The following is a 135,176-nucleotide window of genomic DNA, read 5'->3' on the forward strand; positions in this document are numbered from 1 at the left end:
TTTGTGCTCCTAACGGTGGGAAGGCATCAGCCCTGAGCCCAGATGAAAGCTGACACCAAGGCCCTGCGTCTCCTCCCAAAGTGAGGAAGCCCACCGAAGCCAGAGGCTGAGAAACAGCGCAGTTAGCTGAGGTCGATCCTTCACTCTAGGTGTGAAATTCTCCCAAAAAGTAGTTACAGCCCCCCCCCCCCCCAAAAAAAACCCCAAGGAAATGAGAGCTTTGAAGCGCTGGTGCTCCAAGAGCCGGGCCTGCCCCGCCCCTGGGAATGTCGGGGGTGTCCTTGCTTCTCTTCATCTGTGTGTATGAAGCTTGAGGCAGTGCACCCACCGCTGGAGGGCAGCGGGGGGGCCAGCACCACACACATCCCACCGGAGTCTGCCAGGACTTGTGTCCAGGGGTGAAGGGCGGGGCGGGGCAGCACAGGGAAGGACGGCTGAGGGGCAGCGAGGAGACATGGAACTGCAGGCCTCCACCATGGCTTTTATTTGCTGTTTGCTCATGGAGGTGACCTCAACTCTGGGCCACAGAGACCCTCATGACCTACTCTCGTGACGGTGGGGACCAGGCCTCAGAGTCTCTGCCTCCAGCACCATCCACGCGCCCTCCGGGTTAGAGGGTCAGATGGAAGATCCCGAGGAAGGGGATGTGCCCTTCCTCAGCCTCTTCAGGGTGTCCCTGGACAACTATCCTTCACACAGGCCGCCAGGGGGTCGTGGGGGACTGGCGGGGCCCAGGGAGCAGGCGGGCACCATGATGCCACTGCTCTGGCCAGGCCATCTGGGTGCCGAAGTGCGGGGCCGCGGAGACCCCAGGCTGACTGCACAGAGGGGCAGGGGCTCTGGCTTCACAGGGACTGGCAGGCCCAGGGGGAGCCCTGGAGCCAGGAGCACGCACTCAAGCACACACGACGAGCCCAGTGCCACCGTGCACACAGGAGGAAAGGGAAATGGGACCTTGAGGGCTGAGGCTGCTGGAAGGTTCATGGCGAGAATCACCAAGGACCGAGGGCCCAGGCGTCAGTGTGGGGCCGGCACCCCTTCTCTGTCGGCCTCCTCGGACCCCGAGGCATCATCAGGCCCGGGTGTGCGCCCATCCACGCTGCCGTCGGCCCTGCCCTGGTGGTCCCTGCTCTGCTGCTTCTGCCGCCGTGTCTCCTTGTACCTCAGGGTGATGTCCCTGCGGGTAGTGGGGGTGCGTCACCACAGGCCGGCCCGCTGTGGGGTCCCTGGATCCCGCCTCGCAGAGGAGCTCAGGGCCCGGGGCCGCGGCGCTCACCGCAGGAAGAAGCGCCAGACAGTCCAGGTGAGGGCGAGCACGGAGCCGAGAGTCCAGCACTGGGCGATGTAGAAGGGCAGGGACAGCGTTAGTGTGTGCGGGTCGTACTTCACCACGATCAGCAGCTCCGTGACCGTGATGGCCGCCACCAGCCAGGCCTGCTGGCCCAGCTTCTTGTGCAGCTTCCTGCGGAGGGAGGTGGGGCTGCGCGGAGGCCGAGGAAGGCCCCGCCCCGCCGCCCCCACCCACCACCCAGGCCCCGCCCCTGCCGCCCCAGCCCCGCCCCCACCCACCACCCAGGCCCCGCCCCTGCCGCCCCAGCCCCGCCCACACCCACCACCCAGGCCCCGCCCTCACCCACCACCCAGGCCCCGCCCCCGCCGCCCCGCGGCCCTTACGGGTCGTCCATGAAGTCATAGATCTCCCGCATGGCCACGCCGCCCACGTTGACGAAGAAGACGAGCCGCAGGAGGACCAGGTAGTGCTCGGGAGGCAGCCACAGCACGAACTTCAAGTAGAAGGTGTTCAGCTCTGCCAACAGAAACTGGGGGCAGAGGAGGGTGGCTGGGAGCCCGGGCTGGGGTGCGCGGGAAGCCCAGCCTCGCCGGCCTTACCACCAGGATGATGCCGCACACAGCCAGCCAGCGGCGCAGGCTGGAGGCCGGCTTCCACTCGAAGCGGACCCAGCTGTAGGGCGTGAACTGGAACACGATCCTCTTCATCTTGCCCCTGGAACCAGCGCCCATCAGCTAGGGCAGCGCGCTCGGGACATGCCCACCTCCCCAGCCCCCCAGGCCTTTTCCTGGACAGTTTCTTTACTTCTTCGAAGAGGGAGGCAGCCGGGGAGGATGACCCCAGAAGGGCTGGCAGGGAAGACAGGGAGCTTGGTGGCCAGGATGGGCTGATGTCCTGGTCGCCGTAAGAGCGATGCCCAGGGTCACATCCCAGGTGTTCACAGGAGGCAGCACCCTCGCCCACGGCCCCTCCCCACAGGGCCTCCAGCCCCCCAGGCCCCGCACCAGGGCCCAGGCCCGCCATATCAGCAGCTCTAGAGACGTACTTGTAGGTTGGAATGTTCCAGAGGCCCTGCCACTTGTATGTCTTCAGGGACAACCACTCGAGGGTCTTCATGCCACAGTAGATGCCCAGCCCATTGCAGACAAGCACGTCCATGATCCACTGGGGGTGGGAGCCAGGTGAGAGGTGGCGGCGCCATGGGCCCCCAGCACCGAAGGCCCTGTCGGAGGGGACCGGGAGCTGCCCTCCTCCCCCCATGGTGTGGCCGGTGGGGATGGAGGCACGGGCTTGTGGTGGGGGCGGGGGCACCTACATGGTCCCACCAGCACTCGCTGAAGTTGGGTAGCTGGTGCTCCAGGCTGTACTCCAGGAACTCGAACATCACACTCACGATCGTGCACATCCACCAGTCGCGGATCATCAGGGTCTGTGGCCGAGGCCAGGGCGTCAGCTCTCCGCGGTGGGACCCTCAGGGACAGCCCGCCCCTCCCCGCCCCACAGTCCTCAGGGACACACAGGTAGGGGGGCAGCTTCCACTCCAGCTGCCCCGATTCGAGACACTGAGGCAACTCTCAGGTGTGCCCCAACCTAGGGGTGTGAGCAGTTAGCTACGGGCTTATCCCACCCAGGGACCGGAGGCCTCCGTGGGTTGGTCTCCTTTGCTCTCTGCTGGCCACTGCAATGCCCAGGACACGAGGTCAGGTTGGGGCCCCAAGCCCAGTAGCCTGCCCGTCCAGCACTGTGGGTCCTGCTCACCTCATGGCTGGAAAACAGCCCAGAGCTCAGGGTGGGCCTGAAACCAGGAGACCTGTCCAACAAGGAGGTACCCACCTTCAAGTACCAGCCGATGAAGTGTGCAGGCACAAAGCCGTCCAGCTTGTCCTGTGGGGCAGATGCAGGCCTCGTGCTCGGTCCCCCAGTGCGCGCTGGGAGGGGACCCTGCCACCACCAGAGGGCACCCTCACACGTGAGCCGCTCAGCCCCGGGGCCCCCACCCCGTCCAGTCTGCAGAATGACTCAGGTTCCAGAAACACCCACGACTGGGGCAGCGCCCAAGAGCCTGTCCAATAATCCGCCAGCTTCACGCCCAGGACGTGGTACTGGCTTGCCGGAGGAGCCCCCATAGCGTGAGGCCCGCCAGGTGACCGCTCCCGGGCACTCACCCAGACGTTGTGGAAGGGGTCGGTCTTGTTGTCTGCATCGTAGATGAGGCAGTTTCCCCCGTAGTCCCTCTCTGGAAGTGGGACCCCCAACCTGGGGTCCACGTACTTCAGAAACTGGCGGCCGTCCTGGACGGTCTGCAAGGCCAGTGCCCGCGTCAGCAGGGCGGGTCTGCAGTGTCCAGACGGCGCCCACCAACCAGGAGGGGAAGCACCTGTCTCAGTGTGGCCCCACGTGGGGCGGGCAGAACGGGGGCGTCTCAGGTCCGAGGGTGTCCCCATGCCCCCATGGAGAGGCCCAGATGGCCAATCCCCCTCTCCTACCCTGGAGAGGCCCGGATCGCCGCTCCCTCCCCTGCCCCAGGCTGCTCAGGCCGGATCGCTGCTCCCCTCCTGCCCGTCTGCTCGGGCCGGGCCGCACACAGAGGGACGGCATCGCGGGGTGTGCTTCTTCACACAGCGCCTAGGCAGCCTCTCCTGACACGAAGGCGCCAGCATCAGCCAAACATGCCTCTAGACCCAGCACAGAGACTTTGGGTGTCACCCCCAGGAGGGGAGGACCCCCAGCAAGAGAGCCCTGTTCGTCCCTCTACCCCCTCTGGCCACCAGCTGGGGCCCGACACTTGTCATCAGGACCCCGAGTACCGGCCAAGGGACACACAGGGAGGAGGTTCCAGGTGGGGTGACGAGATGTGGTCTGTGGTGTGCGGACAGACGGCACCCAGACCTGCATCTTGTCACATGACCGAGGTGATGCCACGAACTGAAACGTCCCCACATGTGCTCTGGGAACGTGGGATCTGAGGCCCAGGAAGCAGGGCAGCACCTGTCAGCACTGCGTCCCAAGTCAGGATGGCCCCAGACCCTGGTGCCAGGTCAGCGGGACTCAGGGCCCTGGACACTCACGCCTCAGATGTGAGCAGTGCAAGTGTAACCAGTCTGTCTCAGGGCATCTGAGGAAGTCAGCTGCCGTCCCAGCCTCGGGCTCATCAACCAAACCCAGAGGCCAGACCAGGAGCCTCCACTCAAGGGAAGGCCGAGGAGGCCGACTGACTCCTGGACCCTCTGGGACAGGGCAGCAGCCGGGCAGAAATCTGCACACAAAGGCCAGGACCCACATGGCTCCATGCTGCTGACTGACAGGGCCCAGATCTAGGTTCCTAAGACCATTCCAAAGAAACCAGGCTCCCTGGAGAAATGCTTGACTCCAGGGCTGGGGCAAGGGGCCCCAAGATGGGCCTGGGTGCGGGTATCTTCTAGCACCAAAAGGAGGGAGGTGCTCAGAAACATGAAGCAAAACACCGAGATCCCACCAAGATCGGGCTTGTGAGCGCGCCCTGCAGCCAAAACTGAACAATTGGAGCAACAGAACAAATACCGACTTATAACCCGAGGATAACGCAGATGACCGCGAGGGGGCGCTGATGTCAGAACCGAGTTGGGGAGAAGACACGACCCCCGCAGGCTTCCCGCTGGGCTGTGGAGCTGCTCCTGCTCCGGAGAGGGGCCTCCCTCCTGAGGGCCGGGGCGGGGAACCTGACAGACACGCCTGCCAGGGATCTGGACCATCACCAGCGGTCAGGATGTGTGTCAAATCCTAAAAGGAACACCGGTCACGCCCCCTGCAACCCTGGGAGCAAAGCCAGGAAAACACACGCCAGGCCAACTACAGACAGTGTCTCTCATGAAGACAGTCGCAGAAATCCTCTGCAGAGTCCTGGGCAAACAAGTCCAGCAGCAAATACAGAGGGCCATGCCCCACGACCCAGCGGTTCATCCCAGTGCTGAGCTGGTTCAAAATAAACGAGTTAACACATCCTGTTAATAAAGGGGAAAACCCACATGATCATGTCATCTGATGCAAAAGAAAAGCATCAAACCAACAAAATTCAACAGCCTCTCATGATAAAAACACTCAACAAATTAGGAAGAATGGAAGTTCCTCCACTGATAAAGAGCATCTGATGAAGGCTCCCTACTGAGAAGTTGGGGGTGGGAAGGCTGGTGCTGGGCAGTGAGGCCAGAGATGGACAGACACTCAGCTTGGTGAGGAAGACGTGAACCCCCGTATTCCTGCAGAGACCCCCTCAGAAGCCCCCTGAACAGCAGCAGAGCTGTGAGAACGAATGAGTCAGGTGCAGCTGACAGCACATAGCAAACAGGCCGTGTTTCCAGATGCCAGGACCAGCAGAGCAGTGTGAAGCCAAGATAAGCCCACTGAGCACAGCATCAGGAAGAGAGATACTCAGGGCTGCACTCTGAAACCCACAAAGCACTGCTGGGAGAAGTCAAAGACCCGCGTACGGCAAGAGTCCCGTGCTGCAGAGAAGGATAAACTGAGAGAAGGTGTGGGTTTTACCTAACAATGACTAACTGTAACAGACGATTCACATTAGTGTAAGACGTTCATAACAGGAGAAACTTGGTGAAGGACTAATGGAACCTCTCCGCACCAACCTCACAATCCTGTAAATCTGCATTAAAATAAAGTTTCTTTTAAATAAATAAAGTATGGACCATTAATAAAAATCAACCAGAACAAAAACTGGTCTCCCCAAGACATACCGACGTCCACAAACACGTGCAGAGATGCTCAGTGTCACGAGCCATCAGGGACATGCAAGCAAACCACAGGAGATGCCACCCTTCACACCAAGAGCCGGGGGGACGCGGAGAAACGGGGAGCTGTGCGTGGCTGCGGGGCTGCAATGCGGGCCCGGCCGCAGTGGAGCGCAGTCCTGCGGCTCCTCTAGAGATTAACCACTTCCAGGCGGGTCCTCAGAGGAAGGGAAAGCAGGGCTGAACAGACACTCACACACCCGCATCCACAGCGGCGTTACACAGTCACCAGAAGTGTAGGCAACCCAAGCGCCCGCTCAGCATGAGTGAACACACAGGCGCGGCATCAACACCACGGGACGCTGCTCAGCCTTGAGAAGGAAGGAGAGCCTGACACAGGCTGCAGCACGGATGAACCTCGAGGACGCGAGGCTCAGAGAAGCGATCCAGTCACAGAAGGACGGACGCTGTCTGACTCCCCCCAGAGGACGAGAGGCTCAGAGAAGCGGTCCAGTCACAGAAGGACGGACGCTGTCTGACTCCCCCCAGAGGACGCCCCTGGAGGGGTCACATCCGGAGACACAAGGGTGGATGGGGGGCCAGGGGCTGGGGCCGTGGCAGAAGGGCAGTGAGTGTCCATTTGGGAAGATGAACAGGTTCTGGGGATGATGGTGGGGAAGGTAACACAGCCTGGTGAATGCTCTAGTGTCCCGAGCTGGAAATGGTTGAGATGGCAAATTTTATGTTACAGAATTTTTTTTTTTTACTATAATTAAAAAATTTTTTAATTAAATGCATTGCAATAAACCTCCCCAAAACTGTACCGAATTCTACATACACGTGTGTGTCTGTGCACGCACAAGTGAGTAAAACTGCTCTATGGACTGCATCAATATCAATTTCTTGGTTTGATACTGTCTTATATGTATTTATTTTAAATTGAAGCATAGTTGACTCTAATGGCCAAAAGTGAAGAGAAACTAAAGAGCCCCTTGGTGCCAGTGAGAGGAGAGTGAGAACACTGGCTTAGAACACAACACTCAGAAAACTAGGACCAGGCATCCAGTCCCATTGCGCACGCGTGCTCAGTCACTTACGTCCGACTCTTTTCAACCCTGTAGACTGCAGCCCTCCACGCTCCTCTGTCCACGGGATTCTCCAGGCAAGAATACTGGGGTAGATTGCCATGCCCTCCTCCAGGGGATCTTCCCGATCCAGGGCCCAAGCCCAAGGCCTCCTACGCCTTCTACATCCCAGGGGTATTCTTCACTGCTGAGCCACCGGAGGAGCCCCTCTGGTCCCGCCGCTTCATGGCAGATAGAAGGGGATAAAGTGGAAGAGCTGACGGACTACTTCCTGGGCTCCAAAACCACTGCAGATGGTGACTGCAGCCATGACATTAAGACGCTTGCTCCCTGGAAGCAAAGTGATGACAAACCTAGACAGCGCATTGAAAAGCTTCACTTTGCCGACAAAGGTCAGTCCAGTCAAAGCTGTGGTTCTTCTAGCGGTCACGTACGGATGTGAGAGCTGGACAATAAAAGAGACAGCAAGTCGAAGAACTGATGCCTTCGAACTTGGTGCTGGAGGAGACTCCTGAGAGTCCCTTGGACTGCAAGGAGATCAAACCAGTCAATCCTAAAGGAAATCAACCCTGAATATTCAGTGAAAGGACTGAGGCTGAAGCTGAAGTGCCAATACTTTGGCCACCTGATGTGAAGAGCTGACTCACTGGAAGAGACCCTGATGCTGGGAAAGACTGAAGGCAGGAGAAGGGAGTGGCAGAGAATGAGAAGGGTAGATAGCATCACCGACTCAGGGGACACAAATTCACTCTGGAAGACAGTGAAGGACAGAGGAGCCTGTCTTCTGCAGCCCGTGAGGTCACAGAGAGTCAGACACAGCACACTGCCTGAACAGTGGCTGACTCACAGTACTGTGTTAACCTCAGGCACACACGCCATCTTTATTTAGGCAAAATATCGAGGACCTGGGTAAAGAACAGAGAACCTACCTGTGTAATTTTTTCACAACTTCCTGTGAATCTAATTATTCCAAAACAAAATGTAAAAAGAAACTCAACATGAATGAACAATCTTGGTGTAAAATATAAAACTGTGGAGGTCTTAACAGGAAACACAGGAGAAAATCTTAATCAACTGGTCTTGGACAAAGAAGTCTTTCACGTGACATCAAAAGCACAAAAAGAGAAGACGCCAGGCCCACCACTGTTAAAAGAACAAGGCCCAGCTGCAGCCTCGGGGGAGGAACATGCAGGCTGCCGGCAGAGGGCCCTGCGCAGGGACAGCGTCAAAGTCCCAACACTACAGTAACCAACCACCCGGGTTCTCAAAATGGCAAAAATAAAACTTCACCAAAGAGGATGTTTGCTTCCTGGGTCATAAATGCAGGAGAAGTTGGTAAACATCACGAGCCATTCTAGAAATGCAGTGAAACCCATGAAAAGACACTAGCTAAAATAAAAGATTCTGATGACGGCCAAAGCTGTGAGGGCCCCGGCTATCAGGCCGACCTGCCACGACACAGGAGCCCTCCCGGGGTCAGGTCACGACAGAGCCTGTGCCGAGGCTCTGAGCTGCTCCTCTCACACCCGTCCCACGCCAGCCCACACTGCTGGAGGGACAGACAGACGGCGGTGCCTCCACCAGAAACACCTTCCACAGCAGGGGAGCACCCAGGTGAGCTTCAGGGCCGCAAGGGCCACACAGCTCCACTCCCAAGGTGTCTGAGACAAACGGCAGGGGAGGAGGGGACAGACCGTGGCTGCAGGGGGGCTGCGGGGGCCGGGCTCCCCGCTGACTCTGGCGTGTACACACACACAGACACAGATACACGCAGCATCACGACTCCCGCCCTGCACACCTTCCCTCAAGGCAAACTTTCCCACGTGATGATAACTCACACAGCCCTCGCTGACGGTTCTGAGACCAAATATTGAAGTCACACTTCAGACATCAGACAGATGTCAGCGGCAACAAATCCTGATCCGAGATTTCCTAAGGAGATGAGTTTCCAACCTCCTCCCACTGACCACCTTGCCGAACACGTGCCAGAAGGGACAAATGCACGCACAGCCACGGTTGTCCACAGACCGGAAGCGAGGCCACGGCGACTGGCCCGGCCACCGGTGACAAGTCAGCGCCTCCTCTGCCACCTCACACCCACCTGAACCCCACATTCATGCAACCAAGAAAAACCTCTTACCTGGAAGAGTATAAAGATGAGAAACAGCTCGTAGACCACACTAACGCAGAGCCAAAATCTCCAGTAAGCTGCAGAGACAGAGAACACAGAGGGTGGGGCGCTCGCCCCGAGGCTCCGCAGACCCCACGCGGCTCCCTGACGCCCGACACGCGTGGGCCTTGCTCCAGGCCCTTCCCGGGGTCCTAGCAGAGACTCTGGAAGTGAGCTCTAACCCGGGGTGAGCATGCGGTTCTCTCCGGAGCTCTCCCTTCCTCTTCCTCCATTCCTGTCCCTAATCGTCCGTGTCTTTTTGTCTCACTGCCGCAGCAGAGACGGCCCACGAACCACGGGACACGAGCAGCGACAGCCAAGGCCCTTGTCCTGTGTCCACTGGGGACACTCCTAACCCTCATCACTAAGTAGGTCTGCAGGGTTTTGGTAGAGACTTTTTGTCAAGTTTAAGAAAATCTCTTAATCCCAGTGTGCTATCAAATTGGTTCTATCATGAACGAATATGAAAACCCACTCTTCTGCCTTCATGGGAATTCGTTTTTCACCTTCAGTGTTAGTGTGATGAGTGACGCTAACACATTTTCTAACGTTAACTGGTCCCGAATTCCTGGGATGACAGCTTGTTTTAGGAACTGTCCTGAGTTCGTCAGCACGCTTGTCCAATGGCGACACTTGGCATGCACACTGTGTACTTTAAAGTCGCTGAGAGTCCACCTGAAGTGTTCTCACCGTAAAAACAGCTGAGGTTACACGAGGTGGCAGAGGTGCTGACTGTACTGCAGTAACCATTCTGCAATATGTGCATGAAGTCATCACTCAGAACCCTTAAACTCACGTCACGTATCGATTATATCCCGACAAAGCTGGGAGAAGCAGCCCTTGTGTTAGCTGGTTCTCCCCCTCACCACCCGCCTTCCACTCTCTCAAGCTCAACCTTCCCTGGCAGATGAGACGGTGGCAAGGGGAAGGTCTAGAGCTGCCCCAAGAACCTCCCTAACCCTGTTCAATGAGGCCTAAGGCACCTGCTCTCCCCATGCTTCTGTCTATGCAGAGAAGAAGCCCACCCCCAGGCTATTTTTAAAAGCTAATTAAAAAATAAGCTGTGCACACACACTTGCCCACGGTAATTCCACAGCTATTCCAGGTCATCCGTGACCACGGCACATGCGCTCCCACCCCGAGCTTCGCTGCGACCCGGGCCAGGCCGTGCGGCAGGCGAGCCGGGCATGTGCGGGCCTGCTCTGCAGAAGCGGGCGGGGGTGTGCGGTGCTCGTCCCCTGGGTTTGAGTCCCTTGGCAGCCGCCTGGGCACAGCTGTGCACACACTGGGCCCGGGGGTGGCCCGGCACCCTTGGAGCCTGTCCTGCATCTGTTTGCCAGGAGACCTGTGAGAACCCATGCTCGCACAGGCAGAAAACCCAAGCTAGTGAATTCCTGGGAAAGTCGGCTATGTACTGGGAAGGAAACAGCTCAGGTGACAAACGTTCTTCAAGCCCGTGAAGATGGGGACGCCTGGAAAAGTCTCCCTGGCTCAAGGCTGCAGCAGCAGCTCCAGGGCTGTGGTGGGAGATGCAGGGGGACACAGCCGTGGTGCCCAGCCGCTGCCTGTGAAGGCGGCTCTGTCCCTGCTCGTCCACACCCACATGGGTCAGAAAGGCCCCCAACCCCCCTGCCAATTGACTGCGGAGCCCACCAGGAGTCCAGGCCTACGCACCCCCACCCCCGGTCCCCAGAGGCCCTTGTCCATCCCCCGGCCGGGGTCTCCACACGCCCCCCAGCCCCGCCCCACGCTCCCTGAACCACCCAGAGGCTCCTGAAGCTGGGTCCCTGAGTCCGTCTGCCCTGCTCCCCAAACGAGCACTTGTATTTTCTTCCTAAACATCAACACTGGCCCCCTCAACCGCACTGGCAATCTGCCTACCTACTCCAGCTTTCAGAGAGAGACGCGAGTGAAAATAAAGACCATGAAAGGAAGGGGGCCTTTGTAACGGGCCAGACCCAATTCCAGTTTCCAAATAAATCAGCTCCCCAGTCCGGTGGGCCTGGAGCCTCGTGTCTGCTCCCCCAGGAGCGACTTGAGCCGGGCCCAGGAGGGCGGGGGAGTGGAGACCTCGAAACACCTCCTCATGCTGTCCTCCCGGCCTGTAGATGCAACCTGATTTCAGGATTTGAGTACCAGGTGAACAAGACGTCCGGCAGGTGCCCCCGTGGGAACCTACCGAGGCTGGCAGAGAAACAGGCTCACACGCAGAAACTAAAGAAGGGCCAGGCCACAGTCGGAACACAGACTCAGACACCACAGAGAGGAGGCCGGCCGGGGCCCCTCTGGCCCGGAGCCGCAGCCGGGCTCAGAGCACGCGACGCGTCCTGCTGGGCAACCCGGGCGCGACCCGGGCGGGCCCCGCCTGTCCCGCCGGTGACTCACCCAGCCCCCGCGCCCACGTGGCCTCGCTGCCCTAGCGCTTGCGTTCTCCCTTCCAAGCCCGTGTGACAAGCACGGAACACACCTGGTTTCTCACTGATTCTGGTTTCTGACACTTGAGCTCACTCCTCCACGACTCTGGTTAGGAGTCCACACCCTTCCTGGGCAGCAGTGGACAGGCCCAAACCAGTGGAGAAGGTCCTGCGGCCCGAGCTGGGGAGGCCAGGACCATCACACCGCCCCACGCCCCGGGCAGGGACCACGCAGGCTTCAGCCACACCAACATCTCAGGGGGCCGAGCGGCTGGTGAGCCCCCAGCTCAGAGCCTCCGGGCACGTGAGCCCCCAAGCCCTCCCTTCCGGAGAGAAGCTGGGCAACAGCCAACACAGACCCTTAATCTGCCGCTTCCACAGGTAATCGGGTGGGGACACCCATGCGCACACGTGGAAACTTACCACAGCCTAGCCTACCGCCGTGGAACTGGAAACCCCAAGCACACTGTTATTCCAGGACGGGATCCGTGCACGTGGCACGTTCAGATGAGGACTGCAGCCACCAAACACCCAGTTCTCAAGCGCTCACCAGGACGCGCTCGTGAGGCCTGCGTGAGCACTGAGGACGCAAGGCGCGAGCGCAGCCGCTGCTGCCATGCTTGCAGCTGCGTGTGCGTGCACACACACACACACACACACACACACACACACACACACACACACACACTACAACGTATCGGTGCTTATATTCACGAGCGGCTTCTATTTTCATTTAAAAGGATGACCCTGGGATGGAGGCGGGATGGTGGAGACAGGAGCGCCGGCTGCGGAGGGTGTCCAGTGACCCCCTGCCGTGAAGAGCAGGGGGCCCTGCAGCGGAACGCAGAGCACCTGCGAGAGGCCGCCAAGTGCCCTGCACGGTCCCAGGGCCCCTCCGCCCCCAGGAAGACTTCCCTGACTAGCACCGTGTGGGCAGGAGCGGGACAGGAGGGCCCAGAGCGGGGGAGTCGGGGGAGAAGAGGGGCTTCCCGGCGCCTGCGATGGGGAGGCGCACAGGACACTCACGCAGCAGCACAGACACACGCGACCCTCAGAACAGCACCGCCACTCGGCACACACGGAGAAAGGAACGGCAAGTTACCTGGATGAGGTCTGGAAAATGGCCCGTCTTTAGCTTGTGTGACTCCAAAACATAAGAAAACCAAAATACTGGCCACAATACCTCTGCAAATAAAGAACAAACAGCCCTCAGTGTGCGGAAGCGTGAAGCTGTGGGTCGGCTCCTCCTAGGCAGGAGGTGGGAGGGAGCCTGGGGCACCCACGGTGGGGACCGCCCTGACCCCCGGTGGGGCAGAGCTGAGGCTCAGCCGTGGTGAAGCTGGTGGCTGAGCACCGCCGCCCTGGCCTGCACGGCCCCCAGAGGCACCACCACCCCGGAGAAGGCCCTGGCCCCGGGCTGGCTTCTGTGCACCATCAAGGGCTAAGGCGGCTGCGCGGTAAACACACACACCACAAACAAACAAACACCCCTCCAGGCCCACACGTGACGGTCCAGGGTTCATAAGGCCCTAGAAGGAAAGAGGCTGTCAGGGTCCCAGGGCTTCCCGCTCTAACAGGCAGGCCCCTTGGTGGCTCTCTCACCCCAGGGCTGCGTGTCCAGTCCGAGCAGGAGCCCCAGGAGACAGCGAAAGGCACGCGTTCCAGGCCGTGGTGACCCCACGTGGCCCAGGAGCAGGCCTGAGGACCCCGAGCCCGGGCCCCAGCCCTGGCGGTCAGTGCAGACTGGGCGCGGAAGCACACTTCCCGCTTCCGGGCCCAGCGAAAGGACTGAGACGCCCTCCCACCCGGCGAGACTACCTGGGAGAACCTGTCCACCAGAAGCACTTTTAGAGGAAAGCAAATACATCACGCTTTAAAATAATCTTTTAACTTCAGAACAGAAAACTTACAAAGACAATACAGAATCTCCCGCATCCATCACTTTGGGACCTGTCACAACCGGTGAACCGACACTGACACATAACTAGAGTCCACAGCACTCCTTCTTCCAGATCTCCTCAGTTTTTAAGCTAGCGTCCTTTTCCTGCTCCAGGCCCCAGGCCCCACACGACAGCCGTCTCCTCAGGCTCTGGCAGCCCCTGTTTGGATGCCTGCACAGTGTTGAGGAAGACTGGGCAGGTGCTTTGTGGGTGCCCCTGAATGAAGGCTGTCGTTGCTCACGACTAGATCAGGGCTACAGGATTTTTGGAACTGAGACTACAGATGTTAAGAAGACCATCTTTCCATCGTATCAAGGGTACACGCCATGGACACAAGCCGGACCACCGGTGCCAACCGGGATCCCCGCAGGGTGCCTGGCAAGTGTCCCCCTCGCCCTCGGGAGGGAGGCCCCTGCATGGGGGTGGGGAGCAGCTCCACAGCCTGACAGGAACACTTCTGTCTTCTCCTGACTCATTGCTGACATCAGCAGGGACTCGAGGGTATCTACATTGTATTCGGGTTATAATTCAGCACTTGATTGTTTTCTTTGCTCACACTCTTCCAGCTTCGGCTGCTGGGAGCTTTCATTCAGCTCCTGTATCTCTTTGACATACCCTATCTTTGTGGGGTTTTGTATTTTTTTTTTTTTTTTTTTTTAGCATTCCCTTCTTTCTGGTGCTGGAAGATACCCCAGGTTGTTCTTGCGGGCTCCCTGTCCCAGCCCTGGAATCAGCCATTTCTCCAGAGCCTGGCTCCTTTATTGGGGAACGAATGGTCTTGGGAACCAAGACCTGGGTGCCCATGTGCTCCTTCCCTCTGGACCCTCTTGGCCAACAGAACAACAAGACGTGTGTGCCAACCCTGCACACACGCACACTGCAGATTCGCCTGTGTGCAACCCGGCTCCAATTACACTGCGCCCGAGTCCTCACTGATGCCCAGCAGCACCTCTTATCCACGGGTCGCTCTCCCCTCGGTCGCCTGTGACCTGCCCCCAGCGCTGAGACCCTCGGCCCCCACCCGCCGCCTGTGTGGTCCCAGGGCTTGGGGCAGCAGGGAGCCTGCTGCTGACCCGCGCCCGTGGGAACCAGCGTCGCCCCAGGGCACAGTGCTCTGTGCGCGGCCCGGGCCTTCACGCCTACAGACCCCACTCACGGCTACAAGGCAACTTACGGGGCTTTGGTTGGGACCTCGCTGAATCCACAGGCCCAGAAGAAATGACACCTCACCAATACTGAGATCCTATCAGCAAACACGGACTATCGGTCCCGATTCAGATCTTTGATTTCAGTCATCAAAATTTTGCAGTTTTTCTTACGTGGATCCTGTACACTTTTTTTTCCATTTACACCTGAGCGTTTCATTTTCTCCGGTGACTTCGGTCAGCGCCTGCCCCCGGCCCCTCCCTGAGGCGCTGCGCTCACGCTGAGGCAGGGGCTCCTCCTTTCACAGCGGCATTCCCGCCTGGGGTCCTCCGCCTGCTAAACAGTCTTTACAAGTTGCACACTTAGCTTGGCGTTGTTCAGTCCTGTATTTACCATTACAGCATCAAGACAGCTTCAAGGCTCCCCAAATGCCCCCACTCCACCTCTTCACACTGCCCTGCCCCTGGAAAGCACTCGTCCCTCTGCCCTCACAGCGCCGCCTCGTCCAGATGTCACAGCACTGGGCACACGTGGCATACAGCCTTCCCAGATGCGCTTCTTTCACTCCACAACAGGCATTTAAGCTTCACCTCTGTCTCCATGGCTTGGCAGCTCATTTCTTTTTACTGCTTAATAATATTCCACTGTATGAACGAATGCAGTCCACTGTTCACCCATTCAGCCACTAAGGACATTTTGGTGGCTTCCAAGTTTGGTGCTTCCGAACAAAGCTGCTGTGACGGTCCCCGTGCAGGTTGTGTGTGGCCATGAGTATTCAGCTCCTCTGGAAACACCAAGGTGCAGCTCCCGCTCCTACCGGCGACGGACGCGCTCCTGCCTGCTGGGGCCGGTGGGGCGCGTGTGGCGGCACTCTCTGCGGGCACACGGGGCTGCGTGTCCTTCCCGGGCTTACGTCCTTGCTGGTGTCCATCCAGATCTCCCGCCAGGTTCGTCTGCGCTGCTGGAGTCCCCGTGCAGAGCTCTGGAGCTCTCTGCACAGAGAAGACAAACACGGCGTCAGGCGCGTGTCTGGCGAATGTCCCCCACCAGCCTGAGGCTTGTCTTCTTGCTGTCTCAGCAGCGTGTTCTGTAGAGTAGAAGTTTTTAATTTTAATCAAGTCCAACTTACCAGTTTTTTCTTCCACAGAGCATGCTTTTGGCATTCTATTTAAAGAGCCATCAGGACTCCCCTGGAGATCTAGTGGTTAAGACACCTGCTTCCCTGCAGGGGGCGCCAGATAGACCCCTGGGAACCATGATCCCACGTGCTGTGTGGCGCAGACAAAAAAGCCATCAAACCCATCACCAGATTTTCTCCTGTGTTTTTTTCAATAAATTTTAGTTTCCAATTTCCATTTACGTCTATAATCCATTTTGAATTAATTATTGTGAAAAGTATATAGGATCTGGTTACTCCAGGGCCACTTGTCATCACGCTCCTTACTCTGCTGACTTGCCTTTCTCTTCTGTCAAGGACGAGGGGGCCGTGTGGCTCTGGGTTCTGCTTTAGCTTCCTCCAGCACCACTGTGCTGACCACTGCACCGTGTGCAGCCAGCCCTGCAGCTGGGCAGCCTCCCCCTCTGGCTCCGTTCCTCCTAAGTGCTGTGGGCACATTGTATTTCCTTCTGTTACAAATAGGCAACATACATTGATACTGTACATGTATTGATGAGTCTACACATTTACAAGTGCATAAGTCCATCCTAAAGAAAATCAGTCCTGGGTGTTCTTTGGAAAGACTGAAGCTCCAATACTTTGGCCACCTGATGTGAAGAGCTGACTTATTTGAAAAGACCCTGATGTTGGGAAAGGCTGAAGGCAGGAGAAGAAGCGGACGACAGAGAATGAGATGGCTGGATGGCATCACTGATTCAATGGACACGGGTTTGAGTGGAGTCCGGGAGTTGGTGATGGACAGGGAGGCCTGGCGTGCTGCAGTTCATGGGGTCGCAAAGAGTCAGATACGACTGAGCGACTGAGCTGAACTGATGTGCACATGTACGTAAACATCCCAAATGTCACCAACAGATAATGAGCCAAGGGACTGGGGCGTGTCCACACGGTGGACCATCCCTTGGAAACGGACCAGAATGACCGCTGACAGACATGGCAACACGGGCGTCATGAAACCATCATGCTGAGCAGGAGGGGCCAGACACGAGGGCACGTGCCGGCCGAGACTGTACGACAGGCCAGAAGGGCCTGTGGGCTTCGGTGCAGACGGCCCCCGGCCTCGGGGAGCCCGCGTGCACCCACCTGGTGGTGGCGTGTGCTGACCCGGCTGGCTCGGATGGCACGCCCATAAATATTAGATGGCACGCCCATAAAGCTGCTGGAGGAGGGGAGTCTGCTCCCCTGAAGCGACAGAACATGCTAGATCCAGAAAAAGAGGCGAACTTCAAAGTTCAGGGAAAGCAAACCAATTTCCTAAATTTTTAACATAGATATTAATAAAAAATAACCATAACCTTTGGGAAGCAAACATCAAAAGCTCCGACATAATAAAAAATAAAAATACGTGGGCTCCAGCAGCCTCCAGACACAGAGGGCCGCGCCACAGCCCAGGCTGTGAGGTGCTGACTCGGGGAGAGACAGAGGGCTGCGTCACAGCCCAGGCTGCTGTGAGGTGCTGACTCGGGGAGCAGGTGAGCCCCCTCTGGGGGTGTGAGGGGTCCTGTACACTCACCAGTCCCTGGGAAAAGCTGCAGAACCTCGATCAGGTGCAGGCGTGGGGCCTGCAGGCTTCCAGGACGGGCTCCAGGCACCATGGCAGCCCCAAGGGCCTGGAGGGAACTCTCCTGCCCTGAAGTGGTTGAGAGGGCACAGCAGTGCCCGGGGCCCCAAACTCCTACCCACCTGCCCTCCCCAGCCCCGCCTCTGCTGAGATCACATGGGGGACTCGGCAGATACCCAGGTGGCCCTGTTGGCGGCATCTGTGCCCTCGCTCGGACACGGACAGCTCGGGAGAAAGGCCGGCACAGGATGAAGAGCGGGGGAAGTGCCCACAGGGGTCCCAGGGTGGCCAACAAGCCCCCTTGACACTGGGGGCTGGGGTGGGGGTCCCTGGCAGCAAGGCTTTGTGACTACCCAGCAAGCGTCTGGTGGGACCCAGCCCTGCCCCCGGGATGGTGTTCCAAGACACTCTGTATGGGTGGGGGCGGGGAGAGTGGCTCTCCCCTGGGACCTCTCTAGCCCGGTGACATCAGGACTGCTCGACTCTGGCCCAACCTCACAGCCACATGGGACACCTCTTCAGTCTGACCAAGTTCTGCCTTCCGGGCTCCCTGCATGGCTGCGCCCAGCAGACGGTGCAAACCCTCCCCTCAGGGCCAGCACACAAATTCACAGCAAAGGCCAAGTTCCAGTCAGAAGCCCCCTCGAGGCGAGAGCAGGGCCCTGGCCAAACGGCCTCGAAGCCTCCCAGATCCTCAGGGCTCCCTGAGGTGGGGGGACAGCCCCCCGGGGCCCACCCGGGGTCCAAGAGCAGCGCAGCTGCCTCCTCGGCGCCGGGCCCCACTCCCCGTGTGCCGGCCTGCGGTGTGACCACGGAGGGCCGGGGAGGACTGGGCACTCAGAGGGGCTAGATTTGGGGGCTGACACGCAGAGCTTGGAACGAAGAGGAAGACCCAACAAAGCCAATGGGGAGACTGCAGGGAGGCGGGGGGACCCCACAGAGTGTGGACCCAGGAGTCCGGGCAGGAGGCCTGCACCTCATGGGGGAGGGCGAGACGCGCCTCACGTGTCCTGGACCCTGGCGTCCATGTCTCAGTCCAGCCGGAGGGCAAGACCCCAAGGGTGAAGGAATACAAGCCCAGTCTACCCGCCGATGATGACCAACAGTCTCCTGGCACCTGTAGGCTCTGGGCGGTGCCCTCCACCTCTCCTCCTGCCTGGCCTCCTCCAGCTGCCCTACCAGAGCAGGTGGGGCCTGGGCCCCAGGACTGGACAGCAATGGGGGCTTCGTGGGACCAGAGGGGAGAGGTGAGTCCGTCCAGTGTAGAAAATACACAGAAACGAGTTTTAAAACCAGCTAATCTTCCCCACGCACTTCTGAGACTGGCCCCAGAATCTATCGGATTCAGGCAAAGAACACAATCCTGCCAACTAGTTTCTTTCTGGAGATAAGAGAAGATGGGCCACACTCCTCACACGGGGCCAAAACTTTCTAACAGACTCTTATCAGCCCAGTGCAGAGCACGGCGCCAACTGAGGGAGCCACTCCTGGCCTTCCAGAAAGCCCAGACACTCAAACTCAAAGTTACCGTGATTCACAGTGAGAAATGAGGATTTGGCCTTCCTCTGCGTCTAGCCAGAACTCCTAAAACCCCCGGAGTTCCCTAATTGCTGAGGGCCACAAAGCTGTCCCTGGTTATGTTTCGAATCCCACCTCCAAATGGGACCATCCACAGGTCCCCCAGCCCTCTGGGGGCGGGGGAGCTGACTGCCAGTGGCCTGCCTCAGTCAATCGGTCGCGCTGTGTGAGGAGCTCAGGGGCTGGGTGAGTGACCCCCCAAGGGCCTCCGGGACGCGTAGGCGCTCAGCACCCCTGCCCCACCACCCACCCCGCATGTCTCCCCATCTGGTTGTTGCTTAGTCTTCTTATGGTGAACTTTTTATAATAAATAAGCAAAATGTTCCTTGATTTCCGTGAGTCACTCTAGCACACTAATTGAACCCATGGAGGGAGCATCAGGTGACAACCGCATTTGCCACTGGGGGCTAAGAGGGCGGGTGCAGCCTGGAGGGGCTGAACCTGGGGCCACGTGGCCTGGCGCTGCCCAGGGCGACAGCATCGGAACTGAGCTGACCTGCCAGACACTCAGGTGAGGCCTGGGTTGCCAAGGGTTGGATGGGTGGGGAAGTCGCCCCATTGAAGCTGACCCGAACCCCTGAGCCCTCCCTGGAGCCAGGTCTATGGTGCCAGGGCTGGGCCAGGCAGAAGAAGGGCTGAAAGTGCCACAAGGCCCCAGGGCCCCAGGAGTGCAGACCCTCGCCCGCTGCCAGGCTGGGCGGGTACCTCTTGGTGTTGTAGGCCGTGTCCCTCGGCGTCTCTTCCAGCAGAGTCACATAGCCCAGCACGCAGGTGAGGATGAAGAGCACGGTCAGGGTGTGGGCCCGCCTGCAACACAAACACAGCCCGCGTCAGTGCACGGACAGCACGCGGTGACCACGTGAGTGGCACACCCCGAAGGAGCGCACTCCGTCTTTGACCTGCAGCTCAAAACCCACTGACCGCTGGCTGCTGGTCTCGTGACGCTCGGGCGGTCCTCTGCCTGCGTGTCGGCTGGGCGGGCGGGCGGCGGGGAGCGGGGGCAGCTCTTGTTCAGAGGGACTGGGCCACAGGTCACACAGCTCAAGTCACAGGACAGATCACGCTGAGAGACCAACCTTGCAGTTTATGCCATGACCACACGTGAGAGCCCCGCGAGGGTGACGAAGAGAGGCCCCAGGACCCAGACTGAGGGCGTGGGGCACAAGCACTGCCGCCCACCCGGAGACCGGGCCGGGGATGGCTGCCCGGACGGGCTGGGAAGTGGCCCCTCCCGCTACCGGGCCACCCAGCTGAGGCTGCAGCGTCCCGCGCGGAAGGAAGGAGGTGGCTCTCGGCAGCCAGCAGGCCTGCCTGACCGGAAACACGGCCAGGGCCACCGCGCTGTGTCGAGCGCCACACGCCTGCCGGAGCCCCTGCCTGCTAACAGCTGTCTGTAAAGGAGGCAGGGACCCAGCTCCTAGACCGAAAAGAGCAGTGTGTCCTTGGAGAGACACCTCCAGCCTTGAGCAGCGTCCTGACGACCAGGCAGACAACACGCGGGAAGCCCCGAGCCCAGGACTGGCCCCCGAGTGTCAGTTCCCTGCCTGCCGTCAGAACTCCGTGAAACAGAAGAAACCAGAGTCGGTCACGAGCTTGGAGAAAACACTCACGACACTCACGCCTGACAGAGGCCTCTGTACCCAGAACACACGAAGAGCTCTTACAACTCAACAGTAAGGACAAACAGTCTCCTGCAAACGCAAACAAGACTCGACACACACCTCACAGAAAAAGGCGCGTAACTGGCCGGCAGCACGCGGGAGGCGCAGCTTCGCCGGCGAGGCTGCGTGCGGACCCGCGGGAGCCCCCACCCCGGCCTCCGGCGGCCCCCCGCGTCCCCGACCCGGGCAGCTCGCTTTTCTCCCATCTTCACTCAACAGCAGCCCACAGCTGCCACAAAAGACGCCATGAGGAGTCGAACTGGAACTGCAGAGTTTGGGTTAGTACAGGAAGAACTGATACGTGACGAACGCTACATGCGAGTCCCCCCACCCAAAGACAGACTCTCTCCCTCTCTTCAGTTGGTATTTTATGCTCTTTATCATGCAAACAGAAACAGCTGGGTGCGGTAAGTCAGCTCCAAGTGAAGAAGGCAGACACTGCATTCATTCTTTTACCACGTTTCACAACACTGGCATTTAAAACTGTCAAAAGTGAACAAACTCCTACTTTAACTGTTTTAATAAAATTCAATAGTAACATATTCACGAGTGAGTTTGAGGCCGCGAGGGAGCTCCAGGACCTCAGCCTGCCAGCTGAATTCCACGCAAGTCTCAGGCCCGAGACCGGCGCGGGCGACACCGCAAGGCGCTGCTGCAGGCCGCCACTCCTGAGGCTCCCTGGAGGTGGTGACCCAGAAACTCAACTTCTGCTGGACACCAGCCTACATACAGAAGGACGCGGCGAGCTCAGCTGCCTCTCCTGGGTCGAGGACACAGCCCACCCTTTCCACCCGATTTGCACAGGAGAAGCAGAGTCACTGAGACCCCACCAGGGCTGAGCTGACAATGACGAGGCGTGGGACTCTACCTCACCTCGGCCCTGAAGATGCTCAGAGCTGAGCCGCATTGCCAGGGTCACTCAGGTCGGTGACAGGGGCCTGGGGTCTGAGCCCTGCCCAGGACGGCTCCAGCACACCAACACCAAACCCTTGTCGTGAGGTGAGGAGACCCAGTGTGAGTGCACCCAAGTGACACAGACAACACGTTGGCTAGAATATACCATGTGCCAACAAACCTCAATCCTGCCTTCCTGCGCTCTCGCTCTTGGAGCAACACAAACAGAGGGCTGGATATGGGGAAAGATGAGGTGGGCAGGGGCAGGGCGCAGAATCAGGGAAGGCCTCACAGCAGGCCTGGAGATGCAGGTCCAGGCCTGCAAGACAAGAGCTGAGGGCCAGCACAGGGCAGGCCAGCAGTGGGGCCCACATGGCTGGAGGAAGGGGTCCCGCCCTGTGAGGACCAGACTGGCAGGGGTAGAGAGCAGAGGGGGCTTGGGTGGAGCCACAGGAGGCCTGCTCAAGCCCGGGGCGTCTGTAGCCTGCACTCCGAGGGAGGCAGACACCCCTGTGCTCCAGAACGCCCAGCTGCCTGCCCTGAGAGGCTGGGGCCATGCTTACCCTAGTGAGCATTTTCAAAGGAAAAAAGCAAAAAACAGGAATAAGTCAGAAATCAAGGTGTTAGAACAAGCCCCAAAGGCCCCTGCACTACAGACTCCTGGCCAGGCTCCTTTTCAGCTCAAACACCAAGTCTAAGCTCAGATTTCTCCTCAAAAACCACAGAGCCCAGAAGTGGGACAAAATTCGTAAAGCAGTGAAAGAAATGTTGAAGCAGCATCCCCAACCCTGAGGAGTGAAGGTGGATGGAGGAAGAAGGCGGGAATCCAGCAGCAGGCCTGCCGCGCAAGAACCACCAAGGGAAGTTCTCTCGACAGAAGGGAAGAGACATTTGAGGGAAACCCGGGGGCCAGGAAGGAAGACACTCCAGGCACTGTCCTCATGAACGCTGACCGGGGCCACCAGGGCCCAAGTCGGAAGGCCAGATGAATCAAAGCGGACTCGATGTGGCCAAGTGCAGATGCCGGCGCTCACTGTGAACAGAGACGCTGCGACAATGACACGCTGGGGCTCAGGACACAGGAAGACTCCATGCCCTCCAGACGCCAGAGCTCCCAGAACATCGCCGGGCTGCCTTGTTGAGAGGTGACGCGGGGATCTGGGCACAGGGATCGCTCGGCCGTGAATCCTGTGACTTGGCCGCTGGGCCAGCGTGAGGGCATGAGGACAGTGGGCTCCCGGCCACGGCCAGTGGAGATTGCCCAGACGTCAGCCCCTCTCTAGAGAGGACCAACCCACTATGCCGCATGGGCAGGGAGGCAGTCTGCCAAGCCAATTAGAGGAGATACGAATGTGTGGCTGTGAGAGTGAGTGCAGAGCGACGGCTTGGCCACGTAAGGCCAAGACCAGACGGCCAGTCCCGGGCCTGCGAGAGGCACCTAGGGCCACTGACCAGCGTGACCAAAAAGGCATCAGCTGGCAACTCATGCTGCCCAGATGTGGGCGAAGCTGGCAAACCCCAACCCACAAGGACTGAGGAAGGCGTTTCCCAGAACTTGGGGCATCTAAGATCTGCTCTGCAAATTCTCATACCTACTTTTAAAGCATATTGCTAAAAAAAATAAATAAATAAAGCATATTGCTAACAGCGGAGCCCCGAGAATCAATTTAGGGCACTCACCCAAGGCTCAGTGTTGTAAGACGTGAGCATACAACGAGCGTTTCCCAAACGTCACAACCACCCATCTCTTCCCTGACTGGAAGCGTGGTGACCCAGTGTCGATTCACTTATCTTCCACCTACAGGTGGTAACGTTTAGAGGCAGCTGTCAGCACTGGGTCTCCAAGAGGGACTGGAACAACGCTTAGGCATTTTGAGCTGCTGTATCTTTGCACACTTTCCCAGAGTCTGTGGTGCTGACGTTTCCCTGAGGCGCTCCCCACCAAAGGCAGCACGACTGCACAAGAGGGGTCGGCGCCGCGCAGACCCTGCCGGCCTCTGCCCCTTCCGGCCGGAAGCAGCCCAGACCAGGACACCAAGGCTCAATCTGAACTCCAGACTCTGTCGCTGATGATAAGTTGACCCCCAAGAAGCCCAACCTTCTTTGAAAACGAAAACTGTTAGAACAAAGTTTTGAACATGGAAGAGTTATTTTGAGTAACTGTGGAACATGTAGTCATTTCCACAAATATATACCTTTTAGTCTTTAATTTTTTGGTAACACTCATTAGTAAAATTCCATAAAACAAACAATTAGAAAGAAAGAGTTTTTAAAATCCCAGCACAGCAAGGCAATGATGGGAGACTCAGAAAGTGGCTGGGCCCTACAAATACAAGTGAGTCATTCTCGCCAGGTGAGCATCTGGTTACCTGCCTTACGGAAACATGAAGCTTCTTCCCCTACACAGGTGAGGGCAAACCCGGGATGCAACAAAAACCACATACGCCGGCACCCCAACACCTGTGGTGGAGAGGCTGGGGCCCCCGCCCTGGAGGCAGGTCCCCGGAGCCGGCAGCCCTGGGGCACGCCCTCCTCAGAGCCCTCCAGGCTCCATCAGACCTCCCCACAGGACGGCCAACTACGGCAGGCCTTTCTGCATCCCCACGGGCAGGGACCCATGGGCTGGCAGTCTGTGCTTCTAAAGATACCTGCACTCACTCTTCTCACTCTCTGCCTTCTGAGATCAGTGCAGTGCTCAGCACCCCCCAGCACAGGAAGCCTGCTTGTGCCAGAACCTAAGCTTCTCGTTTCGCTCTCCGTTGTATGCCCTAAAGCAGCAAGTGGCAGCCCCCAAGACAAGCACTAAATGAACGGGAAAGAAGCAAAGCAAGCCGGGCCACCACTCCAGGACTGCAGTCTCCCTTCAGTGGCCAGCAGCTCGGGTGTGGGAGGACTGTGCCCTCTGTCCTGCAGGACAGCCAATGGCCTGGTCCACGCACAGAAATGTCCAGCAGGGTCCCACAGTACTCAAGTCACTAGCTCCGGGGCCGCACCCTCACTGAGGAGGGCACCCCATCCTTTCCCCCTCCTTCTGGCTTCAGGCCGCTGGCGCACAGCAGCTTCCCAAAGCAGGGCCGGTCGTCCCGTCACCCACCCCTCTCCCACCCCTGCCCGAAGCAGCTGCCTGCACAAGAGGAGATAACACCGACCTCATCAGAGGGCTGCTTCCCCCACCACACCCTCTCCTTGCGGCCTCTTCTGGGTCAGATACGACACTTGTGGCCGCACGTGCACCTCCTCTGAGGCTTCCCAGACTTGCTGAAGAAGCTGCTTCAGTGCAGCATCCCTGCGGACTGCGGCCCAAAGCCACCGCTGTCCCCAGGGCCCATGGCGGGACTCAACTTCAGCTGGACCTGAACTGAGTAGCAAAGGGCAGCCACAGCCCTCCTCTCAAGCACATTTTCCAGGATACAGGGTTTGTGCCTCTAACAAGGAACGGAAAAGCAGCTCAGACAAGCAAAGGATAGCCCAAGGTCACTGGGTCATCAGGTGCATGAGCCATGTCTGGGACCTGTTGACCCAAGGCTGGTTTCCTGGATCCTCAAACGCAGAAGCGCCCAACTCGGCCCATGAACTCTTCCACCTCTGTTCCTGGCTGCCCCTCCCTCCGTGACCCCCCCGTGAAGGCAGACCAGAGGACGGCCTGAGCCTGAGCCGAGGCGTGGCCAGGTCAGAGCTGTACAGGGGTCAAAGGACTGGCCTGGCACGGGGCCACTCAGGAGAGGGAGCGCCTTCCCTCCACACTCGTCCGCTGGGCTCCTGGCGTGGAGTGCGGCGCGGATACTGCCCCACTCGCCGGGGGAGCAGGGTATCATTTCACAGGGCATCCGCACCGTCAGAGAAAGGGGCCGGACGCAGGGCAGCGGGGGACTGCGGGCAGGGAGGTCAGGAAAAGCCGCTCTGAGGAGACTTCGGAGCCAAACCCTCCCGGGAGAAGGGACAGGGGTCAGAGGTGGGGGCTGGACACCGGGCAGGCCGTGTCCGGGGGGCGGCGGCGAGAAGCCGGCCCCGGGGTCCCGGGGCACACTCCACCCGCGCGGCGTGGCCACGCCCCTCGCGACCCGGCCGGCACCCGGCGAGCCGCCGTCCCTCACCAGAAGAAGGTGTTGGTGCCGTCGTCGTAGACCTCGGACTCGGTGCTGCGGCGGCCCGCGGCCGGCCCGCTCGCTCGGCCCGCGGCCGCGCCGTCCGGCGGCTCCTCCAGCGAGGCCTTGCCCCCCGGCACCGGGGACCCCGGCCGCGGCCCCTCGGCGCCCCGGCGCTCGCCCCTTCGCATGACGCCCGGGCCCTAGCCGCTCCGCCCCGCGCCTTGACCCCACGCACCCGAGTCAGCGCGAGACCGCGCGAAGAGCGCCGGGAAGGGGTCGCGGCGCCCGCTCCGCAGGGTCTCTGGAGAGCAGAGGCTGGGGGCGGCAAGGAAAGGGCGGGCGGTGTATTGTGGGACTTGTAGTCTGAGCGGCTGGGCGCGGGGTATCCTGGGACTCGTAGTCTCCGATGTCATGCGTTCGGAACAGTGCTTGCTGGGAGGGATGCCACCTGGTCGCTAGGTAACAAGCGTTGCGTGAGTTGCGGGAGGAGCGACGTCTCTCTAATCGGGGCGGGGCGCCCAGGCTGCCCCAGATCCTCCTCCTAGGCTGTCTGCCCCGAGCCACGCCCCAGACTCTCCTCCCCAGGCGGCCTGTCCCCAGGCGTGTTCTCCCAGTCTTCACTGGGATCTCCAGACTGTAGCCTCTTGGTGGCCAAAGAGTAGTTCTTAAGAGAGGAGTAGACATGGTGATCTTGGTTGACTCAGATTATTAATATAGACAGAGCACTCTGCAAAAATATTCAGTGAACCCCATTTGAAAAAGTCTGGCAACTCCTGAAAGGGTGAGACAGAGTTGCCATGTGACCCAGCAATTCCGTTCCTAGGTACATATTCAATAGAAATGAAAACGTGCAGAACTGTACGTGGATATTGTCACCTTTAATGATAAATTAGCCAGTTATTTCACCAGCAAAGGCAGACTTATTTAGGAATAGCAGTGAGCAGTGGTGGAGCACAGGCAAATCCAGAGATCAAAGTGGGGAACTTGCTACTCTAGGGAAAAGAGGGAGCTGGGAATCAGTTCAGTTCAGTTCAGCCGCTCAGTCGTGTCCGACTCTTTGTGACCCCATGAATTGCAGCACACCAGGCCTCCCTGTCCATCAGCAACTCCCGGAGTTCACCCAAACTCATGTGCATCGAGTTGGTGATGCCATCCAGCCATCTCATCCTCTGTCGTCCCCTTCTCCTCCTGCCCCCAATCCCTCCCAGCATCAGGGTCTTTTCCAATGAGTCAACTCTTCACATGAGGTGGCCAAACTATTGGAGTTTCAGCTTCAGCATCAGTCCTTCCAATGAACACCCAGGACTGATCTCCTTTAGGATGGACTGGTTGGATCTCCTTGCAGTCCAAGGGACTCTCAAGAGTCTTCTCCAACACCACAGTTCAAAAGCATCAATTCTTCAGCATTCAACTTTCTTCACAGTCCAACAGCATCGGACCTTGCTTCTATCACCAGTCACATCCACAACTGGGTATTGTTTTTGCTTTGGCTCCATCCCTTCATTCTTTCTGGAGTTAGCTGGGAATAGAGACTGTGATAACCAGAGTCGATTGGAGGAGCTGGGGATCCAAAGTAAGGAGGTTTTGCAGGGAGGGGGTTGGGCCTCTGTGGTTTCTGATTGGCTGGGCTATGGGAAGTGGAGAGAAGCTTCCTTTCTCCTGCTGAATGTGAATGAGAGATGCCTTCCTGTTGGGGGTAAAGGGGAAGGTAGGTCTTTTTCTGTTTGCACTACCAATGAAAATAAATATGCCATTCAATTTTGCTTAATTTTAGAACTGCAGTCTTCCAATTTAATCTTAAGAAAAACGAATTTGGGGAGATCAAGTTTCCCATAATGGCTGTTGTAATTACAGATTACTTTGACCCACTTAGTTAAAAAAATGGTTATGTGGGGAGGTCCCTAGATGTTAAACATGAATCCAGCTGGAGTCCCTAAAGGAGGGCTGCCCTCAGAGCATTTAAATGACTGGATCGCATTTCCCTAGTTCTCCTGAAAACCCTAGAAAGTTGCCAGAGTCCTAGCCTAGATTCCAAAAGGAATAAAACAGAACTCTTAGATCACAGTTACCTCAATCTCCCAAAGAGAACCTTGCTACGTGCTCTCCACAAAACAGTTGAGTACTTACCAAGGATGAAACCACCATACCCCTGAAAGGGTCAGGATTAGGAATAAAGTTGAGGGCTCAAAATGCAAAATGAGAAGCGCTCAGAATTTGAGAGGAGACTCGTCAAATCAGAAGCTGGTGGTGATGCACAGAAGCGATAAGCGCAGGGAGCCTGGTTCAACACCTCAGTTGATTTCACCTCTTGGGGGTCACCTCCAGATCCCACTTCTGACACCACATATATCAACTTCAATAATACAAATAGCCAGTTATTTTATCAGCAAAAGTTGAGTTTATTCAGAAATATAGAGAAGTTGCAATTCAAGATAGGTGAACCACAGTGGACCACAGGCACATCCAGAGAGCAAGAAGTGGGGACTTGCTACTATAGGAAACATGGGGCAGCAGGATGGACTGTGACAGCCAGAGTCCATCGGAGGAGCTGGGGCCCAGAGCACGGAGGCTCCCTACAGGTGGGGGCACTGCGGCCGCAGCTGCAACCAGAATGAAGCACAGAGAAATGTTCTTCTTTCTACCAGATAGTAAATAGAGATGCTGTCCTATCAGAGGTAAAGGGGGCATCTCTTACTGTTTGGGGTAATTGATAGTGCACACAGGGCTTGAGAGTTTCCCGTGCAGGCCTGTCCCAACTCTAACTTTAGCTGAAGTTGCTTTAATTAATTCCACAATATTCAGAGCAGCATAATTCATAATTCCCCAAAAGGAAGCAACCGAATGTCCAACAGATGAACGCATGCAAAAATGTGGTATATCCACACAATGGAAAATTATTCAACCATAAAGAGGAATGAAGTTTTGACACATGCTACAACATGGGTTGTTGTCCATTTTGCTTGAAAATATTATGCTATGAAAGAAGCCAGTCATACAAGCCCATATATTATATTACCCACCTACATGAAATATCCAGAGTCCAGAGTAGGCAAATCATGGGCAAGAATAGTGGTCACCACAGGCTGGGAAGGGAATGTGGAGTGACTGCTCAAGGGTAGTGGGTTTCTTTTTTCTTTGCTATTTGTTTATTTATTTATTCGGCTGTACCAGGTCTTAACTGAGGCAGTGTGGAGTCTTTCGTTGTGGCCTGCGGGATTCTCAGTTGCAGACTCCTGGGTGTAGCATTGTGGATCTAGTTCCCTGACCAGGGACTGAACCTGAGCCCTCTTCACTGGGAGCATGGAGTCTTAGCCACAGGACCAGCAGGGAAGACCCTGGGTTTCTCTTCAGGGCCATGAAAGTGTTCTGAAATTGACTGTGGTGATGGTTGCATCTATCTGTGAGTATACTTAAAACTACTGAACTGTTCACTCTAAATGCAGGAATTATGTGGTGTATGAACTATATCTCAATAAAGCTGTTATTAATATACATACATGTATTTTCCCAGCTCCCTCTTTGCAGCCCCTCCCAACATGCACAGGGTCTGATTATAACGTGAAGCCTCAGCTCCTGACTGCTAGTTCCCAACAGTCCGAGGACCAGCAGACGTGCCAGGACACACTGGCCCAGGAAGTGTGCTGTCAGGCCTTCCTGGGCCTGGCTGCTGCCCTCAGCCTGCCCCTGGACCACTTCCTACCCCAGGCCAGGGCCCCATCCACTGGGGGTTGCCAGGGTGGCCTGGGCAACCAGCTTCACTGTGTCCCTCAAGGGTGTGTGTGAGTATGTGTGCCAGTGAATGGACGTGGGGCTGGACAGGAAGACCATGGCTGGCCCATGATCTCCATCCTGAGGGGACAGAGAGTTATGATGAGGTTGGCACCACCTGGCTGCGTTCTGGGGGACCGGGACATGAGGTCTCCATGGCGCTGGCCTGCAGAGACGGATGTGCTGGGCCTCCTTTGCCCAGGGATGTGACGCTGGACCCATGAGCAGGAAGTGCCCAGAGCAGGCCAGCTCCCGCTGACACTGTCTATCCAGCAAGTACCCCACAGGCCTGGTTCCCTACTTTCCTGCCCCCAGGGCCTGGAACCACCCTTCGAGCCCCTCTTTTCTGAGCCCAAGGCTGTTACTCACATTCCAGGTGCATCTTGGTGCTGTCAGAATCATTTCCTGGATCTGAGTATTTCCCCCAAACTGCACCAAACTCCTCCTGAGGCTGAGTGGGGCCACCTCCACCTCCCCAGTGTGCAGAGACCCAATGTGGAGATGGACCCTGGGGTCAAGCATGCAGCCTCCGGCTCAGAACCAGTTGGGGTGGCAGGAATAAGGCTGGAGGGGTGGGAATGGGGTGAGGCGGCGTGGGGAAGGCACACTCTGCCAGTAGCTGGGGCCATGGAGCTCTGGCTACAGGGCAAGAAGAGTTCCCAACAACCTTATAAACGGTAACATCCCCTTAGGTTCTATGTTCATCTCTGGCTTAGAGAAGAGAAACTGAGGCATGCAAAGGCTGGGAACCCACTCACCCAGTGCCTTCCTTCCCTCTGGAGCCTGGAGCCTCTCCCCCTGAATCCCTGTACTCTGCAGAGACCTCTGCACCTGCAGCTTTCACGTGGAGCCTGACGTCTGGGATTCACCTCCACCAAGCCCCCTGACCTAACCACGATGCTTCACCGTGGATGCAGCCCTCTCAGCCCTTCCACCGCAAGACTTGGAGAGTGTCTGGAGGTGGAGGGGCAGGGCATCGACAAGGCCCACACACTTTTCGGCTCAGGTGACCAGGTGGCAGGTGTGAAAATGAATAAAGGGAGAGCGCCTTTAAAATGAATCAAGGACTTCCCTGGTGGTCCAGCGGTTAAGAATCTAAGAATATGCCTGCCGATGCAGGAGAAAGAGTTTCAATTCCTGGTCCAGGAAGAGTCCACGTGCAGAAGGGCAGCCAGGCCCCCGCGTCACAGCTTCTGAGCCGCGCTCTAGAGCCCGTGCTCTGCAACAGGAGTGGCCACTGCAGCGAGAAGCCCGAACACCACAAATGGAGAGTAGCCACTGCTTGCTGCAACTAAAGAAAAGCCTGAGCGGCAACAAAGACCCAGCACAGCCAAAAGTAAATAAATAAATAAAAATAAAATAAATGAAGTCAGACCCCCAGATAGCTAAAGCAATCCTGAGAAAGAAAGACAGAAATTGGACTCCTTGACTCAGACTATACTACAAAACTTCACTCATCAAAACAGTGTGTTTCTGGTGCAAAAGCTGAAACATTAGGTCAATGGAACAGGATAGATAACCCAGAAATAAACCCACACACTTAGGGTAAATTAATCTATGACAAAGGAGGCAAGAATATACAATAGAGAAAAGAGAGCCTCTTCAGTACGTGATGCTGGGAAAACAGGACAGCTACATGTAAAACCATGCACAAAAATAAATTAGAACACTCTCTAACACCATACACAAAAATAACCTCAAAATGGATCAAAGACCTAAATGTAAGGTTGGACACTATAAAACTCTTGGAGGAAATCATAGGTAGAATATTTTTCACATAAATCACATCATGGTCTTTTTTGGTCCACCTTCTGGAGTAATGAAAATAAAAACAAAAATAAACAAATGAGACCTAATTAAACTTAAAACTTCTGCACAGAAAAGGAAACCATAAACAAAGCAAAAAGACAACCCACAGAATGGGAGAATATTTTCAAAAGAAGCAACCAACAAGGGATTAATCTTCATAATATATAAACAGCTCATGCAGCTCTATGTCAGAAAAAAACAACCCGATCGAAAACTGGGCAGATGCTCTAAATAGACATTTCTCCAAAGAAGACAGATAGATGGTCAAAAAGTACATGAAAAGATGCTCAACATCACTATCAGAGAAATGCAAATCAAAATTACAGTGAGGTATCACCTTACACCAGTCAGAAGGGCCATTATCATAATGTCTACAAACAAGTGTTGGCGAGGATGTGGGTGGGAATTCCCACTGTTGGTGGGAATGTAAACTGGTAGAACCACTATGGAGAACAGTATGAAGGTTCCTTAAAAAAAATAAAAATAGAACTACCATATGACCCAGCAAAGCCACTGCCAGAGAGAAAACCATACTTTGAATCAATACGTGCGCCCCAGTGTTCACTGCAGCACTGTTTACAACAGCCGGGACATGGAAGCACCTAAAACCCATCAAAGAGGAACAGAAAAGAAGATGTGACACATATATACAATGGGATATTACTCAGCCATAAAAAGAATGAAGTCCTGTGTTTGCAGAGACATGCATGGACCTAGAGGTGATCATATTAAGTGAAGTCAGACGGAGAAAGACAAACACCATATGACATCGCTTGTATGTGGAATCTAAACAAGTGGTACAAATGAAGTTGTTCACAAAACAGAGACAGAGTCACAGATGTAGAAAATAAACTTAGGGTTCCCAGGGGAGAACGGGGGGCGGAATTGGGAGACATATACACGCTGACATATACACGCTGGTTGTTGCTGTTGTTCAGTCGCTGAGTCGTCTCCGACTCTCTGTGACCCCATGGACTGCAGCACGCCAGGCTTCCCTGTCCATCACCAAGTCCTGGAGCTTGCTCAAACTCATGTCCATTGAGTTTGAGCGCTTGGTGATGCCATCCAACCATCTCGTCCTCTGTCGTCCCCTTCTCCTCCTGCCTTCAATCTTTCCCAGCATCAGGTCTTTTCCAATGAGTCAGCTCTTTGCATTGGGTGGCCAAAAGATTGCAGCTTCAGCTTCAGCATCAGTCCTTCCAATGAATATTCAGGGTTGATTTCCTTTAGGATTGACTACTTTGATCTCCTTGCTGTCAAGGGATTCTTAAGAATTTTCTCCAGCACCACAATTTTAAAGCATCGATTCTTCAGCACTCAGCCTTCTTTATGGTCCAGCTTTCACATCTGTACATGACTACTGGAAAAACCATAGCTTTGACTTTAACTGCTAACTCTGTATGTCTCTAACTAAGTTTGCTTTTCTTCCCCCTAACTCTGTGGAGCTACACTTTGCACTGATTTTCCTTTCTGCTAAATACGTCCTGTATCTGGTGTTCACCCTTATAATACTCTTCTCCTTGTAGTTACGTATCAGAAAGCAGGCCACCAAGCCCCTAAACTGCCAGGCTCAATTGCTGGGTTACTGACTACTGATACCAGTCTGTGACTGTCTTTGAAACAATGCAAGAGGAAGATATCAAGATCCTAACACCTTTGTTCCTCATCACTGACTTCTGATGACAAGCCCTCATCTTCTATAAGCCCCTAGACACCTCAGGAACCAGAGATCAAATTGCCAACATCCGCTGGATCATCGAAAAAGCAAGAGAGTTCCAGAAAAACTTCTGCTTTATTGACTACGCCAAAGCCTTTGACTGTGTGGATCACAACAAACTGTGGAAAATTCTGAAGGAGATGGGAATACCAGACCACTTTACCTGCCTCCTGAGAAATCCGTATGCAGGTCAAGACGCAGCAGTTAGAACCAGATATGGAACAATAGACTGGTTCCAAATTGGGAAGGGAGTATGTCAACGCTGTTTATTGTCACCCTGCTTGCTTAACTTATATGCAGAGTACATCATGCAAAATTTCAGGCTGGATGAAGCACAAGCTGGAATCAAGATTGCCAGGAGAAATATCAATAACCTCAGATATGCAAATGATACCAGCCTTATGGCAGAAAGCGAAGAAGAAATAAAGAGCCTCTTAAAGTGAAAGAGGAGAGTGAAAAAGTTGGCTTAAAACTTAACATTCAGAAAACTAAGATCATGGCATAGATAGGGGAAACAATGGAAACAGTGACAGACTTCATTTTGGGGGGCTCCATAATCACTGCAGATGGTGACTGCAGCCATGAAATTAAAAGATGCTTGCTCCTTGGGAGAAAAGCTATGACCAACCTAGACAGTATATTAAAAAGCAGAGACATTACTTTGCCAACAAAGGCCTGTCTAGTCAAAACTATGGTTTTTCCAGTGGTCATGGATGGATGTGAGAGTTGGATTATAAAGAAAACTGAGCACCAAAGAATAGATGCTTTTGAATTCTGGAGTTGGAGAAGACTCTTGAGAGTCCCTTGGACTGCAAGGAGATCAAACCAGTCAATCCTAAAGGAAATCAGTCCTGAATATTCATTGGAAGGACTGATGGTGAAGCTGAAGCTCCAATCCTTTGGCCACCTGATGCGAAGAACTGACTCATTTGCAAAGACGCTGATGCTGGGAAAGATTGAAGGCAGGAGCAGAAGGGGGCGACAGAGGATGAGATGGTTGGATGGCATCACCAACTCGATGGACTTGAGTTTGAGCAAGCTCCAGGAGATGGTGAAGGACAGGAAAGCCTGGCATGCTGCAGTCCATGGGGTATCAAAGAGTCGGACACGACTGAGTGACTGAACTGAACTGGTTGAGCTCAGGCAGGATGGGAAACTATCAGGCAATCCTCCTTGAAGATCCCATTGTCATCTTCCCAGTGAGCAATTCTTTATATCCTGCTGCCCTGATTCCCTCACTCCCTGAGGAGATCCTCTACAACCCCCAGAGGTTATGGAGACTATTTACCTGGGTCGACTGGATCTGTCAGATAAACCTCTGAGCAATGCTGATTGGGACCTGTTTGGGCAGGAAGGTCAGAGATATGCAGGGTATGCAGGAGCAATGAAGAGAAGTGAAAGGCAAAGGAGAAAAAGAAAGATATATCCATCTGAACGCAGAGTTGCAAAGAATATCAAGGAGAGATAAGAAAGCCTCCCCCAGTGATAAATGCAAAGAAATAGAGGAAAACAATAGAATGGGAAAGACTAGATCTCTTCAAGAAGATTAGAAATACCTAGAGAACATTTCATGCAAAGATGGCCACAATAAAGAACAAAAATGGTTTGGACCTAACAGAAGCAGAAGATACTAAGAAGAGGTGGTAAGAACACACAGAGCTGTGCAAAAAAGATCTTCAAGACCCAGATAACCATGATGGTATGATCACTCCCCTACAGCCAGACATCCTGGAATGCGAAGTCAAGTGGGCCTTAGGAAGCATCACTGCAAACAAATCTAGTGGAGGTGATGAAATTCCAGTTGAGCTATTTCAAATCCTCAAATATGATGCTGTGAAAGTGCTTCACTCAATATGCCAGCAAATTTGGAAGACTCAGCAGTGGCCACAGGACTGGAAATGGTCAGTTTTCATTCCAATCCCAAAGAAGGGCAATGCCAAAGAATGTTCAGACTACCTCACAATTACACTCATTTCACATGCTAGCAAGGTCATGCTGAAAATACTTCACACTAGGCTGCTACAGTATGTGAACCAAGAACTTCCAGATGTACAAGCTGGACTTAGAAAGGCAGAGGAACCAGAGATCAAATTGCCAACATCCACTGGATCATCAAAAAAGCAAGAGAGTTCCAGAAAAACATTTAGTTCTGCTTCATTCAGTTCAGTTCAGTTCAGTCATATCTGACTCTTTGCAACCCCATGGACTGCAGCACGCCAGGCCTCCCTGTCCATCACCAACTCCTGGAGCTTGCTCAAATTCATGTCCATTGAGTCGGCGATGCCATCCAACCATCTCATCCTCTGTCGCCCCCTTCTGTTCCTGCCTTCAATCTTTCCCAGCATCAGGGTCTTTTCTAATGAGTCAATTCTCCGCATCATGTGGCCAAAGGATTGGAGCTTCAGCTTCAGCATCAGTCCCCTCAATGAATATTCACGATTGATTTCCTTTAGGATTGACTGGTTTGATCTTGCAGTCCAAGGGACTCTCAAGAGTCTTCTCCAACACCACAGTTCAAAGTATCATTTCTTCAGTGCTCAGCCTTCTTTATGGTCCAACTCTCACATCCATCCATGACCACTGGAAAAACCATAGCTTTGACTAGACAGGCATTTGTCAGCAAAGTGATGTCTCTGCTTTGTAACATGCTTTCTAGGTTGGTCATAGCTTTTCTTCCAAAGAGCAAGCGTCTTTTAATTTCATGGCTACAGTCACCATCTGCAGTGAATTTGGAGCCCCCCAAATAAAGTCTCTCACTGTTTCCATTGTTTCCCCATCTATTTGCCTTGAAGTGATGGGGCTGGATGCCATGATCTTAGTTTTCTGAATGCTGAGTTTTAAGCCAACTTTTTACTTTTCTCTTTCACTTTCATCAAGAGGCTCTTTATTTCTTCTTTGCTTTCTGTCATAAGGGTGGTATCATTTGCATATCTGAGGTTATTGATATTTCTCCTGGCAATCTTGATTCCAGCTTGTGCTTATCCAGCCTGGCATTTTTGCATGATGTACTCTGCATATAAGTTAAATAAGCAGGGTGACAACATACAGCTTTGACTTACTCGTTTCCCAATTTGGAACCAACCTGTTGTTCCATGTCCAGTTCTAACTGTTGCTTCTTGACCTGCATACAGATTTCTCAGGAGGTAGGTCGGGTGGTTTAGTATTTCTATCTCTTGAAGGATTTTTCACAGTTCGTTGTGATCTACATAGTCAAAGGCTTTGGCGTAATCAATAAAGCAGAAGTAGACATTTTTCTGGAACTCTCTTGCTTTTTCGATGATCCAACGGATGTTGGCAGTTTGATCTCTGGGTCATCTACCTTCTCTAAGTCCAGCTTGAACATCTGGAAGTTCTCAGTTCACAAACTGCTTCACTGACTGTGCTAAAGCCTTTGGCTGTGTGGATCACAACAAGCTGTGAAGATGAAGAGTTGTGTAGCACTCCACCCCTGCCTGCACAGCTGCCACTGGGAGTTTTCTCAGGGTTGATGGAGGGACTTGAAACAGCAGGTCTGTAAACGCAACCGAGAAGGGGTCCTGCTCCCTAGGAAAGAAAACAGGAACTAGTGGAAATGTAAAAGTCCCAGAGGCGTTGGTGGGGAGCAGCAGGGAGACAGAAGTGTCCCTTGGGTGAGGACGTCAGCGGCCTGGGTCTGCAGTCCCCTGCCATCCTGGTGTGGGAGGCAAGCGCCTGCTCCCCGCAGACCAGAGGAGGGGGCCTTGGGAGTTGGGTGTGTGTGTTGGGGGGGCGGTGAGACTAGGCTGGGGAGGACTCAGGAGGCTCCAGCCTCAGCCAGTCTGACTGTGTGCCTCTGGGGAGGGTCCCCAGCAAGATCCCAGAGGATCTTTGTCCAGGTCCAGGGTCCAGGCCATTGCGGCTGGGAGACCAGGTTGCCCAGGCGGGAATGAGCCTGGGGCTCTCTTGGCCGACTTGTCACTTGGACCTCTTCCGTGGGGTGGCGCCCTAGAGACAGCGGAAACGGGGGATCTGCCTCCTGCCGCACTTTGGCCCTGGGAGGGAAGACAGCAGGTAGACAGCGTTTTCTGGAGTGGGAGGAGGCAGGGTCCAGGGTTCACAGAGAAGAGCAGGAGGCCCATGTGGACCTCAACTGAGGTTCTCCGCCCAAGACAGGGCAGAGTCAGCCCTGCCAACATCCAGGGTGTGGCTTCTCCACAGGACATACTCAAAACCAAGGCCCAGAGTGGGGCTGACTCTGAACAAAGTTCATAATCATAGACTTTCACACAACAAAGTGCATTTAGTAATATAAAGCTTATGAAAGCGACGTGTGTCGGAGGAAGCAAATTACCTGACGAGAAGCACAGTTCCACCATCCACGTGCTTGCTTGTGCAACTGCTCAATCGTGTCTGACTCTTGGTGACCCCATGGACTGTGGCCCACCAGGCTCCTCTGTCCATGGGATTTTCCAGGTAAGGATACCGGGGTGGGTAGCCCTTTCCTCCTTCAGGGGATCTCCCCAACTCAGGGGCTGAACCTACGTGTCCTGTGTCTCTTGCGTGAGCAGGTGGATTCTTTACGACTGTGCCACCTGGGAAGCTCCTCTACCATCCACAGGAAAATAGAAATATCAAGTATTAAACCCACTCTGCTGGTATCTTCCTGCATTTTTACTTGGTCGAGATAAAAATGTATACATGTTTACAGTTATGTCTTTTTCACTTAACAGTATAAGAGAAGCGTTTTCTTATGTTGTCCTAAACTCTGGTTTGAAAGCACCATTTTTAACGGCTGCTTAAGCAGCATGTGGATACACCATGTTTGCTCAGGTACTGCTCTACTTTTTAATGTGTTTATTACTTATCCTTCTATCTGGCTGTACCGGGTCTTAGTTGGGGCACGCAGGATCTTTCATCTTCGTGGTGGCATAAAGGATTTTTAGTTTTGACATTTGGGTCAGGGGTCTAGTTCCCTGACCAGGGATGGAACTCAGGGCCCTTGCAATGAGAGTGTGGAGTTTTACCACTCGACCACCAGGGAAGCCCTTTCCCTATTATTGATCATCTAAAGGGGTTCTCATGCTGCCCTGGTGGCTCAGCTGGTAAAGAATCCGCCTGCAATGCAGGAGACCTGGGTTTGATCCCTGGGTTGGGAAGATCCCCTGGAGAAGGGAAAGGCAACCCACTCCAGTATTCTGGCCTGGAGAATTCCATGGACTGTATAGTCCATGGGGTTGCAAAGAGTCGGACATGACTAAGCGACTTTCACTTTTGAGTGGTTTATACTTTCTGCTCAAAGGACATATTAATGCATATTTTCAATATTTTGGATTTTTGTTAGGATAGTTTAGAAAAAGTTAATTAATGGACCAAAGTATAAACACTTTTTTAGGCTTTAGATGCTTATTGCTGGACTGCTTTCCGAAGAGCCACACCGGTTTCCTCTCCAGGTAGGACTGGATGAGATCTGCCCTCACCCTCTGTCCTTCACTGAGAGGAACGTCCACGGTGGTCCAGGCCAGGGCTCCTCCTCCTGGCCCTCCCCCCGCAGGAGACGCTGCCTTTCCCACAGGGGCCTCAGGTGAGCAGCAAGGCTCTCGTTTCCCTCAGACCCTTGGAAGGCGGGAATGAGGAGAGGCAGCGTCTCTGGAGTGTTGAAACTGGGAATGCCAAACGAAACCATGAGAGGGAGGGCAGCTTGCTGACGCTCGCAGTGACGTCTGAGTGGGGGACTAGTACGCGCTGACTGTCCTGAGCAGGTTGAGTTAGGGTTAGGGTCCTTCCACCTTCCTCCTAGGGTTTGCCCGGTGCCTCAGCAGTAAAGAATCCATCTGCCAGTGCAGGAGATGGCAGTTCCATCCCTCGGTCGGGAAAATCCCCTGCAGAAGAAAAATCCCCTTGCAGTATTCTTGCCTGGGAAATCCCACAGACAGAGGAGCCTGGTGGGCTACAGTTCAAGGTCACAAAGAATTGGACACGACTTAGTGACTAAACAACGACCTTCCTCTAGGAAAAGTGACCACGCTTCCCAGGCTTCCGTGCAGTAAGGTGTGGTGAGGTGACTAGCCAGGTGACTAACCACAGGCGGCCGGGATGCCCCTCCTTCGTCTTTTGCTCTCCTGGCCGTCTGCAGTGTTGTGATGTCTGGGGCTTGAGCAGCCATTTGGAACCATGCGGTGGATCCATGTGCTTTCGGTGACCAACGAGTTACTAACCGGTCCTGGTAGCACTGCCCCAGATGTCACTTGTGGGAGAGACAGGCATACAGGCTGGTTTAAGCCGCTACTTCGTGGGGTCTTCTGTCACACGAATAACACATTTGTCCAGACTCCTCCTCCAGAGTCTCACAGTTCTGTGCTGCCAGTTCCTTCTCTCACCTTTGCCACCTCAGGGTTCAGTCCCTGCTGCCCTCACAGTCTGCCATGGGGTCCCCCAAACAGACACGTGGGCGGGGCCGGGTTATCCCGGTGGAGCCCGGAGGAGCCTCACCTGCGGCTGCTGCGTGGGTTGCCTGGGCTGCACAATGCTGTACTCTGACCTCCTGACCCCCACCACACTGAAGTGGTCCCTGCTGTCCTCCAGCTGCCCCCGTGCTGCCCAGCATGTCCACCTCTTCTCTCTCCTGACCCCCTGCCTTGCAGCTGTCAGAGCATGGACACCCTCCCTCCCTGTTGGGGGCAGTCCACCGTCCCCCAGGACAGTCTCCCTCAGGTGGCCCAGAGCCGCCTCCCGCTGCTGCCCTGACCACGGGTGGGGTACGGCCTCTCTCAGTCCTTCATTTCTGACCCCCCACCTCCTCCGGCTAGCAAGTGGCTCCAGGACCCCCGGGCTCCCCATCCTGGCCCTGGGGTGCACACAGCAGGGATTCTGGGTGGAGCAGACTGTTTTCTTTCTGGGGTCTGTCTCATCTTCCATCGTCCCGGCCCCACTTTCTCCCCCAAGGGACTCGACACTAGACTTGGAGGGTGGGAGGCTTGGTGCCCCAGAGGGGCCTGGGGACGGTGCGTCCAGGCGTCGTCAGGAAGAGTGAAGGGAGCAGGGAGCAGGGAGCAGGGTTATGGGAGCCGCTCCCCTCCCCCTAAAGGATGCCGATCTAACACTTACGCAGGGGAACGCCCCTCTGCAGGTGAGCTGAGAGCCTCCGGTGAGCCCGGAGGCCCCGAAGGTGTCCCGGGCCCCGGGGCTTGGGGGAGGGGTGTGCCTTCCGGCCGGCGGGCACGGGCCGCTCCCGAGGGCGGCACAGGGACCCGAGGACGAGGAGGGCGGGGAGAAGGGAGGGGTGAGTCCCACGCGGAAGTCAGGTAGGACCGCTGGGCGGCCTCCAAGCCACACTCGGGTTCCCAGCGGCGCTGGGGCTGCCTCGCCTCGGGACCCTCCGACCCTGAGCCCAGTGCGACCACCGGCATGCGGGTGAGTCCGCGCGAGGCCACGCCCGCCGGGACAGGCCCCGGCCTCCCGCCCCTCCCGCCTCCGTCCCCGTCCCCTGCAGAGCGGGAGGGGGCCGGCAGGGGGTCGTGTCCCCCCGCTCCCCCGGGGCTGGGGCAGGACGGAAGAAAGGACTTGCCTCCTGCGCCGGGAGCCCCGGGGAGAGCGGGGTCAGGTGGGGGGCGTGGCCACCCCCGGGCGCTGAGCCTGGAGCCGGACCCCAGACCTCGCGGCTCCGTCCGGCGGGCAGGGGGCTGGAGAGACCCAGGGTGGCCGGCAGGGCCCTCCGCTCCTGGGGGTTCTGCCTGGGCCGGGGTGGGAGTCGCTGAAGGCTGCTGGATTCGGAATCTGGGGGCAGAGCAGGAGAGCGTCCGGGAGGACTTCCTCTCTTTCCTCCGCCAGGGACGAGGTCTCGAGGCCCGGGCAGCCGTGGGTGGCCGGGAGGAGACCCGAGCTGAGGTGGAGAGCGAAACCCGCCTCCCCGTCGCCCTCCTCCGGGCGCTCCCAGGTGTGGGCCAGGCAGGCGGCCTCGCACTCCGCCTCGGCCATTCCAGGGCTGTGGAGCCTTGGCAGCTGAGGCTGGTTCCCAGGCCGGCCCTGTGCTGGGGGGAAGGGAGCCTGGGGCTGGGGGGAGGAGGGGGCCTGGGCTGGGGGAGGAGGGGGCCTGGGGATGGGGTTGGGGGGTGTGGAGGGAGTTAAGGCAAGAAAATCAGCCTTTGGGTAAAGACAGACACAGACAGCAGAGAGCTCCGCCCCAGCCGGATCTGAGCATCCCCTTCCCCTGCCCAAATCCCTCCCATTTCCCACCCCCTACCCCTGGCCCCAGCTGCAGTCCAAGCTCCGCCGCTGCCTGTGCAGCCCTCTGGTCTCAGTTCAGTTCAGTCCTGTCCAACTCTGTGACCCCATGGACTGCAGCATGCCAGGCCTGCCTGTCCACCACCAACTCTCAGAGCTTGCTCAGACTCATGTCCTTTGAGTCGGTGATGCCATCCAACCATCTCAACGTCTGTCATCCCCTTCTCCCACCTTCAGTGTTTCCCAACATCAAGGTCTTTTCCAGTGAGTCAGTTCTTCACATCAGGTGGCCAAAGGATTGGAGTTTCAGCTTCAGCATCAGTCCTTCCAATGAATATTCAGGACTGATTTCCTTTAGGATTGACTGGTTGGATCTCCTTGCAGTCCAAGGGACTCTCAGGAGCCTTCTCCAACACCACAGTTCAGAAGCCCTCTGGTCTAGCTTCTGCTAACTGCTGGTCTCACCTCCTGGCGGCTGCCCTCAAGCCCGTTATGCTTCTGCAGAGCTGAAGTGCTGAGCACCAAGGCTTTATGCCGTCAAGTCCCTGAGTCTCTGTAGCAGGTTCTTGGACACCAGCTGTGTGCTGCCCCTCAGGCCCTGTCCACACTACCAGGGCAAGCTCTGGGCTGCCTCCCCTGCCAAGCAGGTACCTGCCTCTCCAGGCCCGTGTCCACTCACGCTGGGCACTGCCTGTGAGGGCTGCACTCACAGCAGGCCGCATCTGGGGTGGATGACCAGACAGACATGTGATCTGACAAATGAGATGGATGGACAGTGGGAGGCATGGTGGGAAGGAGGGGCCCAAGGCGGGAGGGAGGCAGATGACAGGACTTGGAAGACAAGGGAGCCGGGACTTCCCTGGCGGCCCGGTGGTTGGGACTTGGTGCTTCTGCTGCAGGGTGCATAGGTTTGATCCCTGGTCAGGGAGGTGAGATCCTACATGTTTCATGGTGTGGCCCCCGAACGATGAGGAAACAGAGCCAGGTGGGGGATCGCACGTGTGGGCAGGCCTCTCCACGTCTGAGCTTGGTGCTGGGGTGGGCTGTCCCTTTGCTGAGTGATGAAACCACTGCTTGCTGGTAGGGCCTAGCCAGGGGGCTGTGGGGTGCTGGCTGGGCTGTCGTGTGACCCTAAGCCTGAGGCGGGCCATGGATGGTTCGGGGAGGCCCCTGCCTGCTGCGTGTGGCTAGGGTGACGTCGTGTGCTCCAGGTAGGCTGCCCGGCCAGAAGGGTCGGGAGCTGCGGGGCAGGCACACCCGCACAGCAGTCCCCGTGCCCTGCCGGGACCTGCAAGCTGCCTGGGGATGGACAGACAGAGTGTGGATCCCCAGGCCTGGCCCCCACGCCTGGGCTGGTCTCCCGGGGAGCTGCAGCCTCTAAAGAACTCAAGCAGGCAGTGGGTGGACCGACTGGGGCTCTGGCCTGGACTCAGTCCTGGGCCTGGCCTACTGGGTGCGTGGCCTGCAGGGAGTGGGGGCTGGAAGCCCCAAGGGAGGACAACGGAGAGCCGGGTGCCTGGAACCTCCCCCGTCCATGTGCGCAGACTTGCTGGGGACCTGCACGTGGTGGGGCTGGGACCCCCCAAGGCCAAGCGGGCCCGGGGAGCCTCTGACCCTGCCTGGGGTCTGGGAGCCTGATGGGCACACATGGTTTCCTGGAGGTGGGGCCTGGTGGACAGGGACAGCAGAACCCCCAGATAGCTCGCCTCAGGTGCACCAAGCAGTCAGGTTGGCTGGAGGTGGGGGTGACTTTAGGGGAGCCTGGTTCTAATCCGTGAAGGCCTCTCTCCCTGGAGGACAGGTGGGCAATGGACAGCCTGATCCTGGAGCCTGGGGCCCAGGCAGCTGGCCTGGGAATGGGGCCACTGGGCACACAGCGTGTGGGCACCAGACGTCCGGACGTCGAGTGTGGGGTGGCTTGACAGGACGGGGCAGGGGACTTAGGCCTGGCTGCTGCTGCTCCTGCACCTGCCGGCCCTTTCCCTGGGGGAACCAGGTCATGACCGGGGTGGGGCTGTGTCCCAGTGATGGGGGACAGTGCCCGTGGGACCCCTTTGGTCCAGGTCACACAGCAGCCTCCAGGGAAGGCTGACTCCCCTTTTCCAAGAGGCTCTGGGTAACGCCCCAAAGTCATGTGATGTCTCTGGGGAAAGAGAGCTGCCCCAGCCTCATTTCTGGGGCCACTTGAGGGTTAGCCTCCAGCTGCTGCCTTTGGGAGTCCCTCGGGGATGGTCCTCCCCAGGCTCCCTCCTCCCATCTGGATCCCTGTGCTGTCCCTCCCCACCCGGGGACCCCGTCTCCCCACCCAGGTACCCTGTCTTCCCGCCCTGGGGACCCCATCTCCTCACTCAGGTACCCCATCTCGCCACCCGGGGACCCCATCTCCCTACCCCAGGTACCCCATCTTCCCGCCCCAGGGACCCCGTCTCCCCAGCTGGGACCCCATCTTCCCGCTGCTGGTCCTGCCCACTCTTCAGCCTCAGGCTCACGTGAGGTAGCCTCTCTTTTCAGCCTCTGTGGGCCTGCCGGCGAGGGACCCTCAGAGGGTCGTCCTGCAGGGGGTCCAGCCCCAGCAAGCGTAGGCCTCCTCCTGGGTCCGAGTTCGAGTACGTGAGGACCCATTTCACTCACGAATTTGTCCCACATGACGCTTCGCTCCTACAGTGGGCAAGTCACAGGACTGGCTGCTGGTGACAGAAATGTACCAGCGTCCCTCGTCCCCATCTACATGAGACCTGACTCCCTTCGCTGAGACAGGCGCCTCAGCCCAGAGCGCACGCGCACAGACCGGCCTGAGGAGGCGGCTTTCTCCTCTGGCCCTGACCCCACTGCGGGTCCGAGGGCTCGGGCGGTGCGGGGTTGGAGCTGGGGCAGAAGGGGGCAGGCCTGCGGAGGGGGTGAGCGCCCCCCAGGAAAGCGGGACAGAGGGCCGGGCAGGGGCTGCACCGCGGCACAAAGACCCTGGCGTCCCGTGCCCCGGAGCTGGCCGTTTTGTGGCTGAGACAGAGGGGAGAGAGGGGGCAGACCCAGGCCTGGTTCTGGACCCAGTAGTTCCGGGTGTGTCTGGGGTGGGGAGTTGGGGTCGAGTCCTGGATTTAGTGAAACAAAATAAAAAACAGGTCCCCAGTAAGCTGAATTTCACACACACAACAGTATTTTTTTTTTTTTTTAGTATAGGTTATGTCCCATGCAATAATTGGGACATACTTATACTAAATGGTATTTATTGTTTATCTGAAATTCAAATGTGATGGGTGGCCTCCGTTTTCTCTGGCAGCCCTCAAGGGCAGACTGGCTGGAGCAGTCCAGTGAGGCTTTCTGGAGGAGGCAGGAATGCGCAGGGAGGAGAAGGGGAGCGGCGCAGGGCAAGGGCTGGCCAGGACGCTGAGCAGCTGCGATGCCTGGGGGTGGGGGTGGGGGGTTGCAGGCTTGTGAGCCGGGCGGGGCTGCCCAGAGGCAGTAGTGGGTGGTGGGCTGGCGGCGGGCCCACGGTGGGATGGGGAGCCACCAGGCCCTTCAAGGAAGTCAGGGGGCTCAAGCTGACACAGCTCTCAGTTCCCCCAGGCCCTCATCCCGGGCTTCCTGTCCCTCCCGGGGTCCCCCATGCTCCCTGGGGAGCTGCCGACGGGACACGGCTGGCGGCCTCTCACTGGGCACACGGCCTGGCCAGCCCTTTGCCGGGGCTGCAGGATGCTGCCCGCGTTGCGTCAGGCCCCCCAAGGCTGGGAGAGGTGGGTTCTTGCCTGAGGGCACAAAGCCTCAGCACCTGCTGGGCGCTTGGCTCCGGAGGTGGTGTCTTTCCCCCGCCTCAGCCCCCGGGGGTTCCCCCTGATGACCCACCTGCCTGTCTGCCCTGGTCCCCCATCTCCTTTGTCCCCCACTCCCTTCAGCCCAGTGGCTCTTCCAGAGAAGGGGCCCTGGGTCACTTTGTCTCAAGCCCTCCTAGCCTGCTGTCTGCTCTTTGGGAATCAGTGAGGCCTTAAGACACCCCTCCCACCTGGATGCCAGTCCCAGCATTTTCCACTCCCCCACTCCTGTGTGTGCTTAGCCGCTTGGACCCTGTGCGGCCCCATGGACTGTAGCCCACCAGGCTCCTCTGCCCATGGATTTCCCAGGCAAGAGTACTGGAGCGGGTTGTCACTTCCTCCTCCCGGGGATCTTCCCAACCCAGGGGTGGAGCCCACGTCTCCTGCATTGGCAGGCAGGTTCTTTACCACTGTGCCACTTGGGAAGCCCCCGACTGCTACTTGTGCAGTTTTTGCAGATCTGTAAGTTTTCCTAAAGTGTCACAAAGACAGTGCAGGGCCTGCCGTGCCTGTTGCCTGGGGCGCTGGTGCAGGTGACGAGCCTGACTCGGCCTGGACTCACGTCACCGGCTTTTCAAGTGTATCACGCAGGCCCCCCACGGCATCATCGCCACGGCCCCACGGCCCCTCCCGTCTGTGACGGCCTCTCCGTCCCCCCTGTCCTTGGCTGCCTGACTCCGGGGTCTGCTCGCTGGGGCTCTCCTCCTGCTGGGATGGGGCCGTGGGCTTTGGGGACCACGGGCTGCTGCGTGCCATCGCCTGGGCCGTCATCTCCCGGGTTGGGGGCCTCCACCAGGGTCTCCTCTGTAAAGTGGCTGGTTTTCTGTTTCATACTTCCCTTGTTAGTCGCTGAGTCCAGGCCAGCCTCAACAGGGAGGATTTCACCTCCCGGAGGGAGGAACATAGAAGGACGTGTGTTCGTTAGTGAAAGTGAAAGTGTTAGTCACTTGGTGTCTGACTCTTTGCCACCCCATGGACTGTAGCCCACCAGGCTTCTCTGTCCATGGGATTTCCCAGATGAGAATACTGGAGTGGGTTTCCATTTCCTTTTCCAGCGGGTCTTCCTAACCCAGGAATCAAACCCACGCCCCCTGTGTCTCCTGCCTTGGCAGGTAGATTCTTTACCACTAGTGCCACCTGGGAAGAAAACTGATGAGCCTTTGGGTTATTTCCACAATTTTGGTATGAAATATGCTAGTGTGAGCGCCTTTGTGTGACTCCAAGGGGGGCCAGGGGGCAGGTCCGCGAGGTTTCTCAAATTCAGGCACCAAGGCGTGCACAGCAGCAGCACATGGGGTCCTGCTGAGTCACCCTGGCTTTTTTTTTTACACATAGCTTATTTTCAATACTGTATGATTTTCAGGTGATTTACAGTATTATGTTACATTCAATAATTTTATAGATCACCTGGGTGTTTTTTTTGGTCACAGTGTGCTTGCAGGGTCTCAGTTCCCTGACCAGGGACTGAACCCGGGCCCCGGCAGTGAAGGCACCGAGTCCTAACCACCAGGCTGCCGCCAACTCCCACACCTGGATGGTTCACACTGTCTGACTGTAAAATGTTTGCTGCCAAATGGGTGGACGGTGATGCCTCCTTGGTCACCTAGCCTGCATTTTCCAAACGGTTTCACGTTCGAGTTCCATGTTTTCACCTTCTGGGTGCTCCTCTTCTGTGAAGTGTCCATTTGCATCTTTGGCCCATTTTCACTGGACTGCCTGCCTTTTCTTATGAATTTAGGGTGCTCTTTGTATGTTTCCCAACAAACCTTTGCCGGCCATTTGTGCTGCAGCCTCAGCGTGCACGTGGCCCCACCAGAAACCATCCCTTTGGTGCCAGAGCACCCAGCCTGGGAGGCGCTCTATTGTGGCAACGAGTGCCAGCCTCTGTTCCGCATGTGCTTCACCCCCAGGGAGAAGACAGTCTCCGGATCCTGGTGCCGACGGAAGGTGAGAGCCTTCCGCTGATGGACATCAATACTTGTGAGGTGAGCCTCCGTGAGCCCCTCCTGGGCCTGGTCCCGCTCCCCCACGCCCTGCACCCGGCCTGCTCTGGTTGCCAGCCCTGGGCCCCGCGCCTCTTTCCTCTAGACCGAGGCCCCTGAGCTATGGGACTATGTCTTTGTGGTCGATCGTCGCACCCAGAGAAACCCCGGGCAGGTCCAGAGGCAGCGGCAGTTCTTGGAAGAGCTTGAGAACCAGGGCTTTCGCTACAAGGTGGGAGGGCTGAGGGCCCTGCCTGGGTGCAGCAGTCACAGGGGGCTGGGTGGGTCCCAGGAAGGAGTCTGGGGAGGTTGCCTGTGGCCTCATGCCGGAGTCGGAGGGGACAGACTGTTGGCCTCGGATGAAGGGGGAGGGTCCCAAGGTGGAGCAGAGGGTCCCATGCTGCCCCCAACTCTCAGGCAATGGAGGACCAGGAGAAGGAGTTCTTCGGGATCCGAGCTGACAATAGGATGTTTGACCGGTACTGGAGACTTACGGAGACCGAGGACACTGTCCCCAGAGGGGAGCTGTCCAGGCCAACTTCCATCCGAGCCACCAACAGGTGGGAGGCTGGCCCACGCGGGGCCAGGTGGACCCCTGCCCACCTACATGGTGGTCCAGACAGGCAGCAAGGCTCCCAGGTGTGGTCCTGGGGCAGAGGCCACAGGGGGCAACCATCTGTGCCTTACTTACCATGCCTGTAATACTGGAAAATGTGCTTGAAGGTTACATCTGTGACTGTGTCCCCAGATGCAGACCAGAAGCCAGCCTTAAAGGGCGGGTGGCATTTGGAGAGGCTGGGAGGACTCTCCTGGTCGTCCCTCCTGGGTTCTGAGGTCGTCTCCCTGGATTCAGTCTCCACTTCTTTTCTCCAGACTGAATGCCCTTCTCTGGACATCTGTCCCTGCCTCCCAGGCACCCCACACCTCCTCTCTCTCTCTAGGAACCTGCTTCTCCCCACTCTGATCCTTAGCCCACCAAGCCAGTCCACCTGTCCTCCCCACACCCTGCCTCCAGCACCTTCCTGGTCCTAGCCCCAGCCCTCTGAACTCAGCTGGGGCCAGTCAGGGAGGTCAACAAAGAACACTCTGGGAGTCTGGATATGAGGCAATGGAGGGGGCTTCCTGGGAGCTCAGAACTGGCTGGTTTGGGAGGACACATGCGTAGAGGCACCTTGTCGGGGCCTGGAAGGAGCAGGCTGTGGGGAGGGCCCTGGGACACTTGGGAGGCTGTGTCTCATAGGAGGTGTTCCAGAGGAGCAGGATCAGATGTCTGGATGTGCCACCTCCTGGCTGTGTGGCCTTGGCCAAGTTACCCTCTGAGTTTCAGTCTCCCATAGGCAAAATGGCTCACAGGGTGTAAAGAGGATTTATTTGTGCACATAAAGGGTGTGCTCTGAACATGTTGGGGCTCCAGGTGGGAGGTGTGATTGGAGGTGGGGAATCCTGGAGGAAGCTGGGCGGCCGATTGTAGGGCTGAGCATGGGGCCCTGGGATGAGAGAGACCACCCTGAAGGCGGCCCACCTTGCAACCACGGTACAGCTGAACCCTGGGAGGATTCGAGGAGCTGTGCTCCCAGATGAGTCCTGGATTCTGAGCTCTGGTCAGGCAGTCCCGGCTAGTGGTCTGGGAGCTCTGCCAGGTTGAAGAGGGGCCTGGAACCTGGCCAGACAGAGGACCCTCCTGAACCAGCTCTTGTGTTCTAGAATCCGAATTGTCGACTTTGTCCTGAACAGCAAGATGGCAGCAGGTGGTAAGGACTGGATGGGCAGGTGGCCTGTGCCGCAGCCCTCCAGGAGGGGCGTCGCATGGGGAGAACGGGACAGGGTCCTCCCTCATCCCCGCCCCTTCTGACCCGAGAACCCCTCTGACCACCAGACACGCTCCAGGATTTGGTGAAGGATGGGGTCTTTGAGGCCGGGTTCCCCCTGCACAAGGTGAGGGGTGGGCTGGCTGGGAGAGGCCCTGAGGGCAGGACTTGAGGCAGGAAGCTCTCACTGTGTCTCACCTGTGCCCAGGGGGAAGAACACCTAAAGAAGAAATGGGCCCGGTGGAGAAGCATGTTCCAAAGGCAGCCAATTAGTGATATCAGGTACTACTGCCCTCGCGGACACACCTGTGCCCCCCGCAGGCAGGCCGCCCCTCTGTAGATACACCCATGCCTCCAGCAAACAGCTGTCTGGCGAACCATTCAGACATACATTTAGATGTCCTCGGTACACTCCTTGCCCCCAGCATGGCAAGCTTCACCCAGGCGTTGGCCGTCACCCCTGGTGGGAGTGGCCCTGACGGGACGCTGTGCCCGTAGGGACTACTTTGGAGAGAAAGTGGCCCTGTACTTCGCCTGGCTCGGCTGGTACACTTACATGCTGGTGCCCGCCGCAGTGATAGGCCTCATCGTCTTCCTGAGCGGGTTTTCCCAATTCGAAGCCAGCCAGATAAGGTGGGCGGGGCCAGGGAAGGGGCGGGACTGAAGCTGATGGTGGGCGGAGTCAGGGAAGGGGCGGGCCTGAAACAGGGTGGGTGGGGTCATGGAAGGGGCGTATCTGAAGCTGAGGGTGGGCGGAGCCAGGGAAGGGGCGGGACTGAAGCTGACGGTGGGGCAGAGTCAGGGAAGGGGCGGGCCTGAAACAGGGTGGGTGGGGTCATGGAAGGGGCGTATCTGAAGCTGAGGGTGGGGTGGGGCCAGAGAAGGGGCGGGACTGAAGCTGAGGGTGGGCGGAGTCAGAGAAGGGGCGGTCCAGGGAGGGGCCCCTCCAGGGTCCACAGGAAAGCCGGCAGCCAATTCGGTCCCTGCGCCCTCAGCAAGGAGATCTGCAAGGCCCACGACATCTACATGTGCCCTCGCGGCGACCACAACCGCAGGTTCCAGCGGCTCTCAGACACCTGCGCCTATGCCAAGGTTTGCGCGGGATGGAGGCGGGCCCAGCGGGTCCTCCCGGGGAAGGGGAGGCCTGGGCCGAGGGCTGGGGGGAAGGCCATCCCAGCCCAACGTGCCCCTCCCTCTAGCTCACCCACCTCTTTGACAACGAGGGCACCGTGCTGTTCGCCATCTTCATGGCGCTGTGGGGTGAGTCGTGCGGACCTGGGGCCCCCTGAGCAACACACGTAGACACGTCCCTGAGGCCTCTGCTTTCTGGCGCAGCCACGGTGTTCCTGGAGCTGTGGAAGCGGGAGCGAGCCCGAGTGGTCCTGCAGTGGGAGCTGTACGGGTGGGACGAGGACCAGGTGAGGCTGACCGGCGGCTGGCTCGGGCCCTGAGAGGCTGCTGAGTCCAAGGGGTTCCGTGTCCAAGGGCTTCCCGTCGAAGGTTCCCATGTCCAAGGGTTTCCTGTGTCCGAGGGGGTGTCTGTATCCAAGGGCTTCCTGCTTCAAAGTTTCCTGTGTCCGAAGGGGTTCCGTGTCCGAGAGGTTCCACGTCCCAGGGGTTCCGTGTCTGAGTGGGTTCAGTGTCCAAAGGGTTCTTGTGTCTGAGGGGGTCCTCTGTCGGAGGGCGGGTCCCAGGCCCCAGGGGGTTCTGCATCTGAGGCAGTTCCGGCATCTGAGGCCAGTTGGGTGCCTTCCACAGGAGGAAATGGCTCTGGGGCTCATAAGCTGCCCAGACCACCAGCCGCAGCTGCACCAGCACTCCTACCTGCGGAGCACCGTCATCCTTCTCCTGTCTCTCCTGATGGTACTCCTGGGCTCCCGTGGCTGGGCTGGAGAGCAGCTGGGGCAGTTCCCTGAGCCCCGCCCATCCTGCCTCCACCCCAGATCTGCCTCATGATCGGCATGGCCCACGTCCTGGTGGTCTACCGAGTCCTAGCTGCCGCCCTCTTCAACTCGGCCTTGCCCTTCCTGGGGGAGCAGGTGACCACGGCTGTGGTGGTGAGCGGGGCCCTGGTTCACTATGTGATCATCCTCATCATGACCAAGGTAGGGGTCGGGGCAGGGGAGGGTGTGGGGCAGGCTGCGGCTCCGCCCAGGTCCAAGGTGAGCCCTGTCTCCCCTCCTGCAGATCAACAAATATGTGGCCCTGAAGCTTTGTGACTTTGGTGAGAGAATGGCTTCTCTGGGAGAGGATTCAGGGTGGGGGTCTTGGAACCCTGGGGTGGGGAAATGGGGCCCATGAGAGGCCAGAACATCCTGCCTGGGAGACAGGTGAGGGTCCCAGGTGACCCCAAGTTTTTAGGATATGGACAGGCTGGGCGTGGGCTGTCATTGGGGGGAGAGACGGAGGAAGGATGGCCCCACATCTCATTCCAGAGAAACCCAGGACCTTTTCAGAGCGAGAGAGCAAGTTCACTATCAAGTTCTTCACTCTGCAGTTTTTTGCTCACTTCTCCTCCCTTATCTACATTGCCTTCATCCTGGGCAGGTAAGGGCCACCGGCTCTCACATGCCTCCCTCTAACTTCTTTCTCCCACCTTGGAAATGGAAACACATGTTCTTTTTAATTTTTAAAATGAATCAAGCTCAGAACACATGGAAACCTAATACAGAAAAGTGTGGAAGAAGTGCACAGTCTACCCCCAACTGTCCAGTTCACGTCCCCAGAGATGACACTGTTTGTTGCATCTCCCCAGATATTTTTACACATCTGAGCACACACAAACACGCCTGTCTTAAAATTCTTCTGTGTTTGTTTCGGCTGTGCTGTGCCCTTGTTGCTGTGCACATGTGTGATCTGAGGCTGCTCTCTAGTTGCGGCGTGAGGGCTTCTCCTTGCTGTGGCTCCTGTCGCAAAGCGTGGGCTCCAGGCACACGGGCTTCAGTAGTTGCGGTGCACCAGCTTCGTTGCCCTGTGGTGGCGCGTGGAATCTGCCTGGACCAGGGATTGAAACTGTGTCCCCTGCGTTGGCAGGCAGATTCTCAACCACTGTGCCACCAGGGGAGTCCCAGATACACCTGTTGACGTAAGTGGTTAGTCATGTAAATTATCCTCTCTGCCTTACCCTGAAAGCACACAATGGGTATCTTCCATGTCCGCAAGGGTGGTGAGGCTTTGTTTTTAAAACCATACATGAGCATTCCTTTGAGAGATGTTCTTGAATTTATGTAACCACATCAGTTGGTGGACATTTGGGTTAATCCCAGTTTTGAGCTTTGTAAGTAAAGTGGCGGTGGGCATCTCATATACCAGGCTCAGGCACACACTTGCCCTCACCTTCCAAATTAGTGAAGTTAATATTTTGATTCAATCAACAGACATTTTCTTGTCTTTTCGGAAGAAAATAATTGCTCCATGTGGTCTCTGTGTTTGCTCAACTTTTGTAAGTCGCATTGTGGTTGTTCAGGCGCTGTCATGTGCGATTCTTTGTGATCCCCGTGGACTGCAGTGTGCCAGTCTTCCTGTCCTTCACCACCTCCTGGGGTTTGCTCAGACTCATTAACTCCGAACTCTCTAGTGGAACTTTGAAAACAGAAAACCCCTCCCAGTTCATTCAAAGACATCGTGAGGTCCTTGGAGAGGCCTTCCGTCTGTCCCCGTCTCCGGGCGCTGCTTGGCCTTCCCATCCTGGTGAGCCCATCCCCCTCTGCCAGGGAGGACCCCAAGTTTTCCAGTGGCTTCCTGAGAAAGGGTGCGCAGGAGATCATCTGTGCTGAGCTCCTCTGTATTGAGGACCTGACCGAGCGACTGCTAGAGACAGGATGCTAGGTTGGATGTGGTTTCCTCAGACTCGAGGGATAGCTTTATTGGCTTCCAGTGTTCCGTCCCACGGACCTGACGGCAACGCGACTCCGACCCTCTGCGTCTTCTCACTATCCTCCATCTCCGGAAACTTCTTAGCAGTGTGACTCGGTGGCTCTTTCTCACTGCACGTTGCTTCAGTACTTCACGCCTCTCTCTTCCACACCAGCATCTCTGTCTCTACTGGACGGTCTCCACCACCACGCAGATGTGCCCGCGTCTCCCTTTCAAACACCCTTCTCCCTGTTGTGCCGGGTTCCTGGCATCCCCAGCCCGTGCTTCTCCCGCCCCGCACCAGGGCCACCTCTGGCCACTGACTGCTGCCCTTCTCCTGGCCTCTAAAGAGCACTTGACCCAGAACCCTGGTCCCTCAGACCCCGCTCTTGCCTTGCTCCCTCTGCTTCTGCCCTGCCCTGTCTCAACTCCTGTGCTGGCCAGGTATGCAGAATCCATGCTGATCAAGTGGAAAGAAATTACCCGGTGCTCGCTGGGCCTGGAGCCTCAGGTCCTCCCGTTTTAGTGATTTTCTGATGTGTCTGATAGCCCCCTCCTCTGGTTCCCTCTCTTCCCGTCTGGTAAATTCTTTTTGTTTGGAAATCAGATCTTCTGAATTGATCATCCAATTTTCTTCGCTTTTTCCTTCCATCCTTGTCCCAGTTTCTCAGAAGTTTTCTTTGAATGCATCACTTCTGCTTATGTTCTTAATTTCAGAGCACTCCTTTCGATATTTCAGGGTCTTTACAGCTGCCTCTTCGTGTTACCTGGACACCAGGGTTTCTCTTGTCTGAGAATGTGGCCTCTTTTCCTGCTACTCTGCGTTGCTTCTGTTGCTTGCAAGTGTTTTACGCTCTTTGTTGATTGGTCTCTGATTCTGGTGTTAGAGACTGTCCTTAGATGTCTTTTATTCCCGGACACATGTCTTTAATTGAGAAAGGTATGTGCCAGTGTGCTCTGGACCACGTGTCTCCTGGTGGGGCCTTTTGCTCTGTCTGTTCCCGAAGGGGAATCCCTGGTGTCCTGCCTGGAGGAAGGAGGATGCCTTTGGTATGCTGGGAGCCCAGCTGGGGGAGGGACAGCGTGGGGTCTCGGTGTCCATTGGCTCAATCCTGAGATCTGAGTCTTTGGTTGTTCAACCTCCTGGAAGTATCTCTGTCTTTTTGCTTGTGTGGGGGGATTAGAGGTCAGATAGGAGGCCCAGGGGTTCAGCCAGGCCTGCATCCCATCCAGCGGGTGCCCCCGGCCCACCAGAGGGGCCTGAGTCCTGGGTGCTCCGGGCGAGGTGGGGCTGCCGGCTGCTCGGACGTCAGCCCCACAGGTTCGATCCAGCAGGATGTGTCGAGTGGGCTGCAGGCCTCTCCAGGTCCCTCCCAGCTCTGAGGTGATGCCTGGCCGTGGGTGTCGGCAGCCATTTCAATTGAAAGCTGGGAGTGCATGTTTATGTGGAGATGAGCATTGCTAAAGCAACCTCCAGAAACCCTGAGGTGACTCACAGAGACACGCGCTCTGCGTGTGTGCATACCCCCTGCTGATCTGACGAACAGAGGCTTCTCATCTTTCAAGGTGCCTTATTAAAACCTATTAGTGAGAATCCAGCTTCTTCCGAGATATTTATTGGTCATTAAATTTCCGTTTCTATAAACTGTTCATATCATCTGAGCATTTTCGTAATCTCAAGATCAAATGGATTCTCTTTTGACGTTATCAGTTTCTTAAAATCATGTCATATTTTACTTTGCTTCTTATTTGACCATTTCTTTGTCGTAGAGCTCTTTATTTTTCCTATTGTTTCCAGCTGCCTTTTCCCCCTTGCGTGTCTATGGCAAACTGTTTGTTGCACGGAGTCCCTTTGTCCATGGGACCCTCCTTGGGAGCCCTGCCTTATCCCACGCTGGCCTGGTTGCTCTCTGCGCCTCCTGTACATCTGTCTTCTTGGGACTTGGGTTAGGACCATCATTTCCTGATTCCCAAGCCTCCTTCTTTCTTGATTTTTGCTTTCATTTATTCTGAGAAGGTATATTGGAGAGGTAAATTTTCTGAATTCTTTTATGTCTCAAGGTGTCATGGTCTACCTTGGCACATGTTTGATATGGCTGGGTAGAGAAGTCTAACTTCAAAACAGTTTTCCTTTCTAGAACTTCAGAGACATTGCTCCTTTGTCTTTGAACATGCAAAATGAATGATGAGAAGTGTGCAGAAAATCTGATTTTTGTTTTTTCCTAGTTGACCTAGATTTTTTCCCCTCTGGTAGAGGGATCTTCTGTTTAAAGTTAAGGTCTTCTCTTTAAGCAGGGGGACACTCAGGGTGAGTCTTTTCTTCCTGCACTGTGCTGGGCAGTTGTTGGCACCTTCCGATGAAAAAACCATGTCCTGCTTAAGCTCAGTAAATTTTCTTCTTTTTAATGTCAGGTTTTTTAAAAAAACCTCCCCTTGCTTCCTCTTTATGCGAGTCCTGGTCCTCGCGGGCTGTCCCCTGTGCCTCTGCCTTTTTCTCTCATGTCGTCCGTCTCTCTGTCTCACACTCCTCACGCGTCTGCCTTTTTCTCTCATGTTGTCCGTCTCTCTGTCTCACACTCCTCACACGTCTGCCTTTTTCTCTCATGTCGTCCGTCTCTCTGTCTCACACTCCTCACGCGTCTGCCTTTTTCACTCATGTCGTCTGTCTCTCTGTCTCTACACTCCTCATGTGTCTGCCTTTCTCTCTCATGTCGTCCGTCTCTCTGTCTCACAATCCTCATCTGGGAAGGTCGTTTCACTTTGTCTTTTTTGCCTTCTGTTGTTTTCTTCTAAGAATTTAAGACAAAGTCTTAATTTTTAAGAGATTTTTGGTCTTTTGTTACCCTTAGAGTGTCCTTTTCTTGTTTCCATAGACACAGTACTTTCTTGAAGATGTCAATGTTCTTTTTTCCCCTTAAGTTTTTTCTTTTAAGTATTTGGCTGCACCACGTCTTCGTTGCGGCCTGTGGGATCTAGTACCCTGACCAGGGATTGAGCCTGGGTCCCTGGGACTGGGGGCTCGGAGTCCTAGCCGCTGGGCCACCAGAGAAATCCCATTTCCTTTCCTCATCTCATTTCCTAAAGGGTCCATCTTCCTGTTCCTTTACCGCAGTCTTTCTCTGTTAATACAGCCGCTTTTCCTCACGACTGAAGATTTGCAGCCCTCCACTGACTTTGGATAACGAAGGACTCAGTTTATTTTCCCTGGCAGGATGGAATATGTCTTTATAATAATAACTCATGTCACGGACACTCACACATTCTATCCTAAGTCATGTTCGTCAACTCTAATCCGCACAACAGCCCTATGGGGTAGGGACTCTAAACCCCATTTCAAAGATGGGTTGACGGAGAAGTTAGGAAGCTCTCAGGGTCACATAGTCAGCAGGCGGAGGAGCAGACGAGGCCCGACTCGGTTCCTCCTGTGTGCCGTCCCTGCACACTGTGCTTCCGGGTGAGGAGGCGAAAGCCTAGGCGATCTCTCGTGTTCCTATGAAGGCAGTTTCCAATATTTTTAAACACTCAGATCTTTGATCCACAGGAACTGGTTCTGCTGCAAGGGGCACGGGAGGGAAGCTTGTTTTGTTTCCAAGTGACAGCCAGCTGTCCCCAAACCATCTGCTGACTGTTCCATCAGCACCACCACCTTCTGCACACGCCAAGTCCCATCATTTGCCTGAATGTTTTGCTCTTTCTGTGAATTCTGATCATTTTAGTCTAGTATCTTACTGTGTAATTATTACTCTGTTATGCTTTACTATCAGATAGGACTAGCATTAATTTTCTTTTTCTCTTCTTTTTCACTTTTCTTTTTTTGTAGTTATTTACATGTTTATTCTTCTAGGTGAACTTTAATTTTTGTCAAACTCCATCAAAATTCTGTGGAGTTTACCTTAGGATTGCAGGGAAATTATACATTCTTTTAGGGAGAACCGACATACATACTGTATTAATTTTCTTTTACCACAATTTAGTGGCTTTAAACAATACACATTATGGACAGTTCTAGAGGCCGAGTCCAAAAAGGGTCTTGCTGGACTAAAGTCACAGTCAGCAGGGCTGCGTTCTGTCTGGAGACCCTCGGGGAGAATCCACACTGCTGTTTTTTTCAGCTTCTAGACGCTGCCTGATTCCATGGCTCCTGGTCCCTTCCTCCTGTGTCTGCAAAGCCAGTGGTGTCAGGCTGAGCCCCTTTCATTTTGTCATGTCTCCAACTCTTCTCTTTCCTCATTTAAGGACTCTGGTGATTAAAATGGGCACACCTAGATCACCCAGGATTCTCTGTCCATTTTAAGGTCAGCTGATTGGCAACCTTAATGCTGCCACGTCATATAACATAAGCCAGGAATCATGATGTGGACGTCCTTGGGGGCCTGTCATTCTATCTGTCTCAAGCAGGCAATCCTCATTTTTTGTATCAAAGACAAGGCTTCTCTATTCAAGTCTTGTTTTGATGTTCTTTAGCTGTCATGTGAACTCTGCTCTCAGTTCAGTCGTTCAGTCGTGTCCAACTCTTAGTGATCCCATGGACTGCAGCACGCCAGGCTTCCCCGTCCATCACCAGCCTCCAGAGCTTGTTCAAACTCATGCCCATCAAGTTGGTGATGCCATCCAAGCATCTCATCCTCTGTCGTCCCCTTCTCCTCCTGCCTTCAGTCTTTCCCAGCATCGTTTTCTTTTCTAATGAGTCAGCTCTTCGCATCAGGTGGCCAAAGTATTAGAGTCTCAGCTTCAGCATCAGTCCTTCCAATGAATATTCAGGACTGATTTCCTTTAGCATTGACTGGTTGGATCTCCTTGTAGTCCGAGGGACTCTCAAGAGTCTTCTCCAATAACACAGTTCAAAAGCATCAATTCTTCAGCACTCAGCTTTCTTTATAGTCCAACTCTCACATCCATACATGATAGTTGGAAAAACCATAGCCTTGACTAGATGGACCTTTGTCAGCAAAGTAATGTCTCTGCTTTTCAATATGCTGTCTAGGTTGGTCATAGATTTTCTTCCAAGGAGCAAGCATCTTTTAATTTCATGGCTGCAGTCACCCTCTGCAGTGATTTTGGAGCCCCCCAAAATAAAGTCTGTCACTGTTTCCATTGTTTCCCCATCTATTTCCCATGAAGTGATGGGACTAGATGCCATGATCTTCGTTTTCTGAATGTTGAGTTTTAAGCCAACTTTTTCACTCTCCTCTTTCACTTTCATCAGGAGGCTCTTTAGTTCTTCTTCGCTTTCTGTATCATCTGTATATCTGAGGTTATGAATATTTCTCCTGGCAATCTTGACTCCAGCTTGTGCTTCATCCAGCCCAGCATTTTGCGTGATGTACTCTGCATAGAAGTTAAATAAGCAGGGTGACAATATATAGCTTTGACATTTTTCTTTCCCAGTTTGGAACCAGTATGTTGTTCCATGTCCAGTTCTAACTGTTGCTTCTTGACTGGCATACAGATTTCTCAGGAGACAGGGCAGGTGGTCTGGTATTCCCATCTCTTGAATTTTCCATAGTTCGTTGTGATCCACACAGTCAAAGTCTTTGGCATAGTCAATAAAGTAGAAGTAGATGTTTTTCTAAGTAGAATTAGATGTTTTTCTGGAATTCTCTTGCTTTTTTGATGATCCAGCAGATGTTTGCAATTTGTTCTCTGGTTCCTCTGCCTTTTCTAAAACCAGCTTGAACATCTAGAAGTTCATGGTTCACATGTTGTTGAAGCCTGGCTTGGAGACTTTTGAGCGTGACTTTGCAAGCGTGTGAGGTGAGTGCAGTTGTGCGGTGGTGTGAACACGCTTTGGCATCGCCTTTCTTTGATTGGAATGAAAACTGACCTTTTCGAGTCCTGTGGCCACTGCTGAGTTTTCCCAATGTGTTGGCATACTGAGTGCAGCAGTTTCACAGCATCATCTTTTAGGACTGGAAATAGCTCAACTGGAATTCCATCACCTCCAGTAGCTTTGTTTGTAGTGGTGCTTCCTAAGGCCCTCTTGACTTTACAGTCCAGGATGTCTGGCTCTAGGTGAGTGATCACACCACCTATCACGACGTTATCTGGATCACGAAGGTCTTTTTTGTACAGTTCTTCTGTGTATTTTTGCCACCTCTTCTTAATATCTTCTGCTTCTGTTGGGTCCATACCATTTCTGTCCTTTATTTTGCCCATCTTTGCATGAAATGTTCCCTTGGTATCTCTAATTTTCTTGAAGAGGTCTAGTCTTTCCCCTTCTATTGTTTTCCTCTATTTCTTTGCATTGATCACTGGGGGAGGCTTTCTTATCTCTCCTTGCTATTCTTTGGAACTCTGCATTCAGATGGGTATGTCTTTCCTTTTTCCCTTTGCCTTTCGCTTCTCCTTTCTCAGCTATTTTTAAGGCCTCTTCAGACAACCATTTTGCCTTTTTGCATTTCTTTTTCTTGGGGATGGTCTTGATCACTGCCTCCTGTACAATGTCACGAACCTCCATCCACAGTTCTTCAGGCACTTTGTCTATCAGAGCTAATCCCTTGAATCTGTTTGTCACTTCCACTGTATAATCGTAAGGGGTTTGATTTAGGTCATACCTGAATGGATTAGATGGCTCAGACGGTAAAGCGTCTGTCTACAATGTGGGAGACCCAGGTTCGATCCCTGGGTCGGGAAGACCCCCTGGAGAAGGAAATGGCAATCCACTCCAGTACTATTGCCTGGAAAATCCCATGGATAGAGGAGCCTGGTAGGCTACAGTCCAGGGGGTTGCAGAGTTGGACACGACTGAGCGAATGTTATTCTTACCCTTGAATGGTCTAGTGGTTTGTGTGTGCGAGCATGTGCCCACAGGCGTGTCTGGGCACAAGGCTCACATCCGGCCGCTGCTCACCTGTGGGGCAGGTCTGCTTCCTTCCCCTCCAGGGCCCATTGCGCCCCGATTCCCACTCTTGTCCTGCCACCTCCCTCAGCCTGGCTGTCCTTCACAGGATCAACGGTCACCCCGGGAAGACGGTGCGCCTGGCGGGGCTGTGGAAGCTGGAGGAGGTCAGCCTGTCCCGGGTGCCCTGCTGCCCTCTTCCCGAACTGCCCTCTCTCCTGGCCTCTCCCAGTGCCCCGTGCGCATGCGCCCCTCCCACCCTTGTCCCTGCAGTGCCACCTCAGCGGCTGCATGATGGACCTCTTCGTGCAGATGGCCATCATCATGGGTCTGAAGCAAACGCTCAGCAACTGCGTGGAGTATCTGAAGCCGTGAGGACCCCCTCCCCTCCGGGCGCCGCCCACCGCAGGGAGTCCGGACCCCAGGAGGCCCCGCCCCCGCCCCGCCCCCTGCTCCTCCCGGTTCTCCACCCGCTTCTCCTGCCCCTAGGTGGCTGGCGCACAAGTGTCGCTCCTTGCGGGCCCCGTCTCAGGACCCCGAGCTGGGCCACTGGCAGCGCAACTATCGGCTGAACCCAGTCTACACCTTCAGCCTGTTCAACGAGTTCATGGAGATGAGTACGCGGGGTGGGGCTGGCGGCCGAGGGGCTGGCGGAGGGGCTGGCGAGGACGCGCAGGGTGACCGCTCCGGCCCGCAGTGATCCAGTACGGCTTCACCACCATCTTCGTGGCTGCCTTCCCGCTGGCCCCGCTGCTCGCGCTCTTCAGCAACCTCGTGGAGATCCGCCTGGACGCCATCAAAATGGTCCGGCTGCAGCGGCGCCTGGTGCCACGCAAGGCCAAGGACATCGGTCAGGGGCCGGCCAGGGGCGGGGCGGCCAGTGCGCCAGTCTCCCTGGAACCCCAGCTCTAAGCCTTGCGGGGCAAGAGGGGCCCTCACCCCGCGGTGGCCCCCAGCCCTTCCCAGGGTCTGCCTGGGTTGGGGGTTGAGCCCAGGCCCCAAGAAGAGGAGGGGCTGGCATGCCCCCACTGCCCCCCACCCCCAGTCGGGTTGAAGGGCCAAAGCCACTGGGAAGCAGATACGAAAAGGCTGGACTCTGAGAGCAGGAAGCTGGGGGAGAGATGTCCAGCAGCTGGGGGCAGGGACTCGGTCACCTCGGCTGGCCTTGCCAGGGCGGACGGGGTCAGGGATGAAGCAAGGAGATGGAGTACTGGACAAGGCAGCAGGAGAGAGGAAGGCCTCCATCCCAGGACCAGTAAGGGGGTCTGCCCCTGCCCTGGGTGGGGGAACCTAGGAGGCAGAGCAGGCCTGGGGGCAGCTGAAAGGTTCAGGCATAACATGGGGGATGGAGACCTGGGCCCCTCCCTGTCCATGTCAAGAAGCAGGGTGCAGGAGAGTGGCGTTTGCCCTCTGCTGGCCTTGGCCAAGACTGTCCTCATCAGGGGCCTGGCAGTCTCCACGAGCATAAGTGTGACAAAGCCCTTGGCCATCCGGGCTCCCAGCCTTGGGGAATCAATGGGGCCAGGGGAGGAGGCTCGTAGGCAGACTGGGCCTCTCTCCCTTCTGTGGCCCAGGGACCTGGCTGCAGGTGCTGGAGATCATCGGTGTGCTGGCGGTCATTGCCAATGGGATGGTCATCGCCTTCACGTCCGAGTTCATCCCCCGTGTGGTGTACAAGTACCGCTATGGCCCCTGCCGGAGAGGGGCCCAGTCTGAAGTCGAGTAAGGGGACGCTGCCACACAGCCCCTGGGGGAGTCTCAAACTGTCCAGAGGCCCCTGCAAAACTGGCCCCACCCCAGGGGAGCCCAGGGCAGGGCTTGGTGCTCCCAGTTTCTCCTGGGGTGGTCTGCCCCCGCCCTGTGCCGACCTGGAGACCCTGGGTAGAGCCTGGGAATGCAGACTGGACCCTAGGAGGGCATTAATGTCCCAGAGCTAGCCATTTCCTGAGCAAGCGCTACGGGAACGGCTCCCCTTCCGAATTCAGACGCTTTGTAGGGTCTGCACACTGTCCTCATCCAGCTCTTCCAGCCCTGTGGGGGGCTGGGTCTCCAGGGGTCTCTCCCAGGAAGGCTCCCCCAGCCCCTGCGAGTCCCTTCAGCCTCCCCGAGGGCCCGTCTCCCATGTACAGAGGTGAAGGAGAGGGTCTGCACTGTGGCCCACCCTGACGGCCCCCACCACGTCAGGCCAGATTCGAGCCGGCACCCCGGAAGCCTGAGGGGCCACACCAAGCTCCTGTCCTCTGCCCACAGCTGCTTCACCGGCTATGTCAACCACAGCCTGTCTGTGTTCTACACCAAAGACTTCCAGGATCCTGCCAAAATCGAGGGCTGGGAGAATGTGACCGAGTGCAGGTTTGGACCCCCACCCCCTGTGAGCACCCTTTGAACTCCTGACCCCTGACCTCATCTGCTCCCCACCCCAGGTACCGGGACTATTTCTCTGCTCAGGACTCCAACTTCTCAGAGCAGCAGTGGTTCCTCCTGGCGATCCGCCTGGCCTTCCTCATCCTCTTCGAGGTGAGTCAGCACGGCAGGGACCCTGGAGTGGGGCAGCTCTCTGACCCTTGGCGCCCCTGTGCAGCCCTCCTGACCTCCCCTCTCTGCCGTCCCCAGCACGTGGCTTTATGCATCAAGCTCATTGCGGCCTGGTTTGTACCCGACGTCCCGCAGTCTGTGAAGAACGAAGTCCTGAAGAAGAAGTACCAGAGACTGGAAGAAAAAAGGTGGAGAGGCGGGGCTGGCTGGGAGCAGGGAGGGGCTGGGGTGGGCCCACTCAACCCCTTTCCTGCCTCCAGCTGCAGCCCCAAGAGCACAGACGTGTAGGGGACCTGGAGCAGGTGGTGCCTGGAGGCCCACGACTCAGGAGCTGCCACCACGGCCTCCCACCCCAGCCTGGCTGGCTGTGTGTGGGGAGCTTTAAGAAGACCTGAGTGTGTGGGGGGGCCCTGGGAGCCCCTGTGTGTTTGGGGTGTCTGCGAACTGCACCCTTGTCCGTGCTCTGTGAGGCCTGTTCCATGTGTTAGGTCTCAGGCTTGGTACTGCCTGACTTGAACTCTCAGTGACTCCTGCCAGCCCTAGAAGGGGAGGGCGGGCAGGGCAGAGGCTCCTGCGCAGCCACAGTGCAGGGGGGCTGGCCTCTTTCCTGGGCTGCCCTCTGACTTCTGGGCCCCAGATCTTGCCCCACCCCCTGGCTCCCTTCAACCAGCAGAATTTTCTATAATAAAATAAAAATTTTCTGTAGATTTCTGGGTCTCTCTGATGGATTATGTCTGCCCTCAGGGCTAGCAAGGTTATACTCAAAATCCTTTCACATGCTAGCAAGCTTATGCTAAAGATCCTTCAAGCTAGACTTCAGCAGTACGTGAACTGAGAACTGCCAGATGTACAAGCTGGGTTTTAAAGAAACAGCGGAACCAGAGATCAAATTGCCATTTGCTGGGTCATTAAGAAAGCAAGGGCCTTCCAGAAAAACATCTACTTCTGCTTCACTGACTACGCTAAAACCTTTGACTGTGTGGATCACAACAAACTGGAAAATTATTAATGAGATGGAAGTACCAGACCACTGTACCTGCCTCCTGAGAAATCTGTATGTAGATCAAAAAGCAACAGTTAGAACCAGACATACAAGTGACTGGTTCAAAATTGGGAAAGGATTCTATCTAGGCTGTATACCATCACCCCGTTTATTTAACTTATATGCAGAGTACATCATGCAGAATGCCGCGCTGGAATCAAGATTGCCGGGAGAAAAACTAGCAACCTAAGATATGCAGATGATACCACTTAAATGGCAGAAAGCAAAGAGGAACTAAAGAGCCTCTTCCTGAAGGTGAAAGAGGAGAGTGAAAAAGCTGACTTGAAACTCAACATTCAAAGAACTGAGTGGCATCCAGTCCCATCACTTCATGGCAAATAAAAGAGGAAAAAGTGGAAACCGTGGCAGATTTTATTTTCTGGAGGTCCAAAATCACTGCGGATGGTGACTGCAGCCATGGAATTAAAAGATGCTTGTTCTGTGGAAGGAAAGCTATGGTAAACCTAGAACAGAGTATTAAAAAGCAGAGACATTACTTTGCCCACAAAGGTCCACACAGTCAAAGCAATGGTTTTTCCAGTAGTCATGTATGCATATGAATTGGACCATACAGAAGACTGAGCACTGAGGAAGTGATGCTTTCAAATTGTGGTTCTGGAGAAGGCTCTTGAGAGTCTCTTGGATTGCAAGGAGGTCACACCAGTCAATCCTAAAGGAAATCAACCCTAAATATTTGTTGGAAGGACTGTTGCTGAAGCTGAAAATCCAATACTTTGGCCACTTGATGCGAAGAGCTGACTCATTGAAAAAGACTGATGCTGGGAAAGATCGAAGGCAGGAGGAGAAGGCAGCAGATGATGACATGGTTAGATAGCGTCACTGACTCAATGGACAGGTATTTGAACAAATTCTGGGAGATAGTGAAGGACGGGGGAGCCTGACTTGTGCTGCAGTCCATGACGTAGAAAAGGGTGGGACCTGACTTATCGACTGAACGATAACAGGGTTAGCTGGGAAACTGAGGTCCAGATGGGGAAAGGCCTGGAATGCAGTAGCCTCCTGCTCTCCTCTGGTTTTCCGTGGGCTTCCACAGAAAAGTGAGGATTTGCCTGCACCTATCAGGGGCAAGAGTCAAGGCAGGAGTTAAGGCAGGCTTCCTGGAGGAAGAGGAAGAGCTTGGGCAGGGGGCCAGAACTGCTGCAGGTGCCCCTGGGGGCGGCGGAATTTCCGAGGAGTCTCTGGGGCACCAAGGCAGTCCGGGTTGGTTGGGCCGGTTTGGCCTCTGCCCCTAGGCCCGGCGGCCGCGACTCCACGGGCCTGAGCGTGGGACATTCTTGAACACCAACCAGCCTGCGGGCGCAAAATAGGGTCCGCCCTCGCCCCGGCCGCTGGGCGGGGCCGCACCTGCCGCCGTCGCTGGGGCTGTCGCCGCTGCGCACCTGGCCCAGGTGAGCCGCTCCGCCCTCGCGGCCGCGCGAGCCTCGAGTCTGGGCCGCAGGTGAGTGGAGATCGCTGCTCCTGTCGGCGGAAGTGCGTGGCGGTTTTCGGGTCCCAGGAGCCAGGACCGAGCCTGGAGCCTAGGGGGGGCCGAGGCTCCTCTTGGCCCGCGGAGCCCCTGGCCTGTGACCGGTGCGGGTCCGCAGGAAGCGACTCGGAGCCGGGCCGGCTGCGCGCGTCGCCGGAGCTTACCTGAGGCCTGGCCCTCGGGGTTGCGGGGGCGAGGGCAGCTCTTCCCGCTCCGCCCGCGGCCCTTGGCCAGAAAAGGGAAAAGGAGCGCCGCGGCGAGCGGAGCCCAGGCCCGAGGCCTCCCAGGGCGCCGCCGGCCGGGAAGCCTGCTGGCGCCGCCGCGCACCTGTCTCCGGGCGGAGCCACCTCCGGCGCCCGGCCCCGCGAGCCCGCCCCCCGCGCCCTCCAACCGCGCGTGCCCCGCCTCGCCCCGCTCACCGCAGCCAGAGGGCCGGGTATGGAGGCCGGCCCACCCTCCGGAAGGCGGGGAGTGCGACGTGGGGGGCGCGGGGCGCAGCAGGGGCCTCTCGGCTGGCGGGGCCGCCGCGCTTTGCGCGGGTTCTTTCCTTCGGGAGAGACGTCAGGGAAGGAAGCACGCTCCAGGCGCAGAGGGCCGCCTGTCCCAGATGAGGGGGTCGCTCAGACCCTCTGGGTGCCCAGCAGCCGGCCAGACGGCAGAGCGTGGGGACAGGGGGCGGGCGCGGGCCGGGCCTCCGGGCCGACGTGGAGCCCGGGGAAGGCGGAGCACCCGCGCGAGGCCGGGCGCTCTGGGAACCGCGGGGCGCCGGCCGAGCGCGGTGGGCGGTGCAGGGGACGGGCTCCGGCTCCGCGGGCTGTTCTCTGGAGCGCCTGAGGCGCGTGGGTTTCTGTTCGCTCTGGGGAGGGGGCCTGGGGGACGCGGCGGGGAGGCCGGCCGTGAGCGGAAGCGGCAGGGCGCCCAGTCGAGGGTGTGAGGTGGTGACACCGGCCGGCTTGTGGGGCGGCAGGCAACCTGGCAGGAGCTCTGGGAGGCAGCAAGGCTGGTGGGGACACCAGGGACTACCTAGTTCTTTGCCTCCTCCTGGGTGCTTCTGGGCAGGTCGCTGACCGCCGGAGCCCATTAACCTGTCCATCAGGTGCTTATGTTGCTCACTCAGCCTCAGGGCCCACCGGGGAGCTGCGGCTCAGTGGGGAGGCGCGCAGGCAGGGTCTGTGGGACCTGAGCCCAAGATGCACCATTATCCAAAGGCCCTGAGGGCCACGGGGTTGGGGTGTTTGAGCAAGGCGCCTTGGAAAGGGTCAGATTAAGGATGTAGGATGAGAATGCTCCAAGGGAAGGCCCTGCCCCAGCGGTGAGGGCAGGGACAGGGGCCACAAACGACCCTGCCTGATTTCCATGAGCAGCGCCATCAGCCAGCAGTGCTGGGCTGAGAGTGCCAGGGCAGTCTAGGATGAGGGTGCAGAGGAATCTGTGGTGACCTCAGGCTGCCCCTGACCTGGGCTCAGATCTGTGAGCCTCGCTGAGGCCTCCTGACTGCTTTCCTATGTAGAAAAGGGGGCTAAGGTCCACGTGATAACCCAAGCCCCTTGTAACTGCTCACCGTTTGGGGGCTACACCTCGGAGGTGGCCAGGGTGGGGCCCGGAGAGCCCTGCTCAAAGTTCTATCATTGGCGAGAGTTTCCACGGGAGCCGCACCACCCCCAGCAGGTCAGTGATGCTCGCTGGGGCCAGGGGAGCTACACGGAGCCCGCCCCCTCCAGGTCCTGGGACCACAGGGCTGTCTGGGAAGCAGGCCATGCTGCCCGGCTCCTCGTTGGTGTGCAGGACAGGCCTGAGTGGGGGTCTGCTGGACAGGACCCCCACATATCACCGTGAGCCCCGGCCTTCTAGACCTAGCTTGAGAAGGGAAGGCCTGGGCCGCAGTGGACTGGGGCGGGCCCTGGAGGAAGGAGCCGCTTGACTCAGAGTTACAGGAAGACTGGGGCAGGCGGGGCTGGCGGGGAGAACCACCAACTGCCCGCCAGCCCGCCGGGGAGGGGTGCCTGGGTGGGGTTTAGGTTTAGCAGAGGATGTGACTGCAAAGCCAGGAAGCTACGGGGAAACTTCTGATTCAAACACACAAACAAGAGCCGGGTCCTCGCCATGCTCGGTGATGCATCCGGGGCTGCGGTGCTGCTTTAGGCTGGGCCGGGGGCCCAGCTGAGCAAAGCGATCGCACCCAAGCTCAAGCCAATGACCTCAGTGACGGGCATCCCCTCCTCAGGAGGAAAGAGCTGCAGCCAGGTGACTTCATGCCTTCCCTGCTTAGCGTGAGCCTGCGTCCCTGTCCTCAGCTGCCTTTCCCGGCCTGAGGCCTGTCCTCAAAATCAGGCCTGTGTGAGGGGAGGCCTGCAGAGCATGCAGCTTGTGAGTGCACGTGTGTGCGTGGGGCACGTGTGACTGTGAGAGGGCGAGGGGTGATGGAGGCCGAGGGTGGGCGTGAGGAGCAGTGTGTGTGGTGTGGGGTGTACACGGATGCTCTTGGCGGTGTGCCCTGGGCAACTTGGAAGTGTGTGCTGTGTGCCAGGTGTGGGCCGCCACAGTGTCAGGCATGTGGGGCGTGTGCGCATGTGCCCGGGGACCAAGCATGCGGGCATGAGTGGTGCGCAGGGGCTGGGGGTGCAGCACAGAGGCTGTGTGGAGGAGAGGGAGTGTCGCGGCGGGGCCACTGGGCACGGTGTGCAGGGGGCACCTGCCACCTGCCTTAACTTCCAGGAGGCTCCGAGCGTGACTTTCCAGGGGTCAGAGGTGTGTCAGCATGTGGAGGCCAAGGGGCCATGACTGGAGTTGCCCTGGACCTTCTGCTCTGGGCTGGGGGTGCGAGCTGCCCAGGCCCTCACAGCCCTCGTGGCTGGTTCTTCTGCTTCAGGGACCTCCCAGGCTGCCCTCCACTCCACACGGCTTGACCCTCTGCCCCCGCCCGCTGGGAGGGAGCCTGTGCTTCCCCCGTTTGTGAGGAAGTCCCAGCCCAGCCAAGGCAGGGGCTCCAGCCGACCCTGGGTCCACGCTGGGTCCCCCCCGTGCAGAAGGAGTCGGGGGAGCTCGTCCCCGCAAAGCCTCACGGGCCCTGTGGGCAGGGAGGGGGCCTGAAGGAGGCCAGTGCGTCCACTCACAGGGAGGAGGGAGAGGACTGGATGCCTAGTGAGAACCTGCCTGGCGCCAGGGAGCAGGTGCCCGAGGCCCGGGAGCCAGGAGGCTGTCCTCGAAGGCTCTGAAGCTTGGGCTTCACTGTCCCGCCCCGCAGCCCAGGTCACTGTGGAGCTTTCTGTGTCGAGAGGTGTGTATGCGTAGCTGCTGCTGTCTGGCGGGCGGTGGTCCCGCCCTGCGTGGGAGAGAAAGGCCGCCTGTGGGTTGGTGGGGGTTGCCTTGGAGAACCGACGGACAATGCGGACGAAAGTCTGTGGTCTGAAGATGAGAAATGCACAGGACCTGGAAGGAAGGCCGCCCGAGAGCAGCCTGAGCCCCGAGTCCCCTCTGTGTCGGCACCTTGGCCTCGAGTGCTTTGCTCTTGCTGCATCCAGGCTGGGAGTGAGGCCCAGTCAGGCTGCCGGGCACTCACGACCCCCGGCCCCTCGGAGCCTCAGTACAGGCTGAGTCCGGCTGTACACAGCCCCCGTCTGTACGTGGCGGCCTTGTCCCCGAGGACCTGGGAACCAGGCCAGCTCCTGGGCCCAGGAAGGGCGTCAGGGGCGCTGCCCACCCTGGGCCGTCGGGTGTCCCTGGGGCAAACGAAGTTCAGTCCAGGCCATGCCCGGTGCTCTGCGGCTTCCGCAAGACAGCTGGGGCAGAGGCAGTGCTTCCGAGGCCAGAGTTACACGTTAACTCATCCTGTTCTTGTTTAACTTGCTCCTGGGGATGGCGGCAGCCTCTGACCCGTCCTGGCGCCCTGACTGACCAGCCACAAGGACAGAGAGTGAATCTTGCTCAGCCCTTGGGGGATCAGTCTGCTCGGCCAAGGAGCCCCGTGGCGCTGTGGGTAGCACCAGTGTCCAGCCTGCCTCGAGGAAGCCCCGGCCAGACCATGGCAGGTAGACGGTCAGAGAGGGGTGGGCACGGGCTCCACTCCACTTCCTGCCCCAGGCTGGCTCCACACTGCAGTGTGGTTAAGATGGGCCCTCCCCATCTCCTGCTCATGGGGGGTCAGTAAAGCCCAGGGATACTGGGAGTGGGCACCGGTGGGGGCCACTGGGGATCGGGTGGGTAGATGTGGGCTACTGGGAGACCTCACTGCCAAGATGATGGCTTTCTTCTCTGACTGCCGGCTTGGGCTCATCACCCCAATTTAAAGACAGGTCTCAGGGAGGTGAGAATGCTTGCCCATGGCCAGAAATAGAGGGTCCTGGAACTCTAACTTTCTACCAGGTTGAAGGTGCTGGCATGTCCAACCCAAGTCTCCCAAATCACCACTGTCCAGCTGAGGGGCCAGGGCCGAGACGTCACAGAGTGGGCCACAGGTGCACACAGAGCATGTGTGCTGGCTCCTGTCCTGGGCACACAGGCAGCTAGGTGGGTCCTGCTGGGCTGGGCTGGGGGTGGACCTCAGCCATGACTCTGGCCACTGCCCTCCACACTGACATCCTCTCTGAGGACAGGGCAGCCACGTCCAGGGCAGGCAGAACACGTAAGAACTAGCCGCTGCTGGGAGAAGACGTGCCAAGGGCTGGGCCCTGTCCCCCTGGGACTTGTGGATGGACACGGTGTGGTTACCGAGCAGCACGTGCCACTGGCCTCCGTGGTATTTTCCTGGCCCACCGACCATCTGTGCACAGTGGGAGGCTGGCATCACAGGCACGGGTAACCCACTGGGTCCTCTTTCTGCAGGAGCCTGCGACAAGGCCCCTGACTTCCTGTCCCCGTCTGGAAACCAGGTCCTGGGGCTTGCCCTGGGCAGCGTGGTCACACTGAACTGCACAGCCTTGGTGGTCTCGGGGCCCCACTGCCCCCTGCCCTCAGTACAGTGGCTGAAAGGTGGGCTGCTGCTGAGCAATGGAAGCCTCTATGACCTCCATGAGGACTCCTGGTAAGAGATGAGGTGTCCAGGGTCAGGTGACATGCTGGATATACCCACAGCCAGTGGCCTCTCTGACCTACACTCTGGTCTATAATCACTTGAACATGGGCTGGGGAGTGACTGGCCAGACACAACATGGGCAGAGTGCCACTCTGGATGCAGACTAAGTCAGTGACTACAGGGACAGATGGCCCCTCTAGACACTCACCTTGTAGACCACCCAGGGTCATGGGTGCCAGCAGAGTGCTAAGGCCTGAATTTACTCATTGACTGCTGGGCCAAGCCTGGGATCTGAGTACCTCCAGGACCCGGACCCAGGATCAGGGTGATGTCCCAAAAGAGATCCATACCCTCTTCATGTTCTGGCCATTTCTCTTAGCTTACGGTCTAGGGACTGCCAGGAAGCCCAAATCTGCAGCCTCTTTGGGCGAGTCCCAGACAACTGGGGCTCCGGGGCATCCAGTGATGCTCTCGGGCCCCAGGTGAGGGGGTGGGGCCTGGTCTCCCCAGGGTCAAGACCAACTGGTCAGAGGTACTTGTGTCCAGTGTCCTGGGGATCAACCTGACCAGAGCTGAGGACTTCGGGACCTTCACCTGCTCCATCCGGAACATCAGCTCCTCTTCCTTCACTCTTTGGAGAGCTGGTGAGGGGGTACACTGGGGTATAAGGTAGGAGGGAGCCCTGGGGAGACCTGCGGCTCGGAGGGTGCTGGGGTGGCTCAGACAGCGGCTCTGTCCCCAGGGCTGGCGGGACATGCGGCCGCGGTGCTGGCCTCGCTCTTGGCCCTGCTGGCCCTGCTCCTGGTGGCGCTGCTGTACGTGAAGTGTCGGCTCAACGTGCTGCTCTGGTACCAAGACAAGTATGGGGAGGTGGAGATGAACGGTGCGTGGGGCCCGGACGTGGGGGAAGGGGGCCTCACTAGGCTCAGCTCTGCAGGTGGGGGTGAGGAGGCATCGGTCCCTAGAGGACTCTGGAAGAGGCGTGTCTCTGTGCAGCCCAGGAGGGCACTGGATGGGCAGAAGGGGGTCACGGTACCCTGGTTCCAGGCCTCTACCCGGAATCCTGTGCTGAGGACGAATCCAGGCGGTGCTTGAGCCGGGATCCGCTGAGTCTCGTCTGGGGGGCTTGCCTGGCTTCCCTGGCACAGGGGGGGAGGTTTAGGGGACCCTGAAGGTGGCTGGTCCAGGCCGGGAAAGCGGCCGCACTGACCCGCCGCCGTCCGCAGACGGGAAGCTCTACGACGCCTACATCTCCTACAGCGACAGCCCTGAGGACCGGAAGTTCGTGAACTTCATCCTGAAGCCGCAGTTGGAGCGGCATCGTGGCTACAAGCTCTTTCTGGACGACCGCGACCTCCTGCCGCGCGCGGGTACCGGCGCCCCACCCCTTTCCGCTTGGGCCCCGCCCCTGCTGCTCACAGACCCCGCCTCCCAAGGCCCCGCCCCTCAGGTCCTCCTCAGCCCAGGCCCCGCCCCTCGAGCCCTCCGCCCCTTTCCGCTGGGCCCCACCCCTGTCCCGGTGCTCGCCCCGCCCCCGCTGGGTCACAGATCCTGCCTTTCAGGCCCCGCCCCTCAAGTCTCCCTCGGCCCCAGGCCCCTCCCCACCGCCCCTCGGGCTCCCGCCCCTCCTAGGGCCCCGCCCCTCCAGGGCCCAGTCTGTGCTGCCCCCGCTGATGCCCGGGTCCTGCAGAGCCGTCGGCAGACCTCCTGGTGAACCTGAGCCGCTGCCGGCGACTTGTGGTGGTGTTGTCGGATGCCTTCCTGGGCCGGGCCTGGTGCAGTCACAGCTTCCGGTGGGTCCCGTGCTGGGCTGGGTGGGCCTCAGCCGTGCCCGCTCTGACAGTGCCGCCCTCGCAGGGAGGGCCTGTGCCGGCTGCTGGAGCTCACGCGCAGACCCATCTTCATCACCTTCGAGGGCCAGCGGCGCGACCCCGCTCACCCTGCGCTGCGCTTGCTGCGCCAGCACCGCCACCTGGTGACCCTGCTGCTCTGGAAGCCCGGCTCTGTGGTGCGGAGGGGTGCGGGGCGGGGGGTGCTGTGGATGGGACCCCGTGAGTGGAGGCTCCGTGGTCAGCTGCCCAGAGGAGTGGGCTTTTGGGGGCCGAGGAGGCCAGGGTCTTTATGTGTTGGCACCCCCCCCAAACCCCATTCATGTGTTCACACACGTTAACTGCCCCCCTTGCCTCCAGACGCCTTCCTCCGATTTTTGGAAAGAGCTACGGTTGGCGCTGCCGAGGAAGGTGCAGTACAGATCGATGGAGGGAGACCCCCAGACCCGGCTGCAGGACGACAAGGACCCCATGCTGATTGTGCGAAGCCGGCTCCCAGAGGGTCGGACCCTGGACCCCGAGCTGGACCCCGACCCTGAGGGGGACCTGGGTAGGCTCACCAGCCCCACCCCTGACCCCGAGAAGCTCACCCTGAGTTGGAGGGAGGCTGCAGAAGGTGAAGGAGCCCCTGAAGGGGCCCAGGTGGTGGGGACCGTGCCCTGCAGCCGTGGATGGCTTTAACTTCAGCACCTCCCACTGCCTCTTTCCATAGAGGTGGTTGGGCCCAGGGCCTGCCTGGGAACCACAAGTGCCATCATGCAAGCAGGGGCAGCAGGGAGTGGCCTGGCAGAAGGCAGGCAGTGTGCAGCCCAGCCTGAGGCCTGGCGGTGCCCCTCCCCAGGTGTACGAGGGCCTGTCTTTGGGGAGCCACCAGCTCTACCACATGCAGGTGCGGTCTCGCTCGGAGAGGGCCAAGGCAGTGAAGTGGATGTGTCAGACCTTGGCTCCCGAAACTACAGTGCCCGCACGGACTTCTACTGCCTGGTATCGGAGGACGACGTGTAGCCCTGCCCCCTGGAGCACTGGGGTTACCGGGGTGCCGGGGGCAGGGCTGGGTGTTTTTAGTCCCACACAGCAGGACCTGTCTACTTGCAGTCCTGGGACCTCAGGGAAAGAGAGTGGACCCAGCCCCAGCTGTCCGCCTCGTGCTAAAAATAAAGACCTTTTGAATCCCGCCCGAGTCTCAGCCTCTCCCCTGGGGCAGGAAGCGGGTGTGCAGTGTCCTGGGCGGAAGGCCCCTCACTTCCATCCTGGGCCCTCCAGGGCCCTGGTTGGTGTTCAGTTGCTCAGTTATGTCTGAATCTGCGACCCCATGGACTGCAGCACGCCAGCCTCGCCTGTCCTTCACTGTCTCCCGGAGCTTGCTCAAATTCATGTCCATCGTGGTGATACCGTCCAACCGTCTCATTCTCTGTCACCCCTCTGCCCTCAATCTTTCCCAGCATCAGGGTCTTTTCTAAGGAGTTGGCTCTTTGCATCAGATGGCCAGAGCACTGGAGCTTCAGCACCCAGGGCCCTGGACCCTGCCCTTGTCTCGCCTCGTGGCCACCTGGCCGGCACTCCTGGCCGCCCCCTCCAACGCTGCCCCTCCGCCCCGTGCCAGCTCAGGCACCTCTCTCAGCACCCTCCTCAGGCCTCCCTGACCCGGGACGTGACTGCTTCCAGTCCCACCGTGAGCCGGACGGCCCCTGGGGGCAGGCCCGTTACAGACTGCAGGTGCTGAGTTTTGCGGAAAAGTCTGTTGTAAAATATCTGTGGGAGCGTCACAACCAAGTAGCCTGACTTGGTGGGATGCGGAGGAGTCCCAGAGCTCCTGGACCCCAAGCCTCAGACAGTATGAGTGAAGCTGTCAGGCACCCCCAGAGCGGGGCAAGGTAGAGAGACATTGGGGTGCAGGTGCCACGTGAGCACAACCCAGCAGGGTGGCACTAAAGTCAGCAGTGGGCACACTGCCCCAGAAGAGGTCATTCCTCTGCACACGTGTCTCATTCAGCTCGAGGCTGCCTCTGCTGTCCACCTCCGCCCTCTGCCGGCTCTCCTGCTGTTGGGACGCTCCCTCCCCCGGTCCTGTGTCCCCTGACCAGAGAAATCTGTGCATGGGCCCGGGGGGAGTGTCCTCAGGGGCAAGCACGGCTGTGCTTGGGGACACTATTGCATCCTTGGACCTGACCCCAGACCTGACCAGCCAAGGAAGCACGAGGGGCTGTGTTCACGGCCACCTTTATTCCCACTGCTGGCTGTCCCAAGGCACCGCTGGGCCACAGCCAGCACCACCTCTTCCAGTGTGACCTGGCCACCACCCCACGCATCAGAGCAGCCTCAAGCCCTGCCCCCCCATGCCCCGCAGAAGCCAATTCCCCAGCTGCAAGCCCTCGTTCCCCTCCCCCGTGGCCCAGGCCTTCACATTGCATGTGGACAGGGCTCCAGCGAGAGGCCCCTGGGCCATCCTCAACCTTCTCCTCCAGGCCGGCTGGCGAGCAGCCCTGAGCTGAGCCCTTCCCTAGGAGGCTGGGTCACATCGCACTCTCCTTCAGGAAGGCTTCGCCTACGGCCCCAGGAAGTCCTCCTTCCGGTAGCCCTTCTGCAGTGGAGAGGGGACCCACAGTCAGGGCTGTGCTGCCCCGCGTCCAGTGTGCTGGCAGCAGGCCCTGGCCGTCCAGGCCTCCTGTGCAGCGTGGCTTCCCTGTCCCTCCCTCCTGTCCCGCCTCCGTGCCCCACACTTGCAGCCCCGCCTGCCCTGGGCCACGGGAACATACCGCCCGGAAGTCTCGGTGGAGCTTGTTGTACTGCCACAGGTTGGCCAAGAGGCTAGAGGCCGCCCGGGAGGACTTCTCACTGTCAGGGCTGGGGGGTGGGGGGCAGGGGTCAGCGGGGTGACAGGCATGGCCAGAAGGCAGGGGCAGCCGGGGGGCAGGGTGGGCACAGGGTTTGGGCCCTGACCTGTCCCGCTTCTTCTTGATGAAGACCAGCTTGCGGAGCCCGTCGAAGTAGAGCAGGTCCCGGGCGGCCACGGGACTGGCCACCACGAGGTTGTTGAGGACAGCTATGATGTTTATCAGCACGTCGGCTGGAGGAGACTTCTCACCCACGCTGCCGGGCAGCTTCTCGATCAGGTGACTCACCAGCTTGGTGGCTGCCGGGAGGTCGGGGAGGTGGGTCTCCACCGCCCTTCCCCCCGCCGCCCCCTTGGCACCTGCCGTCCCCTGCTCCCCCAGGGAGCTGGCGCGCCTGCCTGTCCACTGACCCCGGCCTCCCAGAAGCTGGCCCCAGGGCGGCAGTAAAGGCAGAGTCCAGGTGAGCGCCTGGTCCACAGGGGAGGCGGAACCCAGGCTGTGGGACGGCCAGACTCACACATCTCATCCTTGTTCCTGGCGTTTCGGGACAGGTTTCGGATGAGGCCTGTCAGTGAGCGCAGCTGGTGGTGGTCAGCGGTCCGAACTCGGTCCAGCAGCGGGTTCAGTATGCGCTCCTGCTCCAGAGCCAGCCGGCTCAGCACCCCCGCCCACTGCCGGCAGGAGGAGGGCGGTGAGTGAGGTGCTTGGCGCCCCGAGCTGCCCGCGGGTCAGGCCCTGCCAGCCCAGACCTCCTGGCGCCTCCCTCAAGTCTGGCACAGAACCCACGTCCTCAGGAGCCGAGGCCTGTGCCGTCTGCGGCGCTGACCTCACACTCCTGCTGCCGCTCAGCGGCCCCTGCCTTCCCGTCCTGTCCGGCCTGGCCCCACCGCCTTACCCTGCGGTCCCCTGCGGTGATGTTCTGCAGCGCCCCGGCTGCTGCCTCGGTCGTGTGCCGGTTGAGCTCACAGCGCTGCAGCAGCCGGTTGTACAGCCCCACGATCTGGGGGCTCCACAGCCACTCGAGGCCCTTGGGGTCCTTAGACACCTCGGCAAAGGTGAGCGCGTCGGCCGTGAGGGGCAGCTGGGCAGGAGGGCACAGAGGGTCAGCTGAGGTCGCCTGGGACCCCTGCTTCTGCCCGCCCGCCCCAGTCTGGGCCCACCTCTCGGAGCCGCCGGCTCTGTGGAGTGAAGCAGCCCACCGCCTCGCCTGGGGGTACCCCCATGTCCTGGCGGCCCCGGCCCTCCAGCCGCTGAAGGGCCGAGGGCGGCATCTCGTCGTACAGGCGGTAGGACAGGTTCCTCAGCACGCACACGGCGTTCTCCACACTCTGTGGACGGAGGGGGCCGCGGTCAGGGCGGGCTGGCACCCCCGGGGCCCCCGGGCCCAGGCCGACCCTCACCTTATCCTCACACTTGCCCACGTCCAGGGCGTGGTTGATGTAGGTGACCAGGGCGTCCACCAGCCCGTGACACTCACGCATTTTCTGGCGAGTGGCCTGGGAGGCGGAGCTGAGGTTCCTGCGGGTGGAGACAGGTGAGAGGCCGGCACAGGGACCCCAGGCAGAGCCACCCCACAGCGAGCTGAACCCGAGGCTGAGCTCCTGGGCCCCGATTCCCTCCCCACCGCGCGCTGGGCCTGCCCCCAGCAGCTCCTGCTCCTGGCCCCTGTTGGACACTGTCGCTCCCACGCTTTTGCACGCCTGCCCCCATCCACTCCTCAAACCATCTGGGGTCGGGGCAGGTTAGAAATGTCAGATCAAGTCCCTGATTTAAAGAAACCTGAGCCTGCAGTCTGTTGACATCTGGCTGGGGGGAGGACACCTGGTGACCCACTCCACTCGTGGGTCAGCACCTCTGCCTTGCTGGATTCGTCCACTTCCCCCAGAGCCCCCGCCCCCCGCAACCCAGTGGCTCCGCCTTGTCCCTCGGACCTCAGGGCCCCACGGCCGCCCGGCGCACCTGAGGAAGCCGGTGGCGTTGTAGAATATCTCGGCTTCAGAGGCGTTCTGCTGGATGAGGGGTGGCCCGCCCGCCCCCGACAGGGGGCTCAGCACCAGATCTGTGAGCTGCTCCAGCGTGTCCCGGGCCAGGCGGTCCTTCAGGTGGTCGCTGGAGGACAGGTTCCACAGGATCCCTGTGGTGGGTGGGCCACAGTCGTGGTCAGGCACCACCTCTGGGGACCTCCGAGGCCTCCAGCCCCTCTGTCTTCCTCAGGTGGTAGGGAGGAGGCTCCTGACCTGTCCCTGCGGGGCACTGCCAGCCTCACCCACCAGCCTTCCTGGGGACAGCCTGGGTGTGACCCAGAGGGTCACGGGGCTGCGGTAGGGCAGAGAGGACGACCCTTGGGGACACGAGCCCTGGGGTGGAGGCTGGCTCTAAAGAGACGTGCCAAGGCATGGCCGTGGGGTCCGAGGGAAGAGGCGGCGGGAGGTGCGGGAGGGGGTGGGGGGCGGGTAGCGGGCGGGGGGGGGGGCGGGTAGCGGGCGGGGACCAGGCCACCTGTGACGTTCTTGCGGAGCTCGTCGTCCTGCTCCCGCAGCGCCCGCAGCAGCTCGAAGATGCCGTTCTCCTCCACCAGGGCCAGCTTGTTGTCCGCGTTGTCGTAGACGAGGTTGCGCATGGCGCCTGTGGCGTGGCGCTGCACTTCCTGGTTGGCGTGGTTGAAGAGCTTCACCAGCCTGGGCACAGCCTGCAGGCTGCGGGCCTGCGGGCACAGGCATGCGGGTGTTAACAAGCGTGCACGCGACGGATGGGTGTGTGCAGAGGTGTGCAGCTGTAGGCAGGTGTGTACAGTGACAGGCGTGCGTGTCTATATTCAGGTGTGTGCACAGGTGTGCGGTGTCAGCGTGTGTGTTTGGACACGTGTAAGTCCAGCCCTCCCACCCTTCCTCTGCTGGGGATGCTCTGGGTAGGCCCAGGTCTGCCCAGTCAGTTTGGGGGTCAGCGAGGGCGGTTAGGGACCAGAGCACTGAGTGAGGCGGGTCCGTGGGCGTGGTCGGCAGGGACGGTCACCTGCTTCTTGGCGGCTGCATCGCTGTAACACTTGTGCTGAATGTAGGCAGCTCCCAGCACCTGCAGGTTGGGATCTGAGGCCATGAGGTACTTGACTGCTGAGGGCAGGTCGATGTCATCGAATCTGCAGAGACAAGAGCCGGGTTAGGCTGATCTGAGGATGGACTGGGGTTCTGGCAGAGGCTACCCCCGCAAACCCGGCCCAGCTCACCCGCTGCTGAGCCTCTGCAGGGTGCGGTGGCCGCCGTAGCTGTCCAGCCCGCGCATGTCCGGCAGGTGGCCCGAGTCACCGAGGCTGAGGCTGCGCACAGACGGTGCGCGGGTCACGGGCTCCAGGACGCCCCCGGGCCCGCCCGCAGCCACTCCACGGCTGCGGTGGCTGCTTTGAAACCGCTGCAGGGTCCGCATGGCAGGGGCACGGATGGTCCGGCTGGGTGGTCCCTCGGTAGCCTCCGGCCAGTCCAGGCCCCCAGCCCGGCTAGAGCTGGAGCTGGCCCGGCGCTCGTAGGCAAAGGCCCTGTAGGAGGACGTGGCTGCCGGCTCCAGCTGCTCGGACACCACGCTGTATCGGTCGTCTGGGCCCCCGGCCCCCAGCCTCAGTGAGCGCAGGGACAAGGTGTCGTAATCTGCCCGGCTGCCTGCCCCACCACGCTCGTGGAAGGACACAGGCCGGGCGGGCACTGGTGCAGTGGGCGGGGCACCCCGGTACCCTGCAGCCCCAAAGGCACCACCCCCGTTGTGGACGGAGCTTAGCCTCCGACTGGAGCTCAGGTCCACGGCCGAGCGGGAAGACCAGGAGGCGGGGCTGTAGGTGGGCTTGGCGATGGGCCGGAAGGTCTGTGGGGCAGGGAGGGGAGGGGACGGCAGTGAGGGGCCATGGGGGCTCAGCGGGCCCCTCTTCCCGACCACGGAGCCCAGCCCCCCTCGGAACCTCCACCTCAGGGGTCCGGGCTAGAGGGGCGTCACTCACCGAGGTTTCCCCGCCCAGGCCCTGGGAGCGAGAGCTGAAGCCGGCCTGCAAGGTGTGGTACTGAGCCCTGGATGCACCTGTAGACGGGGCAGGGGCAGCACAGCCCGCTGGGGCGACGGCAGGCGCTGGCCTCCTGCCTCCCCTCCACCCTGAGGCTGGCAGGGCAGCCCCCCGGCCCCCAGGGGGGACAGACGCGCTCACCCTGCTGACCTCCTGGCAGCCTGGGGAGTGTGCCTGGCCCCCTCGCCCAGGAAGCCGCACGGACCCCTATGGGCCTGGCCTGTGCTGTTGGCCACACGACGGTGACACTGCAGTGCTTAGGGACACGCTGTGTCCTGGGGTTGGGCCCCTGACCCACCTGGCAGGGCCATCCCCACGCCCGGCACACACAAGCCCAGGGCACAGGAGCCAGCCAGACTGCATGGTGAATGGACAGGGCGGGTGGGCGGAGGGCGGAGGGAAGGGGGCAGCCTGGACCGCCAGAACATGGCGGGTGGGTGAACAGACTGGCACATGAGTGAGTATCTAGGCCAGGAGAATGGAGAGACGCTGAAGGAACAACTAAATGGACATGCAGATGGACAGGCAGGCGGCAAGAGCTGAGAACACCCTGAGAGGAGCGGAGCAAAGGTCACACCAGGCAGCACCACGGGAGCCCGGCTGGGGTGGCTTCACCTGCTGGGCAGGGCCTTCAGATGGGGAGGGGGTTCCTGAGTCCCACCCGCCCAAGGCCAAGGTAGAAAGACTGGGCAGAAGGGACTCAGGGCAGGGGTGAAGGGGAGGGGGCCCCCTCCCAGCCTCTGGCTCAGCTAGGTCTGGGGGGACTCCCCGAACTGGCAGACCCGCCCTGGTTAATGAGGCTTCTGGGCAGGGGCTATTAACCCTTTGATGCCAGGGAGGCTCAGCCTGGGGGGACACACCCCCGGCCTGGGGACCTTACCCCCACCCCAAAATTATAATCCTCTTCCCCCTAATTGCCAGGGTAGCTGGGGTGGTAATTAACCCCTCCCTTTTCCCTCCTCTACCCCATGACCCTTGGGCATCCAGCTGGGCCACCAGCAAGGCTGAGAGGCCCAGGCCGGGGAGGACTCAGGAACCCGGCGGCCCCTACGCTGACCCGCATCTCCCAACCGGCACTGGAGGCCGGTACTGGGAAGGGCCCTCGAGCATCTGCCACCGGGGCTTGACCCTGACATCCCACAGGCTCTCCTTCCCGCCTGACCTTGGTGCCTGCTGCTGTGGCCTGGCAAGGAGGGGATGACATTCCCAGAAGCGCCCTGAGCTCGCTGCAACACTCATGCATATGCATGCCCGGTGGAGCTGGGTCTCTGCACGCAGGGGGCTGCCTGGCCCCAAGGGCGTTCCCCGTGGGCTCTTCTCAGCGGGAGTATCCGGGTCGCTCTGGCAGGCCCTCCACCCCCCGCCCCACAATCCCGCAGGGAGACCCTGGCCCCGACAGGCAGTGGCTTTCCCCCAGGAGCTCCAGACCCCGCCCCTCACCGTTCTGTCTGCTCATTCCCAAGGGGCCAGGGGTGGACGCTAGAGTCTGGGTGTCTGTGTCTCTGTGTGTCTGTGTCTCTCGGGGACTGACGTGTGTGTCCGTGTGTCTCTGAGACTGCGTGTGAGCCCGTGGGATGTGGGACGTGTGCGTGTCCTGACTTTGCCGACCGAGATGGGCCCAGCCAGCCGGCCGGCCATGTGCCGCTTCTCCCATGTCTGGCTGGGGCAGGGGGCTCAGGGCACAGGGGACAGGTGGGGCCCACCCTGGCTCACGCTGAGGACCCCAGGGTCCCTGCTGGGAGGTAGAGGCCACACCCATGGCGTCTCCCACGCCTGGCGGGGTGGGGCGGTGACTCAAGGCGGCCTGGGTGAGTCAGGGAGCTGAACCCGGAGTCGCCCCACGGCGGCCTCCAGCCTTGGCACCACCACGCCCCTGGGGCCACCCCCACCTGCCACCCTCCGGTGCCCACCTGGCCCGCATCCGCCTACCTCTGGCCGCCTCGGCTGCCCCGTCGGGCTCAGCGGGCCCATTGTGCCGTGGCTGCTGGCCCAGCTGCAGCAGGCGCGCGCGGACCTGCTCCTGGACGCGGGCCGCCCTCAGCCGCTCTGCCTCCGGCCCCTCGGCGCCCCGGCGGTCCAGCTGCAGATCCGAGGGCAGCGCCAGGGAGCACACGCCCGCCTCGGGCTGCAGGGCGGAGAGCAGGAAGTTACCGTCCTGCATGGCGGCGGGCACCGGGCGGTCGGCCTGGCCTGGGCCCCGTCGCCACCTCCAGCCCGAGCTGTCTCGCCGTCTCTTCCCGCGCGGCCCTGTCCCTGAAGTCCCCTCCCCTCTGGCCTCGCCCAGGGCTGGCTCAGAGGCCGACACCGCCCAGCCCTGAGCTCAGCGAGGGGCGGGGACACCTGGGCCAGGTGGGAGGGCGGGGCTGCTCAAGGTGGAATTCGGCGGAAGAGCAGGCCCTGCGCGTCACCCTGCCTTCCGCCCATCCCGGACGCAGCAAGGGTCTGTGCCTTTCTCCCCTGCCTGTAAGGCCACAGCTGCTCCTTTGGGCCTACTGTCCCGAGCGCTGGGAAAGGTCCCAGGGCGGCCACCTCGGGGAGTCAGGGCCAGGGCCCTCCCTGCCCGGGGAACCGGGTGCTCTGGGAAACTCCGAGGACCAGGCAGCCAACCTGAGGCCTGTGGGAGGCCTAGCAGGGTTTGGGCGCCAAGGGACTGAGTTGAGGATTGAAGGCTTGGGGTGGAGCTTCTGGGTGAAGAGGGCTCGACGGAGTCAGTCCTTGGTGCCCAAGAGACCCCAGAAGCAGGAGGCTAGATGGGCCCACCGCAAGCTCATGACCCTCCAGATATCCATCCCGTAGACCCTGGAAGTCACCCCTAACCCTCTCCTCTGCAGAGGCCTCCAAAGGGCTGGCTGGGCCCTCTCTGGTCCCCTCCCAGGCTTCTGCCCCCCAGGCTGTGGGGGTGGGAGGCAGTTCCCAACACGTGAGTCAGGGTTCAGCTCAGTGGGGGCAGGCGGGGCTGCCCCGGGGGGTTGACTCAGAGGGGCCCTCCTGCCCGGGCTGGGGACGCAGGGAGGAACTGGCAGTCCAGGCCAGCAGGGACCCGGAGGGCTGGAGCTGCATGGACAGGGGCGGCCCAGGGGTCAGAGCAGGAGTGAGAGCCCGGCAGAGCGGGGCTTGCCCCAAAGTCTCCCTGGAGCGTCCCCACCAGCCAGACCGCCCGCTCCAAGGCCTCCTGGGGAGGCTTGCATGGGATCCAGGACAGGCCCCTGGCGGGCTGAGTGGGGCGAGGGCTGAGCCCAGGAGGGCTGGGGGGCAGGGGCCCAGCGGCTTCGTGTTCTTCCTGGGCTCCCCTCGCAGAGTCACCGTGGGCCCACCCTCACCGGCCTTCCTTCCTGTGGGACACCCTTACCCTGGGCCCTGGGTCCCTGAAGGCAGGGGACATGGTCCCAGGTGGGAATGGTGGCTGGGGGCAGTGGCCTGGGGGTGAGGTGGGGTCGGGTCAGGAGGCAGCCCTAGGGGTGAGGTCAGTGCTGGGGAGGAGACTGGGGAGGGAGGCAGAAGTCAGTGTCAGGGGTGAGAGGGGTCGAGGAGGGTCCCTGGGAAGGTCCAGGTGATGCCTGGGGTGGAGCCGCTGGGCAGAGGGGATGCACAGGGTGGGTGACCTACCCTGCTGGCGGTCCGGAGACTGCTGGCCCCGGGGCTCACCCCGGAGACGGCTGCTGCGAGCTGAGGAGTCCTGGGCTGCATCCCGGGCCCAGCACTGCTGCTGGGGCCTCGCTGTGGGCCAGGACTGCGGGGGCACCAGGAGGGCGGGGTGGGAACGCTTGCACGCCCAACCAGCTCATCAGACCGGTTGCTTCCCTGGGAGTAGTGTTTTGTGTGGAAAAATCCCGGGAGACAAGTTTGTGCGGCACTGAGTGCGCTTGGAGGAGGTCGCCTGGCACGGGCCTGGGGCCCGCCCTGCACTCATCCACCTGGGGCCCAGCCCACCCGGCTGCACACCTGGGGAAGCCAGCCTCCGGGGTGGACTGCAGGTGGGGGTCAGGCAGACACCCCCATGGCCCAGTCTTCCAAGCCTGCAGGGTTCCCAGGGCCAGTTCCCTAGAGCTCGCCCCTCCTCTTGGCAGGGAGGGCTGCAGGTGGTCCCAGGCTGTGCCAAGCCTCCTGGGGACCTGTGCACCCCTCCCACCACCCACCTTGGGTCTCTGCCCTTTGGGACTCCCTGTCCAAGGAAAGCCTGGGGACCCAAGGGAGCTTCCTCTAACCACTGCAGGGCCCGAGGGACCTGCTGTGGCTTAAACCTGTCCCCCCTCAAGCTCAGAGCCCTGACCCACCCCTGGGACCAGCCTTCTGTTCCTGAGAGTCCCCCTCTCTCTGGAGCGAGTGCATGGGGGAGACAGCATAAGGACGATTGGTGCCGGCTTGATGGGTCTTCCTGGGGGGGGGGGCATCCCTAGCGGGCAGGGTGGGGGTGGGGGGAGATTAGAAAACCTGGGAATATGCGTTGGAGATCCCAGGACCTGAAGGCCTGGAAGGGTGAGGGATGCTCTTACTTGGGAGGTGGGTGGTGGGGGAGCCTGGACTCTGCCCTGGGGGGTGTGAGGGAAGGGTGTGAGGGCCCAAGGGGCAGGCTAGCATTTACAGTATGGACTGCCTGGGCTGAGAGGTCGGGTTGGGGCGTCTACCGGTGGAGGGGACCCCGAGGTTGGGGATGAGTAGGGGCGGGCTGGAATGAGGACCCTTTGCTGGCTTTGCTGCGCTCACTGCAAAGGGGGAAAGGGCTGCCGGGTGTGTGCAGGCAGAGCTGGAGTAGGTACAGAGGGCCCGGCACCCCACTCGGTCGAGAGCCTGGAGGAGGGCGGAAATGGGGAGAAAAGGTGACGACGCAGACGGCAAAATCATATTAACAAGACTCGGGAGCGCGCTGGAGCGCAGAGAAGTTTAGATCGCACGGCAGGGCCGGGGCGGGTGAGGCGCTCACCGACCCGGGCGCAGCGCAGGGCGGAGGGCGGTGGGCGGGCGCGGGGAGACACCGGGCTTGCTGCTCGCCCTCCGGCCCGCGCGTCCCGGCGCTTCCTGTCCGGGAACTCGCGCCCAGGCTCGAGAACCTTCCAGCGTCCGACGGCTGGGTTCCCGCCAAGTCCAGCTCCGGGCCCGCCTCCGCCACGACGCCTACCGGCGCAGCGCTCGTCCCTCCGGGGCGGGCAGGGCCCGCGCCCCCTGGCGGGAAGGTCGCTGCGGGGACCGCCCCCCCACCCACCTCGCCCAACGCCTCTTCTCAGCCTCCCATCCGCCGGGCTGGTTCTGAGCTCTTCCCAGGTGTGTGACGGAGACGGACAGAGCGGTGCACACGCAGTGATGCCCGTCAGGACGGCGGGGCAGCCGAGCTCCTCTGGGACAGAGAGGGGAGCCTTGCAGGGCCCCAAAGAGGACCCAGAAGGGAACTGGGGGCCGGAGCTCATGGGTGGGGGACGAGTGCGGGGCATCCTTTGGGTGCTCCAGCGGGGGAGGAGGGGCGTGAGCTGACTGAAGGGAGGCTGGGGAGGCGGTGGCTGGTGCCCGGGTGGCCTGGACCCGGAGGAGGCCCCCGGGGGGCAGGGAGGGTGGAAGGAGGTCTGTGAACCCCGATGCTTCTTCTGGCAGGAGGCCCGCGCTGGGTCCCACGGAGACGCCGGGCACCGCCCACAGGTGCGGGTTTCCGAGAGTGGTCGGTGCTTTGCTCACAGCTTGTTCTCTGTCCTCTCAGGAGCCCCAGCAGGCCGAGCTGGGAGCACTCCATTTTACAGCCCGGGAAACAGGCTCCGCAGGCTAAATAGGTTCCCAGGACTTACAGAGCTAGTCAGGGTGTGTGGAAAGGTCGCCCTGAGCAACAGCAGGCTGGGCTGGGCTGGGCTTGGGCACCGCTGGGTGGGGTCTCAGTAGAACCCATGTAGTCCCCTAGCTAGGGCTGGGCCACCTTCTCCACGGGGTTGAGCCAGGGTTTGTTTGCCTTCTCCTGGTGTTCAGCTTCAGCCTTGTCCTGAAAGGGGTTCCTGCCCCCTGGGCCACCCGGGCAGCTCTTCGCTCTCACCATCTGGATCCGGTGCCGGGGCCCAACAGGCCCGGTGTCGCCTTTCTGCTTGAACAACATCAGGGCTGGGTTGCCCGTCAGCCTCCAACTCCCTTTCCTGCAGGTCCTGCGCCCTGGGGGTCAGTCGGAGCTGGTCCAGCCCAGGGGAGGACGCTGTGTGCCTGCCTGGCACCCGCAGGGGCCTGCACCTCCAAGGCCTATGACTTCTTGTGCACACGTATGGCCAATTTTTCGTTTTAAACTTTCGACAGTGGCCTGTGTTTCTTTCCTTCAGGAACGTTTTCTTCCGCTGTGTCACTGAGGTGTTTTTTCTCTCCTTGTTTCCTGTCTGTTCCGTCTGTGCTCCAGGATCCCTTGTCTCCTCACGGTCTCCTTCAGCTGTCCTTCCCCATCCCCTTTTGTGTGCGTCTCTCAAACTTGTCTTCTGTGTTCCTGACTGGGTTTTAACAATAGCTGTTCCTATTCTTTGAAACTCCTAAAGTGGCTTTCATCACTGTAACGATTTTATTTTTCTCATCTGTTGTTTTTCCCATGTACTGTCAGATAGTTTGAATTTTCTTTGTTTCTGTCACTGATTTTTTAAAGGAGACTTTATTTTTTAGAGCAAGTTTTAGGTTCACAGCAGAACTGAGAGGAAGGTAGAGAGCACCCCCATCTGCCCCTCCCCACCAGGCACAGCTCCCCAGCTGTTGCATCGGCAGGCACGTTTCTTGCAGTCGATGACCCTGCACTGAGAAGCCGTCGTCACCCGGAACTCCTGGCTCACATCAGGCTTCATCCTGGTGCTTTACACGCTGGGGGTTTAGACAAGTTGACAGTGATGTGCGCCATCACAGTCCCGTGCAGAGTACGGCCGCCGCCCTGAGCACCCTCCGCTCCGCCGGTTCATCTCTCCCTGCCCCTCCCCCAGCCTCTGGCAGCCACTGATCTTTGTGTTTTCTTTGCAGTTTTGCGTTTTCCAGAATGTCACAGGTTGGAATGTCACAGTATGTGGCCTTTTCTCGTTTGCTTCTTTCACTTAGTTATACGCGCTGAAGTTTCCTTCGTGTCTCGTTGTGGCCTGACAGCTCACTTTTTACATGACTATATTCCATTGTCCAATGTACCACAGTTTCTTCATCCGTTCAGCTATTGAAGTTCATCTTGGTTGTTTCCAGGTTTGGGCAATCATGAATGAAGCTGCTATAAGCATCCTGTGCAGGCTTTTGTGTGGACGTGTTTTCAGCCCCTTTGGGTACCCCCCAGGGGCATGACTGCGGAGCGCGTGGTGAGAGTGCAGTTTGTAAGGAGCTGCCAGCTGTCTCCACGCAGCTGCGCTGTGTGCAGCCCACCCGTGCTGGCTGTGAGCTCCTGCCGCGCCGGTGTCCTCGCTGCACTTGGTTCTGGATTTTGGCCATTCCAGTAGGTGCAGAGTGATACTCATTGTTTTACAGTGTGCATTTCTCTAAGCGGCGGTGCCTCTTTTCATGTGCTCAGATGCCACTTGCATATCTTCTCTGCTGAGGGCTCTGTTAAGATTGTCTGCTCATGTTTCAGTTGGGTCACTCATTTTCTTGTTGGGTTTTAAGAGTTCTTTCTGTATTTTTGAATAACAGTCCTTTGTCAGATATGGCCTTTGCAAGTATCTTTTTCCTAGTCTGTGACTTATCTTCTTATTCTTTTGGTGCTGTCTTTTGCAGAACAGTTTTTCATTCTAATGAAGTTCTGTGTGTCAGCTGAAAGTGAAAAGTGAAAGTCACTCAGTCGTGTCTGACTCTTTGCGGGCCCATGGACTGTAGCCTGCCAGGCTCCTCTGTCCATGGCATTCTCCAGGCCAGAATACTGGAGTACGTTCCCTTCTCCAGGGGAATCTTCTCAACCCAGGGATCAAACCCAGGTCTCCGGCACTGCAGGTGGATTCTTTCCCGTCTGAGCCATCAGGGAAGTCCTTCTTTGTTTTATTTTTGGCTGGCCTGGGTCTTCACCGCACAGGCTTTTCTCTGGTTGCAGGGTGCGGGCTTCTTACCGCGCTGCCTTCTCTCGTTGTGGAGCGCGGTCTCTAGGAAGTGCCAGCTTCAGCGGTTGCAGCTCCCAGGCTCCAGAGAGCAGACTGAATGACCGTGGCACGCGGGCTTGGTCGCTGTGTGGCACGTGGGATCTTCCCAGATCAGGGATCAAACTCCAGGTGGATTCTTTGCCACTGAGCCACCAGGGAAGTCCTCAATTGTTTCTTTTATGGGTCAGCCTTCGTGTTGTATCTACAACATCACCACACCCAAGGTCATCTAGGTTTCCTCCTGCACTGTCTTCTAGAAATTTCATGGTTTTGTGTTTTGCATTTAGGTCTGTGAGTCACCTGGTGTTAATTTTTCTTGTCCAGTTGTCCCAGCACCGTTTGTTGAAAAGACCACTTTGCTCCACTGTACTGCCTGTGCTTCTTTGTCAAAGATCAGTTGACTGCATTTACATGCGTGTTAGGTCGCTTCAGTCTTGTCCAGTTCCTTACGACAAGAACACTGGAGTGGGTGACCATGCCCTCCTCTGGGGGAATCTTCCTACCCAGGGATCAGACGCGCATCTCTCGTGTCTCCTGCATTGGCACGCACGTTCTTTACCACTAGTGCCACCTGGGAAGCCCTGGCTGCTTCTATGTGGGTCTGTTTCCGAGTTCTCTCTTCTGTCCCACTGATCTGTCTACTCTTTTGCCAGTACTACACTGTCTTGATTGCTGCAGCTCTATAGGAGGGCTTGAAGTTGGAGCTCTCAGTCCTTCAAGTTTATTCTTCTCCTTGAATATTATGTTGGTTATTCTGTGTCTTTTACCTCTCCAGGAAAGAATCAGTTAGTTGATTGGTGGGATATTATTTCTTAAATAATTGGAGGAGAAACTGTGCTTATCTGACTCTGCTAACAGAGCAGTTTCACTTACTTATTTGCTGGATCTTTCATTGCAGCGCCTGGACCCTAGTTATGCCGCACGGGCTCAGTAGCTGCGGTGCCTGGGCTGGCTTAGTTGCCCCACCACACGTGAGATCTTAGTTCCCTGACCAGGGACTGAACCCACATCCCCTGCATTAAGAGCTGGGCTTGTAACCACTGGACCAGCAGGGAAGTCCTGGTTGGTGGGGCTTTGATTAGAATTGTATCAAATCTAGAGAGATCACATTGGGAAAAACACAGTGTGACCGTACTGAGTCTTCTGGTCCATGAACATGCACTGTCTTTCCGTTGATTCAGGCCTTTTGATTTCTTTCGTCACAGTCTTGCAGTTTTCTTCATATAGATCTTATATATGTTTTGTTAGATTTTTACCTGGGTATTTATTTTTTGGGGTGCTAATGTAAATGCTGTTTATTATGTTTTAAATTTCAAATTTCAAATAGTTCATTGCTAGTATATAGGAAAGCAACTGACTTTTGTATATTAACCTTGTATCCTGCAACCTTGCTATAATTGATTATTAGTTCCAGGAGTGTCTTTCTTTTTCTTCTAGGCTAATTCTTTTGGATTTTATACATATATGAGTATGTCATCTGCAAACTAAAACAATTGTATTTCTTCTTCCTCAACCTGTAAACCTTTTATTTCCTTTCCTTGTCTTACTGCATTAACTAGTTCTTCCAGTATAATATTGAAAAGAACTGATGAGAAGGATTGAACATTGATTTCTAAAAATTTGCTTAAATGTCAACACTGACATACACCCTCCCCTCCCCTATTCGTGTCCTTGGCAGACTCGCCACCACCTCAGGGCTTTGCTGGGATGTCACTGTCTCAGACTTTTCCTGACCACTATTTACAATGGCAGCCTCACTCAGACTCACTGTTCTTTTTCCTGGCTTTATTTTTCTCTGCAGCAGCTGCCACCAGCTAGTACACTAGACATCTCTTGGCTGTGGCCATCGTCTGCTCCCCCTCACCTTTCGCTGGAATGTAAAGTCTGCAGGGCAGGGCTTCGTGTCTGTCTCATTCACCAGTGTCAGTACCTGGCACATAGCGAGTACTCAGTAGTTGTTGGAATGGGCTAGTAAATCATGATATGTATGTGTTCTAGATTAGATGAGTGTCTGACATTTTTTTTTTCTGCTTCCAGAGGTAATTATTTTTCTGATGTACATGCTTCCCCTGGCTGTTACATCCCCTCTCCCCCTTTTGGCAAAGTGATTGAGGAGGCCTTACAAATAGTTGAGAAGAGAAGAGAAGTGAAAGTCAGAGGAGAAAAGCAAAGACACACCATCAGAACGCAGAGTTCCAAAGAACAGCAAGGAGAGGTAAGAAAGCCTTCCTAAGTGAACAACGGAAAGAAAGAAAGGAAAACAATCGAAGGGGAAAGACGAGAGATCCATTCAAGAAAATTAGGGATACCAAGGGAACATTTCATATAAAGGTGGGCACACACACAAAAAAGATGGGCACAATAAAGGACAGAAACACTCTAACAGAAGCAGAAGATATTAAAAAGAGGTGGCAAGAATCCACAGAAGAACTATACAAAAAAGATCTTCAGTACCCAAATAATCATGATGGTGTGACCACTCACCTAGAGCCAGACATCCTGGAGTGTGAAGTCAAGTGGGCCTTAGGAAGCATCACTATGAACAAAGCTAGTGGAGATGGTGGAATTCCAGCAGAGCTATTTCAAATCCTAAAAGATGATGCTGTTGCACTCAATATGCCAGCAGATTTGGAAAACTCAGCAGTGACCACAGGACTGGAAAAGGTCGGTTTTCATTCCAGTCCCCAAAAGGCAAAGAATGCCAAAGAATGTTCACACCGCCACACCAGTGCGCTCATCTCACACGCTAGCACAATAACGCTCAAAATCCTTCAAGCTAGGCCTCAACAGGGTATGAACCGAGAATTTCCAGACGTACAAGCTGGATTTAGAAAAACCAGAGGAACCAGAGATCAAATTGCCAACATCCGCTGGATAATAGAAAAAGCAAGAGTTCCAGAAAAAACATTTACTTCTGCTTCATTGACTATGCTAAAGCCTTTGTGTGGATCACAACAAACTGGAAAATTCTGAAAGAGATGGGAATACCAAACTACCTTAGCTGCCTCCTGCAAAACCTGTGTGCAGATCAAGAAGCAACAGTTAGAAACAAGCATGCAACAGCGGACTGGTTCATGATTAAAGGAGGGAGTCATGGCCGCATGCTGTCACCCTGCTTACGTAACTTCTATGCCGAGTACGTCACGGCTGCATATCGTCACCCTGATTACTTCTATGCAGAGTGCGTCACGGCTGCATACTGTCACCCTGCTTACTTAACTTATATGCAGAGCACATCATTGGAAACACTGGGCTGGATGAAGCGCAAGTGGGGAATCAAGTTTCCCAGGAGAAATATCAATAACCTCAGATATGCAGATGACACCATGTTTCTGACAGAAAGCGAAGAGGAACTAAAGAGACTCTTAATGAAAGTGAAAGAGGACGTTCAGAAAACTAAGATCATGGCATCCGGTCCCATCACTTCATGGGAAATAGATAGGGAAACAATGGGAACAGTGACAGACTTTATTTTGGGGGGCCTGGGGCTCCCCACTCCAGTACTCTTGCTTGGAAAATCCAATGGACGGAGGAGCCTGGTAGGCTGCAGTCCATGGGGTCGCTAAGTCGGACATGACTGAGCGACTTCACTTTCACTTTTCACTTTCATGCATTTGAGAAGGAAATGGCAACCCCCGCAGTGTTCTTGCCTGGAGAATCCCAGGGATGGCGGAGCCTGGTGGGCTGCTGTCTATGGGGTTGCACAGTCGGACACGACTGAAGCGACGGGGCTCCAAAATCACTGCAGACGGTAACTGCAGCCATGAAATTAAAAGATGCTTGCCCACTGGAAGAAAAGCTATGACCAATGTAGACAGCATAATAAAAAGCAGAGACATTACTTTGCTAACAAATGTCTGTCTAGTCAAAGGTATGGTTTTTCCAGTGGTCATGTATGGATATGAGAATTGGACCATAAAGAAAGCTGAGCGCCGAAGAATTGATGCTTTCAAACTGTGGTGTTGGAGAAGGCTCTTGAGAGTCCCTTGGACTGCAAGGAGATCCAGCCAGACAATCCTAAAGGAAATCAGTCCTGAATATTCATTGGAAGGTCTGATGCTAAAGCTGAAGCCCCAATACTTTGGCCCCTGATGTGAAGAGCCGACTCATTGGAAAAGACCCTGATGCTGGGAAAGATTGAGGGCAAGAGGAGAAGAGGGCGACAGAGGATGAGATGGTTGGATGGCATCATTGATTCAATGGGCATGAGTTTGAGCAAACTCTGGGAGATTTTGAAGGTCAGGGAAGGCTGGCATGCTGCAGTCCATGGGATCACAGTCAGACACGACTGAGCGACTGAATAACAATTCTTAATTTCACTGCTAGTTTTTTCTTGTTACAAATATCTGTAACTGGGGACAATTCCTTCTGAACTAGACAATTAGGGAGGAGTGGACAGTATGAGCTGGGGCATCTGGTAGCTTGAGGAGGCAGGTTTGCTGTGTCCTCCACCTTGTGGGCATTCGCCCTCTATGAACCAGGAGGACCTGCGGTGAAGTTCAAGTCACAAGTGACTTAATGTTCACAGACACCCACTGGCTGCCCTGGTCGGCAGCCACAGAGCTGAGTGCTGTGGGCATCCCTGGGGTCTTCCCAGGGCCTGATCCCTCTTTCATTGAAATCCTCCCCATGGTGAGGTAAATCTTGAGAAAATTGTTTGGAATTCTGGGCAGACATGCTGCCTTCCCACGGAATAAGGACATACACAGAGTAACAGCCCCAAAGATGTCCATGCCCTAATCCCCAGAACTTCTGGCTGTCACCTCCACAGCAAGAGACTTGGCACGCTGGATTCTTAACTCCTGGACCACCAGGGAAGCCCCAGTTGGTGGGATTTTGATTTGGATTGCACTGAATCAAGTGGGGAAAACTGACATCGTGACAGTATTGAGTGTTTCCATCCATGAAGGATGTTCTCTGAGATGCAGCAATTGTCCTGGGGTATCTGCATGGGTCCAGTGTCATCATAAGGGTCCTTATAAGCGGGAGGGTCAGAGTCAGAGGAGACATGGTGATGGTAGCAGAGGTGAGAGAGTGATATGAAGATGGTAAGCGGATGGCTTTGAGGATGGAGGAAGAGCCCATGCACCAAGAAATCCTGGTGCCCTCTAGGAACTGGGAGAGGAAGGGAGCAGATTCATTCCTAAAGCCTCCAGAGAGAATGCAGGCTGGAAACGTCGATTTTAGGACTTCTGATGTCCAGAGCTGTAAGACAGGAAATGCCATTTTGTTCTTGGCAATCTGTTACAGCAGCCACAAGGAACTCATATGGGCAGGTGCACCCAGTGCCAGGCAGCCCAGGCAAGAGCTGCCTGTTGACAGCATCGTCCAGCCTGTGTCTGACTCCCCAGGGCTCCTGACCCTGAACGAGGGTTACATGAAAACAGTCAAACAAGCAAACCTCTCATTATACTTAAAGCAGTTTGCACTGGGGTCTCCATTCATGGCAACTGAGTCCTAACTATATCCCCCAACCCGGTCACAGGACACCCCTGCCCAACCCCCGCCCCAGTCCCGGGTGCTGAGTGCTCCCATGTCTTTGAGGAGGATGAGGCAGGACTCGCATCCAACGTTGTTTTCACTACAAGGGAGACAGAACATGGTTGGATGTTACTTGTTCGTGGGTGAAAAGGCCCTGTGCCTCGCCCATGACCGCTGGCTCCATACATAGGGTGGTGGGAGGAGGTCCAAAGCCCCTTCTCTTCAGGGCCCGAAGCTCAAAAGGAAGATGTTGGAGAGGCAGGAAGCCATGAACGTGGAGGAAGGTGGGATCAGCAGTGTCCCACGCTCAGGGCAGGAAGGGGTGTCAGGAGCAGGCATAGCGCCCAGGCCCCTCTGCCCCCCAAGATAACCAGGCACAGAGAGCGAGTCAGAACTAAAAAAAATATTTCATTTCATTCTGAATAAAAAATGGAACAGACAGAACTCTTGGAAATCCTGAAAACAATGTCGTCGCTACTGCAAAATTTCACAGAAATCATCGCACGGGGTGTGGGGGCCGAGCCTGGGCCCCGCCCGCTACAGAGGCCGCCTCTCTGGGAGGGGCCGGGGGCGCAGTGGCCTGGGGGCCCAAGCAGGCAGGCACGATGGTGGCTGTGCCCCGGGATGAGCCCACCGGGTCCCCAGGGTCCAGGCTCTGAGCCTGGCCTCCAGCTGCCAGCACAGGCTGGCGGGTGGGGCTGGGAGGGGTCGCTGGTCCTCAAGGGGCCTCTTTTTGGGGGGCCTCCTTTCGGGCGGCCTTGCGGCTGCGCGCACCCCACATCCCCCGCTTGGAGTGGAAGTGGTGGTAGAAGTTCCGTATGCGGAGTCGCTCCACCTCCAGCCCTGCCTGCAGGACCCTGCGGGTATCGAGGGGTGGTCAGGGCTGCCCTGCAGCCTGGAGGGTCTTTGGGGGTGATCAAGACGGGAATGGGGGTGAATGGGGCTACCCTCATCCTGGACCCTGGAGGGGGAGGGCACGTGTGTCAGGGTGGCCCTTGAGTCTACAGAACAGTGGGGTGGGATGGAATGGAAGAGGTCATAACCAGGTCCAAGGGCTGGATGTGGGGCCTTCCACTACTGCAGGACCCTGCTGAGGCCAGGGGGACCCCAGGGCCACCACCAGATCCTATAGGATCTGGGGGCTTCCCTGAGTCTGCAGGACCCTGGAGCTGGGAAGGGGTTTAGGGGAGTGGAAGGGGGGCATCTAGAATCTCCCTAGGCCTATAGATCCTGGGGGTAGGAGGAGGAAGACAGCAGAGTCTTGTCAGTAGTGAGGACCATGGGCCCCTCCCCACCCAGAGGGCAGGACGTGGACCTGTCTGTCTCTGTGTGTTGGGTGGGTGGTGGGGGGGGGGGTGGGGGTCACCTGTCCAGGAGCTCCCAGTCCTCGCCTCCCCACTGGTCCCGGAATTCCTCAGTGTTCATGCCTCCAATACGGTCAAAGTCAGACTTGTAGATCCCAAACAGGCCAAAGCCATTCACCTCCCAGTAACCTGGTGGGGAGGGGGTACCCTTCAGACACCAGGTCCTGAAAGGCTGGTGGGCTCTCGGGGTCACTCCAACATGTTGGTCATACCTTGGACCCTGGGCATGATTTGGGTGCTGGAGGAGGTTCCTAGAGGCCAAGCATGACCCTGGGGTTACTGGGGGGGGGTGGGGAGGAACTTGGGGTCCTGGGCACTGTGGGGTTCCTAGATGCCACACGGAGTTCTGGGCATTACAGGGAACCCTGATAGGGCCCCAGGCCTACCTTGCAGGTTGGGAGGCCCCTGGGGAGCCTAGATTTTACTCTGGCACTTGTGGGACCCCGGGCCCTTCTCGGGGGCATCTAGGGCATTACCGTGCAGGTCCCCTGGTGAGCTCCTGCAGCCCAGCCACATGACCACGGGCACGAAGGCATCCTGGCATTTGTGGGACCCCGTGCCCTCCCGGGGGCATCCAGGGCATTACCATGCGGGTCCCCTGGTGAGCTCCCACAGCTCAGCCGCATGACCACTGGCGCGAAGGCCAGCTTGCCCTCCACGCAGTGCTTGCGAATGCCGTCCAGGATGCTGGGGGGGAAGTGGATGTGCAGGTCGCAGAGGAAAACGATGCTGCTGGCATCCTGGGGGCAGCGGGGAGGGCTGAGCCTCGCCCTCCGCTCCAGAAGGGCGCGCCCGCCCCAGCCCACCGGGCTTTTCCGGCCAGCCCTACCCTGACCACGCACCTCCACCGCATCCACTCCAGCTTGCAGCCCCGCAGAGCGCTCAAAGTTCCCGGCTCGCCTCAGGTATTGGTATCTGGGAGAAGGGACGAGCGGGTGGGATCACACACTGCGGCCTCTGGGAACGGGGTGGGGTCAGGAAAACCCACCTCTATTGGGGAGGAGGAGAGATTCGGCCCACCCTCCCCGAAGGGAGCGGGGGCGCCGCTACCTGGGCAGCCGCGCGGCGCGGAGGGCCTGCTCCACGTCCATGTCCTCGCTCTCAAAGTCCACCAGGACGACACTGAAGCGGGAGTCGCCGGTGCGCGCGTGCAGAGCGGCCATGTCTGCCAGGAACTGCATCACCCAGCGCGCCTGGTTTTTCACTGGAGGAGGATGGGGACACTGAGCCCACCTGCACCCAGCCCGGCGGCCCCCGCGCCCCACAGCCCTAGGTGGCGCTGCCCGCCACACCCCACGCACCGGGCACGACGAAGTGCACCATCACATCTTGGCGCCAGGCCAGGCGCAGTGGCCGGCACAGCTCCGGGCGGCCGTCGGGGCGCGCGGAGGCTGCGGCGGGCTCGGGACTCTCTCGGTCTTCCTCCGTGTCGCCGGCACGGGCCCCGGGCAGGCGCAGGAAGACGTACTCAGACAAGCGCAGGCGGCGCCCGCCGCGTTCCTGGAGCTCCAGTTCCAGGAGGAAGCGGCTTCCTCGCGCGGAGTCCCGGCGCTTCTCCACGTTCACGATGCGCAGAAGAGCGTATCGCCTGGGGGCGGAGCCTGGTTAGCCGCAGAGTGGAGGCCCCCCCAGCTCCCCATCGCCGCTGCCGAAGGGTTAGGCGGCCACTCAAGTGACTGGGGGCGGGGGGTGGCTGCCATGCACCCCTCCCCCCCAGTGGCCAGGTGTCCCAGTCGCCACCCATCCCATCCCCCCTCAAGGCCAAGGCCTGAGGGGCGTGCCATCTCAGAAGGCAGACCCACATTTCAGGCCTCCTCCTCCCGCGACACCCCGGGAAGGAGGCGTCTCCATGCCCAGGCCGGTCCTCTGTCCTCCCCACCGCCACTGCTGTCTATAGCCACTCGCTCAGAAACCTTCAGGGGCACCCGCTGCCCCCAGGACAGGACTCATGGCCTCAACGTCTCTAACTTGTCTCAGTATCTTGTCCCGCAGACAAGCGAGCTTCCTCTTCTGGGGGGAGGGCTCTGTCCCGGGTGCCCCCACCTGGATGCTGGGCCCTATCCTCCCCACCCGCCGTCTCCAGGGTCCTAGATACCTCCTGTGAGAAACCTCCTTTTGGCCTCCCTGGCACAAGCCCAGGGTTACCCTGTTCTCCTGGTCAGAAGCCTCTGGCCCTTCCCCTTCACCCCGGCCCTGAGCACCTCACCTCCACTCCGCCCACAAAAAGTGGTTTCTCCTCCTCCCAGGAAGACAGGGCCCTGCCCCTGACTAGGTTGCTCTTCTTTCTGTCACATGATTCCCCTGTACAGCCAGTATCACTCACCTGGGAGCCTACCAGTGTGACCTCCAGGGGTCTAGATTCTTCCCCTCGCCCCATGCCCATTCCCACCACGGTCTCCCCAAGTGTCAGGGCCTTTCTGCCCCAAAGGCTCTGGGTCAGTGTTTTCGCTCCTGGGGCCACTCACGCCCTTGTCCTGCTCGGAGGATGGGGCTGCAGCCATAACCTTTCTGTTGGACAGAGGCCCTCACACCCTAGGATGATGAGCTGCTCTCAGGAGGCTCTGAGCCAAGGGCACACTGGCTTTTTCAGCCACCTAGAGTCAATCTGCCCCTGCCTCTGCCAAGGTCTAGGCTGTCCCATCCCTGCCCTGGACCAAGCCTGTAGGTCACAGGCCCCGCCTTCTACCCCCTCCTCTCCAAGGCTACCACACCTTCGTCTATGATCCAGATGGGCCAAACACGTGTCCTGCTCTAAACTTTGTATCAGAGGCAAGAATGACTCCTGAACCCAGCCTTCAATGCCCATGAGGCCTGCCCTCTGCCCACCAGCCTCCTGGCCAGCCTTTGCCTATCCCTTCTGTCTGCAGGTCCTGCCCCTCCTTAAAGGCTCAACATAGTTCTAAGAACCCCTCAGGGCAAACTGGGGTTCCCATTCTCCAGCCCCACACCTGCTTGAGGTGCAGACAGCATTCAATTGCTGGGACCTGGGGGACCCAATCAGAGGGATCAATGGGGCAGGAACCCTGAGCTCACCTCTGAGGACTAAGACCCCAGTCAGCATGGTGCTGGCGGGGGGAGGGATCCTGGGCTTTTAGCTTGATCGTGTGTGTGTGTGTGTGTGTGTGTGTATGTGTGTGTGTCTATTTTGAGGAGAGACCTGGGTGGCTCAGATCCATCCTCAGGTCCTAGTCCAGGTCCAAGGTGGCAGGCGAGGGGTTTGCAGGACAGAGGAGCCAGCCCTGGGCGGTAAGGGGAAGGCGCCTAACACAGGACAGGGGCCCCAGCAAGGAGAGAAGACACTTTCCGACAGTTGTGTGTGCGTGCGGGTGTGTACCACTCCCAGAGCAGTGCCTCGTTAGACCTTGGGGAAGAGCTGAGGGTCCCATCGAGGCCAAGCCCCGCCCCTCCCACGGCACCCCTGCCCCGTACCCGCTGTGGCGCATGTTGAGCCTCTCCATGTACTGAGCCACCACGTCCACGGCCTCGGCCTCGGGCAGCTGCAGGTTCCCGGACACATTGCAGCGCAGATCGTTCCAGTCGGAGCGCAGCAGCTCGAAGTCCACGTTGCCGACGCTGAACGTGCGCTGCCAGTCGATGGCATCCTCGCGCCAGCGGCCGCGAACCAGGCCTGCCGCCTCCTCGCTGTCCTCCGACGCGTTCTCGTCGCCGGGCGCCCCTTCCTCGTCATCGTCCCCTTCCTCCTCCTCGTCCTCCCCAGGCAGCTGTGGCCTGGACACCTGGGACAAGCTCAGGAAGGAGGTCACAGGCTGCGCTTCAGAGGAAGAGTTGGAGTCCGCCGTGGGGGCCGCGAGTCCCGGCGCGCGCGCCCGGCCCTCCCGGCCCTCCCGGGTGGCCGGCGCCGGGGCCGGGGCTCTCAGCTCTGTGGCCGGGGGGCTGCTCGTCCTGTGGCCTCGAGCCCGGGGTGGGCTTGGGGGCGCCCGCAGCGGCACCCTGGGTAGGGGTCGGGGGCGCAGGAAGACGCCAGGCAAGGGCGGCCGGGGTGGGCCGCGTGCGCCGAGTGGCGGGGCCCCGGGGGGCGCCCGCAGGCCGGGCCGCACGCGGGTCACGTACACCTTGGAGGGCCGGGCTGCGGGCCGCGGGGGCGGGGCGCGGCCCAAGAAGAGCGGGAGCTGGCGGGCCGCCCAGCTCAGCGCCCGGGAGCGTCGGGGTGTCGGCGCGGCAGGGGTGGCCGGGGCCTCGGAGGGGGCTGCGGGGGCCGGGAGCTGGCGGCTGCCCTGCCTTCGGGGGGCCTCCGTGGGCCCCAGGCCGGCGTCGAGCAGCTCTCCGTCGTCCTCGTCATCCAGGAAGTCTGTGGGAAGCGCGCGTGAGCCGCTGCAGCGCCACCCAGCTGGGGGTGGGGTCGCTGTGGGCACTCACCGTCCGGGTTGAGGAAGAGGAAGGCTCGGCGCTGCACCTCCTCTCTGTCCTCCCCGCCCTCCTCCCGGTCCATCTTCATGTATTTGTAGAACCCAAACCTGGGGCGGGTGGGCGGGGCATCAGAGACCCGCTCGCCGAGGCCCGCCCATTCTCCCGGGAACCGCCCGCCCCCCGCCCACCTTTCCAGATACAGCGGCGACTCCCGGTAGAAGCACTTATTGTCCGTCTCCATGTGAGTCAGGCGCGTGTGGTCATTGGGATAAACGAAGGACAGGTACACCTGGGGTGGGCAGAGGCCTCAGGGTGGGCCGTCTTCCAGAGGGTCTGGAGGCGGCTTCGGGGACCCTGGTAGAGAGGGAGGCCTGGGTCTTGGGGAAGACCTTGGCGAGGGGCACTTACAAATTGCAGTCCCTGGTATCTTGCGATGGGAAAGTCTTTGACCACGTAGGTCGGGGCGTAGGCGCAGGGCTCCAGCACACTCTCCAGATCCGAGGGCTCCACCCGAGGCGCTGTGAGAGGGAGGTCACACTGTGGCCCGGACCCTCGCCTCGACACCCCCTCCACCCTGTGCGTGAACCCCCCTCACTGAGAAAGAAGGCGTCTCGGGGATCCGGCCGCAGCATGTCAGCTCTGGGCTCCTCCTGCAGCGGCTGCCCCGCCACGTGACTGGCAGGAGACTGGGGCACGTGCGCCACGTGGTCCATCTTCAGGGCTGACTCGTCTAGGGGCAGAGGATGTGTGAGGCCCCCAAGGAGTTCACAGAGCCCTCCTCACCCACAGCCAGCCACCCCGAGACCACCTGTTGGCGCCGCCCCCTTCCCCAGAGGCACGGGCTCCGGACCTGTGTAGAGGGAGATGTGAGCAGAGCCGATGACCTCGAACTTCAGACCCGGCAGGAATGCTCGCCACTGGGGGTTGAAGAGGGTGGTCAGGGCCAAAGGAAGGGGGTGTGGGGGGACACCCTGGGTCAGGGAGGAGTGGATCTTCCTGGCATGGGGACGGGGAGCTAGCAGGGCAACGCCTTTAAGGATGCAGAAAGCTGGGCGGGTGGACGGGGGAGGAGTCCTAAGAAGGCACGGCAGGGAAGCTGTGGAGGCCCAGAAGGTTGGGGTCCCTGGAAGAAGGTGAGAACCTCCTCTGCTCCCTTCAGGCCTTTCCTGACATCCTGGGCACTTCTTGACTTTCCGGTTATGACTTCCGCCCCCACCTGCTCGTGATTCTACGGCCCCTGCCCTTCTGGAGATCAGAGCTGGCCTTCCAAGGGCGAGCCCCAATGGCTCCCAGCTCCCTGGTGGGCCTCCCCATCCCCACTTCTCCTGCTTCTGTGGTTCTCAGTCTCCCTTGCAGACTCTCTCCCCACCCCTCTCATGCTGGGTTCCTGGGGGCTGTCCCAGGCCCTCCTCCCTTCCCAGCTCATCCTGGGCCCCTAGTCGCCCCCTCAGCGTCCACAAGATGACCTGAAATCTGCACCTCCAGTCTAGACCCTCTGCCAAGCTGAGTTGGGGTGATGCCCTCCACACACAAACCAGACGCCTGCAACATCCCAGCCCTCCCTGGTCACCACCCCACATCCAGCTAAACTCAGGCTCAATCACTGGACATCTCCCCCCGCCCCCACAGGACCTGCGGGTTCAGGGACCGATGGGAAAATCCTTCCCAACAGGCAGTGGCTAGAGGGTCTTCCCTGACATGCAAATCCCATTGCCTCATTCTCAGGAGGAAGCCCCTCCTGATCTGGCCACCAGACTGCTTGGAGTTCCAGAAGACTGTTCTTGAGACCAGGAATTCATCCTTGCACCCCGAATTCTCCCCCCATGGGTCTCCTTGTGAACGTCTCTCTCAAGAATCTGCTCAGGGGCCACTTTCTCTGTGCAGCTGCTGAGCAGGCACAGCGGAGCACAAGTCCCCTCCCTGAGCAGCTGCTTTGTCAGCCAGATGGGAAGTCCTGGGGGGGGTGGGGGCAGCGTCCATGCTGCTGTTCTGTGGGGAGCGGCCGGAAGGAGGGCAGGGCAGGGCAGGGGGGTCTCCAGAAGCCCCCCGGCGGGGGGCAGCTGCACTCACGCCCACTTCCACATGGTCCGAGCCGCGGTCATCCTGCTTGTGCAGCAGCTCAAAGTAGTACCTCCGAGAGGCCATGAGCCTGGGGAGGAGGAGTCAGGGCTGGCCTGCTGCACCCCAGGAGCCCCCGAGAAAAGGAGAGCCCCAGGGCCAGCAGCAGCAATTTCACGCGTGTACGCATCACCCCGTCCTCACACACAGACACGCACCTGCTCCCAGTCACTCACCGTCTGGGCTTGGACACCTGGGAGCTGAACTTGGTGAACTCTCCAGGCGCTGTCCACTCTGAGCCTGTCTGGAGGGCGACAGAAAAGGGCAGGGGGCTCACCGTCTCCTTGGGGCACCAGCCCCACCCAGTGCCCCTTCCTGAGAAGTTGAAGGGGACAGGTGGCCGAGGCCACAGGAGGCCCGTAAAGACAGAAGGGGTGTGGATGGAAGGGCGGATGGGGATACCTTGCCCACAAAGGCCACCAGCTGGGCACCCGCTGGGCTCTCATTTGGGCTCAGCCAGAACTCAGAGTTGTCATCCGAAGCCACAGAGAACTGGACGTCGCCTAGGCCGTAAGACAGGGCTCAGGGGCGGGTGGGGCGCTCGCGACACTCCCCCCCACGCCCCCACCCCCGCACCATCTCTCGCCGGGTGGATGAAGCCGAAGAGGCGGAGGCCATAGTTCTTCCACTTGGGGGACACAGCCAGCTTCTTCACAGTGGTGCGAGTCTGGGGGGACAGCGGCTGCTGACGTCAAGGTGCCTGCCCACCGCCCCCCCGACCCGGGACCGCTGCCCCCCAGCACTCACGTGAGGGAAGAGAGGGAAGTGCAGGTTCCTCCGGAGCTGGCCCACGGCGCCCCCGCACCAGTCCTCAAACACGTGCAGATTCACCTGCCCCTTGTACTGCGGGGGAGCGGGGCTTACCAGCCGCCCAGCGGCCCCCGCCCTCCCCGCCCGAGCCCCGCGGACCTCACCTCCTCCCGCCACACCGGCACTTGACGGGTGAGGTTGAGCACCAGGGGTCTTCCAGCCCCGCCAGGAAACAGCACGCCTGGGTCCCGGCCTTCAGACTGCGGGAGAGAAAGGGCACCAAGGTCACAGCTGAGAAGTATGAGAGCAGAAGAAGTCACACACACACGCAGAGGTTCAGCGCAATGTGTGACACAGCCAGCCACACACGCCGGTTCCCATCACACGGCCCTCCACATCTAGCCACGAAGCCCCGAATCCATCACAGCCCAGCCACACGCACACCCAGAAGACCCCTGGTCACCCCGTGTGCAGCACCTGCGTCCCCCCAGGCCTGGGCACGTGAGTGGCCGCGTCCCCTGCCCACAGCCACTGGCACGTGGTGGCCTTGGATCTCGTACTCGCAGCTGTGTTGTTCCCCACAGTCCTGCTCACCACTGGCTCCTCCTCGCGGCTCTCGCTGGAGTCCTCTGCCCTCTGTGTGGCCAGCGCAGCGTGGACGCCCCGGCCGTCGGTCACACCGCTCAGCTTCTCGCCGTCTGTGGGTGGCAGAGTGGCTGTGGGTGGGACCCAGGCTCTTCAAGGCCACAGCCCTTGCCGCCAGGGTCAGTGGAGGCAGGATGGCCAGTGGTGTCCCCTTTGAAGCCTCCCCTCCCCATGTCTGCTCCCTCATGTTGCCTGAAAGCCCCTCCTGCCCCCAGTGAAGTGCCTTCTACCGGGCTGTTCTCCCACCTCCTGCCTCTGTGGGGATGGCCCTGCCTGAGTCCTCCACCTGACTCTTTTCAGCCCCCACTGGTGTGAGGGAGTGGGTATGTGTGTGCACATCCTAGCATACACGCGCACACGTGCACACCGATCGGGCGTCCTCATCGGTGACTCTGCTCTGGGAGGGCCCCCAGGACTGCTCTGTGCGCTCAGCGTATCCCCCACATGCAGGAGCGTGTCTGCCTCCCTTGCCAGAACTGAGAGCCAAGTGTCAGTGCTGGAGCGTGTTGTCAGGCAAGCCAGCGCTGTGGTCCTGAGGCTACACCAGCCCTGGCCCACGGCACATGTGCTACCTGCTGCCCTTGAGGCCACAGTCCCGGACCAAAGGAGCCCTGGCATGCTGGTCTGGCTGTCAGAGGCCCCGGGGCCAAGGTGGCCCTGCGGGGAGACTGTCCACGGGATCCCTTCTGTGGACTTCTCTAGAACATGGCACACCCCAGCCCCCCAAGCCTGGGCAGACCACCTGCATACCTCAATGCCCTCAATGTCCCAGACCTCCTCCTCAAACTGTGGACCTGGGGGTCCCATACCCTGGGGTCTTAGCTACTGAAGGTGAGGCTTCACTGTCCCATCCAGAGGCCCCCAGTCCAGGAACCCCTCTGCTCCAGGGCCAAGTCTGGCTTCAACATCTATGCCTGCTCTTCGATCCAGACCCCAGAAGTGAGAGTCTCATACTGACATGGCCGGCCTGGGCCCCTTCTCGGGGGGATAGGGGCTACCCATGGTCTCCTGCCTGTGAGACCCCAGTGGTGCCTGTCCGCTTGGTTCTCCCTAGTCACTATCCTTTGTCCGGCTGGGAGTTGAGCCCCTAAGAGGCTCCTGGAAAACCCCCCACAGCCTGGCCCTGATGCTCCCCGCCCGCCAAGGTTACTCTATGACTGCTGGAAAACTTCTGTTGGGGAGCCACACCCAGGCTGCCACCACGGTCCTGCAGGGCCGAGCCCAAGCGCAGTGAGATCCAGATGGCCTCCTGCCGGCCCCTCCACCCGCACAGGCTGCTGGACAAGGGGCAGGTAGTCTTTCTGGTGGGAGTGAAGACAGTGCTGACAGGACGGTCAGGAAGGCGTCAGACACATTCAGCTGCTTAGCTTCCACAAGCCTGCACTGGTGGAGCCAGGTCGCCAGGCAGGAGGCGAAACCTGCTGGCTGGGGCTGCTTCTGGCTGGAGCTGCACGAGGGTTTGATGGTCTGTAACCTTGAACAGCTCCTGCCCGCTCAGGAACAGCAGGACGGCTTCCCCGCTGGTCCAGCTGAGAGAAGAGGAGGCCTCAGAAATGGGGTTCCCACACCTCCACCCCCTCCTAGCTGCTGAGCTAGGCTCCCTGGCTGCTCGGGAAGTCAGGTTGGGGAGGACTGTGGTTGCTCAGAAAACCACAAGGCAGCTAGGTAGGAGGCTGGTTATGTTCTGTGTCACTGGGTCACACTCTGGGGTCCTGCCTTATGTGATGGTAACTGGAGGCCCCTAGGGATGTGGTAGCTGCAAGATGCGTGCACTCTGGGGAGGGGTAGGTTGGGACCAGCCTCTGACCCCTGGCCTGGGTTTGTGACTGAACAGGGAGCTTTGGACCCTTTGGTGGGAGTGGCCAGGACTTAATGGATCAAAATCATCGTTCTGAGTCCTCAGGAAGCAAGATTCTCATCACCCACCCTTAAAATACCCCACTTTCTTAAGAAGGGTCAGGGGCAGCTTGGCTGGGACCTTCCCTGCCCTGAAGTGCTTCCTTCTCTCTCTCATCACCAACCTCCCTGTCCCCAGCCCGGTCCTAGGCACTCTGTTCCTCCTCCCTAAAATATGTGTCAACGGTCACCACTTCCAAGAGCCCTTCCAAGATCCCCTAGCTAAAGTGGCAGGACTCTCCCCTGACTCTCCCCCCACATCACTCACCAGGACCTTATTTGTGGGTTCATTGTCTGTTCCCACTGGAGCGTGAGCCTGAGTCTGGAAGCGTCCACTCCAGGCAGTTCGGGTCTCCCCAGGCTGCACCCCTATCCCCATGACTCACTCCCAACACACAAGCGTCTCAGTCCCTGATCACAGGTTTACCTAGGGCTCCTCCTCCAGGAAGCTTTCCGACTGCGAGGGTCAGGTCCCCCCACCAGCCTCTTCCCCAGCAGACGGGGAAACGGAGGCTCTGCTAAGCAGGAAGAGCCGGAGGCGTAGCCGGACTTGGCCCCGCGAAATCCCAGCTGGCAGGGCCTGGTAGCTGAGGGCTCTCCAAGACCACTGTTACCCCGGCGCTATCCGCCCCGGGCCAGACCCCCGAGTCAGCCCGGGTTTGGGGACGCTCAAGAGGGTCGCGCACGTCATGATTGACGTCATCCGGCGTTCCGGCCGGGTAGAGCCGAACCGAGCCCCCTGCCCGGATACTGCCGAGCTGGGAAGGGCGGCCCGGGTCTCCAGGCAGCTCTGGGCCGAGCCGAGAGCTGAGCGCAAGGGGAGGGCCCGGGCCCGGGGCCGCTTGGGACCCTCACCGCCCCCGCCCCGGGCGCGCGCCCCCTCCCGTACCTCGCCCGTAGCCCAGCCGCTGGCGCAGCGCGCGGCCCTGGCGCACGAGGCTCAGGTGCACGTACGTGAGCCACGCGGCGCAGGTAAGCAGCACCAGCAGAAGCAGCAGCTTGATCTGTTTGCGGATCTTCTTCACCGGGAACCACGGCATCGCGGCCGACCCCGCCCCGCCCGGGGCCGAGCTCAGCGGCGTCGCTGCGGCCCCCCACTCCTGCGCGCTCCGCGCCGCGTCCCCCGACCCCGCATGGCCCTTTGTCCACCGCCCGCGGCCCCGGGCTGCGGCCGCGACCCCGGGCTGCCCTTGGCCAAGGGCCCGGGGTGGGCGGTGGAGCGGCTGCCGGCGGTTCCCCCGCCCGGCCCCGCCCGGCCGCTCGGGCTCCAAGCTCCCGGGGGCCGCGGCGGGACGCAGCAGCATCCACGCTGCGGTGCTACCCACCGTGAAACGGGCCCGGCCGCCGCGCCGCGCGAGCCAATCCCGGCCCGGCCGGCTTGCGGGGAGCCAATCCGCGGCGCGCAAGGCGGGGCCAAATGTTAGGGTGTGCCCGCCGCTCGTCTCCACGCAACGCGCGCATCCACCTGGGCAAGACGGCCCGCGCAGCGCGGGAACGCGGGGTCCCGGGAATACGGAGCACCCGGGAGGTGCACCGGGAGGAGCGGGGCCGGGGCCAGGGCCCAAGGATCAGAGAAAGCACGCGGCGCGGGGTAGTGCATAGGACCGGGGGACGCGGGGCACGCGAGGTGCTGGGGACAGGGACTGGGGTCAAAGGGTGTAGTGGTGGAGGCCGCGGGAGGAGCCGGCTATGGATCATGGGACAATGGGGACACGGAGACAAGGGTGTAGGGAGTCGTGATGGAGAGACAATACGCGCCTGTGGAACGAAGGCGAAGGATGTGGGCAGCGTGGGCTTGCAGCTTGAGCCTCCTGCTAACAATGCAGCGAGGAGGAATGGGGCTCAGACGTCGTGGAGAAAAAAAGGGTCTGGGGGAGAGACACGGGGGGATAGGTGAAGGTGGTGGGTCAGGGCAGCTGGGGCGGGTTTGGGCGCACAGGCTCCATGCAGGCAAGACTGAGCAGGGTCTCAAAGCACCTGGCTTCACACTGAGTAAGGGGCATGAGGAGCTACCAAAGGACTTAGCTTGGAGGCCAGGGTCTGACCTGGTCACCAGGTGGACACGGGCCGCAGACTCGAGGTGGTGGGCTCCACTGAGGGAGCCACTGAGTACGGTGGGGAGGAGGAGCCCAGGCAGGAGGGGCAGGGCTGTCTGGAAGCCGGTAGGAGGGAACCCAGCTCTCCCATTTCTGACCCGAGCCAGGAGTGTGGCTCTTGCTGAGCTGGAGGTTGGAGGGAGGGGGGTGGTGTGGGCTGATGGCTGAACTTTGCCCCATTTGGTTCCCATTCCTGCCCCAGCCACCGCCAACCCTGCCTGCCCTGTCCCCCCACCCCTGCCCTGCTGCCAGCCTGACTCTTCTCTCTGCCCCTCCATCTGCTCCACTTTCTGTTACTGTGTAACCAGCCGGTTAGGACCTGGGTTGTAAACAACTGTTGGTTAAGCTCCCGGAGTTCGTGGAGTTTGTGGTCTGCGAGTTTAGATGCAGCCCCACAGGACAGCTCTCCTCTGCTCCAGGACGTCTCAGGCCTCAAGTGGGAAGACGTGACCAGTTGGGGATGACTCTGGTGGCTGGGCTGGGGTCATCTGAAGACTTCCACACCCTCATGTCAGGGCCCTTGGCAAGGCCAGCTGGGCTTGGCTGGGATGCTTAACCAGAGTACCTGGGGGTGGCCACTTGGGTGGTGGCCTCTGGACTCCAGCAAATAGGGCGACACACCTGGAGAGTCCCCACCCACCAATTCTGCCCCTGCTGTCGTGGGCTCCCCAGGCTCCAGCGGAGGGGCTGTGGATCCCCCCAGGGAGGGAGGGTCCAGGGAGTTGAGGTCTTAACACTGTTACACTATCCTTTTTCCCCTTTTATTTTAACCTCAGGGCCGTTTTCCGCTGTTCTGTCATCTGTCCTGTGAACAACGCCCACATCTCGTCCCTCCCCTCCTATCCACTTTCCACGCCCATGTTATCTGAACACTCATTACGGTATATGTCAAACTGTGTGTATTTTAAGCATTATATTAATAGTTCTTTGTGCTGTAAATCTCATTGTGTTCCCTGTATTTTCTCCAAACTTCACACTCACAAACGCACGTCTCCATGCTGTTGTGTGTGGGATGCTTTCCCTCTGCTCCCAGCCCTCCCCCATGCGCATTCGGCCAACAGGTGCCCAGGGTCCTTATGAGCCAGAGGCGTTAGGGGCACAGCTGTGAGCGCGGCAGATACAGCCCCTCCTTTTGTGGAGTTTCTGTTTTCCTAGGCAGAGGCATATGTGAACAAGGATGGTGGGAAGTGCTGTGAAGACAATAAAGAGCTAATGGACTAGGGAGACTGAGGAGGGCTTCTTCCATCGGAGCGGCCACTAGGGGCTCACTGTTGGGGGAGTGACGTCGGATCTGAAGCATAAATGCAGTCTTTAAAAAGCAAGCACCAGAAAGTGGGTTCCAGGAGGGAAGAGTTGGGGACGCTACTGCCTGGGAAGGCCCAGGAGGGCTCCTGGTTCGGCCTGGAGGGCAGCAGGTGGGTGAAAGGCAGGGGGCAGGGGTGGGCGAGAGGGCAGCCAGCATCTGCTGGCCACGGCTGCTCTGTTGGAGACCACGCATGGCTACGACAACCCTTCAGAGAGTGGCAGCCACTGCCCGCTCCTGCCTTTCCGGCTTCACACAAACTCCTCTCTTGCTCAACTCTGACCTGAACCATATGGGAAAGGGGATCCTGGGAAATGGATTCCCAGCTGAACAACAGAACACCCAGCAGAGGCTCCTTAGCAACTCTGCATGCATACACACTTCTACTTTAAACCATGCTTAACTTCCAAATAAAAACAGGCAAAATCATGCTTCTGCTTAATATGATGCACGTGTCTGGCCAAAAAGAGGTGGAGGGATGCTTCACGTCACTGGATCCATCTTTGGGTGATGCTGACTCAAACTGAATACCCATACACTCCTGCAAGGGATCTTCCCCGCCCAGGGATTGAACCCATGCCTCCTGGGTCTCCTGCATTGGCACGTGGGTTCTTTAGCGACACCTGGGGAGCCCAACTGGAAAACACATCCTCTGTAAGAATGTTGCACTCTCAGAGCGTGTTGAGTGTTAATAACACAAACACCAAGATGTAAGGTCAACTATTGTTAACATAAGTTAGAAGTGAAAAAGAGAGTGTTAGTCGCTCAGTCGTGTCTGACTCTTTGCGACCCCACGGACTGCAGCCTTCAAGGCTTCTCTGTCCGTGGAGTTCTCTAGGCAAGACTACTGCAGTGGACTGCCATCCCCTTCTCCAGGGGATCTTCCCGACACAGGGACTGGACCTGGGTCTCCGTCATTGCAGGCAGATTCTTTACCATCTGAGCCACAAGGGAAGGCCTGGTGGGGGGAGTGGAGAAAGGGAGGGGGTGGGTGGAAGTAGTGTGCACGTACCTCGCGTGAAGGAAGGACGAGGTTCTCGTGGCTACCACAGCCACTTGCCTTCTTGCCCTGCCCACTCCACATTCCCTGTATCCTCAGCTCGCACCTCAGCTGCTTGTGGGTCTTTGTCCGGTGGGGTGATCCCAAAGGGCTATGCCTACGTTGGGTGTTTCTAGTTCCAGGACCAGGGACACTCAGAGACACGCTAGACGGTCTCCTGCCTTCCAGACTGCCACATGCTCACCCAGTGCTGTCATGAAAACTCAGCCCCCTTCTATGACCACCCTCCCCACCAGTGCTGTGACCCTGTGTCGATTCCCTGGAGTGAGGAGCCCCGAGTGGCCGAGTGGCCGGCGGCCTCCAGTCTAATGTGCCACCTGGTGGAAGGCTTGTAGGGCTTGCCCTGAACTGAGGGGACTCCCAGGATGTGGCATTTTCAGTTTCAAACCCAGGAAAGTCCTGGGCAGACCAGGGTAGCTGGTAGTTGCTACTTTCCGCTTATCAGGTTCAAACAACATGGCGTCACCAGTGTCATGGGCCAGTGTGACGGCTGCGAGAGGGCCAGTGAGCCAGGCTTCTGGGGGCTGCCCTGCTCTGAGGAGAGCAGTGGGCAGATGCCACTGCCTCTCCCGCTGGTCTTGCTAGTGGGTGTGGAAAGACCCACCCCTGATGGCTGGGCTACCTGCTGGGATCTGCTTCAGCCACAAAGGCCCGTCAGGAACACGGCTGCAGCGGGAGTCACCACCGGTTAAGTCTGTGATTGTTGGCTGGCGGTCCCCAGGCCCTCTGTCTCCTGCACTGGCCCCCCAAGGAGAACTGAATGGGGACGTGGTGGGAGTCCCCTCCTGGGCCCTGAGTCCTTGTGATGCCAACCCCCGCAGTGCCTTTGGGAGGCGTTCCTGCTGTGGTCCACTGCCCTGGGAGGAGGAGGAGGAGGAGGAGGAGGAGGAGGAAGCCTTCCCACAGCAGCGGCGCCGACTCCATGGGCTGGGGGCCGGTGCGCTGCCAGCTGTGTGTCTGCTGCAGCGATCCATCTGTGACAGGGGCAACCACCGCTGGGTTCAGGGTGCAATGGCCCCACTGTCAGATGGGCGTGGCCCAAACACCGCCGATCACCTGATCACCGCAAGCCCCTGCTCTGACTGGTGGTCCCGCTGGTGGGTTGGGGACCCTGGAAAGCATGCGGTTTCTGCTTCCTCTTCCTCAGACGCTGGTCAGTGTCCCTTCGGTGCCTCCAGGGAAGGCCAGGAGGAAGGGTGACAGGATGTTTCTGGTGACAAGACCCTTCCTCAAGGACACAGCCTCGCCCTCATCACAGGGGCGTTGGATCTACAGACCAGCTCAGACCAGGAAGCTGGCTGGGGCTCTGCAGCTTTCTGTCATCGTGATTCAAGCCAGGCTTCTTGTCATGGACAGAACGCTGGGGTCCTCCTCCCCAAATTCACACGCGGAACCCTGACCCCAGTGCATCGGCATTTGGAGACAGGCCTTGGGAGGTCTCTGGGGTTGGATGAGGGTGGGGCTGGTCTGGTGGGGTCAGTGTCTGCTACAGGAGACGCCAGAGCTGGTTCTCCGAGAGCACATCAGAGAGAGCCCGTGCATGCTGCAGAGGCCACACGCCTGCAGCAGGGCCCGGGCATGCTGGCTCCACGACCTCTGACTTCCAGCCCCCTGGGCTCTGAGTAGACAGATGTCTGTTGTTTACCCCTCAGTCTGGGATTTGGTTTGGCCACCGAGCAGACTGCGGCTCGCGCGTTTTTCATGTCTGGGCTCTCCTGCTTATACGAACGGCAGGCTGCCCGTGGTCTTAGTCCCACGTGTAGCACGTTCTCTGCCTGTTGAGACCCTCAGAGACCCCATCTTAGTGTCATTCCTTGTCTGCAGAGAGCTCCCTCAGGACGGGCTCCCCTCGCCCAAGCGTCTATCGGAGCCTGGGCCGGTGAGGAGGGGCCCCAGATCCCCCAGGGACACTGTCAGGGAGGAGGAGAGCGAGCACTAACTCTGGCCTGTCCAGCTGCAAAAGCGCGCAGGCTGTGCTTTCTAAAGCAGTGTTGGGTTTACACGAGTACTGGTCATGCAGACAGGGTGCCTGTGTGCCCAGAGTTCCCGTTATCAACACCGTGCACTCATGTGGCACCTGTGCTACAATCAGTGAAGCGATACTGACGTGTTATTACTCACTAAAGGCTGTACTTTAGATTTCCCTACTTTTCAGCTAATGTCCTTCTCCTGCTCCAGGCCCCCCCAGCCCCCACACGACAGTCCCGTCTCCTCAGGCTCCTCTGGGCTCTGGCAGGCCCTCAGACTGTTGGATGACCTGCACAGTTTTGAGGAAGACTGGGCAGGTATTTTGTGGGATGTAGAAACTGGTCTGTTGCTTTTTTCAGGATTTGATGGGGATTACGGGTTTGGGGGATGAAGAAAACAGATATAAAGGCCCCCTTTCATCCTGCCACATCCAGGGTGCCTCGTGTCAACTTAATTTATGGCTGTTGACGCTGGCCTTGATCACATGGCTGAGCTGTGTTCGGCAGGCTTCTCTGCTGTAAAATCACTCCCCTCCCTTCCGTCCTGTGCTTTGGGGGTGGAGGTCCTCACGCACAGCCTGCATGTAGGGGGCAGAATGTCCACATGATTTATTTGGAATTCTCAGCATGGCCAATTTACCTCTTCTCCTCCATTTACTGATTTATTCAGTCCATTATGTCAGTATGATCACGTGGGTATGTATTTCATACTTCAGGTTATGATACAACATTGCTTTGTCGACTTTGTTTCTCAAATTGTTCCGGTTCTGGCCGCTAGGAACCCTGTCAGTTAACTTTCGCGTCCCTGGGACACACCCCGTCTTTGTGTGCTCTGGCCTTGTTTCTTTGAGCGCCTCCTTACTTTCCGGCTGCAAATGCTCCAGGCTCATCCTGTGTATTTCTGGTTCCAGTCCTAGGGTCAGTCATTTCCTCAAGAAACTCTGTTTCCTTCTTTTTGCTAGAGAGTCGACTTAGAAACCCAGATCTGGAGGCAGATGTGTTCATTGCTGCTGCGACCTTGTCTCTGTACGCTCTCAGCAGACAGAGCTAAGAAAGTACGTGTGCCAACCCTGCACACACGCACACTGCAGATTCGCCTGTGTGCAACCCGGCTCCAATTACACTGCGCCCGAGTCCTCACTGATGCCCAGCAGCACCTCTTATCCACGGGTCGCTCTCCCCTCGGTCGCCTGTGACCTGCTCCCAGCGCTGAGGCCCTCGGCCCCCACCCGCCGCCTGTGTGGTCCCAGGGCTCGGGGCAGCAGGGAGCCTGCTGCTGACCCGCGCCCGTGGGAACCAGCGTCGCCCCAGGGCACAGTGCTCTGTGCGCGGCCCGGGCCTTCACGCCTACAGACCCCACTCACGGCTACAAGGCAACTTACCGGGCTTTGGTTGGGACCTCGCTGAATCCACAGGCCCAGAAGAAATGACACCTCACCAATACTGAGATCCTATCAGCAAACACGGACTATCGGTCCCCTGATTCAGATCTTTGATTTCAGTCATCAAAATTTTGCAGTTTTTCTTACGTGGATCCTGTACACTTTTTTTTTCCATTTACACCTGAGCGTTTCATTTTCTCCGGTGACTATGGTCAGCGCCCTCCCTGAGGCGCTGCGCTCACGCTGAGGCAGGGGCTCCTCCTTTCACGGCGGCATTCCCGCCTGGGGTCCTCCGCCTGCTAAAGTCTTTACAAGTTGCACACTTAGGTTGGTGTTCAGTCCTGTGGGTTTTGACAAACGCACAGGGTCATGTATTCACCGTTACAACATCAACACGACAGCCTCAAGGCTCGCAAAGTCCACACCCCGCCCCTCCCCCCGCCCACCTCCCTGCATCTCCCCCCCCGACCCCCGACCCCCTCCCCCGCCCCCCGCCGACCCCGCCCCCTTCCCCTTCCCCGCCCCCCGCCGACCCCGCCCCCTTCCCCTTCCCCGCCCCCCGCCGACCCCGCCCCCTTCCCCTTCCCCGCCCCCCGCCGACCCCGCCCCCCGCCCACCGACCCCCGCCCACCGCCGACCCCGCCCCCCGCCGACCCCGCCCACCGCCCTCGGCGTCTCTGGCAGCCGCGCGTCCTGTTCCTGTCTTCTATGTTCCCACTTTCCGGAAAGTCCAGAGTCGGAACCATATAGTAGTGCGTAGCCTTTTCAGACTGGCCTCTTTCACTCGGCGGTGTGCATTTGTGGTTTATCCGTGACTTTTTCTTAGTTGGTAGCCATTTCATTTTTATCACTAAATAACGTTCCGTGTGTGGACATACTGTAGTTTATTCATCTGCCCCCTTGAAAGACATTCTGACTGCTTCCAGTCTGGGTCAGTTATGAATAAAACTGCTATAAACGTTGTGTGCAGGTTTGTGTGTGGACATGAGTGTTCAACGAATTGAGTAAAAAGTTTTCAACAATTGGATGAATATCTAGGAGTGCAACTACTGAATTATATAGTGAGATTATGTGTGACTCATTATATAATTCAGAAACTGTCTAATGTCTTCCAAAGTGACTGTGCCATTTTGAATCCCCACCAGCAATGAAGGAAAGCTCCTGTTGCTTCAGGTCCTCATCTTCATTTGGTACTGTCAGAATTTTAAATCTTAGCCTTGCTAGTGGTGTCTTGTTATTTTAATTTCAATTCCCTAACAACTATGATGTTGAGTAGCTTTTCAGATGCTTACTTGACATCTGTATATCCTCTTTGGTAAGGCGTCTGTTTAGATATGTTGCCCATGTTAAAATGGTTATTTGTTTTCTTACTGTTGAGTCTTAAGAGTTCCTTGTATCATTAGATACAATTCTGTGTTGAATATGTGTTTTGGAAATATTCTCTCCTACTCGATGGCTTATCTTTTCATTGTCTTAATGGTGTATTTAGCAGAGCAGAGTTTTAAAATTTTAATAAAATCCAGCTAATCAATTTTTTTTTCTTTCAGGGGTTGCGCTTATGGTGTGTCTAAAACATCATCCCCAAAGTTCATCTGGAAGCTTTATAATTTTGGTCTATAAGGTGGCTCAGATGGTAAAGAATCCACCTGCCAATTCAGGAGACACAGATCCAATCTCTGGGTTGGGAAGGTCCCCTGAAGAAGGTAATGGCTGCCACTCCACTATTCTTGCCTGGGAAATCCCATGAACAGAGAAGCCTGGCGGGTTACAGTCCAAGGAGTCACGAAGAGTTGGACACGACTGAGCATCCACATGATAAATTTTTAGTTAATTCTTATAAAAAGTATAAGGTCTGTATCTAGTTATATCTTGCTCATAGATGTCCATTTGTTCCAGAAAGTTTGTGGAGAAGAATTTCCACAAATTTTCTGCACTGTGTTGCCTAGGGCTTTGTTGAACCTTTCCGCATTTAACAAGAGTCAGTTGACTATGTTTGTATGGACCTATCTCTGGACTCTATTCTGTTCCACTGAGAGGTTTGTTTCTTTTGCCAATACTAGACTGCCTTAATGCCTGTAGCTTTATAGTAAGTCGTACAGCATCAGTCCTCCAACTTTGTCATTCTTTTCAGTGTAATGTTGGCTATTCTGGATTTTTGCCTTTTCATATAAACTTTCAATGTACAACATAACTTACTGGGATTTAAATTGGGATTGCATTGAATCTACAAGTCATGTTGTAAAGAAATGACATCTTAAAAATATTGAGATCCTACCAGTGAAATACAGTATCTGTCCCTTTATTTAGATCTTTGATTTCACTCATCAAAGTTTGGTAGTCTTCCTTATGCAGATCCTGCACATTTTTTTTTTTTTTTAGATTTACACCTGAATATTTAATTTACATCAGGATGCTGATGTAAATGGTTTTGTGCTTTGTCAAATCTCCATTGTTCATTGCTAGTATATAGGAAAGCAATGGACTTCTGTATGTTAAACTTGTTTTCTGCAACTTTGTTATAATTCCTTATGCATTCCGGGTGTTTTCTGTTTTTTGATTTGTTAATTTTTAGTTTTCCCACCTGTGAAAAAAAGATAGTTTTATTTTTTCCTTCTCAATCTGTGTGTTTCATTTCTTGACTATTTGATTATCCTGGATTCCTAGAACGAAGTTGAACAGGAGTGATGAGAGACAACAACATTGCCTTGTTTCTGATCTTAAGGGGAAAGCATCTGGTTTCTCACAATTAAGTATGATGTTAGTGGTGCATTTTTTGGTAAATAATCTTCATCAAGTTGAGAAAATTCCCCTGTGTTCCCAGTTTGTTGAGAATTTTAATTATGGATTGGTGTTGGGTTCTGTCAAGTGTTTTTCTGCATCAATTGATCTGGTATTATATTTCTTAATTAGCCTGTAGATTTCATAAATTACATTAATTGATTTAAAAATACTGAAGCAGCTTTGCACATCTGGAATGAATCCCACTTGATAGTAGTGTGTAATTGTTTTGTGGTGTATAATTTATCATTGAATTTGCTAATATTTTGTTGAGAATTTTTGCATTTATTTTCATGAGAGATATTGATCTGTGATTTTCTTTTCTGTTTATGTCTTTATTTGCTTTTGGTTTTATTAGGTTAATGCTGGCCTCAGAATGAGTAGAAGGCAATGGCACCCCACTCCAGTACTCTTGCCTGGAAAATCCCATGGACGGAGGAACCTGGTGGGCTGCAGTCCATGGGATCGCTGAGGGTCAGACACGACTGAGCGATTTCACTTTACTTTTCACTTTCATGCATTGGAGAAGGAAATGGCAACCCACTCCAGTGTTCTTGCCTGGAGAATCCCAGGGACAGGGCATCCTGGTGGGCTGCTGTCTATGGGGTCACACAGAGTCGGACATGACTGAAGTGACTTAGCAGTAGCAGCAGAATCAGTTAGGAAGCCCCCAGGCCTGGGGCTTCTTGATTGAAAGCGAGTGTAGTTGTTCAGTCGTGTCCTACTCTGCGACCTCATGAACTGTAGCCTGCCATGCTACAACTGTAGCCCCCCATGTCCATGGAATTCTCTAGTCAAGAATACTGAAGTTGATTGCCACGCCCTTCTCCAGGGTATCTTCCCAATCCAGGGATTGAACCTGGGCCTCCTGCATTTCAGGGGGTTATTGTTTGGAAGATTATTAACTGTTGATTCAGTCTCTTTAACAGATATGGCCTACTTAATTTACCTATTTCTCTTTGTAGGAGCTTTGGTCGTCTGTGTCCTTCAGGAAATTGGCTCATTGTACCCAAGTTATCACATTTGTGGCACAGAGTTGTTTATAGTTTTCTTTTATTATCTCCTAACGTCTGTGGGAACTGTAGTGATGGCCCCTCTTTAATTTCGCATTACAATAATCTCCTTTTTCTCTTTTTATTTCTGGCTTACATTCCTAGAAATTTATCTATCTTATTCACTTTTTTCTCTCAAATAACCAGTTTTTGGTTTCATTTAAAAAAAATTGATATCCTATTTTCAATTTTATTGATTTCTGTTCTAGTTTATTATCATTTCTTTTATTCGGTTTTCTTTTGGCTTATATTACCTTTTTTTCTCTCGTTTCCTAAATAAGAAGTTTAGGTTACTGATTTTAGATCTTTCTTTTTTCCTAATATACACATTTATAGTATAGACTTCCCTCTAAGCGTGCTTTCACTGCGTCCCGCAAATTTTGGTAAGCTGTATTTTCATTTTAGTCCAAATCCTTTTCTTATAATTTCTTTGAAACTTATTCTTTGATTCCTGCCCAAGTGGTCTTGAATTAAGCTACATGTATCAATGCTCCATGACATTGCTCTCATGCTTAAGCAAACCCAGAAGGCAGAGATTCAAACCCAACTCAACCTGGGCCACACGTGGGGAGGCTAGGCCTCAGACACCTCTGCGTGTGTGTGTGTGTGTGTGTGTGTGTGTGTGTGTGTGTGTGTGTGTGTGTGTAGGGGTGCAGGTGGGGTAGGGGTGGCACTCCCTTCTAGGCATCATCACCTCTAACTATCGCCAGGTAACCCCATCTCCAACGACATCCTCTCACTGGACCCCAGGTTATCCTGGGTGGGGGACAGACTCCTGTCTTTATGCCCAGAGACAATGGTCAGAACTCCACCTACCAGGCTGGTGAGATAGCGCAGCCCGAGGTCAGCACCTGTGTGGGTCACGATGGACAACAGCCAGCCAGTTTGAACCAGTCTTGGCTGAGGGGAGAAGCACCTCCTGCCATGTTTGAGTTGATGCCAGCGTCAGGCCCTCTGAGATGCAACCTGCACCCACCCGGGACTCATGAGGGTCTGAGTCTGCATCCAGGGAGTATGGCAGGGGTCATTCCCTTGATCGCCTTACCCTGCAAGTGGAACAAGTGTGGGACACGGTGGGCGGGGTGCCAGCCCCATCAGCACCTCCACCTGTGATGGTGTGAGTTTGGCTGAGGGTGTGATTGCCGGGGAAGGCTGTCAGCTGGGGACCCTTGCACTCCGTGTGTTCCGGCTGCACGGCCAGATTGCGGGCCGACAGTTTGACGTGGAGCGGTTGCTGTGGCCATCATGGGTGCCACAGGAGGGGTTGGGGGATAGGCTTGGGGAAACTGAGGTTCAGGTGACGTGTACCCTGCTTTAAGCTCCGGGGGGCAGCCTGGCCCTCCCTCCCAGTGTACACCCAGCTCACTGGGGGGAAGGCCTCCTGCTCAGCGGGCGGTCCCCTCCCGCAGACCCCGGCCCTCACCCCGCAGCGGCCGGCGCCCCGGGCCACCTCTGAAGTCAGTATCTCTCGTCGCTGGGCCGACAGCCGCGGGTTAAAACAGGACCCCGACCCGGGTCCCGGGACTCCCGCGGCCGCCAGGTGGCGCCGCAGGCCCGCGCCGGGCTCCGCCGGGCCTCTCTCCGCGCGCGGCGAGGCCCAAGTCCTCCGGCCGTTGGGGTAGTGTCCTGGGGGGCAGACGCGATTCCCGGCGCGCCCGAGGGCCGCCGGCCGGGTGGTGGTGAAGAGTGTCTCTGGGGCGCCCAGCGAACCCTCCCGCTTCCTCTCCCTCGGTCGCTCCGCCTGGGGAGGTGGCGGAGGGTCTGAGAGAGGGGGCGGGGGCGGTGAGGGAGGGGGAGAGCGAGCGGGGCGGGCGAGGGGAGGGGCGTGGAGGGGGAGGGGCGGGGCGGGGCGGGGGAAGGGACGGGGGAAGGGACGGGGAGGGAGGGGCCTTGGGGAGTGGGCGGGGAAGGGGTGGGGAGGGGCGGTGGGGGAGAGGAGGCGGGGTCGCAGGCCTGGGGCGGAGGAGGCGGGGCCGGGGCGGGCCCGGGGCGGTGGCTCGGTTGCTCCACCCGAACTTTCTGCTTTTCCGAAGTGACGGGCGCGCAGGGCGGAGGAGCCGGGAACCCCGGAGGCCCGGGCCGCGGCCGGTTCCGGGAGGCGCGCAGGCCGTGGGTCCCGTGCGCCCTGCGGTCAGCAGCGCTGTGTGTAAGAGCAGTGGTGAAAGTACTCGTGTCACGTGCGTGGGTTTGTGGGCGCTCCTAGACCCTGCTCGGAGTAGGAGGGGCGGCGCAGGCAGGGGGTCGAGCTTGTGACGCTGCTGGGTCGCAGCCCAGCTTAGAAAAGCGGCCACGGTGGCGCCCTGCCAACTTTGCTGGCGGGAAGGCAGGCCGGCGCCCCCCCACCGCCACCCCAGCTTGCCCTTAACCTCAGACTGCCTGAGCCTGCTGGTGGGCAGGAGCTGGCCCAGACCTGCCTGCAGAGTGAGAATTGGGGGGCACGGACTTCCGAGATGGGGGCCAGCTGGTGAGGGGAGTGGGGACACGCGCTGGTGGTGTGCTGTCATCCTTGGGGTGAAGGTTCCTCTGACGATCTAGACCTCCTCTCTGAGAACCCAGGGTCTTCAGACCCCCCTGTGGAGGACGTCTGGGAATTTGTTGTTACCCAGTCCCAGCTCGCTCTGCTGGCTGGAGATAGGCCCCTGAATCAGAGAGATGAGTTGTTGAGGCAAGGAGACTATTTGGAAAGCTGGGTGACTGAGAAGATGGCAGACTAATGTCTTAAGGTAACCACCTTGTCGGGGTCTGTATCCTAGGTCCTTTATATAAAGTCAGAGAGAAGCAATGAGGAACTAAAGTAAAAAGGGCCTTCAGTCTTGCAGAACATCTGGAAGGGCCAGCCTGTGGAAGGTGTGTTAATCTCTTCTGTTCACAGGTGGGCAAAGTCACAGGTGAGCCGACCAAAGGAGCTTTAACAGTCAGGCAGAGGGGCGGGGTCCTTTGAGGCAGGCAGTTATGAGGAGAAGGGGACGGCAGAGGAGGAGATGATTGGATGGCATCACCAACTCAATGGACATGAGTTTGAGCAAGCTTCGGGAGATGGTGAAGGACAGGGGGACCTGGCATGCTGCAGTCCATGGGGCCGCAAAAAGTTGGACATGACCGAGCGACTGAACAACAAGAGTAAGAACAGCAACACGGAAAGCAAGGCAAAGACAGAGTTCCAACGTGGAGTCAGAATTGGTTCTTCTCTGAGATATTAGGAAGTGGGTCCTTTCTCTCTGATCCAGGGGTTCGGCACCCTCTAAAACTGTTGTGGGTTCACCTGTCAGCTTGTAATGTGGGTGAAATCTCAGATCCTTTGGTTCTTCACAAGTCCTCGGAAGAGATCAGCATGGGCCTTTCCTTTCAGCATGCAATCCCCTCCTTCCCTCAAGCTTCTGCCCCCCGCCCCCACGCACCCCACCCCCAGATTCCAGCCTTTGTTGTCTTAACCAGTTAGACCTGCTGTGGAGCCAACTACCAGGCTGCCTGCTCACCGTCCATCAGGGTGAGGTCAGACCTCCCTACCAACAGCAGCCTTGTGGGTGTCCTGCAGGGGCTGTTGGGGGCTGGGGGCTTGCACCTCCTTAACACCCTGACGTGAACAGGAGCAGTCTGTTCAGATTAAATCCACGTTGTGTTCTGGGCCGGTTCCCATCGCATCCTGCTTTCCAGCCCAGGTTACCCTTAACCCGAAATTACACCTTCAGGTCAACAGCAGCACAGACACTGATAGCCCCAATTTTAGTATAAACCTTTCCCGATGTCCAGTATCCCAGGAGAAATTATGGTACAAGAATTCATCCTTTCCTGAAGCAGTGTAAGCCTCAAAAAAATGGAACTAAAATTCTTAAGTTCAAGTCCAAACAAGTTTCAAGTACTTGTAAGAAAAACAATCCCAAACGAATCACCGTTCTCTATTGTGAGGTCTGATAAACAGATCACGTGACTTCGCGGCAGCTCTGGGCTCTGGGCGTGGCTGTCAGGAAGGCTGGATGGACTCCAGACACTGGGGCCGGCCTGAGTCTGCAGGCTTCTGGCAGCAGGAGCTCACAGCCCAGGCTTTGCTTTGACATCAAAAAAGGCTGTTTTGTTAATGAGAAGGAAACTTTCCCCTTCTTCCCTTCTAGGGTTTTCGGCTTGATAATAATTAAATTGACATAAACCAAGTTAACAGCAGAAAAATACATTTTGTGTTTACCGGAATCCCATGAAAGCCTGGCAGCCAAAGGACAGCCAGATAATTGCGGCTTTTGTAACTTCCCAAGACAAGGGGCGGGGTGGGTCCTGGGGTGCAGAGGAAGGCGGGCAGGGGAGGTTAGCACAGGAAGCCCGCTCTACCGCAAATCTCACAGCCCACTTCCTGGCCCAACCCCCTCTCCGCTGTAAATCAGGTGGTTGGGGAGGTAAAGCTCTTTTCCTAAATCTGCTAGACTTTGCCTTTCTCTCAAAATAATCCTGCAGGAAGAGGGACCCCCCTCCAGGGCCCGAGAGTGGGCTCTTGTCTAACACTCTGAAATGAATTGTCCGAGGAGACACACATGCTGACAAAGCAGGAGAGTTTACTGGGAAGGGGTGCCTGGGAGGAGAGCAGCAGGGCGAGGGAGCCCAGGAGGGCTGCTCTGCCACACGCTTGCAGTCTCAGATTTTTCTGGTGATGGGGTTATTTTCCTGGTTGTCTTAGCCAATCACCAATTCAGGGTCCTTCCTGGTGGCGCATGCGTTGCTCAGCCAAGATGGATGACAGCAAGAAGGATTCTGAGAGGTGGTAGAACACGTGGCGTCTCCTTTTGACCTTTCCTGACCTCTCCTGGTTGGTGGAGGCTTGTTAGTTCTGTGTTCCTGACCAGGATCTCCTATTGTAGAATAATTCACACAAATGGTTACTATGTGCCTGGCCAGACATCCTGGAATGAGAAGTCAAGTGGGCCTTAGAAAGCATCACTACGAACAAAGCTAGTGGAGGTGATGGAATTCCAGTTGAGCTATTTCAAATCCTGAAAGATGATGCTGTGAAAGTGCTGCACTCAATATGCCAGCAAATTTGGAAAACTCAGCAGTGGCCACAGGACTGGAAAAGGTCAGTTTTCACTCCAATCCCAAAGAAAGGCAATGCCAAAGAATGCTCAAACTACCACACAACTGCACTCATCTCACATGCTAGTAAAGTAATGCTCAAAATTCTCCAAGCCAGGCTTCGGCAATACGTGAACAGTGAACTTCCAGATGTTCAAGCTGGTTTTAGAAAAGGCAGAGGAACCAGAGAACAAATTGCCAACGTCCACTGGATCATTCAAAAAGTAAGAGAGTTCCAAGAAAACATCTATTTCTGCTTTATTGACTATGCCAAAGCCTTTGTCTGTGTGGATCACAATAAATTGTGGAAAATTCTGAAAGAGATGGGAATACCAGACCACCTGACCTGCCTTTTGAGAAACCTGTATGCAGGTCAGAAGCAACAGTTAGAACTGGACATGGAACAACAGACTGGTTCCAAATAGGAAAAGGAGTTCGTCAAGGCTGTATATTGTCACCCTGTTTATTTAACTTCTATGCAGAGTACATCATGAGAAACGCTGGGCTGAAAGAAGCAGAAGCTGGAATCAAGATTGCCAGGAGAAATATCAATAACCTCAGATATGCAGATGATACCACCCTTATGGCAGAAAGTGAAGAGGAACTCAAAAGCCTCTTGATGAAAGTGAAAGTGGAGAGTGAAAAAGTTGGCTTGAAGCTCAGCATTCAGAAAACTAAGATCATGGCATCTGTTCCCATCACTTCATGGGAAATAAATGGGGAAACAGTGGAAACTGTGTCAGATTTTACTTTTTTGGGCTCCAAAATCACTGAAGATGGTGATTGCAGCCATGAAATTAAAAGACTCTTACTCCTCGGAAGGAAAGTTATGACCAACCTAGATAGCATATTCAAAAGCAGAGACATTACTTTGCCAACAAAGGTCCATCTAGCCAAGGCTACAGTTTTTCCAGTGGTCATGTATGGATGTGAGAGTTGGACTGTGAAGAAAGCAGAGTGCCAAAGAATTGATGCTTTTGAACTGTGGTGTTGGAGAAGACTCTTGAGAGTCCCTTGGACTGCAAGGAGATCCAACCAGTCCATTCTAAAGGAGATCAGTCCTGGGTGTTCTTTGGAAGGACTGATGCTAAAGCTGAAACTCCAGTACTTTGGCCACCTCATGCGAAGAGTTGACTCATTGGAAAAGACTCTGATGCTGGGAGGGGTTGGGGGCAGGAAGAGAAGGGGACGACAGAGGATGAGATGGCTGGATGGCATCACCGACTTGATGGACGTGAGTCTGAGTGAACTCTGGGAGTTGGTGATGGACAGGGAGGCCTGGCGTGCTATGATTCATGGACTCGAAGAGTTGGACACGACTGAGCGACTGAACTGAACTGAACTGAGGTGGGGGTTTCAGTCAGTGTGCTTCCCCTAACAACTCCCCCAGAGAGACTTCATACTCAAGATACTCTCCCTTCTCTAACTACTTCCTGCTGGGCGTGGACATCGTCCTGCCTAGCAGAGCAGAAGTCCCTTTCTACCTGATTTAAGTCAAAGTATTCCAAATCTGAAACCTGTTTCCACCCTTATAGTAACATCAGTTTGATTTGAAACTATTGGAACCTGTTGTAGATAAACTTTGTAAGGAGGTGGAGTATACAGGGGTCAAATAGGGGGCCTAAAAGGATAGTCATTGCTGGACCCAGAAATGGCAGGAGCCAAGAAGGTAAGGGAGGACTCTAAACGTCCACTGAACCCAAATCCTGGATCCCTGTAGCCTGTTCTGAGGGCCCCTTGATATCTTCTTGGGCCTTTTCAGACCGGTTATAATAAAAACAGTGTTCTTCCTTCAGAGAAAGTCAAGTGCCCCGCCGCCCTGCCGTCAGTCAGTGTCGGGCCTGACAGTTTTGAGGACCACAGTGGCTAGGAAGTCTAACTGGGATTGTAGACGTAGGAGGGTTCTTGCAGTTTTTCCTGTGGATACAGCAGTGTTGACAGAAAGTTGATGGAATTTATATGAAGAAGTTGCCCTAGTGGCAGCTCCTGCCAAACCGGTGGTCAAGCTTAGTGCCGGGAAAAGGGGGTAAGTCCCACTGCAGGACGCATGCTCTGGTGGGCGTACACTGGCGGGAGCAAGGGGGCATCACCTCTCTGTGGCGTGTGACATGCCCTACTGAGCAGCTTCGTCACCAAAAAAGAGGGCAGAGGGAGGTAAGCTCTGTTCCCACACATGAAGTAGACACCATGGCTGTGTTCAAGCTGGGCAACAAAACGGATTTGCCAAAGGGGAGCAGGGTTTCCATCTGCCTTACAACTGGTGTGTGGCATGATGGAATAGGGGCAGTCCTTTGGCAACTGGGAGGAGAAGGTCACCCCACTTGCTGCAAAGGTGGCAGCAGCGAGGGGATTTAGGATGGGATTCAAGTGTTGAGAGACTGTCAGGAGCTGCATTAGGCATTACTGACAAAATGGAGGCACGGCCCCAGCCCCCTCCCCTCATTCTGCAGGCGCGGATCCCAGGATGAAGGAGTTAGGCCTTGTAACTCTCACTTGTCTTTTCCTCTCCTCGGCTGAGTTGACTGAAAAGGAATATTAAGGTGCTTATTGTTCTTGAGAGGAGCATGAGAAGGCACAAAGCCTTCTGCAGCTGTGCTCAGAAAATAATTCATAAAGTTAATCATTGACATTTGTTCAAGGACTTTTATTAAAGAGTGTTCCAGGATGAGCACATAGGCCGTAGCTTGAGGCCATGGAAGGGATTGCTATCTGAAGCCTATTTGTGAGGAAAATGTTTATGGTAAAGGAGTTTACTGAATTTAGGGCTTAGAAATAATTAAAATAGAAGTTAAAGATTTAAGCAATGTTGTAAAGTTAGCATATTTTACTATAGCTTATAGAAGTTAGGAATTTTTAGAGATGCTATAGCTAGAAGCCTTTTTAAGAGATAGTGAGCTCAGCATGTTAGGGGCAAACAGGATTTAGGAAGATAAGTAGTAAACTGAGGAACGTACCATGAGTTACAATGTAATCACAAGTTAACTATAGGACACGTTAGAGGAGGTAGATAATAGATGATAAGGCTGATTCCGAGGGAATCCCTGAAGCAGGAACTCTGAAGAGCAACAATGATTTATGGAGATGATAAATTTGGGAGAGGGGGAACTGAAAATGTCAAACCTCTGGCCTAATGTTTTTGTAAAAGAATAAAAGAGAATCTTAAACTTGAAATAAACAGGCAGTCCATAGAAAACTGAGAGGCTGTCTCATTGGCCGACACCGTCATCTCTTCAGGTTGAATCCTTGGCTGCTGGATCAGCACTTGGGCAAGTGGCGCTCAGGACAGGGGACACTGAAGAGGAAGTAATCTGGGAACCTGTGGGTGGCTGGCACCCCTCTGCAGTTTAGGCAGGGTGAGGAGGGTACAGAATCAGTAAGAACATTCTCTACAAGAATGGGTTTCTCTGCATCTAAGAATAGACAAATGTTTATTGAATATTACTTCACATGTTAGCCCATAGAGGCTTTAAAGTAAGCACAGGAAGACTGTCTAAATTTCTACGTTTGTTTTATACTTTGCATGGGCCAGAAAAGGTTCCTGTAGATGCTTTTGCTCTGTGGGATATGATTAGAAATGTCCTGGACCCCGTCATGAGGCTGTTAGATAGCCTATGGGGGAGGCTATAGCGGTGGATGGTGGTGGGTCTCCACCTTCTGCGCAGATCATGTTTTCTGCCATTGACAAAGAAAAGGAGGGAGACTGTGCTCTACCTCCCGAGGAAGGAGAGAGCTTACAGGACGCTGCGGCTGGGCGCCCTGGCGAGCCCCCTCCCACTCTACACAAACCTTTAAAAATTTATCCACCACTTTCTGATTTAAGGCGACCACCACCAGCTCCGCTTGCGCCTCCCAGGGCCCAGGAGTTCCCCACTTTGCCTCCAAAGCCTCCCAGAGCATGGCGTAAGGCTGAGAAAGATAAAGAGTTTTTTTTAAACAAAGGAGCTTTTAAAGCAGACGCATGCATAATATACAGAGCCTGCTCCCCGGAGAAAACCCCCTCAGGGGGGCCTCACCCAGGCTAAAAACAAAAGAGAGATTAATCCTAATGTAAATGATTCTACAAATAAAAAAAGTTTCTCTTGTGGCCAAATGGGGCATTTTTGCCGGCAGTGTCCTGCCCAGCAGGGACAACAAGCCTGCCAATCAACCCCAGGCAGCGCAGGACTGGACCTCAGTTCCAGGGTTACTCTGATTCCAAAGGGAGTGGCTGGCCCCTACCTGAGGGCATTGTAGGACCTGTGCTGGGGCGCAGCTCGCTTTCCCTTCAAGGAATTTTGGTGGTGCCTGGTGTAGTAGATTCTGATTATACTGGGGAAATTAAAGTTTTGATCTCGCTGCCTACCAAAACTGTGCAAATAAAGGTCAAAGATTAGCACAGCTTTTGCTTTTACCTTATTATCAGACAGGAAAAACCTTAACTTCTCAAGCTAGGGGCCCCAGAGGATTTGGATCTAGTGATCTAGCTTTTTGGCTGCAGGAAATTACAGCTTCTAGGCCTTTAAAAGATCTTTTCATTCAAGGAAATAAAATGTCAGGGCTGTTAGATACTGGAGCAGACGTCTCTTGCATTGCTGGAAAAGATTGGCCCTCATCCTGGCCAGCCCGCTTGACCAGTACCGGCCGGGTAGGAGTAGGGTCAGTGCCCTCGGTTGCTAACAGCTCACAGATTTTGACACGGTCAGATGAGAAGGGGGCGCAAGGCACTTTTTGCCCATATGTGGTTCCTTCACTACCTTTTTCTTTATGGGGGAGAGACATATTATCTCAGATGGGAATGCTTTTATATAGCCCAGTTGAAAAGGTTACAATCCTGATAAGGGGCTTGGTAAAGATCAGCAGGGAATTGTTTCGCCATTAGAGGTGGTTCCCAACAAGAACAGAGAAGGTCTGGGATATTCAAATTTATCCTAGAGGCTGTTGCTCTCGCTGCCACCCCTATTACCTGGAAATCTGATGATCTGGTATGGGTGGAACAATGGCCTTTAACAGCTGAAAAGTTACAGGCAGCTGAGGATTTAGTTATGGAACAACTGGCAGCCGGCCATATAGAGCCTTCTAATAGCCCCTGGAATACTCCCATTTTTGTTATTAAGAAAAAATCAGGAAAATGGAGATTGTTACAAGATTTGAGAGCTATAAACGCAACTATGGAAGACGCGGGGCCTCCAGCCGGGCCTCCCTCCCCAGTGAACGAGCGTGCTGGGTCTTGGACTTAGGTGCTCAGGTTTATGGCGAATGAAAGACGATTCTCATCTATTAAGTTGTACTTTTTTTTAATTTCAGTCAACAAGAGAAACTGCCCTGAAAGGGTGTTTTCTCTTGTACCAGGATGGGGGTGGGCGGGGGTGGGGGTGGGGCCACATTCCTAGAAAACTCTCAGGGATGGAGGAGGCAAGGATTGGCCTCTGCAGGAATCAGCTTTATTTTTATGCATTTCGGGGTCATCTCCCAAAAGAGTCCTCTCGTCCACCCCAGTGCCTTTTGTCTCTAACTCACAGTGGCATTTAACGGGTGGATTCAGCATCTCCGGGAGAAACTTCTCCACATTTTCTCATTTACAGAAAACTGTTTACTCACAATTCCTGGGCCTCTCCCATACACAGGAGGTTACAAGTTCTTAAACTGTTATTTGTATTTCTTCTATTAAAGCTCTTTATTACAAAAGAAGGGGGAGGGGAGAGGGAAATCGGCCCCTTCCAGCCTCTGGGACAGGAAATCCCTCTAGGCCCTAGCCTTCCTCCCACCCACCCGGTGTAACCTGACACTCACTGGTTCCTCACGCCTCCTAGGACCAGCCCATCCCCAATACTCCAAAAGCCAGGAAACGGAAATTCAGAGAAATCGAAACTCCTGAGTAAAAAAAGGGGACCCGGAGTGTGTTCTGGCATCTAGACCGCAGTTCCTCTGTCCCCACCATGAACCGCACATCCCAGCCCTTGTTCACTGGGGCCCACGGGGCGGTGCCCCCAGCCTATGAGGTGCTTAAGGAGGAGCACGAGGTGGCCGTGCTGGGGGCGCCCCAGAGCCAGGCGCCCCTGACGACCACGGTGATCAACATCCGCAGCGACACCGCCGTGCCCGACCACATCGTGTGGTCCCTGTTCAACACCATCTTCATGAACTGGTGCTGCCTGGGCTTCGTGGCATTCGCCTACTCTGTGAAGGTGGGTGGGCACCCGGGGCGTCTCCACGGAAGTGTCTGGGAGCCTGGAGAGGCCCTGCCCAGACGGCACGTGGGGTTGGGAGCCCCCGTGTGTGTTGTTCTGCTGCATGGTGTGTGTGTGTGTCTGTGTGTGTGTGTGTGTGTGTGTGTGTACACGTGCAGGTCATGATGAGGCTGCAGGGGGTGCGTGGGGATGACCAGGGTCAGCCTTTTGTCCCCTGGTGGGTGAGGGGCCAGTGAGGCGGCCAGAGAAAGGATGGGAGAGCCCTGGGCCTCCTGGAGAGGCTGACTGTCTGCGGGAAAGCAGATGGAGACCCCAGGAGGGGAGGAGCGCTCACCGGCCACTGTCGCGCTCAGACTCCAGGGGACAGGCGGGCGTGGGTCCCCGCTGGGAAGAACGGGGCAGTGGGGACCAGCGGGGGAGGGCCTGAGCCACAGGCCCGGCGGTCACCTGGACCCGCACCACCTCTCCTCCTGCAGTCTAGGGACCGGAAGATGGTCGGCGACATCACTGGGGCCCAGAGCTACGCCTCCACCGCCAAATGCCTGAACATCTGCTCCCTGGTCCTGGGCATCCTTCTGACTGTCGTCTTCATCGTCCTCGTGTCCACCGGCTCCCTGATGATCGTTCAGGCAGTCTCGGAGCTCATGCAGAACTACGGAGGCCACTAGGCCTGCCCACAGCCCGAGGCAGTCGCCCCTTTCCCCGCAGCCTATCCAGGCACCTGCCCCCGTGAAATAAAAGGAGGGTTTGTGTGTGAGGGCGCTGTGGTTTGACCTGGGGAGGGGGCCCTCGAGAGTCCAGCCTGGACGTGAGCCCGAGCCCACCTCCTCCCACCCCGCACTGTCCCACACGCTGACGCTGGTCAGTGCGGGCTCTCCTGGCGCCCAGCTCCCTCACACCCTGCGGCACGTCCCTCTCGTCACTGTCCTTCACACGGCCCCGCAGGCCCCTCTGCCGGAAAGGCAACAGGAGCGCAGCGTCCACCACGGCAGAGAGAGCCCCGTGCTGCTCAGCTAGAGGAGAGGCCCCTGCCCTGCCCCGCCCTCGACATCAGCCCCATCCCTGCTTCTGCCGTGGCCTCCAGACACGGGGGCACTCGAGGGGCAGGGCAGACCCGCCCACTGCCAGCTGGGCTGGGGCGTGTGGAGGGGCAGCGGAGCCACCCCCTCGTCCCCTGACTCCTCATGTGGGTGCCCCCTACCCCCAATCTGTCCCTACGCCAGCCCCCTGACTTGGAGAGGCTGCGGGGAGGCTGGGATCCCAGGGTGGGCCAGGAGGGAGCCCCTCTCCCTGTGGGTCTGACACCCGTGAGCGGGGAGGGGCAGCACCAAGGAAGGGAGTCCTGGAGGAGGGACGGCTGGCAGGCACATCCCTCGGGGTCGAGAAGGACTGCCTCCAGGGTGGGAAGAGCCAGTAGCCCGCAAAGCCCTGGAGTCGGCAGGGGCGCTGTCCAGCGCGCAGATCCCACTGGGTGGGCTGGGGAGGCAGAATCTTCCCGCACCAGCAGCGACAGGAAGGGAGCCAGGGGCGAGGCCAGGGGCACACCAGCCCGCCTGCCCACCCCCACCCGGGACTCATCTGCCCTGCTCTGCCCTCCCCCAGCTGGGACCACACCCGGTGTCTTGAGGAGCCGTGCCTTCTGAATCCCTCGAGGCCCAGTCCAGGCAAAGCAGAGGCAGAGCCTTCTCCCCACGGGCTCCTGCCCCGCTGCCGACCCCCACGTCACCCTGGCCCAGGGCTCCCGCCTCCCGCTCTGTCCTCCGCTCCCCCAACTCAGCCCAGCCCAGGTCACCCACAGCTGACAGGGGACACGGGACCGTCCGCTGGGAACCAGGCCGGGCCGTGGCTCCGAGGACCACAGCTGCTCACGGCCCGGCCGTCAGCACCCGGGGCCGTCGAGGGAAGGGCCCTCGGTTTCCTCTGCCTGATGCCTCGGGCCTCCTGTGATTTTCAGAAGGTCCGGGACCCGGGCCTTTGCGGCCTGCACGGGGGCTCCCACCTAGCAGGACCCTCACCGCAAATCGGTGAAGCTCAGGCAGGCTACACTCAGTGCCACCAGCCCTGGCGACTGCTGCCCGCCTGAGAGAATGTGGGGACCCCCTAGGGCCTGCCGGGGTTGGGGGTTCACAGGCCAGGGGTCAGGGTCACACATCTGTCCCCCCGTCCCTGCCTGGGAGACAGTCCTTCCTGGACTCAGAGAGGCAGTCTGCCAGCCTCTCCTTCCGCAGGACTCAGTGTCCCTGAGGCTGAGCCCTCCTGCTCTCATGTGGGACCCAAGAGAGAGTGGGCAACCTCATCTGAGCCACCGTCCTCCAGGGAGGATCCAAGTAGGGCCCAGTGGGGATGGGGCGTCCATCTCCTCTGAGTGCCAGGAGGAGGGGAACCCACTGTGAAGAGCTGCTGACTTCAGTGAGAGCTGGACAGGACTGGCCCTGGGCCCTGAGTGAGCCCAGGAGAGCCTGGGTCCCCAAAGGGCGTGTGGACGGGGTCACTTGCCAGCGCAGCCTGTGGCTGCCGGGACTCCTCCAGCCTCTCGGGGTGACACCCCAGACACCCTGTGCAGGGCACAGTGGCTCAGCAGCTGGGGTGCGGCCCCCCACCCACTCCCCCTGGGGCGTCAGAGACAGGAATACCTGCCCGGGTGTCTCTTCGCATTGGGCTAGGAGCGGCCCCATCTCCCCGTCTGCATCCCAGGCTCACAACAATGTCCCAGGTCCCCAGTGTCTGCGAGACTCTTCCACCCAGCAGGGCCCGCTGGTTTTGAGGGGACGAAGGGGTCTTTCCTCTGGGGGTTCCTGTTGACCGCGGTGGGGTCACCAGCTCTGTTCTGGCCCTCTCAGTCAGCCCCCAGCTGACTGCTCTGGGCTCCCCAGAGGCCGCCAGGGTCATAGCAGTGTCCCCTCCGCAGGAGACATCACAGCAGCTTCACAGACAAGGGTGCTTTATTGATTCAGTGGTTGACAATCTGTGTCTATAAACTGCTGCCTATGGCTTGGGGGCGCGGCAGGCTCATGCCTCGGGGGCAAAGCCACCAAGGAAGGTGGAGGCCCTGGACCGCCTCCATGGACAGCGGCTAGTGGCCTCCATGTCTACTGATCCGCAAAGCCGTCTCGTAGGCTGCCATGTAGACAAAAATGAGAAGAACGATCGATCCAATGGTCAGAAAGATGCCCAGGACCAGGGCCCAGATGTTCAGGCACTTGGCGGTAGAGGCGTAGCTCTGGGCCCCAGTGATGTCGCCGACCATCTTCCGGTCCCTAGACTGGAGGAGGAGAGGTGGTGAGGGTCCAGGTGACCGCCGGGCGCTGTGGCTCAGGCCCTCCCCTGCTGCTCCCAGTCACCCGATGGCCCGTTCCCTGGAGTCTGGACAGGACAGTGGCCGGTGATACCCTCCCCTCTTGGGGCCTCTGTCTGCGTCCTCACAGAGAGTCAGCCTCTCCAGGAGCCCCAGGGCTCAGCCTCCCTTCCTCTCAGGCCCCTTCACCGGCCACTCACACACCAGGGGTCAGGGTCCTTGCAGCACCTTCCTCGTTTCCAGACCAGACTCGTGTTCTGAAGCTGAGTGTGAAGGCTGCGCCTTCCCTGATGAGGCTGGGAAGGACTCCGTCTTGGGGTGCGAGAGACACAGACCCCCAGCTCCACCCCATGTAACCCAGGCAGCCTCGCCATGAGTCTCCCTGGGAACCATCCCCCAGGCCACACTCTCACACACACACAACACACACACGAAAGAGCGTGCACACAGACCCGTACACACGGGGGCTCCCCACGCACGTGCCGTCTGGGCAGGGCCTCTCCAGGCTCACACACACTTTCGTGGAGACGCCCCGGGTGCCCACCCACCTTCACAGAGTAGGCGAATGCCACGAAGCCCAGGCAGCACCAGTTCAGGAAGATGGTGTTGAACAGGGACCAGACGATGTGGTCGGGTACGGCGGTGTCGCTGCGGATGTTGATCACCGTGGTCGTCAGGGGCGCCTGGCTCTGGGGCGCCCCCAGCACAGCCACCTCGTGCTCCTCCTTGATCATCTCTGGCGCAGAGGGAACCAAGCACTGAAGCTGAGGAGCAGGATCGAGACGTGTGTTCCCCAAGGCAGAGCCGGCGCAGATGTGGTCCGGATGTAGGCAGGAGCACCGGGGCTGGGGGCTGGGCCTGCCCAGTAGTTTCGTTTCTTGAATGTTTTGCCGGAGGTGGGAGGAACTGCTGCGCATCTTGTTACACCAGGGTCAGAGGAAATGAGCTGGTGGAGGGGGCTTCAGGCCCAGCCCCAGCCATCTCGCTTCCCATATAGCGCTGAGTTCCGGCTCTGGGACCCTTCCCCAGCCTGGGGGTCTCAGGCTCAAGCCTGCTGCAGCGCCCACTGTCCCCACTCGAGGCCCCTGCCAGGCCCCACTCAGCCTCACCCCCAGGCCCAGAGGAGCCCCGCCCCCCACTGCCAGCCCCCCAGCCACACAGGCCTCCCCTCTGAGGGGCACTGGCCCCCCAGTCCTGAGTCTCCGCTCCAGGCGGGGTTTGGGTCCTTCCCGGTTGCAGGTCAGCACCCAGCAGCCCGTGTGGCCTGCCCTGAGGAGCCTCCTGCAGTCCCCCAAGGGCTGGAGGAGTGGGACCAGGCCGGCTGTGCCGAGGCAGGACGCCTGCTGGGCGTCTGGCAGCCGCTGGGAGCCCTGGGCCTGCGTGTCTGTGCAGCCTGGCCTTCCTGCCTCCCCCGTCCCCCCCTCATTTCTCATGGGACCTGGGGTGGCTCCAGGGGGAGCGGGTGTGCTGGCAGGACGGCTCTGGGCTTGGGGCTGTGCCCCCTCCTCAGGGACAGGGCGGGTCGGCTCTGTGGCCAGGCCTCTGCTCTCTTCAGACCGCAGGGCCACGTGCTCTCCTGTCTCTGTCCTCACCTGTGCGTGAGGCTGTGGGAGGTGATGGCCAGGCCCGGATCTTCCTGTTAGGAGCAAGGCCATCCCACTGGTTGGGTCCCGCTGGGGCAAGGCTCCCAGGCCAGCCTCCGGTGCCCCCGGCCAGGCTGACAGGCTGCCATGGCAGCTGCGCCTGGACTCCTAGGTGGGCTTAGTCCACTGCGTCCTGAGTCTCCTCCAGGTCCACCTGGGATTTGGGCAGGTTGGAGAGCGGAATGGAAGTGTTGTGGGGGTGGCACCCCTTCACCCCCAGGCCCTGAGGTGGTCAATGTCCGCTCCTCTCCCAGGATGGGATGTTGGTTTAGGTTTCCTCCCTGCTGGGGTGGGCGCTGGGGAGCCATTCCAGAGTCCCCCTGCAGCCACCCCATCTCTGAGGCTCTTACCCAGAAGCCACTGAGCGCATGAGGGGCCTGGCAGCACCAGCTGCTTCCGCTCCTCTTCTCCCAGGGCTGGGTGCCCACGGGGGCTGGCCCCACTCCGAGTGTGACTAGGGCCCACGCGCCCCTCGGGAAAGGGCACCTGGTGATGTTCAGAGATACTGACCTGGGCCCTGAGCCCACTTCCTGAGATGTTGGGAATCCCGAGTCCTGGACTCTGTTACCCAGGACCCACCTATTCCCCACCCTCCCCCACCCCAGGGCAGTCTGGGGGATGTGCCCGCAAGCTCCCCTGTCCAGGGCCCTGCTCTCAGTCAGCCACGGGATCGAGTCTGAAGACCAGTTCACAACAGGGGCCGTGGGGTCAGCAGGTGCCGAGGTTTTGCCCCCAGTCCTCGTCGGCCGTCCCGCCTCCGGGGCTGGTGGGCTCTGCTCTCCGTCCTCCATTGTGCCCTGAGGGACACACCTGTGAATGTCTCCAGAACTCTCTGCTGTGGGTCCTGGGGAGGTCACAGTCCTGCCACCCCATCTCTGGTCTGCCCACTTGCCCACATCCGCAGCACAGTCCTGGGGCAGGACAGGTGGCTGCCCCAGCCTCCGCCCTGGCTCAGGTGTTTGGTGGGTTTTCCGGTTTATGCACTCTGTCCTGGGGGTCACAGTAGAAGGCAGGACACTGCAGATGCCCAGTCACCCGGGGGGCTCCAGGAAATGTGGGACCGAGCGGCCCCCCGGGAGGGGCCGTGGCAGAGCGTGACCAAGAGTTCCATGTGACTGGGAGCCTGTCCTTCCCGAGCTCTGCTGACCTCCTTTCTGCAGTGCACAGCCCGGGGTTGGGTTGTGCATGAGTCCCACTCCGTGAAGGGGGTCTGGGCTGGCCTCCAGTCACTTCCTGCCTCCAGAGTCCTTCCCAGACCCAGAGAAGCAGGTGGTCCAGCCCCGCCTCCAGGACACACCCTCCCTGGAGCTGCCCGCCTCTGCTCACCCCCCTGGGGCCCCCACAACCTGCCCAGAGACCTCCACCCCCAGCCACTTCTGAGGGGTGGGGGATGTAGGGTGAAGTGAGGGAGGGCTGGGGATCACAGCGGGGAGCGGGGACGGACATCAGTGTGGGGGGGCTTCCACCACCGCAGCCCGGCTCGTGAGCAGCCCGGCTCGTGAACGGCTCTGCCCTGGGCTGTCCAAGCGCCCACACCTCCAGGGCCTTGAGAGGACGGGAAGGGGCTGCCTCCCTCGTCGGGGGCTGACCTTTCCCAGAGCGCGTGGTGCCAAGGTGGCTGCTCCTCACTCTAGCTGCCCTGTCCTGCCTCAGGCCACTGCTCTCCCAGCACCCTCCGGAGGAGCCGGGACAGGCTGGAGAAGGCAGTAGCAGGATGCAGCAGGCTGGACCTTCCCGGCAGCTGGGAGGGAGACGGGCCCCCAGACACTAAAAGCAGTCCCTCCCTAGAGAGCCTGGGCTGCCGCAGTCACCCTAGCCCAGCTGCTCCCTGCCAACCGACTGCCTGATCCCGAGGGTCAAGGGTGTTCTGGACACAGAGTGCCCTTGGATCAGGGTCAGACCTTGGGAAAGGAGGGACCCCTATCCTGGGACCCTGCTTCAGCTGTTGCTCCCGGCTGGAAGCCAGAAACCGGCAAAACCAGAGCAGCACGGGCAGGGCGGGGAGGGCGCTGAGCCACAGAGGCAGGCTGGGGAGTCAGTGCACTTCACTGAATTCACCGGCCTTCAGCTGGGTCTCTGTAAACTGCGGCAGGAAGGGGCGGGGCGGGGGGGGGGGCAGGGCCGCCGCCACTGGGGCGGAGCCTGCTGCGGCCGCCCAGGACCCGGTGTCGGCCTCGAACAGCTACTGCAGCCTCCTTGCTGTGTGAAACCCTAACACGTAGACTGAACCTTGGCCCTGACCCAGTGCCAAAAACAGTGATGAACGTGATGGTCAGAAGGAGGCCCAGGACCAGGGCCCAGACGTTCAGGCACTTGGCGGTGGAGGCGTGGCTCTGGGCCCCAGTGATGTCGCCGACCATCTTCTGGTCCTTAGACTGGAGGAGCAGAGGTGGTGAGGGTCCAGGTGACCGCCGGGCCTGTGACTCGGGCCCTCCCCTGCTGGTCCCCCAGTGCCCGTTCACCCAACGGGGACTCTCCCCTGCCCGTTCCCCAAGTCTGAGCAGGCCAGTGCCCACGGATGCCGCTCCCCTCCCGGGGCCTCCATCTGCGTCCCCGCAGACTGTCAGCCTCTCCAGGAGCCCCAGGGCTCCCCCTCCCTTCCTCTCAGGCCCCTTCACCGGCCCCTCATCCCACCAGGGGATAAGAGGTTGATCCTGGTCATTCCCATGAACCTCCTGCAGCCTCATCATGACCGGCACATTGGTATACACACACACACACACACACACACACAGAACAATACATACAGGAGCTCCCCAACCCATGTGCCATCTGGGCAGGGCCCTCTCCAGGCTCACACACACTTTCTTGGAGATGCCCCCAGGTGCCCACCCACCTCCACGGAGTAGTCGAATGCCACGAAGCCCAGACAGCAGATGTTCATGAACAGGGTGTTGAACAGGGACCAGACGATGTGATCACGTCCAGGGTTCTCAGTCTGGATGTTGATCACTGCGTTCTTCATGGGAGCCGAGCCTGCAGGTCCCCCCATCACAGCCACCTCCTGCTCCCCTGAGAACATGTCTTAGGGTGGTGGCCGCAGGGGTGGACACCAGTGAGGAGGACTAAGAGCTGGAGTCATGAGGCCGAGCTTTGACCACTTTGGGAGTGAGCCGGATGCTGGAGGGTGGTCCTTCGTGGGGCCCAAACCCTACCTCATGTCAGTTTTGCTTCCTCAGAAGCTTCAATTTCTTGTTGCTTTGTAAATGCATGAATTGGCCTGACACTGGGAAGGTAAACAAATCATGGAGAAGTTACACACAGGCAGGGTGGGATGGTCGCAATCCAAGAGCTGGCTTTCTGCCCCAGGCACTCAAGTCAGGACCTATTTAGGGTGTGGTCCCAGGACGTTCCCCAGCCAGGGGGTCTCAGGCCCAAGCCTGCTGCCGCGCCCACAGTCCCCACTCGGGCCCCTGCCAGGCCCCACTCAGCCTCACCCCCGGGCCCAGAGGATCCCCGCCCCCACTGCCAGCCCCCCAGCCGCACAGGCCTCCCCTCTGAGGGGCACTGGCCCCCCAGTTCTGAGTCCCCGTTCCAGGCAGGGTTTGGGTCCTTCCTGGTTGCAGGTCAGCACCCAGCAGCCCGTGTGGCCTGCCCTGAAGGAGCCTCCCACGGTCCCCCAAGGGTTGGATTCAGTTCAGTTCAGTTCAGTCAGTCAGTCGTGTCCGACTCTTTGTGACCCCATGGACTGCAGCACGCCAGGCTTCCCTGTCCATCACCAACTCCTGGAGCTTGCTCAAACTCAGGTCCATCGAGTCAGTGATGCTATCCAACCATCTCATCCTCTGTCATCCCCTTCTCCTCCTGCCCTCAATCTTTCCCAACATCAGAGTCTTTTCAAACAAGTCAATTCTTCGCATCAGGTGGCCAAAGTATTGGAGTTTCAGCTTCAACATCAGTCCTTCCAATGAATATTCAGAATTGATTTTCTTTAGGATGGACTGGTTGGATCTCCTTGCAGTCCAAGGGACTCTCAAGAGTCTTCTCCAACACCACACTTCAAAAGCACTAGTTCTTCGGTGCTCAGCTTTCTTTATAGTCCAACTGTCACATCCATACATGACTACTGGAAAACCATAGCTGTGACCAAATGGACTTTTGTTGGCAAAGTAATGTCTCTGCTTTTTAATATGCTGTCTAGGTTGAACATAGCTTTTCTTCCAAGGAGCAAGCATCTTTTAGTTTCATGGCTGCAGTCACCATCTGCCATCTGCAGTGATTTTGGAGCCAAAAAAAAAAAATAAAGTCTGTCACTGTTTCCATTGTTTCCCCATCTATTTGTCATGAAGTGATGGACCCAGATTCCATGATCTTAGTTTTCTGAATGTTGAGCTTTAAGCCAACTTTTTTCACTCTCCTCTTTCAGTTTATTCAAGAGGCTCTTAAGTTATTCTTTACTTTCTGCCATAAGGGTGACAACATCTGCATATCTGAGGTTATTGCTGTTT

At 57.8% G+C, this 135,176-nt stretch overlaps 8 protein-coding genes across 19 annotated transcripts; 3 read left to right on the top strand and 5 right to left on the bottom strand.

Annotated features, from left to right (window-relative positions):
• Window positions 1-461: 461 nt before the first annotated feature.
• PTDSS2 (phosphatidylserine synthase 2) lies at window positions 462-26,091 on the bottom strand. Of its 5 annotated transcripts, none has more exons than XM_070782569.1 (12): window positions 25,730-25,940; window positions 19,786-19,887; window positions 12,784-12,866; window positions 9,238-9,305; window positions 3,457-3,591; window positions 3,125-3,175; window positions 2,607-2,720; window positions 2,337-2,455; window positions 1,891-2,005; window positions 1,675-1,820; window positions 1,277-1,335; window positions 462-1,177 (listed from the first exon to the last, which is right to left on the bottom strand). In XM_070782569.1, the coding sequence occupies exons 1-12, from the start codon at window positions 25,909-25,911 to the stop codon at window positions 1,164-1,166; spliced, it is 1,188 nt and encodes a 395-aa protein (XP_070638670.1). In that variant the 5' UTR covers window positions 25,912-25,940; the 3' UTR covers window positions 462-1,163. The 5 variants fall into 5 exon arrangements, with proteins under 5 accessions (XP_070638670.1, XP_070638669.1, XP_070638672.1 ...); XM_070782568.1 differs by having other exon boundaries at window positions 1,277-1,462; window positions 25,730-25,937; XM_070782571.1 differs by lacking the exons at window positions 9,238-9,305; window positions 12,784-12,866; window positions 25,730-25,940 and adding an exon at window positions 25,959-26,091 and having other exon boundaries at window positions 1,277-1,462.
• A 14,146-nt stretch (window positions 26,092-40,237) lies between these two features.
• Window positions 40,238-62,726, top strand: ANO9 (anoctamin 9). 5 transcript variants are annotated; one of them, XM_070783227.1, is made up of 24 exons: window positions 40,238-40,385; window positions 46,912-46,986; window positions 47,090-47,215; window positions 47,401-47,543; window positions 48,688-48,734; window positions 48,860-48,918; window positions 49,000-49,073; window positions 49,290-49,424; window positions 49,787-49,883; window positions 49,991-50,051; window positions 50,127-50,209; window positions 50,550-50,654; window positions 50,735-50,896; window positions 50,979-51,015; window positions 51,227-51,338; window positions 59,594-59,651; window positions 59,758-59,855; window positions 59,974-60,101; window positions 60,182-60,334; window positions 61,059-61,206; window positions 61,735-61,836; window positions 61,908-62,001; window positions 62,098-62,207; window positions 62,280-62,726. In XM_070783227.1, exons 1-24 carry the CDS (start codon window positions 40,380-40,382, stop codon window positions 62,305-62,307), a joined length of 2,241 nt encoding a protein of 746 aa, XP_070639328.1. In that variant the 5' UTR covers window positions 40,238-40,379; the 3' UTR covers window positions 62,308-62,726. The 5 variants fall into 5 exon arrangements, with proteins under 5 accessions (XP_070639328.1, XP_070639329.1, XP_070639330.1 ...); XM_070783228.1 differs by having other exon boundaries at window positions 59,797-59,855; XM_070783229.1 differs by lacking the exon at window positions 47,090-47,215.
• Window positions 62,727-64,433: 1,707 nt separating this feature from the next.
• Window positions 64,434-72,562, top strand: SIGIRR (single Ig and TIR domain containing). 2 transcript variants are annotated; one of them, XM_070783119.1, is made up of 10 exons: window positions 64,434-64,520; window positions 68,413-68,575; window positions 69,369-69,567; window positions 70,069-70,202; window positions 70,301-70,441; window positions 70,785-70,928; window positions 71,249-71,351; window positions 71,416-71,566; window positions 71,748-71,937; window positions 72,229-72,562. In XM_070783119.1, exons 2-10 carry the CDS (start codon window positions 68,569-68,571, stop codon window positions 72,390-72,392), a joined length of 1,233 nt encoding a protein of 410 aa, XP_070639220.1. In that variant the 5' UTR covers window positions 64,434-64,520; window positions 68,413-68,568; the 3' UTR covers window positions 72,393-72,562. The 2 variants fall into 2 exon arrangements, with proteins under 2 accessions (XP_070639220.1, XP_070639219.1); XM_070783118.1 differs by lacking the exon at window positions 64,434-64,520 and adding an exon at window positions 66,578-66,791.
• A 1,028-nt stretch (window positions 72,563-73,590) lies between these two features.
• On the bottom strand, window positions 73,591-82,047 carry PKP3 (plakophilin 3). Its single transcript, XM_070783117.1, has 14 exons — window positions 81,870-82,047; window positions 80,193-80,388; window positions 78,204-78,280; window positions 77,445-78,070; window positions 77,234-77,357; window positions 76,721-76,925; window positions 76,181-76,355; window positions 75,622-75,739; window positions 75,382-75,549; window positions 75,117-75,302; window positions 74,739-74,892; window positions 74,328-74,520; window positions 74,144-74,231; window positions 73,591-73,968 (listed from the first exon to the last, which is right to left on the bottom strand). Exons 1-14 carry the CDS (start codon window positions 81,948-81,950, stop codon window positions 73,933-73,935), a joined length of 2,427 nt encoding a protein of 808 aa, XP_070639218.1. The 5' UTR covers window positions 81,951-82,047; the 3' UTR covers window positions 73,591-73,932.
• A 10,130-nt stretch (window positions 82,048-92,177) lies between these two features.
• On the bottom strand, window positions 92,178-104,223 carry B4GALNT4 (beta-1,4-N-acetyl-galactosaminyltransferase 4). 3 transcript variants are annotated; one of them, XM_070783222.1, is made up of 20 exons: window positions 103,820-104,218; window positions 100,984-101,087; window positions 100,554-100,649; window positions 100,387-100,482; window positions 100,216-100,306; window positions 100,042-100,142; window positions 99,816-99,883; window positions 99,592-99,670; window positions 98,372-98,438; window positions 98,117-98,251; window positions 97,930-98,039; window positions 97,710-97,810; window positions 97,531-97,628; window positions 96,583-97,462; window positions 94,455-94,741; window positions 94,204-94,357; window positions 93,996-94,068; window positions 93,740-93,893; window positions 93,156-93,282; window positions 92,178-92,646 (listed from the first exon to the last, which is right to left on the bottom strand). In XM_070783222.1, exons 1-20 carry the CDS (start codon window positions 103,968-103,970, stop codon window positions 92,508-92,510), a joined length of 3,111 nt encoding a protein of 1,036 aa, XP_070639323.1. In that variant the 5' UTR covers window positions 103,971-104,218; the 3' UTR covers window positions 92,178-92,507. The 3 variants fall into 3 exon arrangements, with proteins under 3 accessions (XP_070639323.1, XP_070639325.1, XP_070639324.1); XM_070783223.1 differs by lacking the exons at window positions 92,178-92,646; window positions 93,156-93,282 and adding an exon at window positions 93,328-93,404 and having other exon boundaries at window positions 103,820-104,223; XM_070783224.1 differs by lacking the exons at window positions 100,554-100,649; window positions 100,984-101,087; window positions 103,820-104,218 and having other exon boundaries at window positions 100,042-100,131.
• Window positions 104,224-125,466: 21,243 nt separating this feature from the next.
• LOC139180737 (interferon-induced transmembrane protein 3-like) lies at window positions 125,467-126,547 on the top strand. The gene is made up of 2 exons (XM_070783143.1): window positions 125,467-125,787; window positions 126,267-126,547. Exons 1-2 carry the CDS (start codon window positions 125,539-125,541, stop codon window positions 126,456-126,458), a joined length of 441 nt encoding a protein of 146 aa, XP_070639244.1. The 5' UTR covers window positions 125,467-125,538; the 3' UTR covers window positions 126,459-126,547.
• A 2,167-nt stretch (window positions 126,548-128,714) lies between these two features.
• LOC139180735 (interferon-induced transmembrane protein 1-like) lies at window positions 128,715-130,150 on the bottom strand. Its single transcript, XM_070783140.1, has 2 exons — window positions 129,634-130,150; window positions 128,715-129,052 (listed from the first exon to the last, which is right to left on the bottom strand). Exons 1-2 carry the CDS (start codon window positions 130,000-130,002, stop codon window positions 128,864-128,866), a joined length of 558 nt encoding a protein of 185 aa, XP_070639241.1. The 5' UTR covers window positions 130,003-130,150; the 3' UTR covers window positions 128,715-128,863.
• A 1,193-nt stretch (window positions 130,151-131,343) lies between these two features.
• LOC139180736 (interferon-induced transmembrane protein 1-like) lies at window positions 131,344-134,083 on the bottom strand. Its single transcript, XM_070783141.1, has 2 exons — window positions 133,565-134,083; window positions 131,344-133,103 (listed from the first exon to the last, which is right to left on the bottom strand). The coding sequence occupies exons 1-2, from the start codon at window positions 133,748-133,750 to the stop codon at window positions 132,783-132,785; spliced, it is 507 nt and encodes a 168-aa protein (XP_070639242.1). The 5' UTR covers window positions 133,751-134,083; the 3' UTR covers window positions 131,344-132,782.
• Between the last annotated feature and the right edge of the window lie 1,093 nt (window positions 134,084-135,176).

Source organism: Bos indicus, chromosome 29 (genome assembly GCF_029378745.1).
Source record: "Bos indicus isolate NIAB-ARS_2022 breed Sahiwal x Tharparkar chromosome 29, NIAB-ARS_B.indTharparkar_mat_pri_1.0, whole genome shotgun sequence".
NCBI lineage: Eukaryota > Metazoa > Chordata > Mammalia > Artiodactyla > Bovidae > Bos > Bos indicus.

What these genes read in the sequence shown, in the direction of transcription:
- PTDSS2 (XM_070782568.1), bottom strand. Translation starts at nt 25,911, where the DNA reads ATGCGAAGGGGCGAGCGCCGGGGCGCCGAGGGGCCGCGGCCGGGGTCC. An exon ending in TATGACTTCATGGACGACCC is followed by an intron (nt 1,463 to 1,674) that starts GTAAGGGCCGCG and finishes CTCCCTCCGCAG; the next exon opens with GAAGCTGCACAAGAAGCTGG. An exon ending in GTCTGGCGCTTCTTCCTGCG is followed by an intron (nt 1,178 to 1,276) that starts GTGAGCGCCGCG and finishes CACTACCCGCAG; the next exon opens with GGACATCACCCTGAGGTACA.
- ANO9 (XM_070783227.1), top strand. An exon ending in CAGCCAATTAGTGATATCAG is followed by an intron (nt 49,074 to 49,289) that starts GTACTACTGCCC and finishes CTGTGCCCGTAG; the next exon opens with GGACTACTTTGGAGAGAAAG. An exon ending in GAGAATGTGACCGAGTGCAG is followed by an intron (nt 61,837 to 61,907) that starts GTTTGGACCCCC and finishes TCCCCACCCCAG; the next exon opens with GTACCGGGACTATTTCTCTG.
- SIGIRR (XM_070783118.1), top strand. Translation starts at nt 66,741, where the DNA reads ATGACCTCAGTGACGGGCATCCCCTCCTCAGGAGGAAAGAGCTGCAGC. An exon ending in GACCTCCATGAGGACTCCTG is followed by an intron (nt 69,568 to 70,068) that starts GTAAGAGATGAG and finishes TGGTCTCCCCAG; the next exon opens with GGTCAAGACCAACTGGTCAG. An exon ending in TGGGGAGGTGGAGATGAACG is followed by an intron (nt 70,442 to 70,784) that starts GTGCGTGGGGCC and finishes CGCCGTCCGCAG; the next exon opens with ACGGGAAGCTCTACGACGCC.
- PKP3 (XM_070783117.1), bottom strand. Translation starts at nt 81,950, where the DNA reads ATGCAGCCCAGGACTCCTCAGCTCGCAGCAGCCGTCTCCGGGGTGAGC. An exon ending in AACGCCACCGGCTTCCTCAG is followed by an intron (nt 75,740 to 76,180) that starts GTGCGCCGGGCG and finishes CTCCACCCGCAG; the next exon opens with GAACCTCAGCTCCGCCTCCC. An exon ending in AGAGCCGGCGGCTCCGAGAG is followed by an intron (nt 75,303 to 75,381) that starts GTGGGCCCAGAC and finishes CCTCCTGCCCAG; the next exon opens with CTGCCCCTCACGGCCGACGC.
- B4GALNT4 (XM_070783222.1), bottom strand. Translation starts at nt 103,970, where the DNA reads ATGCCGTGGTTCCCGGTGAAGAAGATCCGCAAACAGATCAAGCTGCTG. An exon ending in TGCCGGTGTGGCGGGAGGAG is followed by an intron (nt 100,483 to 100,553) that starts GTGAGGTCCGCG and finishes GCTCCCCCGCAG; the next exon opens with TACAAGGGGCAGGTGAATCT. An exon ending in CATCCACCCGGCGAGAGATG is followed by an intron (nt 100,143 to 100,215) that starts GTGCGGGGGTGG and finishes CTTACGGCCTAG; the next exon opens with GCGACGTCCAGTTCTCTGTG.
- LOC139180737 (XM_070783143.1), top strand. Translation starts at nt 125,539, where the DNA reads ATGAACCGCACATCCCAGCCCTTGTTCACTGGGGCCCACGGGGCGGTG. An exon ending in CATTCGCCTACTCTGTGAAG is followed by an intron (nt 125,788 to 126,266) that starts GTGGGTGGGCAC and finishes CTCCTCCTGCAG; the next exon opens with TCTAGGGACCGGAAGATGGT.
- LOC139180735 (XM_070783140.1), bottom strand. Translation starts at nt 130,002, where the DNA reads ATGCGCAGCAGTTCCTCCCACCTCCGGCAAAACATTCAAGAAACGAAA. An exon ending in CATTCGCCTACTCTGTGAAG is followed by an intron (nt 129,053 to 129,633) that starts GTGGGTGGGCAC and finishes CTCCTCCTCCAG; the next exon opens with TCTAGGGACCGGAAGATGGT.
- LOC139180736 (XM_070783141.1), bottom strand. Translation starts at nt 133,750, where the DNA reads ATGTTCTCAGGGGAGCAGGAGGTGGCTGTGATGGGGGGACCTGCAGGC. An exon ending in CATTCGACTACTCCGTGGAG is followed by an intron (nt 133,104 to 133,564) that starts GTGGGTGGGCAC and finishes CTGCTCCTCCAG; the next exon opens with TCTAAGGACCAGAAGATGGT.